Consider the following 144179-nt stretch of genomic DNA (forward strand, 5'->3'; position numbering starts at 1 on the left):
TGCTTTGAATACTTACCCATTAGTAGTTTTAAATCATTAACACAGCCTTGTTCAAAATTAAGAAATATGTTCAAGTGAGAGTGTTTACACATGCCATAAGATTAACTGTAATAAAGTCTAAAAAATAATCATTTTTCTTTAACACTAACTAAAGCCATGATATCACCAGTTGGTTTTTCAGACCATCACTTATTAACTGTTCATTTTTCTTTAATGGTGCCTCCTCAAAGATCTCCCTATTGGCATTTTAACGTAAGACTAATCCATGTTAAAACTTTCTGTCAGTCTTTCACCGATTTCTGGGGTGAATGGAGAAACAGAAAGTTGGGGTTTGAAAGCATAGGTCAATGGTGGGAGGTGGGGAAAACACAGATCAGAATTTTTTGTCAACAATACACATCACACACAGAAGCAATAGTAAGGGATCAGGTTGAGTTATTGGAAAGGGGACTTCATGTATTGGAAGAAGACATAACTAATGGGGTGGACATAAATAATGATGATAATAAGACTTGGGAGAAGAAGAGGGCATCATTAAGCAGGTTTTTACATGAAAAAGCTAAAGGAGCTTTAATAAAATCTAGAATACTATCTATTAAAGACATAGATTCACCTACTAGATTCTTTTTTAAGTTGGAAAGAAAGGTCAGGCAACATAATCAGATGATGCACCTTAAGAGCTCCAATGGGTCGGTGACCAGGGACCCATCTGAGATGAGGAGGCTGGCCATAGATTTCTACAGCAACTTGTTTAAAGCGGATGAGTGTGACCCAGATCGTGTGGAGGAGATACTGGAGGGACTCCCTCGTTTAGGGGAGGTGTCGGCAGCCTTCCTGGAGTCCAAGGTGCAGTTTGAAGAGCTGTCTACAGCGGTGAGCCAGCTCAGCTGTGGGCGGGCGCCTGGTGTCGATGGGCTTCCAGCGGAATTTTATAAGACATTCTGGAACCTAATTGGAAACGATCTGATGGACGTTTTCGGAGGATGCTTGGACTCCGGGACGTTACCGACGAGCTGTAGGAGGGCAGTACTGACATTACTGCCAAAGAAAGGAGATTTGGGACTACTACAGAACTGGCGACCGGTATCACTACTCTGCACTGACTATAAAATTCTAGCCAAAGTACTGGCGAATAGACTTAAAAAATATTTGGACTCAATTGTAGACGACAGCCAGACATACTGTGTCCCTGATAGGACAATAATGGACAATTTGTTTTTACTCAGAGACATCATAGATCTGTCAAAATTCCAGAAATTAGATATAGGCCTGCTTTCTCTGGACCAAGAAAAGGCATTTGATAGAGTTGATCACAAATACTTGTTTAAAACACTTAAAGCTTTTGGTTTTGGTAATTTTTTTATTTCATGTATTGAGTTGTTGTATTCAAGGATCACTGTATTATTGAAGGTAGGAGGGGGACTTAGCAGACCGGTTTCTGTACAGAGAGGGATCAGGCAGGGATGTCCTCTTTCTGGGATGCTCTATGCTTTGGCTATTGAGCCCTTATTGCATCACCTCAGGAATAATATATCAGGTTTAAAATTAGCAGGCAAAACAAATGCTTCGGTTAGGTTGTCAGCATATGCTGATGACGTCACAGTTTTTATAGGTTGCCAAAAAGATGTTAGGACTCTGGAACAAAAGCTAAAACTATACGAGCAAGCTTCTTCAGCAAAGGTTAACTGGTCGAAGTGTGAGGGTCTCTTACTGGGAGAGTGGAACAATAAAGTGAGACCGACCTTACCAGCCGGGCTGCAGTGGAGCACAGAGGGGATGAAGGTGCTAGGTGTATATCTAGGGAAGGGTGACTTTCAGTTAAAGAACTGGGAGGGCATAGGTGAGAAAATAGGTGCCCGATTGTCTAGATGGAAATGGGTCCAGCCCCAGTTGTCATACAGGGGGAGGACTTTGGTTGCCAACAGTCTAGCTGCATCCATGCTTTGGCATCGGGCCACCGTTCTAGTTCCCCCGAACAAAATATTAGAACAGATACAGAAGACTCTGGTGGACTTTTTATGGGATGGCTATCATTGGATTAGATCAGCTGTGCTGTTTCTACCTGTGGCGGAAGGGGGTCAAGGGCTGATTGACCTCAGGAGCCGCATAACTGCGCTTCGACTCCAGACGGCACAGAGATACTTGTACAAATCACAGCAGCCCTGGACTGAAACGGCATCCTTGCTGCTGCAAAGAATTGGAAACCTACACTACGATAAGCATCTCTTTCTATTGGACTTGGAGGGAATGGACACTACACAAACTTCCAGTTTTTATCAGTCAGTATTGGATGACTGGAGAACAGTTTTAAAAAGTAAAAGGGACTGCACTCAGGTGTATGGGACAATAGGCGATGAACCTTTGTTCCATAACCCAGCCATAAGAAGCAGAATTCTGGCCTCTAAGAGTATCCAGAGGATGTTCACAGCAGCGGGGCTGACAAAGCTGGCAGGACTGAGGGCAGATGGTCAATGGAAGAGTGCTGCAAAGATATGTGAGGAAACAGGGACTAAATCCTTACGCCTCATGGACAGACTGGTGCAGGAGGTGATAAGTGGACTTCCCGGATCCTTCAGGAGGGCACTAGAGACAGAGGAGCATCTGGAGGAGTTTCCAAAGCTGTCTATTGGTGCTGCAGTGGTGGAACAGGAGGAAGCAGACGGGCTCCTGCTGTCATTCAGAACACCAGAACTGAGGAACTTCTCTGAAGCACCAAAGAGAAGCCTATATGAGGTATCAGTGAAAGTCCAGAACAGAGCGATGCTGGTAGGGGTCAAGGAGTCGAGGTGGTCGGGTGTGTTGGCGCCAGGTTCATCTCCCAGGGGCAGCTGGAGGTCCCTGTACAAAACCCCCCTGGAGAAACGTACTGCAGATCTCCAGTGGAGGATTGTACACGGGGCCGTGGCCACAAACAGACACGTGGCACGTATTGATCACAGGGCAGGGAGTCAATGCGCATTCTGTCAGACGGAGGAGACACTAGAACACCTGTGGATAGGATGTGCCAGAATAGGTCCTCTGTTTTCTCTTTTAAAGCAGTGGGTGGGAGCATTAGGAATTAATTTGAACAGTGAATTGTTTATTTTTGGGCCCAGATACTCGGCAGCACAAAAGGAAAAAATTTGTTTGGTTAATTTTTTGTTGGGACAGGCTAAAATGAGCATTTGGTTGAGCAGGAGGAATAAAATGAAGGGGGCAGGTTCTGCAGAAGCTGAGCTGATGTTTAGAGGTTTGGTGGCTGCACGTCTCAGGACTGAATTTGCTTATTATAAGATGGTGTCAGACCTGAATGAGTTTATTTCTATTTGGGGAGTTGGGGATGTTTTGTGTCGAATAGATGATGATGTGCTTATTCTAAGTTTTTGAGGGGATGGGGGCTTTGAGGCTATTGTGTATGATTGTATCTATCTATTTTTAATTATGTATGTTTATTGTAACTGAAAAAATGGACCAATAAAGTCAGTCCATGGTATCTATCTATCTATCTATCTATCTATCTATCTATCTATCTATCTATCTATCTATCTATCTATCTATCTATCTATCTATCTATCTATCTATCTATCTATCTATCTATCTATCTATCTATCTATCTATCTATCTATCTATCTATCTATCTATCTATCTGACCACCTCTACAGCTGAGCTGTTGTGGATTGGGGTTAGGCCGGTTCTTCGTTAAGTCCTCTCTGTAGTCCTGGTCGTTGTCTCTGATTAGGCCTGCCACCGTGGTGTCGTCTGCAAACTTCACGTTTTTTATAGATAGATAGATAGATAGATAGATAGATAGATAGATAGATAGAACGATCTATTTTCTGAAAAACGTGAAGTTTGCAGACGACACCACAGTGGCAGGCCTCATCAGAGACAACAACGACCAGGACTACAGAGAGGAAGTGGAGCAGCTGGTGGACTGGTGCAAAGATAACAGCCTGATCCTGAACATGGAGAAGACGAATGAGATCATCTTGGACTTCAGGAAGAACCGGACTAACCACACTCCACTGGTCATCAACAGCTCAGCTGTAGAGGTGGTCAACAGCACCAAATTCCTGGGGGTGCACATCACAGACAACTTCACCTGGAATGTAATCACCACCTCACTGGTCAAAAGGGCACAGAAGCGCATGTACTTCCTGCGGAGGATGAGAAGAGCCCACCTGCCCCCCATCATCCTCACCACCTTCTACAGAAGCCCCATAGAGAGCATTCTGACCAGCTATCTCACTGTGTGGTGTGGAGGCTGCAGCGCCTCAGACTGGAAGAAAGTGAGGAGCGTAGTAAGAACAGCAGAGAAGATCATCAGGGCTCCTCTTCCCTCCATTAAAGACATTTCATCCCAGCGCTGCGTGTCCCGAGCCCGTAACATTATCAATGACCCCTCACACCCCCACCATGGACTGTTCTCCCTGCTGCCCTTTGGAAAGAGACTTCGAAGCATCAGATGCTTCAGATGCTTTGTTTACACACGTGTATACAAAATGACAAAATAAATCTATCTAAGTCTAAGACATACTGTCTTTCTGGTTTTCACATTTGAACAACTTTTTAGCAACATAGCTAGAGCTAAATTTCTACTGGGGATGCAGAAGAAAAGTTGGCTCATAGCCTCCTGATGTCAACCTCATTATTTCCCTAGGCACCCAGACAAAAACTTCTCTAGAGAGGGGAATAAATAGGAATGGACATTTGCTTTCTGTTTTACCAGTTTTGCCCAGTCTGGCCCTGTGTCAGAGGAATCTCTTGAAATCTTGCAGATGTTTTCTACACAAAGTTACCATCGCCTAATTGATCTGGTTTTATCCTGCCGTTTGTCTGTTTCTAACCTGGTTATCTGTGATGCAGTGTATTCTGACCACATTCCTGTGCTGTTTGAAGTCCCGCTTGCTATAAGTACAGCCAAACCTCCCGCTGCTGCTCGGTGTTGCTGCATCAATAATCCTTTCACTGCTGCTCAGTTCTCAGCTGTTTTAGGTTAGAGATGTGTCGCTGCCCAATTTTCACGTAACAAAACGCAGGATCTTAGCTCATGATTTTACTATGTCTGCCTGCCTCTTGTGGGCAATGTTGCTGCTTTTAAGACCAGACAACCTTAACCTAAATCGGAGCTCTGGTTGGTTAGGGTGCAATTGAATATGTCAAAGAAGAACAGGCTGTTTTTTTTTTTTTTTTTTTAAAGTTAAATCACTCCTGGAATTATTACTATTAAAACAGTAAAGTATGGAAAAAAAAAAAGATATTGTTTTAATATAATTCTGATGACCACACAGTTATGTGTCTTATTCACAACCCTTGACTAACTCTTTTCTCTGTGAAATTTTCCTCAACTTTTAACTTAAAGCTCAGAACTGTAACTGCTTTGGTTTCCTCTCCTTCCTTTCATCCTGTAGTATGTATTCCTGCTTTTCACTTTTTTTTACAATTTGAAACAGTTACTTTGTCTTTTCATAAGGAAACTAGAAACCATTACCGCAAAATTCTTCTCCTGGATGGCCTGCCCTTCCTAAACTTTAAAAAAATATACTTTAGGTCAGAGGTCACGGATTAGCGGACCGAGGTCCGGATCCAGACCCACCTGCTGGATAATTTGGACACAACCTGATATTTATTTAGAAATAACTGCTTGTTCTCCTGCGACAGTGTCTAATTTCACTTGCCCCGCTTCTCCTGTTATTACGGTAAAACCCTCCGGAGCGTCCGGCTCCAGGCTGCATGTGATAGAAATTAGCCAATAAGCTGTGAGTCTGGGTTGCTGCTGCTGCTACTTTTAGACACAGCAGGCTAACCTGTGGCAAGCTGGGCGATGGGAAAGAAGGACTGTGGATTATGAGAAAAAGAGAGCAGAGAAAGTGTGGACTGCTGGAAGAACTGCAGTGAACTGGTGAAAGAAAAGTGAAATGGAGCTCAAAATGACCCTGCACATTTAGAGTATGTTTGGCTCAACCTGCTGCTGTGAAGCAGGATTTTCCACCATGAACAGAATCAAAAATAATTATGGATCCAGGCTCAAAATGAGCACCTTGATATGTGCTTGAGAATGGCTTTGTCTCCATTCAAACCCAGGTTTAAAGTCTTGCAGGGTGGCCTAAAGCCCATTGCTCTCATTAAGCCATAGAAAAGAAAGAAAAAACGACAAAAAAAGCGGTCAGTTTAGGTGTTTTATAAAATATGTGAATCAGCAAATTGTCTATATACCAAACTGAATGATTTTTGTTCTCTACTTAAAAAAAAAACACTTTAGATTTTAAAATGGAACATTTTTCTTTTATTATTATTTTGTTTGTTTGTTTTATTTAAAAATTTATTGCATAACATGCAAGGGCGTAGGTTTGATTTCAACTTTGCTAGGGACACTATTAGTCTTCATTTACATTGGTCTGGTGTCATTGGTCCTATGCAAAAAAATGCATGCTCTTTTTTATGCTTAATGTAAACATCAGGGCACATTTTTTTTTAAAGAGAACAGCAGCATTTCTTGCTACATTAATACAAATCACTGGCTCTGATGACGAATGTGGAATTAGGACTTTTTTCCACTTTGAAAAGGTTTGCATTTAAACTTACCAGCGACTATGACAGTGTCTATATAACCAAATATTGCTAAATATGTCTGTTATATGTGGATTAATCTTGTGTTTTCTTTTGAAGATATAGAATTGTGTAGAGGTAAACAGAGGTAAACCCCACTTTTATTTTTTTTATCTAATATGCTCTCTCTTTATCATGCAAAATAATACATTCAAGGGACAGCAAAATAAATGTATTGTATTTACATCTGCACTGGAACTATAAGAGGAACTGACACTGAGCATTTAAAATATTAACTTCACTTTACAAGTTGTACATATGGGCTATAGTTACTCTGTGAAGCTAATTTCATATATTTTATCTTGGGATGAAAAAATCATATTAATGGATTATTTAAATAATTGTCACCTAATTTAGTAATTGATTAATTGTTAACTGGAGTATAGGGCCTCTGAAATGTGCCTTTAGCCGACAGAGCGACCCACTTAGAGCAGGAATTATACCAAGACTGTAAAAAAATATGTAAACATTTTGCATTTAAGACAAAAAAAAAGATTTGTCTGTCAATATTCTCCATCCAGAATTCCTCAAGAGGAAGCATTTCTGTTTCACCTTGTTTAATTTAGTAAAAAATCTTCTTTAAGGAACCTTTGTCTATCTGATTATTAATCGGAAAAAAAAAATTGATGGATTAATCAATTTGCAAAATAATCATAAGTTGCAGCCCTAATTTTATGGTGACGTTCCAAATACATTTCTTCCATAATACAGCACTGAAGGGCAGCTGCTTCACCTTGATATAATGTTTCTATTATAAAAGTGGGTTTTTGATAGTAAAGGATTAAATGTAACAAAACCTTTCATCATCATCATCATCCTATATTGCTTACTGTCTGACTGTTTAAATAGCACTTTATGTCTATTTTCTTTTTTAGTGGCATCATCTACAAAGCACAACACTAACAATGAGCCTAAGTTTATTCAAATATAAAATCACTTTTATAAAAGACAATATAAAACTATTTTATCTGTAATGTAATAATATCCAAAATAAACAGCCAGATTCAAGCATTATTTACCAGACATTGATGTTTGAACTAATTTACTTATGGACCGTGTGGAAATAAAAAAAAATATATAATCAGTGTAAATAGATTTCCTCAGTTTGTCTTTATCCTATTTCTAGAAGTAGAAGTTAATTAAATAGCACTATTTTAATGTGGAAAACAAAAAATAGCAGATCTTTAGCATCCTTTTCATGTTATGTTCTACAAAAAAAATAACACCTGTTATTTATACCTGAACTGCCGTCGAAAATGAAAATAGTAATAGCAAAGAAATATTGGAAAAAGGGAATCAGAAATGTTGATAGTTTACAGTCTTTATTCATTTTAACAGCAGTTTTCAGAACTCCTGTCTGACTCAGAAAATTTAGTTTAATAAAGAAATCCTAATGTTGGTTACTTACATTTCTCAAGTTCCACAAATCCAAACTCTCTCCTATGTTCAAATATAAAATCTCTGTGTGAGATGATGACGTTCAAACAGATCCTAAACAAAACCAACGCGTTTATAGCTGCTCTGCTATGAGATTGTAAAATACAGCCACAGGCCGCATTCGAGTCGGAACTTTGATAGAATCTGATCATCTGATCCGACACATCCACGCCATTTGTGTGATTATAGGGGCCCACGGGCTTTGGTTTCGCTTTTGGGCCGCTGAGTGGACCGGCTAAGGTGTGGGCAGTGTTTTCCAAAACTTGAACAAAAGTTTTACTATTGTCTGATGGGTCACTGATAACGTCTGCGTTTTTTCCGGGGATGGTTGATCATCCTCGGTCTCCCTGTCAGAATCTGAGCCGCTTCCTCCCCAGTCCTCCTCATTGGTCTCTGCCTTTCCTACCGTATCACTACCATCAATATTTTGATGGTAGTGATTTCTAAAGCCTGTTTCGCTGTTAGATTTCATCTGAAAGCCATTTTTCCGTGTTAGCTAAAGAGTTCTAGGTAGAATGATGGTTGCTAGGCAAAGATGCTGAACGTCAATCAACCACGGGAAGAATTTACAATGCAACTAAAAGAGCCCTAAAAATGATGGCTGTACGTTTTGATTTTATGAAAAAAAAAAACAAAAAAAACTGTGAAAATGAAGGAGATAAAGAAACATGAAAAGACCGGGAAAGGCCGCATTGTGTGGAAGCAGCAGCCGCCAGTATTTCAAATTGCAATAAATTTTAAAATGTTATTCACATCAAATTATTGGTAAGGAAAATTAGGTCGGTCCAAAATTTTGGAAGGGACATGTCCCTATGCAAACCTACGACCATGGGATACACCTTTAGCAGTGAGGGAATTTTACAGTCCGGAAGAGGCGCGGAGAAGCCGCCAAGAGCACACTACCTCCGCGCTTGGCCTTTAGGCTCTAGCATTAGCCGCTTCTGAGCTAACGGTGATAGCTCTCCTATTGTCACAGCTCAGGACCCCCGTTGCGGTTACCGTCACCTAAAGCTGTGGCTTTTTTTGTGTTGCTTTTCGAAAAGATGGGACAGTTAGCATTAATCTTGTTGGGTAATAGTTGATTGACTGTTGAAACTTGAACTTCGGTGCCTGCAGCAGACACAAAACTAGCACGTTCATGCCCTCTTTACTAGTTACTTTCTGAAAAACAGTATTTAAAATATTTATAGGCATATTCTTACCTGTATGTTGTCCGAAAGACACCGTCTCCGCTCCAAGGTCAAAAATAACGGTCGGGGTTGCTAGAAAAAACGGTTGCTATGGGGACAAAAGACTTCAGCCAATCACGGGGAAACTACATTCAGTGGCGTAGTGATCTCAAGCTAGACATCCCCTTTATATATATATATATATATATATATATATATATATATATATATATATATATATATATATATATATATATATATATATATATATATATATATATATATATATATATATATAACCATGCAAAAATAGACATGGAGACAGTGTATATATGTGTTTAAGCTGGGAAACTTCTAAAACCTGCAGGACTATTTCAGGAACAACAGACTTTAAAAACTTATGAATATGAAATTTACCCATCAGCAGCGTAAGGTTTATTATGAAACCTATTGATCTGTCATTACATAAAAATTTGAGATAAAGTTTTTTATCCGCTTCAGTAAACAGAATTGGTAGGGGGATATTTAAATGATTTAAATAATTTATAAATGTGTCATTTATCATCATTTATCTATTCTTTACAGAATGCATTCATATTAATCTGCATTTAAAAATTTGTACTTTTTGAAAATAAATAACATATAAACAAAAGAGACCTTTCTCAGTGGCTTTTGTTGAAACAGTTATATATAGCATGTCTGATTTGATCAATTTTGAATTTGTAAGCAGAGCCCAACTGGAGCCCACCTATTGCCCATGCTTGGTTTAGCCCATCTACTGTCCATGGGTTGCCCACATGGGTCCCAAAAACAGAGCCCACTCTGAGCCCATGCCCAGCTGAAGCCCATCCAGCACAAGTGAGGCCCATATGGCCCCCACCTGGACGTGTTTGCAGGGCAGGAGCAATTTTTTGCACCATTACGTCTGCAAAGAGACGTCCTAGTCCACAATTGCATACACTGTAAAATTCAATTAGTCATCATTACTTAAAGTGTTGGGAGCTGGAGAGAATCCCATCTTTCTCCAGCAGAGTCCGCCGTGGATCCTCTGAGGGAGCCTCCTGCACAGCTGCAGCTCATCAAGATCATCAGAGGATCCACTATATAAGCTGTCTTCAGACCTTGCCTCAACGCCGCAGTGTTGTTCCAGTTGGTCAGCGCTAAAGCCTTGATCTCAGTGATTTTTCCATGACTCTAATTCCTGGTTGGATTCTAACCTCTGTCTCTGTGCCTCTAGGAAACCCGTGCCTCCTCCGTGAAAGCTCTGGAAGAGCTAACCTGCCGAGCCGACCCTCAGAGCCAAACCCTGAAGACTCTCAGATAACCTCCAAGCAGCTCTGGGCTAGAGCTGGGAAACCAAGGCCAAGGTCTGCTCAAGCTAGACGTGAGACGCTGAAGCAGCTAACGGACTCTGCTACTAAATCCTTCTCCAGAACCAACAGTTACTCTCCCAAAGAGAACTTCAAGAACCCTCAAGGTACTATCTGTGCACCATTGCAAACCAAACTCCGTCAACAGTCCTTAACAGTGCTGTCTCTCACGCAGACTCCGGTGAAACCAGATCCCAGGCCCGAACCAGCCTTCTGCATATACTGTGTGATTGTGCAAATAAACTTGTTAAACTTTTCATCCTGTGTCCGTCAGTGGTGTTCTGCATCTTTGGGTCTCCATTAGAGAACCGATCATGACATAAAGCATGCAAACCGGTTGCACTTAAAAAAAAAACAAGTATAGAGAACTATGTGTTTTAAGTTGTACTAACTAGTGCATTCCTTGTAGACTTTGTATGTTTAAGCCACCAAAACAATTATGTAATGTGAACTTGATAACTTACTTTAGATAAACTTTTGACTTAGTAAAGACTACTCGGAATTATAAATTTAAAATTACTAAATTATTGCAAGTGAAATGTCTCAGTTTAGTCCAGAAAACTTTCTTATAAAAGTTGAGCTCACTCAGTACTGTATGTCTAAGTTACACTTGCTAAAACAGCAATCTGATTTACTTGCTGAAACCAGGCAAAGTAATCGCTTTAGGTTTTAAACAATCCAAACATATCCTACCTGCCTAAGATAAATAAAAGATGTCCAATTTTCTAAAATAGCCCAGATTACAATTAAACCTAGCAATGAAGGTAATAACACAGTTCAAAGTTTATTTTTCATTGGTTTTATACAAACTTTAAAGATGGTCTAATGCCATCTAAGTTCTAAAACTGTTATCAACCGTAAGATAAAACAAGCAGACCAGCCTAAAAGTGTACTTCAGTATCTCAGAGTAACATTACATAAATCCAAAAAATATATATATATTTGGGGGGAAAAACACAAAATTGAACAGAGTTGTGTACAATACATTTCTTTGAACAATTGTGATTTGCAATAAAAATAATCAAGGTAATATACAGTTCAAAGTTTTTTTTTCCTCTTTTTGTTAACCGTTTACCCCCCCCCCCCCCCCTTCTTTAGTATTAACTTGAAAGATATTTTGTAATGAAACACAGCCTTTGTAAAGAGCAAACAGGCTGAAAGTTAACTTCTGTATACCCAAGAAACATTACATGAACTCAATAAATCAAAAATAGATTTGGGAAAAAAAAACAAAAAAAAACCATCAAGTGCAAAGTAGTTTTAATACAAGAGCTTGAAACTTTAGAAAGCAAAAGACAGCAACAACTGAACCGGCTCATTAACAACACTCATACATTTGCCTTCTAACTCAACAAGAAGTTTTTCAGACTTTGCAGTTTGGTGGGAGCTTGTTGTCTACCAAGCCAAGTATGACTTTTTGAATGAAGCCAAGTGTATTTTTCATGACTTTGGGGTAGTACAAATGTAAAGCAAATGACAGTCCAAACAAGAGGCAAAGTGCCTCAAGTAGGTTCTGGAGATCTTCCAGCACAATATGATGATGGCAGAAACTGGGTGAAGGTGGAGCTGATTTAGAGTGCGTCGCAGAGACTCTTGGATAACGGTCAGCACCCCGACAGATACTTCTGCCCAGGACTCATCAGGGTCACAATCCTGTAATGAAACCATACAAAAACATTGAAACCTTGTTAACTGTCATTTTGAAACTGCCCTGATATCCTTTATCCTGTCGACACTCCCTTCCAGTGTTATGCATTAAAGTAATGCATGATTGAAAAACATGATCAATTTCTGTTTGTGTCTGTACATCCAGTGGCTAGCTTTCAGCTCTTAAAGGAATAGTACACCCAAAACATGATTAGCCTTCATTTTCTACTCACCCCCATGCTGAACAAAACTCTGGAGTACTTTTTTGATATCTCAAATGCATCTGGAGATCTGGGAGGCTTCTTGCTGTCTGCTGACATTCAAATAATGGAGGTCTATGGTGACCGAGACAGAAAGGTCCATAAAAGTCCACAAAAACGTGTCAATATTCCTCCATACTGCTCGTCCAATGTAATCCAAGTGTCCTGAGTGGGTAGCATCCAGAATTTACTCGAAACGAAGTCATTTAGAACGTTTTAGAGCCTAAACAGTAGTGTATAGGATTTCCTAATAGCGCCCCCATGCGCGCTCACGATTCTACGGAAGCCGGCAGACCAAACCGGAAGAAAGTGCGCATTCAGCGTCTGCTCTGCCGATAATGCAAGCGTAGAAGAAGAAATGTGCTGTTTACCTGTGCAAAGAAAGAAACAACGAAAGAAAAATGTCTGAGGACTTCAGTGTTGAGGAAGAGCATGAGTTCTTTGCCGAGCTGAATGCGCTGGTTTGGTCTGCCGGCTTCCGTAGAATCGTGAGCGCGCATGGGGGCGCTATTAGGAAATCCTGTACAGTACTGTTTAGGCTCTAAAACGTTCTAAATGACTTCGTTTCGAGTAAATTCTGGATGCTACCCACTCAGGACACTTGGATTACATTGGAGGAGCAGTATGGAGGAATATTGACACGTTTTTGTGGACTTTTATGGACCTTTCTGTCTCGGGCGCCATAGACCTCCATTATTTGAATGTCAGCAGACAGCAAGAAGCCTCCCAGATCTCCAGATGCATTTGAGATATCAAAAAAGTACTCCAGAGTTTTGTTCAGCATGGGGGTGAGTAGAAAATGAAGGCTAATCATGTTTTGGGTGTACTATTCCTTTAATGTCATGGCTTAGCTCAGCACTAACAATGGCAGTAAATAAAAATCAGTAGCATGCTTCTGCAAGGTCACTGCAATGATTTTTGCAGATTTAAGTTGCCATGCTAACAGCCAAAAGTCAGCCATTGGACTAAATCAAAAAGAAAAACACTCCTTCCAAACCCCAAAAACTCAAAAGCCAAAATAATGGTACCAGGTCCTGGACTAATATAATTTAATTTATAAGACTAACAAAGTATCCCTTTCACCCCACAGGAGCAAGGTTGATAACTTATCTCTGCTTGTATACGTCAAACTGTAAACTAACTTGCAACCCATGCCAATGTTTACACACAATACCAAATATATCCATTTATTTTCTTTTAAATCTTAATGTCCATGAGACAGCGATTGTCAGGAATCCAGTTTGTGTGGTCTGTTTTTGTGTTTCCTTTCCTCCTCCACCAGGTGGTGCCCCGTCCTCATTGGGTCTCCCTGCACACCTGCAGCTCATTGCCTCATTACCCTTGGAGTGTTCTTAAGCTGCTGACTGCCACTACCTCGAAGCCAGAGTGTTTGCCAATACAGGGTACTCTAGCCATGCTTAGTTTAGCACAGTCTAACCTGAGTTTTAGTTTGCCAGTTTTGGATTCTCTAGCTAAGCTGAGTTTATTTGAGTCAAACTGAGTTTTTGTCAAGCTTTTTGTCAAGTCTTAACTTTGTTCTTGTCTTTGCCTCTCGGCAGGAAGTCATCCTGCAAACTGGATTTGTTCGGACCTTCTCTTTCTGGGAGGATCAACTACGCTTCTAACTGAGCTGGGGTTCCAAACAGGAAGTTTGGATCCATTATCCCCAAGAGGTCGTTTGAGCTTCACACCGAGCAAAGTTTTGATCTGCACCGCAGCCCATTGAAGTACCGCAGGAAACCTGAGTGGCAGTCAGCTTCTCCATTCATCTAGGAATAACTGCAGTCTGAGTAAACCCCGTCCGCCCAACACCAAACAAGACAATCACTGGAGCGTCCCTCACAGACTGGATTCCATAAGGGACACCTTTTCCTAGAGAAGTGAGTCTGCAACCTACTCCTCCAATTCAAACCAAAGATTCTTATTTCCCACTGAGCCTGAACTAACCGCAGTGTCTTCCCCTCACCTTTAAGTTCCGGTTGAGCAGTGTTCTGAGCAGCACTGGACTCATATCATTCTACTCTGAGCAGCACTGGTTTCATCACCATACTCTAATAAACCTGTTAAACTTTTCCCTGGTCTCTCTGTTTGGTCTTCTGCATTTTGGGGTCAGACCTTTAGATAAGATCGTGACAGTGATATACATTTCCCATGACTATGTGCTCATTTTAGATGTGCCTATGAGAACTTACAAAGCAGGCTAGATAGAAGTCAGTAGGGTCATCACCAGATAGAACCGGGAGATCTCTCGGAGTACAGTGGTCCGCAATGTCGTCACATCTGGTTTCTACAATTGGATGAACAAATCAGGCTTTGGATGGTGCAGCATTCAAAAGTTACTGAACAAAAGTATTTGAATGTGAACAAGTAAGAAACAAGTATCACTACACTGACAGAAAAAAGTTACTGTTACAGCTGGATAGTTTCTTACCAAATGATTAAATATTCTGCACGAATTGTAGTTTATGCTAGCACTGCGCAATTTAATTAAGTGAAATTTGATCATGATTTAAATTTTTGTGTCAAGCAATCTCCAAACTTTTATAATAGAGTTGAAACCATATTGATTTGAAAGTTTATTTTGGGATTTTTTTATATATAAAAAAGTATCTTTATTTCATTTTTCAAATACACAAAAAATAGCAAAACAGCTGTTGTTGCTGTTTTTTCTTATTGTTTGTTATATTTACTTAACATTCAAAGTATATTTATTTTATTATTTGATGTTTTATATATTTCAAAACACCTGTAATGTATTCATTTCTAGCCTACATTTATTTTGAATGCTAGAAACCTTGGAGAGAAATGCTAAATTGACGCATGGTGCAACTACAAAAAAATAACTACAAAATAATCCTAATGATGACTTTGTCCATAATTGAGCATCAACTGAGAATCATTTATATATGCATGCTTCACACAGTTGTTACACCTAGGTTTCACAACTTGCACGTTTCTCAAAATTCTAAACACAGAAGAACAACTGAGACCAGATTTAAAGGGTCTAAGAATTGTGGTTTTTCATCAGGACCATTTTTCATCAGTAAATGAACAAAAAAACAATTTTCACAAATTGAATAAGGGTTTCATAAATCAATAACTGTTTTATTGGACTTACCTGCCCTTTAATACCAGGTTTAAAGTGTCAAGTTTTATGATTTTTATTCAATGTGACCTGCTTTTGTATTAGAAAATCCAGCTTAAACAAAAGTTACATTTACAGCAGCCTGTTTTCAAAATCCGTAACTTTGTAGGAGAACTTTAAACTCACATAATTATGTTTTTTTTTTACTCAACATTTGCACTGCAAAAGACAAAAAAATACAGACCAATTGAAAACTTGAAAAGCGGAAATTTTAATGAATGTATAATCCCCCCTCCTGTACCCCGGATAGGACGTAAGAAGTGGTCCGGGCAAAAGAGGACGTTTGGTCACTCAATTTTAAACCAAAGTCAAGTCGGAAGCTAGGAGGGGAATCAGCCTTGTCTTTGAAACAGTGTAAAAATTTTAAACTCACTACAGGATGATGTAGGGACACTGCCCAAACAAGCCCTCGCATGGCCTGAACAGGTTGTGTTGGTAGCTAGCCAACTATGCTATCGTTTGCTAGCGAAAGCTAACGCTTGTAGCAGTAAACATATGACACGTTCATATACATACTTTCTTAACGACTTACTTTATTGTTTTCTAAAATGAACAGGACGGCGAAAACGTTGAGGCAGCAGAATATCCTTAATCCTGTTGGGTTGCTGAGCGGGAGACAAGCAGCAGAAGAAGACTAAACTGCGCATGCGTACTTCCTCTTAGAATGCGCAGTGGAAGTAACGCTGATTGCTAGTGAGCTTAACTCTAAAATAAGTAATGTTCACGCAAAGCTCTAAGTATTTTGCATTGTTATTAGTGAAAGTAACTGTTACTTAATAAATCGAAGTAATCACAACATATTTTTGATAACCTAGTAAACTTAGTAGCTATTGGATTTTACAGTGTGGGGGGCACTCAGATGTCAGTGATGGGGCCCCTAAAGAGGTCGGGGGCCCCTAAGCAACTGCAGTCTCTGCTTACCCATAGTTACGCTATGGTTTCACCTCACACAGCTCTGCGATGTGATCAGCAGAGTGTGGTGCGGAGTCAGAGAGTGAGTGAAGGCAGAAGAAGCGCAGTGGTTGGTCCTCCTCTCCTCTTCCTCCTCTGCAGCAGCAACAGCAGGAGTTTCATCTGGATCAGACGCGATGGTAGCAGCGCACACTTCGTCTCATACGTCGGAATCTGCGGAGTGGGTTGTTTGTCTGGATAAAAGGTAACTAACTCCTTTACAGCCTAAACGCGTCGGCTCTTTTTCTAGGCTTACTTGAGTAGCGATTTGATGATACCGATTGGCTTCCCCTCCTCATATAAGAGATGGGCGTTGTGCTTCTACATCTATGGTAAAGGAGGCTGTAGTTTTAATTTCCCTGCAGAACTTAATAGGTCTGTATATATATAGTGCATCATTGCAGGAGAGAGCTTCAAGGTTAGAACCGAGATATGTGCGTCGACCTTCTGGCAAAGGCTGCATTTGTAAAAACAAAAAAGCAACAAAGTAGCAGGGAAAAACAAACAAACACACATTTTAACCTAATGCGTCTAAATCAAGACAAGTACACAACTATAATAAAATTATGCTATGGAATTATACTATTGCATTTTAAATACAAGATAACATTTATGACCTAAGTGATACTTTTGAATACTTGAATAGCACAAAAAGTCTATCATGTCTTAGTACTACAAATACAGACAGATACAATCCACTCTATTTATGCCAAAAACATTTTTTATTTGCTTTAAACACTTTAAAAAGGTGTTTTTATGTAATAACTACACTCATATTGACTTTATTTGCCTTTACACTGAAGATCATTTTCAAATAAAAGCTATTTTGTTTATTAATATATTATTTATTATTTTTATTGTTAAGCTCTTAATTTTTTTTTTTGCGTAGTTCTATAGGCAACTTTAAAAAAATCTAAGAACCGATTTACATTTTTTCACATAATTTCTGCAGCTTGACTGTATGAATGTATGCTGTATTTTCTGTACTTTCTGAACCATCTATAGAAAACTGCTACCCCATAGCCAATATTTATATATATATATTACAAGGATTGCATCCAAACTCCAAAATAAGTTCGACACTCATGGACTATTACATTTTGTTCATGTTATTCAGCTGTTTTCAACTAATTTAAAAGAGCAAATGATCTCAGGTTCAAATAATGCAACTAATCAAGGGTTAAAAATAGCCGCATCAATATGTTGATGAAACCAAATACTTAAAATACGCCTGTTGGTGGGGAAGTTTTATTGAATTCTTCAATTTCAGTATGAGTTGAGTATGAAAAAAAAAGTGCTTTAAATATTACATAGTCATTAGTTTATTGCAAACATCTGATCATTTGTAGATTTGATATACTGAATTTCTTGAATTTCTCCAATAGCCCGGATTTTCCTTCTCTACCCACAGTAGCAGCTGACTTTCTGGCAAATTGGTGCTTGTCTGCTGCTTTAGCAGTCTCCAAAACCCTAAAGATCTTTTTTCACCTGCTTGATATCTTTCCTCTAATGCCTCTTACAACAAACACCAAAGACCTTTACCCCAAAGCTCTCAATAGTCCGTCTGTAATTAAGCCTCTGACTATTCTTATAACGTTTTCTTATCTGCAGCCTTGATTGAAATATAAGAAAACAATTCTTAGATTCTTTTAAAAAAAAAGCTCCTCTGCCAGGTCTGCCAGATCTAATTCAGTTGGGTCAGTCCAGATCAATGCAGATTTTCTTGCCAATTGTCCAAGACAAAAGGTCCAAAGATACAATAAAGAAGCAATTTCAGAACACGTTCACCGTAATAAATAGAGGTAATTTCCCAGAATTATATTGGTACATTACAAAAGGTACTTAATATCTCGCTGTCTCTATCTCCAATGATTCACATGTTAGTGTGAAAAAAATTGGGCTTGTGTGAGCTACAAATAAGAAGCACATTGTGTTCAGTGTAAGAAGGGAAGATGTCGAACAAGATTCAAGGATAACTACGAGGTGGTGATACATTAGGAGAAGGAAAAATGCAAACAAAGAACAGGTCCAAAGTACATCAGCAATAAAAAAACAGAAAACTGACGCAGTATGCTAGATGTATTTACTCATCACTATCCGTTGGTTGCTTGCACATGCTCCCCCCTTAAATCAACCAGCTGTAGTATGACTCAGTTTTTCCGAGCATTTTCACTCCTTTTCGTGATCACTATATGCCTAACTTTAAGGTAAAACATTTGAGATGTAGGATCTTAGGTGAGTCAACATTTGATTTTAAAACATTTTCGGTCCATTCTCAACATCAGACTCAAAAGAAATGTTCCTTATTATTAGCTACACATCTTGAAGTTGAAATCAAAAAGTATTTTATAACAAGAATCCAAACTGGATTAATAATATGCAAAGCTCAAGACTTTAAAAAATACATTTTCATATTTTTATCTTTGTATGACTTGCTTGGTTTCTAAAAAAAGATATACTCCCACAGATGTATCTTAGTCTTAAATGTCAGTGTTGGTAGACATCTATGATGGACCCAAAATGATTGGGAGGATTTTGTGGCCTCATCAGAAACAACGCGATAATGTTTGCCAGAGAGCACACAATAAATACGTTGTTTCAGAGAGGAAGACATATGCAGTGCAAAAAGCAGATGTTGGAATAGTAGCAAGCTACAAGCAGAAACCTTTTTCCTTTTGGATCATTACTGCTGTTTGGTTTCACTTTTTAAAAGGATGGGCACAGACTCACAGGTGCTGTATGCTGCATTTCAGCCGCCTACATATACTAAAGAGGCTGTAGATTTCAAAAGTGAGGCAGCGTAATACAAGAGGCAGAACATCTACTACAATGGTCATAACATAGACATAGAAATAACTGAACTTCTAATCTGCAGATTGTTTACAATGCATATAAATTCATTTAACATTAGTTGCTTATTTATTAATTGATGTGTCTTATATAAAGATATACTGTGACATACAAATGTAGTAACCCTTAGAAATGTCTTTCTTTTTCTTTCTTTATTCTCTTTTATTTGATGTGAAAAAAAAACCCAAAAAATGAAAAGGTAATCGCTCTAATTAGAGGTTGTATCTAACTGCTATTGACCATTGCTTAAAGCTACAGTGTGTAACTTTTAGCAACATCTAGCGGTCAGACTGCAGACTGCAGCAACATGAACATCTCCCCCCCACCGCTTCTCCCCCCCAACAGTACGGCGAGCGTTACGGGACAAAATGTCTTCCACGACGTCGGCATCACCTACCTTCTCAAGTGATGAGGTTTGTTTACATAGATAATTTTACAGATAGTATTTCATTAGTCTGTGTAGGGTATAGATTTCATGCAGACTTAAGATAATAAATATACCCATTATTTTTTCTACATCGTTGTGACGTTTTGGCGATCTCGCAATCGCTAGTTTGTTGGCTCTGCGCTGCCGTAGCGCAAAGATGTCTGCCTCCATGGCTGCGAGACCCGCTCCTATGTAATTATAAATAACGAATTCTAAGGCAACGCAAATATTAAGGTTAAGAGGCTGAGCTCGTAGATGATGATAAATAACATAGTTATGTATAATATATTACATTTCTGACTGTATATCCCTGTAATTATTACACACTGTAGCTTTAAATCTTATTGCTTTAAAAGCTGTTCTTTGCAGCATAGTTTATTTTAGCCATTTTAAAGAGATTTGAGGGTAAAATAACTATTTTAGGGTCTTGCATGGAATTAAGCTTTTGTTTTGATTATTATTATTTTGTTACCATTACTGTGGTGATCTTTTTTAAGCTTTTAATAGGTGGAGCTGATGGGTGCTTTTAAAGATTGTTCTGCTGCATATCAATAATACACTCAGTGTTGATGACACTTCGTTGACAGAACTGTTAATACCAATGAACAGTGTAATGTTCTGCAAGTTTATCAGAAAGTTATGAAGATATTAAATAACTAGCTAAATAAAAGGTCATTCAAAATGAGGGTAAAACCAATTATTAGTTGAATGATAATAACTGTATTTAGCTTATTAACCAGGGTTTTTAGCTAGAGCAACAGATTTATGGGACTCACAACATGGCTGATAGGGCCGGCAATGCTAGCCAGTCCAACCGTAGTAGCCTAACTCTTCAAACAAATTAAGAAGTGGAATTAACCAGATGGTAACACATAGTATGGATCTTTCAGGCTCAGTGAGCATTAGTATTCAGTTCAGAACTCTTAAAATCTGTTGGCAGTTGAATCAGAAAGCTTCTTTCAGATAAAACCCCAACAATACATGTAAAATATCTGTTCTACCTATCTTTCGCCCAAGCAAGGTGTTGATTAAGCATCATATGAAAGTGGGAAACCAATGTTTACTTGTTGGTTCAATGTAAGGGAGGGGACAGGGGTTTGGTTCATGTTGTTTTTAGGCTGGAAACAGGAAGATGTGACAACCCTGGCAGTGAAGGATGGGTGGAGATGCCAGCAATACCTTTAAGAATATAGTAGAGGATTCCTTGTAACAGCAGTGGAGGATTTAGTTGAAAATAAGGTTCATTTAAAGTATAATCTACCAATTACTATTTTATAAACTAATAACTGGTGATACTGTACTGTCTACACCAGAGACCTAGCAGGCAGTGTTTCCCGACCATGTGTTTTCTACTTCCAGCTCAGAGTCTGACTCTGTAGGCTAGGCTAGAGGTCCGCTCTGGGTGATTCTGACCTATAATGTGTGATGCCTCATTAGGGGATTAGGGCAGTGTTGGCCTTGTGATTAGAGCGGTGCACTTGTGCTCTGAGGTAGCAAGTACCCGGTTCTATCCCCACAGCCTGCACTCTGGGTCCCTGAGCAAGACCCTTAATCCCACACTGCTCCCCGGGTGCCGCACAAAGGCAGCCCACTGCTCCCCAAGGGGATGGTCTAAATGCAGAGAGTGAATTTCTCCTGTGTGAGATCAGTAAAGTTAAATTATTATTATTATTGTTATTTTCCTCCACATCACTACCCTCTCCTGAGCTTAAACTGGCTGATGGTTTAACCAAACAAACTAATTCCAGACTATATCATCTAGAACATTCATCAGTGCTTCCATCCATCTCTCCATTATAGAATGCTGAACTTGATCCAAATGTATTCTCCCTCTGACATCACCACAAGGAGATTGGTTTTTAATTGCTATTAATTAGAGTGTTGCTGTGGAGCTACTAAATTTAGGGCATCTGTGTTAAAAAAAAGCACCTGATATGTCCTGTATGATTTTAATGCAAAATTACAATAAATCAATATCTCATCATCATCACTTAAAGATCCTCAACAGATTTTTGGCTTGTGGTCAATGCCTCAAAGAAGAAAAGGCAACCCAAGACCATTATACTGTCTTGTGGTATTTTTGGTCAGTTTTAATTTCAGACCTTTACCAATGATATTTTCCTATTGTTTAGTCATAAACTTGCAAAGGCTGCAGAGCTTTAGATGGTTTTCAGTTTTTTTTTTTCATAAATGCCCAGATATGTTGTTGATGTACTCTTGACCTGCAACTCCTAAAGTAAAACACTTTGGTGAAAATGCCTAAAATTGGCCTTTAGAAATGGTTTCGAGACCTTTTCTTGATCGACAGCTTTGTTTAATTGTTTAGATTGTTTAGCCTACTTCATGCTGTCAGACAGGTTATTTTGAAGCAATTTATTTGATTCTGCGTCTCACACTGTAATCAAGCTTAGATGTACCAAGAGGAATTGAATTAAGATTTTCAAAATATGTCATTGCTCTAAATACTTGATAAGTGTGAATGATCACTTTTGTTTTACTTAGCAAATGGAGTAATAACTTTTTTGTTCACTAGATCAGACCATCACTACAAAAATGCTTCTGTTTTTATTTTTTGAGTAATAGAAAAGGAGAGAAAATTTGCATACCCTTGTATGGTTAAAAATTGCACTTAAATCAGCTTGTATGTCTTGAGCTTAAACAAAAGGTATTACCTCAAGTTTTTCTAATTAGATCCCTTTGAAAACATCTATATTTAAGGTATATATGTGCAAAGCAAAGCTTTTTTTCCTGAATTTTCAACGAAATTTAGTTTGGAGTATATTTTTTTTATATTGAACACCTAAGAGTTGATTTTTTTACTAAATATCTGACAATTAAATTTTTAAATAATTATTTAATTGCATTATTTTCTTTAATAAACACCTTTAATAAACAACTTTATTTCTTTGGCAATACAACTTTCCTGGTTATTACATGGAAAGCATACACCTTCGAGTTGCTTGAGAAATATATGAACTATGACTCATACCAGCCATTGAGCAGCATGCACCTGGTTGAGCTGCCTTTATCATCTCCAGCTTTTACTTGACTTTTTTCTTGTTGTTCTTGTTGTTTTTAATGGTTCTCCATATTCTTCCAGACCAGCAGAGCGCTCGGGTGAAGATGTCGACATCATCATGGAACGTCTGAGAAATGTGAAGGCTTTTGAACGATTCCACCCCCGTCTGCTGCAGCAGATTTGTTTGTGTGGGTTCTATGAGCGCTTGGTGAAAGGGATCACTCGTAAGGTCAAAATAGAATAGATCAAACACTGAATAGCTCATTAAAAATTTTACTGATCTTAAATACTTTGATTGATTCATGTTTACTTTTCAGTATTTCGCCAGGGAGACATTGGCACAAGCTGGTATGCTGTCCTGTCTGGTTCCCTGGACGTGAAAGTGTCAGAAACATCAAGGTATCAGGTACAGCGGAATTTTTTCATTTTAATGCAATGATTCATTAAATATGAAGAGACCAGTAAGGTACAGATGGGGGTTTGGTTCTGTCCCAGTAAGGTACAGCAATGTCCTTAGTTATTGATATGTCTGATAAGGGTTTACTGGAATACTTTAAAATAAAAAATAGTTTTTAGTTGAACTTTTTTTTTTTTTTTAAAGTTGTTTTGGACAAAAAGACACAATTCAGCTAATTTTCTCTTAATTTTATTGATATTTTCTTTTTCCCAATGGGAACAAAAACTTTGTTACAGTATATGTAGAAGGAGCCCTACAATTGTAAAAATAGATAGTCTGAGGCTTCATCAAAAGTTCCAATGGGGTTTTCATGGTATTTTGCAATTTTTTTATTTAAAGAACAACAAAAAACATTTGGTGAGGCTCAAAATGTTTTATTTTATTTCAGTTCAGTCGTCATTTATAAATCTGACATGATGACATTTAAAAGTGTGGTTCCACTTGAAAAACTATTCTTTAATGCCTTTCTGTCACACAAATTCTAATATCTTTTGAGCTGTACTTGATTTATACCAGATATGAAATTTCTGGCAGAAATTGCTCCTAAAACCCTATGGCGGAGGTCTTCAACAGGGGGTCCCTAGGGGGTCCACAGAGGTACTGCATGGGGGTCACGAAAGTTTTGGTTGAATCGATTTAAAAAAATGTTTTTTTTTTATATTACCCCTGCAATTTCTCCCACAAATTGAAATGTCTTTAAATCCACATTAACATGAATTCAACACACACTGGAGTAAACATGAATGGAGGCAGAAGATGTCTTTCAGTCATCAACGCTCACATTCAGCGACACACAGGAGCTTTTTCAAGCTGGATACCGTTTCATTGCTCACATCAAAGAGGTATCAGAATGAAAATCAGAAACACTGTAATAATCCCATCCAGGGTAAAATTATGTTACATTACTCCATATGTAATAGAGTGACTATAGGACAAGTTTGATATACAATTATATACAATATATATAATTAGGGGGTCCCGCTCCATCTCACCATCACTTTAGGGGTCCTTGGCCTGAAAACTTTGAAGACCCCTGCCCTATGGGCTTAAAGGAATAACTTTTTAATTATACCACAATACACAACTTCTCTAAAATCTCATGGTATCTTGTCTTGTCCACTTTGTACAGTGGCTAAAAGAAAGGGACATTTATTTTCTCATATTTATTCATATCCAAGTATTTAAAAAGAAAAAAAAACCCATCAGTTTCAAGAGTTTATAGTTTCTTTTACCTGAGCTGACAGTAAATATCAACAGCTATAACAATGAAATATCAATCAATCATAGGCACTAAATAAGAATATATTGGCCAAAAGTTTGTATAGGATGTTGGATTTACATTTGATTTAGTTGTCGGTTGTCATAAAAGTCCATAGTGTAACAAAATAATTAGATCAAACATAGATCTACTGCAATTCTGAAAACTCAAGATTTACACAACATACAGTAAAAACTTTTTCTTAGCATTTTTACATTGAGCTGATACAGTGTTCCTTTACACAGAGTTTATAATCCAAGGCAATTAGAATAAGACAGACCATCAAATAAGAGTTTGGTTTTTTGCAATGTTTTAATCAGTATATAACTAATGGCTGTTTAAAAGACTGCAGGATTAAGATTTCAACAGCTATTCAACAAGTATAATACGTGGGCAGCAAAACCACCCACAATCCACCTGTGGCGGTGTTTATTTTCCTTTTGTTTTCATGAGTGCGATCTTTAGATAAGAGTAAAAACAGTTTTTCTTAATATAAGAGGAAAGCATTATACTTTTGAAACGAGTTTATTAGCACAAGATGATAAAAAAGTATTTGTTTGATAAAATTGACTCTTATGGTATTAGACGTAGTTAAAGATTGTTAGTTATGTTCAGAAATATTTATAGCTACAAGACATGTAGAGATAAGAAATCAAAAACCTGTCTGACAACAAGAAGTAATTAAACACTTGAAGGAATAAATCATTCCCAAATATGTCTGATGTTAAACTTTTTGACAACCTGAAACATTAAAGTGTACAAAATAAAAAATAGGATGTGTTTTTTCATTCCAATATATCTAAAAAATAACCCACAAACTGCATGGGAACAATCTTTTTTATGAGGTTTGAGAAATTTCCCTCTAAATATTAAAAGTCTCTTATCAATATCAATATTTCTCTGAAAAGATGAGATGATAATTATTGCCAAGATATTCTGCATCGAAATGTTATGATCCTTCATCTGATGAAGCATAAAGACAAAATAAAACAGAACAGGGACCATCTGAAGCAATGATGCCTGACGCAGAACACCTTGTCTGCTTCCCTTGCAGGATGCCGTCACTATTTGCACCCTGGGGACCGGCACAGCGTTTGGAGAGTCGATCCTGGACAACACCCCCCGACATGCTACAATTGTCACTCGGGAATTCAGCGAGCTCCTACGCATTGAACAAAAAGAGTTCAGGTCCCTTTGGGAGGTGAGTTATTTTAGTTGGTGTATGTTATGCATTGAGCTACAAGATGTTCTGACTATTACAGTGTGACACATTTGAAGGTCATGTCATTGTCTGAAAAGTGACTGAGGCAGCTGCTGATACATTAAAAAGGGAAAACTGTATTCAAGACACTGAGTGGGTGGTTGGTAGTGCACAAGGTTAATGAGGTTTAAATAATGAATGAATTGTCAGGTGTCAGCTCACAGCTATAGTTGTTTAAATATTGAAATATCTATCTTTATTTTATTGATTTCATTGGCATGTCATATACCAATGCAAAGTAGTTTAGAATTGTGAGGGAAAGGGAATATGCCACACTGATTTCGGGTTGTTTAAAAATAAAAATCTCAAGAAGTATGCCTTGGAATTATGATCTCTAGGGTGATGTATATTAACCTGACAACAGCCAGATGCATGTCTCGCTCCGCCTAGATGTATATAGATGAAAATCACAAAAAGCCGAGTAAGTCTTCTGGAAAACCTCTTCTTATTGAAACATTTCAACTCTTCTCCATTAATATAAAGATTTATAGTTAAACTAAACCTTATAACCACTTTATATTCCAGGGAATAAACCAGTTGATGGTGGCAATGGAAACATAATGATAATGATCCTAGTCGGCAGCTCAGAACCCCGCATCAGCAGCATGGACAAGGTGAGGGATGTCACCATGGAGACAAATGAAACTATGTTCTCCTTTGGTAGTGCATCACTCTTTACCCACGTCTCTGTTGATGAGGGGACGGATGTAATCTGTGTAGGATTAAATTGAAACACCACTCTTAGCAACAGAACCACTCTTTCCACAGAGCAACAGCATCAACCCTGAAACTGCCTGCAGTCAGTGTGCTTCACTTATTGTGAAGCACATTGAATAAGCCTATTATTATTATTATTATAGGCAAAAGCCTAGATTTGCTGTGAGATCCCTACTGTCCGCTATTGCTGCAAACCTGTACATGGAAGAGATAGAAAAGAGAGCTTTGGCATAAATGCCTTACACTTCAGTTATTTTAATGACATCAGAGTTAAAATAAAATCTTAAAAATTCTTTGATTTCAGTCTGTGGAAAAATGCATCAATTAAAAATGCAGGTGTGCTTTCCTGGACTCTGACCTCAGACCCACTCACTCAGACCAGTAATTGGAGTTTGACTTCCATGATCCACTGAAGCACAAGTTAGAAATCATCAGGACCTCGTATCACAGAGCAAAGACACCAAGGAGCCAGGGGGAAGGAGGAATTGCAACCAAGAATGTGGCTATCCTAACTGGACTTTATTTTAAGCAGATCCAGTCAGCAGTCAGGTAAAGAGGAGGAACCCAAACCCAGAATCCTGGTTCAAACTGAATAACAGTGTCTGTGCTATTAGGTACATCAGGGAAACAAGGCAGCCATTGATAAAAAGCATAGGAGTGCGACATATTCAGGACAATAATTAGCAGTCGCCCCTTTCATTAATTAGAACCTTCCCATTATTATGTATTTTAAAGCCTTTAATAGTTTTTCTTCAATTACTTCCCTCCATCGAGCCCCATCAATCTTCTAATCAACTCTCACAACTTTTTCCCCATTTTTCTGTGCACCCTAGGGCGGAGACAAACCAAACATCTCATTGGCTCTTTGTTTGCTGATCTTCCATAAAAAATAAAAAAAACATAAAACAAAACAAAAAACTGAAAAAGAGAGCCCTCCTTCAGCAGCTACGCCATCGACATATTTTCACACCTGAGTTGTAGATTATCACACCTGTCCCTGAGCTATGATGACCATTTGGTTGTCTCAATTATAAATGCCAATTTAGATGGACAGCCTCATCTTACTAGGTTTGTAGATGTGCCATAAACTCTCAATTCTGTTGAGAGTATTGATCACTGCTCTGTGAGATGTCCAAAGCTTGGAGTGCTGTTCTATAACCTTTAACTCCTCTCTGTTAAAATGTTGAAAGGGTGTGTGCCTGTGTATATTCACAGTCATTCAGGTCATGGCAATCACAGAACAGATTTAAATCAGAGGCAACTCCACTGATGCTGAGAATTCAGAAAAACTGATCATTAAGGGGTTTGATTAATTTTTCAGAGATCTTTGTGTTTATACCATATTTTGACCACTAGGTGGAAATGTTGTATAGAGGCAGATATTTTTCCTCCATGGGCTGTTTAGCAGTAATTCAGTGTTTTTAAATAGGCTAAGTGCATTAACAGTATATAATGGTATTAAAGGACTATTAGCTCCTACCCTAAAGCCTTGCTTAGTGAACAGAATATGCTTTCTGTTTTACGTATGACAGCCCATGTTTCAGTCATCCTATTCATAGCCTGAACTAATGATTTTAGGTCAGTTGATGTTATTCTGTGTGAAGGACCAAACCCCCCCACTCTTACCTCCCCCTCTATAACAGGCAGGCTTCCTGAGAGAGCCAGCCCCTTCCTTTCCTTTGGGGCCACAGGGCATAAGTAAGTTAGTTTATGGTCTCTGTGTGTCAGTGTGGCCATCAGACTGAGATCTTTACTGTTGCAGTGCGTATACAGAAGATCACTCGGAACGACTACCAGGATAGACATTTCAACTCCGCCTGAGGCGGCCTCTCCTCCAAGGTTAGGCTCAAATGAGATTTTGCTGCTCTTACATCCGATGGCTAAATTATCTTATGTTGTTAGCAGATGCTGTTGCTTTTGTGGTAAAATGGTGTTTAGTTATATTCTAGTCATTTTCTTTAGTTTTTTTTATTTCCAACCAAACTGTAAATTAGGTATTTAACAATTTATTTGCCTCCTTAAAATTAGGATGCCTGTTTTCTTTCATCTTTTTGTCTTCTTTGTAAGATATTTAAAATATTTTCAGATGATAAATCAAATCTGATTTTAGATGTATGCATGCAATTATTTATTGACATGATTTAAAACACTTGTCATGAATTGATGATTTAAGCAACATTATAATCCTAAACTTTATTTAAAATATCCTCATTTCATGCATAGAACAGATTCATGCATAAGCACATCTTTATATCTATAGTTTCGCAAAAGCTCTTGAAGGCTAATTCAGAAAGAAATTAGTAATAATGAATAAACAAAACAGCACGATGAGAATATTGCAAATTTGCATGGAAGAGTCTGATCAAACAGAGATGAAATGTTGGGTTTAAATACGTGATTAGTTGGTTGAGTAAGAACCAAAAGTGGGCACCCACCCAATCTCTTCTGCTTACCTGTTGTTTCTCAGGTAACAGGTTTCTCAGGTAACAGGTCCAAGTGACCAACTCTCCTGTTCGTTATGGGGGATCCCAAAGCATTTGCAAGTCCTGGCTCTTCATGATTATACCTGCTGTAGAAAATATGTTGTCTTTGATTTAAGTCTGTTTTGTAGTTACTCAAAGAAAGTTCCCAGGATAGATCCTGATCCGAGGCTAGAGCAGTTCAAATGAGACATTTCAATGCAGAGAAGTGGGGTAATGCGTAGGTTTATATGAAGTCTACTACATTTTTACATTTATTAAAAGCACTCTCCTCTCTCTTGTTCCATTTATAGATCACTAAAATCAGAATCCCATTCCTTGACTGAACTGTAATAACATATTTTCTAAATTGCATGTTTGCAGCAGAAACTGAATTTTAGAAAGAAAAAAAAAAAAAAAATCATACTTGTAAGAATTAAGTTATATATACCTAGAAATGTTTACACATTTTAAGTGGCTGTTTTGAGATTTATCAGTTTGACTTAATATGTATTTATATCTGAAATACATTTCTTCATAGTCAAAATAACACAAACTCTGGTCAGTAACAATATTATGGATTATGGATATTTGAAATTAGACATCAATAATGTTTATTCTAGAGGTGAAGAAAATAATTTGGTTTGAAATGGTCATTTAGACAAAGAATGTTTTTTTTTTCAGGTATCAGGAATACATATTCAGTAAAACTAATTGATATCAAAGTTGCTTACCATAGCATGTTGTGACCATGATAACATTACAGGTTTATTTCCTGAATAGTAGAGGATCAGTATATCTATTTAGGTGAAATCCTCTGGCAGCAGGATAAGATGAAGTCTAAAAACTTTGTTCTAATAGATAGAACCTGTTCATCATCTCATGGAGTTCCTGGCATGTTGATTCTGTCTTCTTTTACACAATAAATGTGGATGTTTGCGGTCGCTTTGGATGTTATCATCCCAATAACTGGTTGTCATTTGCATTTATCAGTCCAATAGAATGGCTTCAGACTGTGTCAGTACGCTCAGTAGGATGTTATTACAGAGTGATTCCTAATCCTAACCCAATTATGTTATTCCTTTTACCGCCACAGAATTGATTAATCTATTTATGTGTAATCTGAAAATAATTTCAGTAGTTATTAATATACTGTAAATATAAGTACATAAAAATAAAATGATCTGCATCTAGCTCATATTAGACAAACCAAAACAAATAAATCTCATATCCTGTCAACTGAGTTGTAGAACCCTCTTCCTTTAAATAGACCAGTTAAATTCTCTGTGAATTAATGCGGATAATTCTTTAATTAGATCCTTGTCCAACCAACATGTATTCTTTGTTTTTAAAACCTAATGTGTCTAGCAGACATAAGGAATGTTTTTTTGTCTTTTTTATGCACAAAACTAAAGCAAAAATCTGACTAAATCAGGAAATAAAGCAATGTGATTGGCTGTAAAGAGAGCAGAGACAGAGGACACTGAGGTTTTTGAACAAAACCTGCTCCTGACCAGCTTAGCTCTGGGGAGAATGTTACTATGGTAACTGAAACAGAGGTTGAGGAAACTATCTTTGTGAAACGGAAAAGTCTGAGTTTTCCATTTTTGGTAGTGCACAAGGTTAATAAGGTTTAAATAATGAATAAATTGTCAGGTGTCAGCTCCACTCAAGCATCCTTTACTACTTTCTTTCAGAAAGCCCAAACTGATGCTGCAGAGTTCTAAACTGATGCTCAGGGTTTAGTTTTTACACTCTTCAGCATGAAGCATATAGTACTTAGTGAAGACACAATGAATGTACAGCAATACTCATGAGGTGCGTTTACCCTTTAGGATGAGCCCAGCCACCCTAAAGAAAAGCTAATTGAAGACACATATCCAGGATCTTCTCCTTTGGCTCATGATTTAGATTTCATCAGGGTTGTGACTAGTGTTTGGCCAATGCCATTTTTTGGCCCTGATACCGATACCCGAGGATACCATCTGTTTGAAATTGATGTATATGTGTGTGTGTGTGTGTATATATGAAGAACTGCATACTACTTGGATGTAAAATAATTGCCATCATGGCTTTGTCAACCTGCTGCCTACCTTTGCTAAGCAGGAAAAAAACTTATACAAAGTGAATGTAGTAGAACTTCTTATTGCCTACCTGGAATGGGTGAAAATAGTTGAATAAACTTTTGGCTCGCAAATTGGTATCGGTGCGCTATTTGTTGGTACTCGCCGATACCACCATTTTAGTGCTGGCTCGGGGCCCCGTCCGATACTGGTATCGGTGAACACTAGTCGTGACCAAATAGACTGATCAGAAAAGTAGACTGTTGCCATTCAACTTGCTCTTCACAACTAAAACCTAGAGCAATGGAACCAACACAGTCTAGGTTGCTAAATCGTTGTATTACTCATGAACAACAAACAGAAGTAAGTGGACTTCTCTGAATGAGGCAGAAACTAATCCCTGATCCAAAGGTAGCAAACCATCTTATTAAAGTTTGGAATCATGGCCTCAGACCTGTATAAGCTGACCTTCAACCAAGCCATTTTATACTAATCTTGGAACCACTTTATTGCACACAGTCACACAGAACTATATGATGGGCTAAAAGAAAATAAGAGTCCAGAGTCCCCATATGCAACCTTCTCTGGTAACAGAGAACTTTGTACCCAGACTGCAGACACAGCTCCTGACTTAAGTATACAAGGACTGGAAATCCCCCCAAGATCATGAAAAAGCCATAAAGTGAGTCCCTAAACACAGTTAGGTCGACAGTTAAATCAAAGGTTATCACAAAATCTAGATCAAAGTAAATGTAGGATGTGTTTAAGCTTGAAGAATATTTGTTGTCATTGTACTTTCAGGATATAATGACCTTTGTTCCCCAGCATCTCTTTTTTGCAGTGTTGAGGACTGGGAAATAGTAGTAGTGTTTGTGTGTGTGTAGGTATTCTCCTACAGCAGTTTGTTCAAGCCTTGGAGAAAAAGTTTTGTTGGTGTCTGTCAGTTAGCTGTGTTGGGAGAAGAGAGAAAAGTATGTGGTGATATTCTAAAAAATTATCTAATACAGATGTCTGTGAGCTCTAGAAAAGAGGAAATAATTGGGTGCTGTTTTAAAAGAAACATGTCTTCTAGTTCCTGTCTAGTGACAATCTGATATCTACTATGTTGCTTTTTTATGTTCCTAAAATGCAGAAAACATGTCAGCATGTCACATGTCTGGACAAATGGGCCTGACTTAAGCTTTCACTATGAAGCCCTGTTGTAGTGGGTTGGATCCTGCATAAAAAGACATTGTTTGGGTGACTCAATATTTCCCCAGAACAATGTATATTTTGTTCAGCAACAGTTCGATCCATGGAAGCTGAACATGTGCACCAACTTGGTTTCCAAACATTAAGACATCAAGTTAGACTCTCTGTTCTCTTTAATTCAGAAGATACGACATCATAATGCAAACACATACATTCCATCTCATGTTAATGAATATCTCTACTTAAAAAAACAAAACAAAAAAACAACTAACCATCTTTCCTGTGTTTTTATGTAAACATTTAATGTTATATAAACAGAGTTTGTACCAAAATTTAATTTTGACCCTCTTATGGAAATTAGCTCTAACAAACCTAAATTCCTTTAGATATTTTCCTTTAAACATTCTTGTTACATCTCAGGTGAAAAATTCAGATATTGGTCGTTTTGCTTGATCTGATCTTGTTAACGTTTGTAGGAGTCACACACTTTTATTACACTTTGTGTAACTCAAAACAGAGCTTAAGTGCATCTCATTTCCACAGATCAACGTTAAGTAGCTTCTGCAGTTTGACTGGAGTCCTCCTGGAGTCCAAATAACACATCATTCTGTATTTGATTATAAGTCATTTTATTCATATATTTTTTGATTATGTCACTTTTATTTTCTTTAACTGTGTTTGTTACCTCTATGACACTGCAATGTACTTTTCTTTTTCTCACATTCAGCTCTTTGAATTGTCTTGCCATGTTTTATTAAACACAATATACAGTATATCTACATATGAACTATATATGAAATTAACTTCCATCCATCCATCTATCCATTGTCTTACACGCTTGTCCCGAGTGGGGTCGCGAGGGGTGCTGGTGCCTATCTCCAGCTGTCAATGGGCGAGAGGCGGGGTCCACTCTGGACAGGTCGCCAGTCCATCACAGAAATTAACTTACCTTAATTTCAGCTGACAGAACACAATTTGGCATTGAAAACGCTTATCTCTCATCATCATACAGTTAACAGTGAGCCTTATATCTAGGAAGAAACCACAGGTAGATGATCAAACTAATTTATTTGGTAAGGGTCTTAGATGGGTTCTTTGACTTAACATCTTGTAAAGTTCTGCAGAGGCCTGGTAGGCTAACCATCCATTTCATTCAGCTGTGAAATATGGTGGCTCTTTAGCAACAGGATTTGTAGACCTCTCATCTAGAGTTTTCCAGACCAGGAACAATAACAGTTTCTAGTCTGACAGAAGCAGAATTGAGATATTTGAGCTGAATTCAAAATGTAATGTCTTGAGGAAAACTGTCATTGCTCAACACCTGGCCGACACCATCCCCAGTGTAAAAGCATGGTGGCAGCAGCAGTCATCAGCATTTTAACCTGTCTGCACCTTGGGAAATATGAAAGCAGCCAAACAGAGAGATTCTTAAAAAGCCTGACCAAAGCACTCTGAAACTCAAACCATGGTGGTTATTCATCTTTAACGACGCAAAGCACAGGCAAGATATAAAAGGGGTGATTTTGAGAGTCAGTGAGCATCCTTGTGTGACAGAGCCAGACACAAGACTAGAACTCATACTGTCTCACACTGCTTGAAAGGTTCTGCAGAAAATACTCCAAAATAGGAGTCCCAAGCTTGTAGAGACATATGGGAGAAGTTTAGGATGCAATTATAGCAAACGTTGTACTGATAAATGCTGCAAATACTTAGAAAAAAACAAAATTCAATAGACGTCAATTGAAAAGAAGAAAAAAAGGGAACTCTAGAAAGCATCTTTTACCAGATTGTCGTTGTCACAGTTGACAGCTTAAATGGACCAACTAGGCACTGGTCTGAACAGGTGCTAAACTGGGTGGGAGGACTCCTTCAGGGATGGCAGATGCCTGTCTGCTGATCTTTTGTGATGTATTCATGACCTTTTTGTAAAGTCAATGCCACACCAAGGTGAAGTAAGTGGCACTGTGGTAGAAACCAAGCAACATCTGCTCTATTCTGCTTTTTTATAAGAACTTGCAGAAAGTGTAGACGTTGCTAGGCCCTTGCTGTCATCACTCTTTATGTTCCCAGACCATAAGAGGTCATTAGCGATGGTAACTCCCATCTCTGTCTAATCTCGATTAATGCAGGGTGGGGTGTTTTCCACTTCAGTCTATTGTGAATTGCTAATGACCTCTTTGGACTTTGTGGCGTTAAGAAGCAGGTTGCTGGCTGGGCAGCACTCTGTCAGCAGTTGCACCTCTTCTCAGTAGTCACCCTTATCCTGTTCTCTTAAACGGCTTATCAAGAGGATGTTATCTGCAAATTCCATGGTTATATTTTATAAGTCTATAATGTAACAAAATGATAATTTATAGGACTGAACGTTTCTCACATGAACTGAAGATGCCTGATAGTAATAGATACTGCAGTCTCTTCCAATATGGTTCTTATTGATGTTATTAAGACTCAGTTAATCTCGACTGAAAAATACTTAATTGATCCCAAATGGAAAGTAAATGTCATTGTAACTGTTGTAAGGGTTTCTTCAACAAAGTTTTGTGATGTTAATGGTTTGACTGAAGGCCCTCATTGTCCAACAGTCTTCTGATGAAGATGTTAATAGTTATCCATAACTTTTTCCATTTATGAAAACCCTTTCTCTGTAAATTCATCTCCTGAGGATCTAGAGAAGTTCCTAGAATACAGCTAACCTTCTTTATCGGCTTGTTAAGCTTCTTTAAGTTATTAGATCTGATTCTGTTACCCCAGCAGATGATGACAGAAAAGATCCCACTCTCCACAACAGATTTATAGAAGATATGCAGCATCTTGCTGCAAATACCAATGGACCCAATCTACCTCAGGAAATACGGTCTGCTCTGTCCATGTAGACAGCCTCACAGTTGTGTCTCAACTCTACTCTTTTGTCTTGGTGAACACTGAAGTATTTGTATAATGTTGTTGTCTCACACACCAGCTCAATGTAGCTCTGTAATTGACCCAATCTGGATCTAGTCACTCTGAACTGGCAGCCGTTTGCTTGTTTATTTAACAGAGGAGACGTTAGCTATGCTGAGCATACATTTGGGAGGCTTTAGTTTAAATGACTTGATCATTAACTTACTCTAAAATATAAGATAGTGGTAGATTTGCTTTCCATTCATGCTGCAGACTCTTTTTTTTTGCTCTGTGCACCAGACCTGACAGCTCTGCTTCCTTTGAGCAAAATGGTTGTTTTTATGCTTGGAGCATCAGATACAAGGCGGATGGAGGGAGGGTGGTGTGTCACTATCCTTAGCCTGTAGAATCAGGCTAGTGGGCAGGCAGAGGAGAAACCTGATGATAAGAAAGTGACAGGGATGTGAAAAACACTCGGGATTATGAAGCCTCTTTGAGAGACAGTTAAAAAAAAAAGCATTGTTGGTTATTACTTTTTCCAAGTCAGGCTAGGTATGATGTCTGTGGATGACAACAGGAATTCCTGATTTAAGAATCTAAAAAATTACCTATCAAATCCTAAACAATAACTGTGGAAGCTATGCTGAGCGTTAGGTTAGGATTAACATGAATATATGAATATATACATGAATATATATTGTATATTACATATGATGTGACCAATCAAAATAGGATTTTTAATACAGAGTAGCTGCCTCCTCTGAAAAAGAGGTTCCCGTGCTGTACAGTTTGGTACTCAATACTTGATTGGGCCTCATGCTGGCTTGTGGCATTGGGGAGATCAGCTTGTGGCTCTGCTGCTTGCTTTATTCATGGGCTTTATTTCATCTGTGTTGTGGGATCTTGGGACTCTTCTTCTCTGCTTGACAATATTACATACTTTTGAGCCATAAGATACGTCAGAATTACAGTTAATTTTAGGGATGCACGATATTGGGGTTTTGGCCGATATCCGATATGCCGATATTTTAAAACTCATGTAGCCGATATCGATACCGATGTTAAAGCTGGACAAAAATAATTAGTCATTGAAAATAGCAGTTTTGTTATCCATTTCTGACACTTTGAAAAATAATATACTCAAATATATTTTTATATGCTGATATCAAATAGATTTTTAAAAACGCGGTATCGATCTATTTTACTTTCAAAATCTCGTGAAATTTCATTGTTCTGTTACAAACTCTCGTGATATTTAGCAAATTCTTGTGAGATTTTGTTAGTAAAATAGATCGATACCGCGTCAATATATCAACATATAAAAATATGGCAAAATTTCGTGAATTTTCGGGGGATTTCGTAGCATAACGATGACATATAGCAATATTTCATTAGTAAAAGAGATTGATATGGTGTTTTTAAATGGCAATATATCAGCATATGAATATATTGTGATATTTTAATATCACAATTCCCTCGTCTTTAGAAGCTTTTAAGTCTGTAAAAAAGAAGTTTTTGAGGAAGAAGAAGAAACTCAGAAGCTGATCAAATATCGGGTTAAATATCGGTGGGGTGGCCGATGTCCGATATTCAGTTTTAAGGCCAATACAGGCCGATACCGATAGGGGGCCGATTATATCGTGCATCCCTAGTTAATTTATGTACACTGAAGAGAAACTCAGGTTTCCCCTCAAAACCTGAGTTTTCTTAGTAATCAAGAATTTTAACAGTGAAATAACATTTTAACAGTGAAATATCACCTTCATTTATGCTGTAAGTAATTTATTTGATTAGTGGCTGTCCTGTGGCTATATAAACACATGGTCAAAAATATAAACAATCTTACACATGTTAGACACACTTTATTGCAATTTTGTGTACACACAGTGTATACAAAACAAAATTACAATGCACACAGCTTTCAACCGTGAATGAGCAGCTTACAGCATCGATCAGAATGTAAACAGTGTAGGAGAAAAGGTAAGAAACAGTTTAAAGTCATGGTGCAAAAGGAATTGAAATGAAAAGGTTTGGTGCAGTGCAATAAACAAATATGTTGCAAAAAGCAGTAGAACATTGAGTTTTGCTCTATTTAGACGGATTATAGCCATGTTGGTAGTGCAAATATGATGTTTACAAGTGTGATGCAGAGTCCTGACTGGAATGACTGGAATAGTCCATGGTGGGGATGTGAGGGGTCACTGATGATGTAACGGACTCAGGACAAGCAGCGCTGGGATGAAATCTCTTTAATGGAGGAAGAGGGGCTCTTCATCCTTGAAAAGATGAAGCAATCTTTGCTTTTAGGATTTAAATTGTATGAAAAATGAATTATATTTAGGTTAGGGAATAAAATGTAACTGTGTAGAATATATACTTACAGATATATTTAAAATATACAATGTAAGAGGAAACAACAAATGGGATATGATAACTGATTCAAATAAAGACCCAAACCTTTGTTTTTCTGGCTGCTGTTAGTAAGGGAGCTTTTCTGTTCTCTGTGTTGATCCTTGGTCTTCCAACATAATCTGTTTCCATTGTATCTGTATGCAAAAATATTTAGATTTTAGTTTCCCACTTCACCACAAGTCAACACAGAAAAAAAATATTCACAATTTCAAGTCAACAGTTAACTTAACCTCCTAACCTAATCTAACCTAGTTAAGCTATTAATCATGTTTGCATTGGGAAAACAACTCTTGGCTAGGTTTTAATTCCAGGTGACTATGCAACGGATAGAAAGTGGTGTGGATTTGCGATCAGCGACTCCTGAGTCGATACTTTGCAGAATGACAATGTGCTGCATGTACAGCTGCAGATCTTTTGTGTCTACCAGCTTGGAACATCTGGCAGCGTATTCTTCGACCATTCCCCGTAAAAAAAAATCCTATTGCTCAGTAAGTTTTGATTGAAAGCATCTTAGAACACACATGCAGAATCCTTATTAGATTTTGATCTACTCTTTTGAAACATAAATCTAGAGTAATTTTCCTGCTGAGTATCCACTGAAGCCTGGCAACATGAGGAGTTTCCTTGTGTTGTGTGTAGAGATTAGGTTGTACTTGTAGCAAACTGAGGGATGGAGAAGAAATTGAGCATACTCTGCTGTGTGCTCAGTGACTGGAGATGAATAATCCCCCAACATCTGCTGTTGAGGAGAAGTCAGCAGCTGACCACTGTTCTGCTCAGCTATCACTACTGAAGCTCTGCTCTTACTGCTCCCAGAGATCCTAGAAGGCAGAGCTGGATAATGTTGGGTCCCTGACATGCACAGTCTGAAAACTGAATGTACCTGCTTGGAGGTTTCTGTAACGCCTGGATTAAAAGAATCTGGATGACCCTGCAGACATTTAGCAACAACAAGCAACACAGAATACCACTCATAACATCTCCAGGTAAATTTAACTAAACTAAAAAAAATGCATTTGTTACACAAGAAATTATTGTGTTATTATTGAAATTATTATTGTATATTGTATATACAATTGTATATACAATATACAATACAATATTGTATATTGTATATAGAAATTATTGTATATTATTATTTTATAAGAAAAAAATGTATATCTAAAGTAATGTTTAATGTAACTTGCAGAAGATGTAGAAAATAAACTGTTGAAATGCAAAAAATCTTTACTCCCATTCCCTTAAGTTTTAAAATGCACATTTATCTTACTTCCTGTCAGAAATGTGAGGAATAATTCATAGACCTAACCTCATACAGTACAGTATATACCCCCCCTACATATTCTGAGGTGAGACTCTGAGGCTTCAAAATACTCTGAACACTTTAAGAGCAGTTCTCACTGTGCTGATTATGTAATCTGCTGCAAATTATTTAGGCGTGCATTTATGCACAGTGATTCTTGCGGTGCATGGACGTACTCAAGCATGAAAGACCGGGGAGGCGCTTGAACTGAGAATGAACTGATGGGCTGACAGCTTAATTTAAACCCAAGGTAAAACTTAGCTGTTTACTTATAAAAGCATATTAATTGTTAAAGACATCCAAGGGTTTTTTGAAGAAAACTGAATCTATTTAGCAAAGTGTTTTAACCAATGTATTACAACACCTAACATTTATCTTTCATAAAAATTGGCTCGGATTGCACACAAATGTATCACATCATGTGTATATTATTCAGCAAGTAGAGGCCACTGAAAAAACAGCAGCATTACCGTCAACCATAGCAGTGGGCTTCAATATGCTGAAAGAGTTCTCTTAAGTCAAGTGACCTAAAGCATCTCACTGATGTAAGTACATGCCTTCCCAAGTTTATATATATTTTTTTGGGAGGAAAAAGTCCTGAGGTCAAGCAACTTACAGCTGAGGATGAGGATGGCATGATCCTCCTTCTGCCTCAGTCAGAAAATACATTTAAGGCTGTACTTTTAAGCATTGGTTTACATTTGATCATAAGAATGTGACAGGGAATACAAAAAAAGCAATGTTTTTTTCTTTTCTTTCTTCATTTAAATTTTAAAAATATTTTTGAATAGTGATAACCTAGTCATAATGCGTAATAGTGGGAATACTCTTGAGGTTTAGACTTAGATAGATTTATTTAGTCATTAAAAAAGCTCTAGATAATTTAACATTTTTAAAGTGCCACTGTGAAAAACAGTAATAAAAACAGTAATAAGGAAGGTTTGACAAGGAGTAAGATGGATGACTAAGATTATTTATAATAAACTGAATAATTTCTTTGTATATTTATTAGGGCTTAAAGAATTAATCAGATTAATTGTGATTCATCGATTATTGAAATAATCTTCAACTAATTTAGTAATTGGTTAGTCGTTAACTGGAGTGTAAAGTCTGTAAAACATGTCTTTAGCTGACAGAGCAACCCACTTAAAGCAGCAGTTATACCAAATTTGTATAAAAAATATGAAAATATTTATATATATTTAAGATCTTTTTTTATTTTTCATCTGTCAATATGCTCTATCCAGAACTCTTCAAGTGGAAAAGTTTTACTTTCGCCTGGTTTAATTTTGCAAAAAGTCTTCTTCTGGCTGTATACAATTATTAATAAAAAAATAAGCAACAGCCCTTGTTGCAGCCCTAATATTTATATAGTGGGGAAATTCTGCTTCTACTTTAAAAAACTACTGAAACCCATTTTGAACAATAATTGTTGGACTGACAAAAATCTAGAAAACGTTAATAAACAATCCCACAAACTTTAAGGTAATGACTTATAGAAATGTAAAGGTGTCTTTGTTCTTCTTCTGTGGCACCTAGCTATTAACTAACAATTAACCAATTAGCAATATTATGTTCTTCTGCTTGTTTATCTGTAGTTACTCCTAAGTGAAAAGGTTTGGGTTTGACAACAGTGATAACAAGAATGGGAGTTCTGCTCCTCCTACACTTCTTTATTAAGAAAGGAAAGGTTCATTTTCCTTGGATGTTCAGAGAATTTAGCTCTTGTCTCTTTTTCAGATTAAATTTTCCTTGAGGAGATAAAAAGGAACACTTTATTCTTTTCAAATATCCTCTGACTGCTATACGCTCTATGTTTTTGAAATAAATATAGTCCTTAAGCATTAATTTATAGTAATGTCTATTGTATGGTATCATATGATTTAATGATCGTCTCCTTGTAGTGGTCTGGAGCACTTCGGCTTTGCAGCGCTAGTTTGCAGCTTTCCCTTGCTGGCGTTTGTTTTGCTACTTGCAGCATTTTTCCTTTACATGTTTTGTGTGTTTGTTTTAGTGTCATTTATATATTTGCACCAAGTTTTGTGTTTGCAGACTTTTCTGCTCCAAATTCTGTAATTTCAGCATCTCTCCATTGCAACATTTTTTTCTTTTTTGATTTAAATTCAGGGCTGACTGACTGACTGGCCTTAGTTAAGAGCTGCAGTTTGCCAAAAAATAAAGCCCATATCTCGGCTCAGTAGGCAGCCCACACTGGCCTGAAATGGGCTCTAACTGGCAAACAACATTTAATTGTGCACCAATAGATGAATTTTGAGCATGAGTGGCATTTAAGGTTTGTGCCAAAGGATCTAAAGTGAATTAAGGTTGGAAGATTGACATAGCACGTTGAGCACTTTCATTTTTCAGTCAATTTAATCCAACCCAAATAATGACACTGACACTAGCAGCATTCACTCCTCCTGGATAAGCATCTTGCAACTGTGTACAATCGCTTACATTTTGTCTTTGATCCATCGGCAGTCTCTCATACCAAACAGGTATGTTGCAAATTTGAGTTTGGACTATATCATAGCATATTGAACATTTTTGTTAGGACTCCTGTCTGTGTGGTTTGTGTTTTGTGTGTTTGACTTCCTTCCTCCACCAGGCGGCGTCTGGTCCTGATTCACCTCCTCACACACCTGCAAAAGGGTTACCTCATTAATGGAGTGCTCTTAAGCTGCTGACTGCCACTACCTTGGCGTCAGAGTGTTTGCCAGTTATGGGAAGTCATCCTGCAAACTGGATTTTTCGGACCTTCTCTCCCTGGAAGGATCAACTGAGCCTCAAACTGAGCTGGGGATTCAAACTGGAGGTTTGGATCCACTTTTCTCCAAGGGATTGTTTGAGTTTCACACTGAGCAAGGGATTCATCTGCACCACAGTCCGTTCAAGTACTGCAGAAAATCTGAGTGGCAGTCAGTGTCTCCGTTCTCCTACAAACAACCGCATTCTGGGTAAACCCTGTCCGCCCTTCACTGAATGAGACAAACACTGGAACACCCTACACCGACTGGAGTCAAAGAGTCAACCACCTTTCTGGAAACGTGAGTGTGCAAACCTTTTCTCCTCTTCGAGTTCGAGATTCAATTTTCCCCCTGAACCTGAACTAACCGCAGTGTCTTCCCCTCACCTTTCAGTTCTGGTTGAGCAGTGTTCAGAGCAACACTGGAATCTTCACAAGCTTCTCAATAAACCTGTTAAACTTTTTCCCTGGTCTCTCTGTAATGGTTTCTCTGCATTTGGGTCTGATCTTTAGTTAAATCATGACAATTTTTATTTAACCTTTTTCGAAATATCAAGATTTTTTGATTGTAGTTTGGACCATCGTCCTGATACATAACCCAAGTTCACTTTATGATGCATAGACATAAATATGATTAGCTTAAGTTCTATTTACTTAAATAATAATATTTAGGCCTGGATAAGGTGTTTTATTTTTTAACTTGTTGAGCTTACTTAATGCTGTAATAAGCTCTGATTATTGATTTCTTATTTCAGCAGGTATTGTAGCTATCCTGTCTGGTTTTAGCTAAGTAGATTAAACTGTGTGTTTCAAAAACACTGGATAATCACTGCTGATTCCTAATGTAACAATTACTGGTGTTAATATACTTTGTCACGTTTGCCAAACGTTGGCTTGGATATCATGTTTCCATTAGTACCTGCTAATTTCTGTGTCGTGTTAAGTTAGTTTAACAAGCTGAAAGAGTTAAAATATGACTAAATGTGGTTGCATAAAACATCTTTCCCAACAAAGCAAGTGTTTTTAAGCTCACCTAATAGTGGTCCTAATCCTTCCTTAAATCAACCCTCCCACTCTGCACACTGGAGCCTGTCCCTGTGGGAAAGCAGCTTTGTGGCTCAGAGAGGCTTGGTTCGTTTGTTCATATATGTCAGAGTTTAAGTGCTTTTAGTTAATCCTAATCCTTTAATTGTCAAAGAAAGATTGATATGACTGCTATATGGACTCTTATGGATCCAGTGTATTTGCATTGATTAGATTTATCTAATTAAATATGTTGCTTGTTCAAACCACTCGGTTGTACACATTTTTAAAACCTTTATTGACTGTGACATGAATCTTTATATTTGATGAGTAGGTCATTTAAAAAAGCAGAGGTTATCCATTTATTTAAGGTTTTGTTTCCCTTAAGGCACCTTAAAGAGATTAACTGATTTCAGAGCACAGAATTGAATTTAAAGCATGACCTCTCAGGACAAAGAAATCCTAGGTTTAGATTTTCCTTCAGTCTCTATTGACCAGCAGATAGAAAGATAAAGATTATTAGCTTTGCGCTAATAGGCTCTCAGTCTGCTTTATGTTGACTCAACATTATAGTTACTGCAGCACAGATCAGTCTGTGCCATTTACCCCAATCGATTTTGAGTTGTCAAGTATAGGTTAGAAAAGACTGGATACTGGATTTTATAATGAAGTTACTAACCAAACAAATTGGATATATTTTCTAAAATAAATAAGAATACTTACAAAATGTTAATATATTAGAAAACATAAAGCAGAGTTGTAAATTTGTAGGATTGTATTCCAGGATGAGACACTGACCTTTCATTTAGTCCTAGTTTCGATAAAATGAAATGTCTTTGGATTTATTAACAATAATCTTTAATTAAAGGATGAAATGAGGAATTTGCATTTGGCTCATTGGCTGCATAAGGGTTGACCTTCTGTTGAATCAGCGTTGTAAATGAAAACATGGCATTTGCATGAATGCACTGGTGCAGAACAATTATTTATTGCGCCTGTTATATAACACCTTGCTGCTGGGCACAGTAAGGCAGACGTTGCTGAATAATTTCTGTCTGAAATAAAACATTACTTTTTACGTGTGGAAAAGAGGTTTTAAATTCTGCTTGTCAATTTATTTTTACAAAGATAAATATTTTTTTGTTTGACAGAGAAGGGGAAGTCCTTGGTGGAGACCAAACTAATGATAGACTTAAAGAGAGAATAATATAAGAGAATAATATAAGTAAAAACAACAAAGGAGCTTACCTCTGAGTGTTTACTTAATAAAACTTAATAAAATGTCTGAATCTACTAAACTTCTTAGGCTAATGTATTTGATGCACTGGGTTTGACTCCCTTTTGGCTTCAAACAGCCTTATATGGGCATAGATTTATCATTCTCCACTGGTTTTGTTCAATAGTACATGATAGTATATAGCTGTAAGTGGCAGGCTGTGGGTACCTCGCTAAAGTGCTGAAAAAAGAACAAATGGGAAAGCAAGGCACTCTCATAATACAAAATTAACATTGTAAAATTACATGTATCAGACAGCTTGCTGACAAAACCTTATTTTTTAATGTGACACACAAGCTTACGCATAAAAATAAGGAGTGCATGTGTTTTATTGATTGAGGTAGCTGCTCATATTATTGGATTTGTTGGAGTGATGGGTGTTTCAAGGATGACTTCTGAATCCTTGCTGCTCTGTGCTGAACCTGCCCCATGATGACCTCTCTAACTGCTGGTAATATCACAGAGAACTGTAGTTAATGTGTAATGGTCTTGGTTTTTGGGTTTTTCCTTTGTCGCTATTTTGTGTTCTTATATTTCTGTCAGTTTATTTTCTTCAAGGTGTTACGTTACGTGTGTGTGATCAGTCCTCCATCCTGTCTTCCTGTGCTCCTTTTTTACCAGCTGCGTCACATTTTCTCCTGATAAACTCACCTGCATTTAATAGTTTTCTCTACATGTCCCTGATTATACATGGCTCAAATCCTAATACTGTACTTCAAATTATAGCTTCTGCATCCTCTTCCTAATTCCTATCCCATTCCCTTCACCTCTCACAGGGCCAGCAATCAGACTACTATCCTTGTGAAAAAGTAGCTCCAGACTGCTGTGCTGAATCCAGAAAGCCCTCCATCTTACGTCATTATGCAATGAAAATGCACATGAATGATGCTTGTAATATTAGTATGCCAAATCAATATTTAAGACCAGACATCATAGCATTGTCTATGTTTTAATAGTTTTTCTCCTCAAAACTAATGTTTTTCTTTTTCCAATAGATTTTTATATCATGCTAGACCGGACGAATGATATGGATTTGTTTTAATCCGATTTGAATGCATTTACTTTTTTTCTCTTTGAAAGTGACAAAACCATACAGAAGCATATTGCATTCACCAAAGAAAAAAGATCAGACAGCTTATCTCATAATTACGAGATCGGTATCTCGCAATTATGAGATTTTATCTCATAATTATGAAATCGTTTCTCATAATAACGAGATAAGATCTCATTAGATCTTATCTCGTAATAATGAGATAAGATCCCATGATATTGAGATCAGGATCTCATGATTACGACATTGGTATCTCACAATTATAAGAGATACCAATGTCGTAATTATGAGATCCTGATCTCAATATTATGGGATCTTATCTCATAATTACGAGATAAGATCTGATGAGATCTTATGAGATAATATGTGATATTTAGGAAATCATTCATTCATTGCCGAGCTACGCTATGTGAAAGGTGAACAATGAGTGGGTTGTCGGATTTTATATGCTTTTACTTCCTTTTAGGTATGTGACACTGGGAAATATTGAGTTTCCTCAATGTGGATGGAATCAGTTTTAGTTTGTCAGCATTGCGCAATAAGTCCTTAGAATTGTTTAGGCTAAAAAGTCCACTCTACTCTGACTTGCTGGAAGTCGCACTGTTCCTGCAGGAGCAATTAAACCAGCATGGGATGATTTATGGCTTTAAATGAATGCATCTGAAATGCATTCCAGCTTGCTTAGTGTTGTCCCAAAGAACTAGTTCAGCTGAGGCTTTAGAATAATTTAAAACGACAAGGTCCCAACTTTATGTGGCATGTCGATTCATATGAAAAATTAAAACTATACGGAATCTGTATTAATGGAGCTGTTGATGGATTTTCATGTATGTTCATAAGGCTGCATGCTTACTCCACAAGTAGTGATCCCAGGATTATAGCTGGGTACTTTATTGATGAAGTGAAAGACAGGTGCGGAGCTCCAACGCGTATCAGGACAGACGTGGGCACAGAGACCTGTTCAGTGGAACAGATGCAGATATTTTTAAGAAGTAATCATGATGACCAGTTTTCTGGGAGATGCTTCATTACTGGCTCAAGTAATCATAACCGAATATATAGACAAGATTAAATCGCAATTACAAGATCTTATCTCGTAATTATGAGATAAGCTGTCTGATTTTTTTTTCTTTGGTGAGTGCAATACGCTTCCATACAACCATGATCTATTTTAATTTTCTGTTATAACAAAATCATTTAATTTATTGTCAGTGGCTAAGAAAACTGCAACTGTCCTGGGTAGAGCTGCTGATGCATCACATGACATGCTAAACCAACAGCAAAAATCTTGTGCAGTAACTTCTTTTCAATCCGAGGAGGGTCCCAAACAGGTAGTTTGTGACACAAATCGAGGGTTTCAAAAAGGATGCAGTAAATTTTCTAATGTCTGGGAAATGTACAAAGGTTTATTGGTCATCTATTCATACAGTTTAGCAGGGGAAAAAAAGGGGATAATTAGTCATTTAAAGTTTGTATGATGTACTATATAGGTTTTTTTGTCATTATGTAAAATATCATCACATTTTAGCTCACAGTTTTGGTTGTTTGATGATAAAAATTTTGTTTTTTATGTCCTACAAAGGAATTAATTGAAATATTTTACATGAAGGCTACATTTCTTTGTTTTTCTCCTCTCATGTTCTGTTAACATACAGCACTTTGAATCATCTTGTTACAAAAATTTAGTATACAAATAACACTAAAGATTTATGTTTCCCACAGGAGGTCCAGTAATCATTCTAGTTGTTCCCTAAGTTGTATATAGAGACATCAGCACAACCAAGAAGCTCATTCAGAACCACCCCACTGCATTGGGGTGGATTTACATTAAACTTCAACTTTGTATGATCTTCCATGCTTATCAACAGAGCACACACTGGGACTGTTGCAGTAAAGGCAGAGTACAGTTCATTTAGAGTGGTAAAATTATAGGAGTTTCTTTGCCTCAAGTTAAGCTTTTTTAGCGCTATAATAGTGCACAACCATATCATTGACCTGATTATAGATAAACTGAATGTTTGTGCTTTTCGAGGTTAATGGTTCTTTTTACAATGTATGTCAATATCTGTTCCAACTGTACCTTAGATATGTACAGTACACAGTTTTTGATCCAAACCATACCTTTTTTTGATTTTGCACTGACAACTTTAAACTAAGTATGAAAATTTGAACTATATGTTTGTGGCTTGGTTTTGTAGAAATATCGTCACTGCATGGCTGGACTACTTGTTCCACCCTATGGAGTGATGGAGAGCAGTGGATCTGACAGTAAGTACTTCTGGGGTGTTCTTTTTGTTTTTTTCAAGCATTTTTCAGGTTTTATGTTGTTTCTATAGTGTCTTTTTTCACTAAATGTAAAGACAATGTACATCTCTGAGCAACACAGCTCTTTCTTTGTGTATTTTCAGCTGCATTTATATCCCACTGGATGTGGATAGGGTCAGCTGTTTAACAATACACGCCACACAAGTTCCTAGGAATATGTACTTACTATATTGTGTTAACCCATCATGTAGAATCAAAATGTCATGGTAAAGGTTTTAGCATGGGTTTAACATCAGCTACAGTTCCTTGCTAAAGTGTTTAGATCCTTGAAGCTTTTCAAGTTTCCTCATGTTGCAACTGAACAACCTTGATTTATATTTTTTGGAGAAATTTTGTGTTGGACATCCACAAAAAAGCTTACTGTTGTTACTACCAGGCCTATAGGTGGAAGTAATGTGCTGAAAGTGGGTTGACAGCCGCACAGAAGGGAAAAGAGAGATCCTGAAGCGAGCATGTCAATACTTGTGAGCTAAATGTAAGCAGTTATTCAACCCATCAGTAATATGGACAAAAGGGCATTTAAAGCAATAAAAAAACATGTCTATCCTTGTAGTTAATACAGAGGAAAATGGAACAATAAAAAAGATAAATCGCAAATTTGATTTGTGAAAAAATTGCAAAACCCTAGTTTTTAAATCAGCTACTATTCAAAAATTTCATAACAAGAAAGAGAAAGTAATATTTGATTTAAAATGGAGTTAAATATTTTTTAAATGTTTTTTGACTCGCTTATTTCTCTTTTTATTCAAACAGAAAGTTATATTTTCTCATCGTTATTTATAATGAAGTCAATGAAAGCAGATTCCAGCCCTTTTAAAATCTCCCTCTTCTCCCACCTATTTATTCACATTGTGGATGTTTACTCTGTGTTGCTCATTCAACACCATAGAAATCCATGTTGCTCCAAATATTTTGTTAAAATCTGGCTTTAAAAGCAAGAAGCCAATCTTTCCCATTTGGGAGACCTCTGTGGTTAAATGTGAGGTGAAAGAACCCTTAGGATTTAAGATCTCCTCTTACTTTTAGGTTTAAAACATAATCAAATGAGCATACTACTACAGATTTGTTGATGCCACATCCCCATCCTCCGTGTAGAAGAAGAGCATGCAGTGACACTCAGGCATTTAGATTGATTAATTGCTTTGAATAGAACTTGTGTTTTCAGTTATTGAGATTTATTGAAAGGAACAAAGCCAAAGTAGATCTGAAGCAGATTATGCTTAAGGGTTTATGCAAGAAATTTAAGCAAAAACAAAAAAAGAATATTGTATTCTCTTTGTTTACCCAACTATAGGTGACCCCCACCCCTCCCCCAATCCTATTGTCTGACATTTTGAAAGATGAAACATGGTTTTCTGCTTTGAGTTAACCCAATATATGCTTTGTGAATAGCTATAACCTAATATTAAGTCATGTAGCATAAAAATGATGGGCTGCAGTTTCATGGGAGGAAATTAAAAAAACTGTTTACTGACAGTGGATAAACTGGAAACTGCTCAGCTTTTTCTTCTAAAGGAGTTCATAAACGACTGACACACTTTTAACAATTTCAGAATATATCCCTTTAATCTCTAACACCTTAAAGTTAAGGTTTTGTCAAAAACATTTCTCTGTTTTTTAATATTCAACAGCCTTGATGGCTCTTACCCATTTTTAAAAATCACAAAGTCCTGTTCCTATGGGATTTGATTCATGCAGCAAAAACATGTTTTTATTAATTAATTTATGACTATTAAAACCAAAGCAATTATTTGTTTTAAACAAATTTTGCTATACAATTTAAAGCATGAAGCAATGCCACTTAGATTTATGGATAACCCAAAAAAACAAAAGGACTGAGCTATTAGTCCCAAATGAATTCAAAGATGATTCAAATCTGGGTTGTCACAATTAAATGTAAATATCAACGCCCCTGTCAGGATTTGTTTGAGGGTTGAGGACCCAAAAGCAGAGGCAGGCAGGCAGAGGTGAATTTTTGGTTGGTTTAATGAAGGGGAAACTGAAAAAGCAAAGTCCAAACAAACAGGCAACCAAGAATCCAAAATTAAAACAAAGTCCAAAAAAACAAACATGAAACGGAGTCAAAAAAATCAAAAATTTAAAACATGAAAAAATAAGAAGAAAACAAACCAGAAAACCATGGAGACATCAGGGAATAAAACTCAACGTGGAAGGCTCAGAGAGACGAAGTGGAGGAAGACTGAAGAGGTTTGACGAGGACCCAGCACTGAAGAACTGAACAGGGAGAGTGTTTAAAGGAGAGAAGACTAACGACCAGATTGGGACCAGGTGTGCACAGAGCAGAACAGAAAAGGAGCTAAGGAAAAAGGAGAACACAAGAGGGTAGCAGAGGGCAACAAATAAGAACCTAGAAACTGAAAACAGAACCAAGACTAAGATATTAACTGAGAAAACAACCAAAGAACACAATAAACTCAGAATTAACCCACTGAAACTAGAAAACAATGAGCAAAGCAAAACTGGATACTCAAAAGAAAAACATAACAGAAACAGAAACCTGACAGCCCCAGATTGTGACACTTTTTTTTTTCTACTTTTATCATCATGTAAAACACAAACTTGTTCTCAGCTAAAACAAAACAAAAAACAAGACATATTACACTGCATTCAAATAGAGAACAGTAAATGTCATTGTGTCAACATCACATTTTACTTAGAGTCCACCAAACCTGCTGGCATTAATATGTTTTCATCTCTTTAGGTTTCTGTGCAAAACCATCTATTTTTCTGTGGAGTAGATCAACTTTACCAGACATCTCAGTATTGTAACTTTAGTTCAGTATTACTAATAAAGGTTTCAATACTAAAAGTTTTTTTTCAGTTTCTCTACATCCTCTATTCTCATGAAGACTACACTTGGTTTTCATAAAAATATGCACATACCTGCAGTGGCAGCACCAAGGGAGGCCAGAGGCTTCTGCCATATTAATTTACAAGACATGTAACTCACAACTTTCACTCTGCTAATTCAAAAATGTATAACTTTTGTGTTGAAAAAAATAATATTAAGTTTATTTATATAGAACAAATTCACAACAAATGTAATCACATCCTCCTTTACAGAAAAAAAACAAATCCATTTTAATCCTGATTCAGTTAAAATCAATCCATTAAATTTAAGTAGCATTTCAGATACAGCTACATTTTACTCAGTTCAATACAAGTTACAATACTGATAATGAAATACTAATTTATGGCAGTTGGAGAAGATTTATGTAGCTGTTTGCATTGACCTATTTACTTTGCAGTACATACTTATCCTGAAGAAACTCACAAGACGCTAACCCTCCTAAACAAATAACCTGTTTATAAAGAAATGGACTTAAGGCAAAAACATACGTTTTTCTCTTTCTCACATGATTGTAAAAACAAAACAATCTCAATCTGCTTCTGCAACTTTGGTTTCTTGCAGTTTGTTTTTGACGCATATTCAGGCCACATTTTTTTCTTTTGTGGTTTCTGATGAATATGGAGATTGTGTGCTGCAGTGTTAAATATAACTATATGATGACATGTTTGGAATCCTGTGGCAATAGGATTTATTATTGGAAAATTCAATTCGATTTAAATTCAGTCGAAGAGTGAGTGATGTGCCGGACAAAACAAATCACTTGGAAAGCAGAGTAAACATTTTTTTTTTTTGCAGAAAACATGAATATCTCCATTAACATGTTATCTAATTTATTTTTATAAATTGTCCTCTTTGTTGGACTATCTACTAGGTAGATTTTTATCTCACTTTTCTATTCTGTGTTTAACAGCATGTTTCTCTTATTTCCATTAGGAATGCCAGAGAAGGAACACATAAGCAACAGTTCATTTGTTTCAATGTCCAGCCATCCAAACAAGGTGCTTATTATGCTAGCAGAACTGTGTTACTGTGTTACTGTTCCTTCATCACTTGTAGTCACTACAGTAAACAGAACATTTTATTAAAGCAGCTTGAATAAAAAAATATTGTCATGTTTACTCTTTGTTAGTGAGTAAATTGCAGACAGCAGGCTTACGGTCCTAAAAATTACTACAAAATAGAGAAAGCTTACATGCAGTAAACAGCTCTTAAAATGAGAGGGGAAAAATATAGGCAATGAACAATGACAGTCAGTGAGCTTAAGTACTGAGGGCAGGGAGGAGAATGGCTTGGAGTGCAGGTAGACTAAGGGAGGGAGACTAAATAACATGAATGGTGCTGAACTCAAACTAATAAACCAAGGGTGAAAGCCTACCGGAGGTCTAAGAGAAATAATTTCAACTCTAGAGAGAACAGAATAAAACAATAACAAAATATGATAATGTGAATATTTCTTCCTGTATTGAATTATTGTATATAGTGGCGATAAAGGAATATTTAAACCCTCTTACCTCCCCCAACCCACTGGAAGGATCTGAATGCCCACCTTCACTTTAGTGCTTTGCTGATTTAAGCAGATCATCCACTTTGTATCGAGCATCCTCCTTTTGGATTGACAACTCCCCCTAGACACATTAAAACCGTTATTGAACACTGTAGGCTGATGTCACTGATTCTATAGCTGTTTAGGACAGGGGAGGGTCAACATTAAAATGTTGCCTTTTTATAGTCAGAAAACTGTGGCAGCCCTAGAAAATATTTAACATTGGGACATTGAGGCAGACTTAGAGACCCCTTTACAAAAGTTTGCTTGGGGCCTAAAATGTCTTAGTCCTCCCCCGGTAAAGTGTTACGTGAAAATGTAGAGTGGAGTCCTTTTGGAATAATGCAGCACTTCTCATGGAGTAGATTAACAACAGTAGGGGAGCCACTAAGTGTGGTATCACTGTCTTTGTCAGGGAAAAAAAAAAGGTTGTTTCTTAAAGTGGAATTTTTCAGACAAAAAAAAACTTTTTTTCCCCATATAAAGGTGGAAATGTTCTGAAAGTATCAATGTTAGAATATGCTGCTACACTAACATATATTAACAAGTGTAATTAGTTACCAGGTCTGGCTATTTTTCTTAAATTAGTGCATGTAGTTTTGAATCATGCAAACGAAAGAGTTCACAATTTTGAGATAATGCATATTGTTTTGCTTGAATGATTTTTATTTAGAAACCTCTCCATCTGTTAATAGATATAAATAAAAAATGGCAAAGTGGTTTTAAATTTAGTCCCAACATAAACAAGGTGACTGGAGTTTTTGTCTCCATCCTCAACAGTTCCTGTCCCACCTTTCCCCCGCACTCATTTCCTGCCTGATAACGTGGCACCACAACAGATTTATGGTGCCTGTTTTGTTTCAGAGAAGCAATCTAGTCACAGCACGACTGTTGAGTTATAGAAAAAAGCAGATACAGCTGTGATAGCTTTCATGCAGCTTTTAAGCAAATGCGATTTTAACTTGACAGAGACACATGTAGTAAACTCATTTGATGGAAAAACATGAGAGCCTGAATCAGCTTTATAAATGTATGAATTACATTGCTTTCTGAGGCATGTAGAAAGTGTTTTAAATGTCAGGATTCTACAGATCATCCCTGGGCCTTAGTGTAAGACAAAATAATAAGAGCTGTCCAGAACTTACAACAAAATTAGTAAATGTAGACATGGAAGCTCTAAGAGTGAGGGTTATCAGATGCGCATTAGCTGCTCAGCCTACAGAGGCAGGTTCCCTAGTTGGAGCGGAGCCCATATGTAAGTGGAATTTTCCTGACTATGTTTTTTGTTTCATCCATAAACCATGACTCCTCTTAAAAATTAGTTGAAAATATATTTCTTATTTAATTCTATTTTGCAGAAGTCCTTTCATGAAAGTCCTGCCAAACTTCAGAATAAAAGCCCATCTCAGGTAGAAACCTCAGGCACCTGTTGTGTGATGGAGCTCAGTCATGAAATATTTCTGTAGTATGAAACAAGATGATGTGCTTAAACTGTTCAGGTTCCCTCTGAGAAGATCCTGCGAGCGGGGAAGGTCCTCCGCAATGCCATCCTTTCCAGAGCGCCTCACATGATCCGGGACAGAAAGTACCATCTGAAGACCTACAGGTCAGTTAGTTTCTCTAACTCTGAGATTCTGTTAAAGTAGCTCAGAGACCTCCTATTCAGGGATCTAAAATAACCGTTGTGATCCAAGCCTCTCTATAATGTACACAGTGAAAACGGAATGCAACATTTTAATTAGAAAAAACGAAAATCTGACTCACTTTTCTCACAAGGTATGGCTTACCTATTGATTGACTTTATCGATCTGACAGTGGAGAAATTTACTCATTACATTCGCTCAAATAGTCAAAGAAGAAGAATGTGCCAAAGAAAGAAAAAGGTGCATGGGATACATACAGTATATACACAGTTAAGGGTTTAACTGCAATAAGATGATATAGCTGTCAAAACCACAACTTTGCGAATCCGCATTTTGTTTCCTCTCAGTGTGCTTTGGCCCTAAAAAAATCACTTCAGACCAAAGTTACACATCTGTTGATTGAAGGGAAGGCAAAATAATGATTTTAAGATCCAACAGTAGCTGCATTTAGAAATACTCTTGTTCACTTGGCTTAGACACTAATACACACAAAAACACATCACAACTCAAATTCAGAAAAATAAAAAAAGCAGTAATTGATTTAGTACATTTGCTATGTTGTTATGGTTTTTAGAGGACCTACATGGAAGCTGAGGTGGTTTCTTGCAGATTTAATAACCAGTGGTCGCAACTGAAGCATAAATCCAAAAATAACTGAACAAGAACACAGGAAGCAGAACAAAGGGGAACAAATGGGTTAAGGTGATAATGAATAGAGTCCAGCAAACGTAACTGAAGAGGAGGAGGAGTATATATGTCAAACAGAACAAAGCCTGGGGTAATAAACCAATTGGGAGCAGGTGTGGATAGAAGGATGCAAAATGCAAAAGGTGCAAATGTTTTAATGATAATTTGTAAAAATGAAAATATTGGACCCATTTTTTTATCTTTAAGATACATTTATATATTAAGTCTTGACAGCTATTCTTTAATTATCCTAGTGGAATAACTGTTTCCAATGCAAGTTAACATGCTAATTTGGCATGTTAAGCTGCATGTGGTGTATTTATATTATCTTTGTGGAGAGAGTACTCACTCTATTATTTTTATATGTTACATATAACCATCAGTTTATGCATTTCCATTAAAGAGTTGTTCCTCAGATAGATTAAAGACCTTTCCAGGGTTTTTCCTCTTCACCTGGAGACAGGTACCAGCAAACTCAAACATCCTCTACCCTAACGCTTATAATCAGGTATTGGTTGTCCAGCTCCAATCAGTTGAAGTGATCTTTAAAACTATTGTTTCAAATATCTCTCTGACTCTAAGCATACAATTATGGTGTTGGCCCAGGCGCACCACAGTGGCAGCCCACTGCTCCTCAAGGGGATGGGTTAAATGCAGAGGTAAATTTCTCCAGTGTGAGATCAATAAAGTAGATGAAAACATTTCTACAGAATAATTATTTTCTATTAGACATTGTTGAGACAAAGATAATGATAATACAAGCTTGTGATTAACATATTAGATTTGTTTTAACCTTAATTAAAACTAACCCTTATCTGTTTTTTTTCCACCTGAGTTTGATAAAAACATATTGATTTCATTTTTTTAAGGAGCAAGAAAATCTTAAGTAAATCGTGGTCAGACAGTCAAATAAAAGGAATTACCCAAATTTAAAGACAATAAAGGACATAGACAATTCTATAATTTCTGAGCCTCTGTATTAATTTTCTCCAGGCAATGCTGTGTCGGGACAGAGCTGGTCGACTGGCAGATGCTGCAGAGCTCTTGTGTCCACTCCCGCCTCCAGGCTGTGGGCATGTGGCAGGTGCTGCTGGAGGAAGGTGTCCTTAACCATGGTTAGACCCTGTGTGACATCTGCCTGAACATGTGACACAATCACAGCAGCTTTTTGGAGTCCCACCTGCTTTTATGTTTCACAGTGGACGGAGAGACAAGCTTCCAGGACAAGTACCTGTTCTACCGCTTCCTGGACGATGAGCAGGAGGATGCTTTGATACCCAGTGATGATGACATGAGGGAGAGCGAGGGGGAGCTGCAGGACACTCTGCTCTTCCTCTCACAGATTGGACCAGATGCTCTTATGAGGATGATCTTAAGGAAACCGTAGGGCTCTAACATCATAACTACAGAAAAGCAAATCAGTGAAATAGATTTTTGGTTATTTATTCTACTTCCTAATTTTCAGACCTTCTGAAAGATCACCGGATGACTTAGAGATCATTTATGAAGAACTACTTCATATAAAGGCCTTATCACACCTATCAACAACTGTGAGTTTACTAGGTTTTCTGTCTACTAACTAGTGGATCTTATCACTAAATGTATCAATAACATTCAGTCTTCTGAGCTTTAATTAGATTTTTCTGTTGCTTTTTTTGGGGAAGAAGAAATGTAGGAATATAATTAGAACAATACATGTCCACCTGTGTGAAGTGCTTTCCAAAACTGTTCACATATGTAAAACATTTTGTTTACATTTTCTTACCATCTCAGACTTTAATCTAAATTTTGCATTATTTTTGTTTCAAATCATTTCAAATATGTTTTTTGTAATCAGCACACTTTAGAAAAAAAAAAAACATTTTCTTTGGTCAGATGAAAAATCCTTCATGTTTATATGGTACATGGGTTATAGTGGCCTAGTCAAAGTTTCAGATCCATCTGCAGGGACGCAAGAGGTCTATACCCGAAGTCCAAAACAAACTTTTAAACAATTTTTTGTGTGCTTAGTTGCTTTATCTGAGCCAATGTAAATAGGCACATAATACAAAATACATACAGAGCCAGAGTAAAGAAAGAAAAATAGCAATTTAACAATCATCAACTTGGTGTATATGGTCTTTAAGATCTATGCTATTCTACAAACATTTGTCACAGCAAATAAACACTGTCATGTCATTGTGGACTGTTCCACCAGTCAGCTTTTAACTAACCCTGCCTCCAAGCACTCTTACTTTAGACTAAATATGGCTTTGGAAACACTGAGGTGAAATACATACAGTATTGCACATATGCTTCAGTTACAATATATTCTGTAACACTGTGCTATCATTAGCTTAGGAGCTTTGAGACATCCAGCATGGCCTGGAGATATGGCAGTCCCCTGTGACTGCAGAAATTTCGACAAAAATCTTTAAAAATGTTAACAAAAGCTCTTTATTCAGTCTGATGGAACTGGAGCAATTTTAAAGAGTAATGGGAAAATATTAGTTTGTAGATGTGAAAATCTGGTTGACCCAAAGCCTGGAAGACCTGCAGTTATGATGGTTGCAAAAAGTGGCTTTACAAATTATTGACTCAGGAAACCTGAATGCAGATGCTTGCAACACTTTTTACATTATTTATTTTGTAAAAAAACAACAAAAAAACAATAATGCATGTTTGACTAAATGTGCTAAAATTACTAAGTTTGAAACACTCTATTTGCAACAGCTGGACTTTTACCCTTAGTTTTAAAAATCCTATAAATATTATCACTTGTTTTCATGTTTGATATGGGCTTCTCTCTCTAAAAACGTTTTCTCCTACTTTGGCAGGTGAAGAGGGAGCTAGCTGGAGTTCTTATCTTTGAGTCCCATGAGAGAGCAGGGACAGTGTGTGAGTAAATATCGACTATTTAGAAACCATCTAATAATAAATCTGGCAAATTTTGGAAAGAACCTCCAAATCATGTGAACCAGAGTTTGTCTTTTGGCAGTGTTCCACCAAGGAGAGGAGGGCACATCTTGGTACATCATTTTAAAAGGCTCAGTGAATGTCGTCATCTATGGAAAAGTATGTTATTTAACCTTTAAATTAAAATATGAAGAAAATCAGGTAATGACTCTATCTTAAATTGAAGTAACAGTCACCGACCAGTGTGTTGTGTTACACAGGGTGTTGTCTGCACTCTTCATGAAGGAGATGACTTTGGGAAGCTGGCACTGGTCAATGACGCCCCCAGAGCTGCCTCCATTGTCCTTCGAGAGGACAACTGTCATTTCCTGAGAGTGGACAAGGAGGATTTCAACAGGATTTTGAGGGTGAGTTTAAGAGCAGCATCTTGTGATGCTGTAAGAATACCAGTTAAACACACTACTGTCCCCTGCTGGCAGATATAAAGTAATGCAGCCAGATGTGTTCCTTTTAGTTGATTTTCACTTATTTATTTTTTTGCTGATTACAGATTTGAATTAATCAGCTAAAAGGACATTTTTTATTACATTACAATGATAAAAGCTTAACATTCCACAAATGTAAAATATATTTAAAAATATGAGATCAGTAAAAATGTTTCTGATGCCCTAAAGGGGTTAAAGAATAAAAAATAGGAGCTTGTTGATGAATGTTTTCTCGGTGTTAAATGATCCAACTTACAAGGTTCATAGTTGGACTTAAAAATCCTGGATGAATGTAAAGTTTTGCTAATGTGATAAGAATTAAGAATATGGAGTTTCCCACATACTGTAAATTCTCACTCTTTTCACCAATGATAATAATGGTGGATTTCTAGACAACAGGTCTTTGTCTGGTACTTGATGTAATTTATCTTTATTTGTTTTTTATTTGTTTTTTGACATACCAATTTGGCCAAAACTTTTTCGCAATGTTTTCCTTGTCTTTATAAGGTTAACCACATTTGTTCATGAATTAAATGAAAAAAAAAATGAGAAAAAAAGAAAGAACCAAAAGATAAGTAATTAAAACACATTTTTAAGGACTGAATTTTAAAGCTAGAAGAGAACCCACACATAAACTTAGCTCTTCATAATAATAATAATAAAAAATATATATATTTTTCCATTCATATTTTCTTGATTGTGACGATCTATATAGGATCTGTGTACGGTTTTAGAACTGGGGAAGTTTTGTGCTATAGATGCATAATAGAGGCATACAAAATGTGAAAACTATTCTTTAAAATATCCTATATTTAGATTATCCTGCCTGGCTTTGACACAGACTTAATTCGCCCAACATATACATTTCATAGTTAATACAAGTTGGGGTAAAATACAATAAACAAAAAATCTAATAAAAGGCTGTGAAATTTCTTGAAACATTTTTAAATTCTAGTTTTGGAAATATACATAAAAATTGAATAAAAGCAGAACTGAAAAAAACAAGCAAGGCCATTTACATTTATGGCTGATAAACACTTACCAACCATCAATGATTGCCGTTTGTTCATGCAGCCCCCTGATATAATGGGAGTCGTATCACTTAATAAAAGTCTACAAAATACTCAGTAAATACAGCTTTCCAAAACTTTCTATAACATGTTCAACCTGTCTTAAACACTAGTATTTCAAGTCTTTAACTGAATAAATCCCTAATATTCTCTATGTGTGTTTTCATTCATCACGAAGGATGTTGAGGCCAACACTGTGCGTCTAAAGGAGCACGGTCAAGATGTTCTGGTGCTTGAGAAGAGTCTCAGCAGCAGCCGAAACTCTGTTCACGGATCCTCTGCAGCTCACCACAAGTAAACTAACTCACCAACCACCTCAAAAAACACGTTTTACTTAGTTGTACACTCAGACAGTGAGGTCGGATTCCCATTACAGACATTTACTGATTATATCAACAATGAACAGAAAGTTGAATTAATTAATTCTATTTATATGCTTGAAATCAATGCAGCTTTAAAGTGCAGTCATATAAAAAAAAAAAAACATTTCAGTTTATTTTATTATTGTATTGTATTATTTTACACCAAACTAACTCAAACCACTAAACGGCCTTATTTGTTTCAACTTGATCTGTGGAGTCAGTGTGAAGTAGCTATAGCTGCATCAGCAGCAAGTGTTGCTTCCTAATAGAGGCATCTGTCACGGCCCCACGATGGCTGAAATACACAGAGACACATTAATGGTAATGATGGCCTGGCTCTTGGGGGTAAAAGAAGGCTTGGCAAGTCACAATTACTTGTTCAGGGTTGCCCTCTAATCAACTCCGCTCTTGACACACAAGAGTGTCAGTACTGCCCCATGAGAAGGGAAGACATGTCCCTGCTTTTGTATCTTCCTTCCCTCTTGTCACGCTGTTATCAAGTAATAAAAACAACCAAGTCTGGGTTGTGTTCGTTCTCCTTCACGTGGAAGCAGCCCCTGCATTTCCCTCTTTTTTTTTTTTTTTTATAAATGTATTTATTAGAATTTCCTCCTGGCTCTTATCTGATCCTCCTCTTCATGTTCAGGAACACTGATTGTAAATAGGATTGCTATCAAATGAAGCAATCACAGGCTCACGCTGAAGGGAGAGAAATCAGCTGAGGACCTGTAGCCGCGCCACTTTGGATTAAGAGTCTGTTTATCTTGATTAGTGAAGGGTATACAGTATGTGTGTTTTTTTTTTTGTTCTGTGTCACTCCAGATACAACATAATTTCCGGGACACCAGAGAAGATTTTGGAGCACCTTCTCGAAATGATGCGTTTGGATTCTCAGTTCACCGAGTCAGGTGCTGCCCATCGTATGAAACACAGAGTTTCACATTATTAATTTACATTACCTTAATCTTTCTCAGATTTTCTGACATTACTAACACAAACTGGATTGTGTAGCAAAAGTATGTTGCAGCTTTAACAGATTCATATTTCAACATTTTCTTTGGAAGTTATGTCTAAGTGTTGTGTGAATTTGTGTTCATTCCTCCAGTTATTTCACTGTAGACTTTTTGTTTTCGCTGCAGTTTGACCTGCAGGTCTTGGGCAGAGATTTTCATTCTTACTTCTTTGCACAATAGCTTTGACACATTTAAGTTTAATAGAACTAGTTTGTAAACATCAGTTGTTAAGTTTTACCACTGTTTCTTGGATTTACATCTGGCCATGTTTATACATGGATATTCTTTGGTTTTATGTTTTTAGGGCTGCTGGTCAGTTGCATGCTAAACCTGCATCCTGAACTGACGTCTTTTGAAGCATTAAACTTTTGTTTCTTGACCTTGCTGAGGAACTCTGGCTTCCCTGTGTTTCGTCTATCAGGCTGTGTTGGTTTTTCCAACATAATGATCACTTCTAAGCAGAAATGTTCAGTTTCGGTCTCACCTGAGACGAGCCTCATCTTCTACATGTTTTGTGTGTCTGCCTGGTTTGGGAAGCTTGTGGCATCTCTGACCTATCTTACCATGAAGATTGCAGATATAGTATGCAAAAATACCATCACCAACTGTGAATGACCTTTTCCAGAGTTACCGCTGGTCTCATGGTTTCTTATTTGATAAGCATGCTCCTCTCCTGACTGACCGTTTAGGAAAGAGCATTAGAAACATGGCTATGTTGTGGTAAACTGAGATTTCCAAGGTTGGTTTGTGATCTAACCCTTAACACGTTTACAATTTTCTCCCTGAGCTGTCTGCTGTGTTTCTTTTTCTTTATGATGTTGTTTGTTCACCAAAGTTCTCTAACAAGCCCCACAGGTCAGCTGGATGTACGCTCAGATTAAATAACTTAAAGGTAAAGTGGAGGATTTGCAAACAGCAACTTTTAAATTGAGCGTTCACGAAGAGAAATGTGCTCGTGCATGCTCTCGCATGCATTTAACAGGCATTCCCTCTCGGGAGGGGGGTACAGTGTTTTGCATGTGCATTATTTGTATTTTTTTTTTAAGTGGAGAGGGCGGGTCTTTTCAAAAATTTGCAAAAATCCTTCACTATACCTTTAAGTAGCCTACCAGTTAAGGTCACTCTGAATACAGTTGTTTTAACTGGTTTTCATTTGGGGGGTATGGAAGTAAGGGAGCTGAATGCAAACACACCTAGCCGTTTTAGATGTGCTGTGTGTTCGTTCTCTCTGGCTCCACATTTGTGGTCTGCTCTGCACTGACCCGTTTGTTCTGGTCTATAATTAGCTCCACATCACAGTGCTGATCTAATTAACACCATGTATGAGGACACATATGGAGGGGACAGAGCAGCCATGTGTTTGAAGGTGTATTTGATGTGCTATTAACCCAATCTTTTTTATGCTATTCATCTCAGATTCAGCCTTAGATGACTTTGTGCTTACGCACTGCGTTTTCATCCCCAACAGTCAGCTATGTCCGGTGCTAAGAGACCAATATCCTTTTGCCCCAAGCTTTCTGGACATGAGGAAAAGGCATCCCCAAGTGAAACTCATCAGAAGTGTAACAGGTTTTACTGTAGTTGTGTTTCTCTTTAACGGCCTTGCAGCTACCACGCTCAGGCCTCGCAGGGCTCTGAGCTGGAGAAGCTGGACTACACTCTGAACAACAAGCGGCGGGTGATCCGTCTGCTGATGAAATGGGCTAGCGTGCACGGAGAGCACCTGCAGCAGGAGGACATGGTCTTCCTGGAGGTCAGTCGTAACAATTATTTAACTGACTTAGTTAGTTTATTATAAAAACAGGGGCACTTAAACAGCATATGTGACTCTATAATATATGCTGTTGAGGATAACAAATGCAACTTTTTTTATAAAGAGCTTAGAAGTATCTATATTAAAAATGATGAGGTTAACATCCCCGATTTAAAACATTTGGATTGTTTCAACATTCAGGTACTATTACAGATTTAGATCTTGGACCTGCATTTTAATTGCACCATCTCCCAAAACAAACAAAACAAAACATCAATTTATGCATTTTTTATATGTCATCTTGCAAAAATTTCCTCATTCTGTTCTAGCTAAAAACCTCATCATTTTTAAACCTTTGCACTTAAAAACTGTTGTGTTGTACAGGAGTTTGTCCTGGCTGTATCAGAGGATGCCAAAGTGCTTCCAGACCTCAGGGATCAGCTTACAGAGCTGGAAAGAATAACAAAAAGCAGGTTAGTTTGCATTATGTATTATAAATTCTATATAATATTTTGTTTCCCATTAGTAAACAATAAGGCACAGATCAAACTGCTCTTCCTGATTCTCCTTTAGTGCAGAAGATGCCAGATCCGCACAGAGAAAGGTAAAAAAAATCTCACATTTTTATGCAGAAATTTGCTCATTTTGCTCTGTTGTAAAGATCATTCCTGTTGCAGCACAAAGTCCTTCTGCAGCATTTCAGTTTGGGAGACGAGAAGCCTCAGAGACGGCAGCCAATCAAGGGAGATGATGAAAGTGAGTGCTGATGAGCAGTGTGCAGTGATGGTAGAAAATAAAGGATGCTACTTTCACTTTCAACGTTTTAGGACACAATAAAAAAAACAAAAACAACAGGTTCTTAATTATGTGTTTTAATCCATTAGATTTGCACAAAGTATAAAAAATTCTGTCATCATTGTTTCCCCAAAATCTAGACAAATTTGGAACAAGCAGCAGTACAGTAACCACTGAGTGCAGTTGAAGTGATGTGCTTGATTAGCTAATTTTTACCTGATGCAACCAGCTCTATAGAAGCAAAGCAATAGAAGCAGTCTTGGTTATAGAAGCAAGGGATTCATAGCATAAAAGACACAATATTTATGCAAACCAATGTGAGGAAGTCCATCAGAAAATGGCTTCTAATAAGTAATACCTCCCAAAGGTGATTTTAGAAGCTTCCAAATGCTAGGATGACCTTTTATATTGAACAAATAATAACAGCATAGAATCTGCTATCAATTTACTACATTTTATTTGAAGGTATCACGGGTTAGGAGGCTTAATGCAATCCCTCTCTGGTGTATCTGTAGCATCTTAGATTCTATTGATCCTTTACAGAGCTTGAATCCTGTTTTATATCTAATTTTTTCTATCTCTTCCAACTTTTCCATGCAGTACTGTTCAAAGTGTTCTGCTGTGACCACACCTACACCACCATCAGGGTCTCTGTGGCGTCCTCGGTCGGGGAGGTCCTGGAAGCTGTGGCGGACAAGCTGGGGTCAGCAGAGGATCTGATCCTGGTGGGCCTCAGTTCAGCCGGAGGTGAGAGAGGCAGAAGCAACAGCTGGACATGACAAGGAAATTGCTGGAATGAAATACCAGGATCACAGATATGATGATAAATTTTCTTTCCTTATCGATTCCTTATGACTTTAATTAAACCTTCAGTAGATCCTATAGTGTGGCCTTTTGCATTTGTAATCAATGTGATAATTCATATGCTGTTTATTTAAATTGACCTTAAGGAATTGTTTAGATGGCTTTTAAATTCTGTTTGACTTTTTTAAAGTATGTTTTCATATTTTTGTTAAACATTTACCAAACAATATTGAAAATAAAAGTAATCGGTTTGATTGCTGTTCTCTTAGAAGTTTATTTAAAAAAAGAAAATTACCCACAAGAGTCTACAGGCTTTTCTTAAAGCCATTTTCCTGTTTATAGTTAGAAATCTGGATTTAAAAATATATGAATATATGAAAATATTGCTGGAGGCTTCTTAGTCTCATCATGTTTAAATGCATTAGCATGACTAAATCTTTTGATTATTAAACAATTCTTTTAAGTCAGCTTTCAAACAATTAAATGTATTACAATTAAAGGTATATATATATTTTTTCCTGTTTTGCCATTATTTTCAGACTTTTGGTGTTGTTAAATACCCAAATAGATTAATTTTACAGAGAATAACACATCATTGTAATGAAAGCTTCTTCTTTTTTTCTTTCATATACTTTCAAAACTTTGAATAACTTAATTTTTAATAATTTCTTCTTGGCAGAGAAAGTTGTCTTCAAGCCAAACGATGTCTCTGTCTTCTCCACGTTGAGCATAAATGGACGACTCTTTGCCTGTCAGAGGGACCAGCTGGATGTGTTGGTGTGTTGACTCAACCAAAGGGATCTTATCATGATAACGTCTACAGTCTGCTGCATTATCACACTTCCTCCATCAATGTTATTAAATAGCCTGAGTTTATTAATAAACACATTTTTTCTTTGCTTTTTAAAAACAATTATATTCAAATCTCTTTATGAAAGTGTCAATTCACTGTCTTTTATATACTTGATGCCTTCATTGGTTTTAAAAGGAAATAATATTGCCTTGAGGTAATTATAATTATTAAATCCAGTCCATCTGTGTGTGTTTTTAACCTCTTAGTGGTCTGCATCAGCTAAAACCTATTGTGTCCTTAAGCCTCACAGATTCACATGGCTTTAATAATATCAGGTGTGAGGACAGTGGCTCCTGTGAACGAGGGTTGAAGACCTTTTAAGCTATTAGACAAGTGAAATTAAGATAAGGTCCAAATATATTAGGAACTCTGTGGAAAGACTTAAAGATGCGGTTAAGGAACGTTCTCTATACATGCTGAGTTGTGATGTTTTGCAGAACATTTTCAGTCTCTTTTGATGGTTAAATCTAGAAATGACTTGCAGAGGGATTTGCTGTAGACAAGTTCTAAGAACACACTCGCTCTTGTACTTTTAGCCATTACACTTTTAAATTTTATGTAGGGTGGCTGGTGTGTTTCATTTTTATTTTATGTTTTTAAGATTTTTGCTGTCTTTCTATGTTTTTTTTTTATTGTTTTCTTATTAATGTTGGTCCTTAAGCTCACTGTCACATTTTTTTCTTTTTTTATTAATCTTTTTTTATGTGTTTGTTTATTTTTGTTTGTTTGTCTCGTGTACTGTTCAAATGAATTGACCCCGTTGGAATTAATAAAGTGGACTAATTGTGAGGCTTTTTACAATGGAAAAAACTTAAACCGTCAATTATGCACCGTTCCCCTCCCCCTTACTGCAACATGTTCTTTGGTTTATCTTATAAAATCGTAACATAATCCGTTACAATCTGGTTAAATAGTTAAAAGAGACATGGATAATTTGAGAGTTTAATCTGATCTTCTGCGCCTCCTAGATGCCTCTACCTGAACAGGAGGGTCCATCTGTGGGGTCGCTTGCCAATTTCGAGTTGATGAGCTCCAAAGACGTGGCCTACCACATGACTTTCTATGACTGGGAGCTTTTCCATTGTGTACATGAGGTATTTCAGAGTAATGCAGACCATTAGACATAACTGTTTAATTAAATTTGCATCTAATGCTGGTTTGTACTTTTTTATTTTAGTGGACCCTTTAAGACACTAAACCCAGAAGATAAGTCATTTTTTTGTTCTCTTCCAGTTGGAACTTATCTATCACACGTTTGGGAGACAGAACGTCAAGAAAACGACTGTGAACCTGGATCTCTTCCTGCAGAGATTTAATGAAATTCAGTTCTGGGTAATCACAGAGGTTTGTGTGTGTTCCCAGCTGAACAAAAGGGTTCAGCTCCTCAAGAAGTTTATCAAGATTGCTGCTCAGTATGTGGTTCTGTTTCCTCTAAGGAGTTAGCCAGTTTGCTGCTTACTAAAATGATTTAATATTTTAACCTACTTTTCATATCCTCTGTAAAGCTGTAAGGAGTACAAGAATCTAAATGCCTTCTTTGCCATCATTATGGGTTTGAGTAACCCGGCGGTGAGCAGACTCAGTCAGACCTGGGAGGTGAGTGACCGTCTGTTTGGTCAACTTCTAGCTTAGCAGCACCTTAACTTCCCTTCTTTTGTTAATGTTTGCAGAAACTTCCCAGCAAATTTAAGAAGTTTTTCGGAGAATTTGAAAACCTGATGGTAATCCTTTCCCATTTTCCCAGTGTTTTTCAAAAGTATTTACCGTCATGTTCTTGGTTCTGTTGTTCTTTACTTTGCTCCTTGTTTTCTAGTTTTATTGGTTTAATTCCAGTTTTGATGTAATTTCTAGATTTATGTTAGTTCTCATGTTTTTCTGTTCTCTGTTGCTCTTGTGTGTGTGTATGGGTGTGTGTGTGTGTGTGTGTGTGTGTGTGTTCCTTTCCCCTTGGCTCCCTCGTTGTCTCCTCTCACACCTGCTCCTTGTCAGCTCATTAGCCCTGCCTTTGTCTCTCTCTGCTATATATGCTCTCCCTCTGCTCTCACTCTTTGTTGGTTCCTTGTCTTTGCTGTCCTCCCATGCTGTTGTCCACCTACCTTGTCTCTCCCTGGCTCCTAGTGTTTGGTTTCCCCAGATGTCTCCATAGTTCTGGTTTGCTTTTCTTTATTAGTTGGATTTTTGCATCCCTGCCTTTGTTTACCTTTTTGATTAAATCCACAAGAAATCACCTCAGCCTCTCTGCCTCTGCATTTGGGTCTTTAACCATAACCAACCCTGACATTTACACCCATCAAACAATCTTAATTGTTTTTCTTTTGGGGTTTCATGCAACGGATTAATAAAAAAGTACAAGTTTGGAAAGAGGAAGGAAAACAATCACTAGTTAAAGTTTTTTAATAATGGAAATCTGTAAAGCCAACTTGTGATTTTAGATTTGTTTTCATCAGAGATGGCAAAAGTACTCACTTTCCGTACTTGAGTAAAAGTACAGATACTTGTGTTAAAAAATACTCTGGTAAAAGTGAAAGTACTGATTAAACTTCTTTACTCAAGTAAAAGTAACAAAGTACAGGCTTATAAATGTACTTAAAGTATAAAAGTAAAAGTAGAAACCACTTTTTTCATGCCGTTGCCTACATTTTAAATGGATGTCTGCCAATAGGACTAGATCTCCGTTGTGTTCATTTTCAATCATCTCGTCGTCCATACTACTATGCTAACGCCACCGCCACCAAGCTGCAATGATTTGCCGCAAATGAATACCGCCGAATCTGTCGATTCATCTTGTAGTGGTGCGTCAAATGCAACGTAGATTCCCATCCAATTAGATTGAATTTGGTATTGATGACGTGAAAAATAATAATGGTAACTCCATTGAAATGATTCAAAACTAAAGTAACGAGCCAATTTTTTAAAATTTAAGGTGTAGAAAGTACAGATATTTGTGTAAAAATGTAAGGAGTAGAAGTAAAAAGTCGCCATAAAAATAAGTAGTAAAGTTAAAATATCAGAAAAATCTACTTGAGTACAGTAACGAAGTATTTGTACTTTGTTACTTTCTATCTCTGGTTTTCATGTCATTCTATTGTAGCTATGGTTGTGTGTTTAGGTTCATCACCCTATTTCAAAGTGAGACTATGTCCCAGTCACACCTCTTTCATAGCCTCTGACAGGTTTTCTTCCAGAATTATTTTACCTCATCGGCACATTCCAGCCTATCTTCCCTGCTGGGGGAAAGCATTTTCCCAGCATGACTCTGACACCAGCAATCTCAACATGAAGATGGTTCTGTAATTGTTTTATACTGCACACAGTCTATTGCATGTAACCCAAAAAGATCAAATTTAGTCAAGTCTGATCAGTGTTTCTTCATCCATGTTTCCATTTATGGTGAATCAGAAACAGTTCTTATTTCGAGTTTCCTCTTTAAGCTCCGCATAGTACAGAAGTATGGAGTGCATGGCTTATAAATGTGGTGTGAACAGACTATCAGCCTTGAGCTGCTGCTCTCTGCAGCTCCTCAGTCTCTTCACAGGGGGATTGCCATGTCTTTGCAGTTTTCCATTTATGCCAAACTTTTTTCATGTTTAAACAATGTTCCCTTATTTACATTCAGATTTTTGATCTGAAAAACAGTCTTTGAATATTAACGTATATCCACTATTTGTAAATATAGAATACAGCCTTATTTAATAAATATAATTATGATTAACATGTGTAATGAACTAACCCTATAGACTAATTAGACCCAAACTGTTTTTTTTAACATCTTTATTTCTATGATGGTTTCTACTTACAGCTAATGAAAACACAACATTTAAGAATAGAATATTATATTTAACAATAAAAACACACATTTAAAGATAACAAATGGAGGCTAAATGAAAAGTATCTTCAATAACTGCTTTTATGTTGACAAACAAGCCTCTTCAGAATATATACTCTATTTTTCCGAAAATTTCTTTACATATTCATTTGGCTCAGCTCATATGAGAGGAGAGGAGCAGCTATAGAATACGAATAAAATAAAAATAAAAGAAATAAGCATAATAATCATGATCCTGTCAAGAATGTATAGAGGTTTGTAGGAACTGGAAGAGATTGGATTAAAGGCTGGAAAAACTTTATCCCTGGGTTTAACATATTCAAACCCAGGGATAAACATAACCTAAAGATAACTGTAACCACTAAATAAGAAAAGGCCAGACAAAAACCTTAGTTAAATTATAGGAAATAAATATAAAAAGGTTACTGAAACACCAAGAAAAACTTTAAACTAGGATATAAATCAAAACCAGGCAAATCTTAAATACAAACAGTAAAACAGTAATCGAAAACTAAAACCTTAAAAAACAAACATGAGCAAACATCCAAAACAGAAAACCATAAGATAATACAACTTAAAACAGGATAAAAGAAAACACAGAATAAAATTAATCTGAGAGTAACTGAAAAGCGCAAAGTAAAAACTTAAACTGAATAAAAGTCCAAAACAGTATAAAATGGCAGATCTCTGTTGCATATTGATGAGCCATCTTCCTGTCACTTGGTTTTACTGCTGAATTAATGAGATTTTGGTCTATCGATTCATAAAACTTTTTTTTGAAGGAAAACAAATACAGTCAAAAGTGAATTCTATAGGATTAAATATAAAAGCGTACTGAAATGTGCTTCTCCTGTTTGGTGCTCTATATGATGTTGATTAGAAATAGAATAGAATAGAATAGAATAGAATAGAATAGAAAATCCTTTATTGTCCCACAATAGGGAAATTGTGGCGTTACAGCAGCAAAACATTATAGCAGAAGTGGTCACATAAATGTGGACCTTCAAAAAAGTGTATAAAAATAACAGAATGAGTTAAGAAAATAAACAAATAAAATACTGTAATGTATAGTGTTTTTACAATATAAATACTGTGTATCTGGAGAATAATCAATATACAGCTGTGGTAATTTTTTTGAGTAATGGATATTTGACAATATCAGCAACACCAGAAATGTGTAAAAAAAAAAAATGACAGCAGCATGTTATTTAATTGACTAAGGTAGAAAATGTGCAAAAATCAGCCTCAATGTCACAACTTATTGAAGTTGTTGGGAACAGGGATGGTTATAAAGTCTTTCAGCTTCTGGGAGGAAGGATCTGTGATAACGCTACCTGGTGCATTTAGGATGCAGCAGTCTGTCAATGAAAGCACCAGATATTATTTTAAATACCTGACCCTTGCTCCTTGGCCTGAAGTCTGCAGTGTATTATCTAACAAACCTCTGAGGCCTTTGGAGAGCACCTAAATTTCTACTGAGAATGTCTTACATTTAATTATACTTAAGGCAACTTAGGTAAGATTTTTTTTTTTTTTTTTTTACCAGATTTAATTATAACGATTGGGGTAAACTGGCCTGAACACAAAAAATAACTTTTCAGATTTTTCTTCTTCATTAAATTCAGGGTTTTGAGAGCAGCTCATCAAATAATAAAACTTTTTGATCGTACATACAAATGCTGCCTGTGAGTGAAAAAAGTTAATCGTTTATCACTCTAAACATTTGATCACTATGATGAAACATAATAATGGCCATGACATGAATCTCAAGATAAAGCACAGTAACTGTAGTAGTAAATAACCTCCCCTGTACTTGTATAACACCTTTTCAAGTCAGGAGACTCTACATTCAGTCATTCATGCATTTATTCACACACTGATGGTGGAAAACTACACTGTAGCCACAGCTACCCTAGGGAAAAACTGACACAATATATAATTTGGCTTCCAATAAATTTATGTTTATCTTTAACACATAAAAACCTGAAAAGTTTATGGTTGTATTTTGACAAGTAGGAAAATTGCAGGAGTGTTTTTGCAATTGAAGTAATCAAGTAAAGATCTTAGGACAGTTTGAATGTTTCTACAGGATCCGTCCAGGAACCACCGGGCGTATCGCCTCACAGTTGCCAAACTGGACCCTCCCGTCATTCCCTTCATGCCGTTGATGATAAAAGGTCAGCCCCGTTGACCTGTCGGCTGTTCACTCTCATTGCAGTTTGATTACTTTGGGGTTGCACCTGTTTTCCAGCACCTTTAACTCTCGACAATTGTCCTCTTGTTTTCCTTTTATTTCCCACAGACATGACATTCACTCACGAGGGCAACAAAACATTTATCGACAATTTGGTCAATTTTGAGAAAATGGTAAGGCTCAGCAGGTGCAGATCATTGTCTGTCAATTGGTGTGAATTTCTTTCTCTTTTTTTTGTTTTCATGCAATTGCACACTGCTGACTGTTGTTTACTGTTTTACAGCGGATGATGGCTAAGACAGTGAAGACTATGAGATATTGCAGGAGTCAAACATTCAGTAAGTGCTATTGTTGAATTGTTGTTTTCGATATTTTTGATTTTTTCTTAGCCCTTTCGTCATTTTTAATCAAACCAGGCCCTGAATCCCCTCTGGCTGGGAAGCACCACCCGGACGTTTGGACCTATGTGCGTCAGCTCAGCGTGATCGACAACCAAAGGACCCTATCCCAGCTCTCTCACAGCCTTGAGCCCCGCAGGTCTTGAAAGCAGTCGGGGGCAGAAATGTTTAATTTCTGACGCTGCTGCACGACGGGATGCGGCACTCGTACTCGTATCATTTTTACTCCTGACTCAGGCAATCACATGGAGGACCTGATGAGGTGTCTGATAATGAGATATTGTTTCAGCGACGCCTTGAGCCTTTTATTACAGTCATTTGTGATTTTTCAACAACTGTAATTGTTGTGAGATGAAGTACCTCTTATATCGGTGTCATGCAGATATCATATCATATCCAACCCAAATAGGCATAGTAGATGAGGACTTCTGGTTGGTGGGGGTCTAATTTATTAGATCAATGTCTGCAATCTTGGATATAAACACAATTTAATGCTTTACTCTCAGTATTCCTGTATTTTTTTTTCTTTGTATTTTTATAAAAAACTTTTTTATTCCTGTTTAGGTTTGTTGTAAATTATGTACAGATATTTATTTCACTTTTAATTATTAATTCATCAAGCTTTTCCTTAAAAGCCTCAAACATGCGATATAAAAATAAAATATCAATGTATTTGTGTACTGTAATGCAGTTGGTGTCTGATGTTCTATTAGTATATTTTAGTCATAGCTTGTCAAATTAGCAAATTCCAACTTAAGTTGTGTGTAGTTTAAGGAATTATTGAAGTCTAAACATCTCACTGTCATCTCAGAACGTGTTTCTTGTGTTTTTATCATGTTTTGCTTTTTAAATATATTTGCCCATATCAGGCAAGAATTAAAAATAATAAATCTTTATATGTATTTAAACTATTAATGGTATTTTTCATCTGCCGTGGTTTTATTTCAAAAACATGTTCTCATGCAGCATGTGGTGTAGTAGCTGATAGAGCTGTCACCCTACAGGAAGAAGGTCAGGGGTCAGCTGAGGTCCTACCTGCATGGAGATTGCATTTTTTTTTACAGGACTGGTCAGCTGACAGCCTTGTCTGGAAACAGGACACAATAATCTTTGATGGGGCCCCAAACCATAGAAGTCTGTGACACATCCAAAATTAACATATTTAACATTTCAAGTTGATTCTTTCAAACTTCTGATTCCATCTTCCAACAATCAAATAAATAAATATTCATTTTTTTTTCACATTTTTTACTTTCTGCTCATGTGAACTTAGTAAATTTATTGTATCTCACCATGATGAATTATGACCAACATGATGAATTATTTATAATGTAAGGACATAATAAATTATTCATCATATAAGTAGGAATTTGTTCTGTCAGAAGCAGAATTTAAATATCAGAAAATGAGTTTGAATTGCCCTTATGCAATATTTAAAATTAAATGTATTGGTTTGAAAGTGGATTTCATTAGAATTATACTGTATTTAATAATTGTGAACCTGAATGAAAACTGCATTTTATTATTTAAAACTGAAACTATTTTAGGATTGAAAATTAACTTTTATTAAAAATATCATCAAAGAGAAAGTGACTGGAACAACGTATTCGAGTGCAAATGAATTATAATTTTGATGTGAGACCAAACATTTTTTTGTCATATTTTTATTTAGTTGTTTTATTCTGCTTTAATATTCTGACTCACTGTGGTTGATAGCAGGGGTCTCTTTCATTTAGATTAATCTAAACATTTGTTTCAAAAAGCTACATTAGCTTTTGCCTTGTCACAGATATGTATTTTTGTTATTTGAAATATCAGACTTTTCACATAATTATATATTTCTGACTCATTTAAACAGTTGAACAAATCAGATGTTGTGATTACAAACTTTATAGACAAATTCTTACTTTGTTTAAGTTTTAATTTTTTTTTATATTACCCGGAATGTTATCCTTGTATGGAAGAGTATTAGGGCTACTCAAAAAATAAAAAAAATTAACTGATTTTTAAGTTTAATTTCAGTATACTATGAGAAAAAAAGTCAGAATTCTGACTTTAATCTTACAATTCTGACTGAATTCTGACAGCTAACAAATATGTTAGCATCAAGCTGTAGCCATGTCTGTTTTAGAGACTAAACTAGCTCTCTTGTTTTAATCACCTTTCTGCGCTTCCCTTAATAAAATAGCAACGGGGACCCCTCAGGCACGTAAAAAGTCACCTAATTCCTTCATTTTCATTTTTTTTTGTTGCGCTTTATTGGCAATTCCGTGTAACAATACAAAATTATTCAAACATCAAGCATAGATATACAACATTTGGTGAAAGTATAACTTTAAGAAAGACGAGACATAGAAGGTAAAGAAAAATAAATAAATAAATGAAATAAACAAATTAATAGATAAAATAAACATAAAATAATAATAGCTAGGGGTTTACATTCAGTTTACAGTTATTTACAAAATTGTATAATTTTATACCATTTTTCTTCTTCATAAATTTAAGTGATTGAAAATACAAATAATGTTCTTTGACATTTTCCACCAATGTGTCACTGGCCCTCTCAAACAACTCACTTCTTTGTCAGTGAAGTTAAGTGCTCCCACATCTCTTCTTTCATGGTGCCTATCTACATTAAGATCCACAATTCTGAAATTAAAGTCAGAATTCTGTGAAAAAAGTCAGTATTCTGAGATTAAAGTCAGAATACTAAGAAAAAATTCAGAATTCTTAGATTAAAGTAACAATCCTGAGATTAAAGTTAGACTTCTGAGAAAAAAGTTAGAATTCTGAGTTTAAAGTCAGAATCCTGAGATTAAAGTCAGAATTCTGACTTTTTCCCATATTAAACTGAAATATTATTTAAAAATCAATTAACTTTTTTTATTTTTTCACTGGCCCTAATCCTCTTCCGTATCCTTGAGTATAATCTTTGACCACTACTAAATTTACTATACAGCTGTTAACAGATGGAGAAGGTGGAAGGTTATCCCATGGTTCTCCTGCAGAGGGAGCTGATGTCATGGCTTTGCTCTCTGGAAAATGGGCTGTTCAGTCCGCAGTAATCGCTCTCTCTGCCCGGGTTGCGCAACAAGCAAGAAAAAAAAAAAAAAAAAAAAAAAAAATCAGAAATGAAAGAGCGTCCCACGTGATTTCCCTACAACTTGGAGTTTTCTTCTATAAACTTTTTTTGCTGGCCGGCTCGTCCAGGACCACCGAGCTGCTGCTGCAGCGCCTCACATCTAACTAATGTCGGTATGTAGAGCTAATAACTGCTGTCCTCCTCTGATTGCCCCTTTCTCCCCCTCTACAGCGGGGAAACATACTGTAGCAAAGTCAGCCTGGACGGGTTTCTGGAGACGGACAAGTGTGGTGGTATGCGGTTTCAGGAGATCAGGGCGTGATAGAGTAACAGGGACTTCCGTGTTGTTAGAAGCATGTATGTATTTATCACAATCAGTAGTTATTCTGGAGACCATCTGTCTTTCTTCAGGTCTGATCACAGCTCTTACCTGTTCTTTGACCAGAGCCAGTCCAAGATTATCCAGAGGCGTAGCCCGAAAATGTTTATAAGGGTGGCCAGGCATCAACCAATTTACACTGAGGGGTGGCTGATAGTGTCAAGCGAAAGATAAGACTAACTATACTTTCCTACAGCGTTTGCTAACAAACAGACTAGAGATGTCCCGATCCAGGTTTTTGCACTTCTGATCCGATACCGATATTGTTTTTGGACTTCCGATCCGATACCGATACTGGCCGATACCAGCCTATCCGAACATGTACAGGTGCTGGTCATAAAATTAGAATATCATGAAAAAGTAGATTGATTTCAGTAATTCCATTTAAAAAGTGAAACTTGTATATTATATTCATACATTACATATAAACTCATATATTTCAGATGTTTATTTTGTTTAATTTTGATGATTACAAATGACAACAAATGAAAATCTCAAATTCATCATATCAGAAAATTAGAATATTGTGAAAAGGTTCAAAATTGATGGCCCCTGGTGCCACACTCTAATCAGCTAATTAACTCAAACCACCTGCAAAAGCCTTTAAATGGTCTTTCAGTCTAGTTCTATAGGCTACACAATCATGGGGAAGACTGCTGACTTGACAGTTGTCCAAAAGACGACCATCGACACCTTGCACAAGGAGGGCAAGACACAAAAGGTCATCGCTAAAGAGGCTGGCTGTTCACAGAGCTCAGTGTCCAAGCACATTAATAGAGAGGCGAAGGGAAGGAAAAGATGTGGTCGAAAAAAGTGTACAAGCAAGAGAGATAACCGCACCCTGGAGAGGATTGTGAAACAAAACCCATTCAAAAATGTGGGGGAGATTCACAAAGAGTGGACTGCAGCTGGAGTGAGTGCTTCAAGAACCACCACACACAGACGTATGAAAGACATGGGTTTCTGCTGTCGCATTCCTTGTGTCAAGCCACTCTTGAACCACAGACAGCGTCAGAAGCGTCTTGCCTGGGCTAAAGAGAAACAGGACTGGACTGCTGGTGAGTGGTCCAAAGTCATGTTCTCTGATGAAAGTAAATTTTGCATTTCCAAGGTCCCAGAGTCTGGAGGAAAAGAAGAGAGGCACTTCATCCACGTTGCTTGAAGTCCAGTGTAAAGTTTCCACAGTCAGTGATGGTTTGGGGTGCCATGTCATCTGCTGGTGTTGGTCCATTGTGTTTTCTGAGGTCCAGGGTCAACGCAGCCACATACCAGGAAGTTTTAGAGCACTTCATGCTTCCTGCAGCTGACCAACTTTTTGGAGATGCAGATTTCATTTTCCAACAGGACTTGGCACCTGCACACAGTGCCAAAGCTACCAGTACCTGGTTGAAGGACCATGGTATCCCTGTTCTTAATTGGCCAGCAAACTCTCCTGACCTTAACCCCATAGAAAATCTATGGGGTATTGTGAAGAAGAAGATGCAATACACCAGACCCAACAATTCAGAAGAGCTAAAAGCCACTATTAGAGCAACCTGGGCTATCATAACACCTGAGCAGTGCCACAGACTGATCGACTCCATGCCACGCCGCATTGCTGCAGTAATACAGGCCAAAGGAGGCCCAACTAAATACTGAGTGCTGTACATGCTCATACTTTTCATGTTCATACTTTTCAGTTGGCCAACATTTCTATAAATCCTTTGTTTTTATTGGTCTTCAGTAATATTCTAATTTTCTGATATGATGAATTTGAGATTTTCATTTGTTGTCATTTGTAATCATCAAAATTAAACAAAATAAACATCTGAAATATATGAGTTTGTATGTAATGTATGAATATAATATACAAGTTTCACTTTTTAAATGGAATTACTGAAATCAATCTACTTTTTCATGATATTCTAATTTTATGACCAGCACCTGTATTTAAGTTTAAGTTAAAGTATTTAGCCTTAGTTGTAAGACTCATGTTGAAAAGGGTTTTAGTACTCTTGATAACATCTAGCCAGCTGAATTAGGTGAGATTGAATAAAACACAATGATTGGTAACAACAAACTTACCTGTTTATTAAGAGATAAACACAAACTGGACAAAATTATGAAATTGCACAGTGAACAGTAAAACCGTAAACAGTTAAAGGTGCAAGTATTACTGTAAGTTTTAATAAAAATGCAAAACAGAATATGGAAAATATTCTATTAACTTAGAATCAGGACTCTACTCTTGAAAAAAGACACTGCTTAAAAAAAAATCAGTGCAAATAATAGTGAACTATTACACAAAAATGCCTTATACTCCCCAATCTCCTCCACACCTAGTCTCCATCTACACGTCGTGAAGGATAAAATAATCCCACACGGTTGACATTTTCCCCGCTATCTTCCAATTCACCTGTTTTAATGGTTAAGCCGGGAGACAGACCCAAAAAGACCTGTGGGTGTGTTGAAGGTGTTCTGGAAAATGCGGACCGGATTCGGGGAACACTGGTGCAAAATAGTGGAATGGATCGGACCAGATTTTTTTTTTTAGTCTGGATCGGCATTTTTACATGCTTTGCCGATACGCATTTTTTTGCCAATATCGGCGTCCGATCCGATACGTGGATCGGATCGGGACAAGCCTAAAACAGACACATATATTTAAACATCCATGCTTTCTAGATAAAAGGTATAGTGGATAAAATACTTTCATGTTTGAGTTCTGGGGCAAACATCCGTTGTCATTACTTCCCTACTTTTATCAGTAATCATTCTGCATAAAATTGATATTTACAAATACTAATATCTACATAAATTGATTATTTATTACATTTTTATTAAAATATTTATTTATCTATGATTTCACTGAAGACTCCTAGATGAATGCAGATACACATCATTTTCTCTTTACCCCATAAAACACAAAATCTAGATCTGAAAAGAGCAAGATTTCTGTACTTATCATCTTTAATGTTAGTACTGTTGATGTGCATAATTAACCACGGTGTTTTTGTTGTCAAGAAATTATGAATTCATAAAAAAATAGTAAGTAATATATGAGAGTATTACTGCTGCCACCATCTGTATTAGAAGGGAAAAAATGGTAGAAGTGGCCAATGGGGTGGCCATGGCCACCCCTGGCCCCCCATCTAGCTCCGCCCCTGAGATGATCTAGGGCTTCATGATGAGTGGCAGGGCCCCACTTCTGTTAATTGACTAATGTGCTTCTAATATGATTTATCAGCAAATCAACTATTATATTGACAGTATTTTAAACATATCGCTTAAACATCTGTTCATTGACTTTTCATGACTCATCAGAAAAGGCAAATAATAAATGTTGGAGACAAGTTAGAGATACACATCTTTGGTACAATCAGCAATGATCTACAAAGAAATGTGAGTGATTTTTCAAGATTATGAGATTAAGGTTTAAATAGTTTTGAAATGTTGAAATGTCAGTTTTTATTTTCATTTAGTTTTGACTTCCGATTTTTCCATTCTAGTTTAGTATTTATTATCCAGTCAATGTTTGCATTTTTTGAAAATGCTTAGTTTGTATTCGTTTCTGTTTTGGTTGTGGTTGTGCTTTTGGTCTATTATATAACACAATTTACATACAAGGGGCAGGACAAAAAAAAAAAAGAAAAATTACAGAAATCCCTAAGCACAGACCACCCCAGCGACATAAATGACCTGACTGTCATACCTGCCATCTGGTGTCATAATGCAATCAAGCAAAAAAGCAAAAAAAAAAAAACATATTAATACATTATGATAAATACAAAAACAATTACTAAGTAGATTAGTTTTAATTAGTTTTGTAAACTCTTATTACTATTTTAGTTAGTTTTTTTCTTGCAAACTATTTTTTATATTTAATAAACAATTATTGAACTTTATTGATCTCACACTGGAGAAATGTATCTCTGCTTTTAACCCATCTGCAGTGGATGGTGAGCAGTGTGGAGTTAAGGGTCGTGCTCAGAGACCCAGAGTGGCAATCTGTGGGAGTGGGGCTTCAACTCAGAACCTTAGGATTCCAAGCTGTATGCCCTGACCACTAGACCACTCCCACCCAGTGTTTTTTTTTTATTCTAGTGTTCAGTGTTTTGTTAGTTTTAGCTAACAATAATAACTTTGAGTGAGATTTAAATGTTTGTGCAGCACAGACACAACCACCAGATATGAATAAATAAAAAGCATTAAATTTACACTAATAATAGTGACCAGAGTCATTCAATGTTGAGCTTAAAGAGCCCTGATTGGCCATGAATGGACCCTAGATCAAGTAATGAATGTAGTTGTGCTAGGATCACTCTTCGGTGAGGAAGTTATTGAGAGAAGACAGATCTAGTTTCATCATCAGAGTGATAAAAAAATAGTTTGACTTCAATTTATTTTGATAGGATAAATGTCTTTCAAAAACATGCTACAAGCCAAAAAGGTCATTTTAACATACAAAAATATAATTTAATAAATTAGAATAGGAATGTATTCTGGTATGATCCTAGTGTAATTAGTGTTGCGCCGATGCTATGTTTTTGCCCCGATACCTGGCTGTGCAGTATTGGCCGATACCGATACCATAACGATACCATCTGTTTGAAATTGATGTGTGTATATATGAAGAACTCCATACTACTTGGATGTAAAATAATTGCCATCATGGCTTTGTCAAAAGTACAAAGTGAATCCAGTAGAACTTTTTATTGCCGTCCTGGAATGGGTCACAATAGTTGAATATACCGCCGATACTGGTATCGGTATCGGTATCGGTGCAACACTAGTTGTAATACAGCGCTTTTAAATTCTGTTTATTTTTTCAACAGGTCAAAAAGTAACTTATGAAATAAAGTGAATAAAAACACAAAACAGTTTGAAGGTAGAAAAGGAAAATGTATTTTCTTGTTGCTTTAAGATTATAATTTTTTTTAGTTCTATTCTCTATTTCCTGGGAAATGCTTGAGATGTTGGTTATCTGCTGGAAATGTCACAGATAGGGAAAGAGTTTGACCAAACTGAGAAACTTTACAGTGAATGCTAAAGCTAACAGCATCAATTACTAATATGCAAACCTAAAGACAGTCTTTATTTATCATTAATAGAATACTACAATTGTGTTTAAGAGCAGATCTGTATAACACAACCTATTGTCTCTCTCTTATACTGAGAAATGCACCTCTACTCCTAGATAAAAATGAACGTTCAGGGAAAAAAAGGCTGCTCTTTTGTTTTTTCATTTGCAATTATAGAAAACATGGTTTTTATCACACATAACAGTAAATCAGAGCTTGAAAAGCTCTAAAATATTAAGTCAGACACCACCTTTTCCGTGAGCTTGTAAATAATGTATTATATTTTGATGTGGTGCACATTATGTTTTCAGCTGTGAAAAGAGGTCAGTTAAGAAGTTAATGAGGTATGGCATAATTCTTTTATTTCAGTTTTATAATTTATCAATAAACCTGTCCCATGAATTGGATCGTAGTTGTGTCTTTTAGACATCTAGGAATGCAGAAAAGGTTTATGAATGGTTTGCTTTAAAAAACTAAAATCAATCTTGTTGATGAAGTGTAGTGCACAAACGGGGACAAGCTTTGGTGTTCATTGTATCACATTAGTGAAATTATCTAAAATATATATTTTTGATGCACTAAAATAGGAATATCAACAGTATGTATTAGGAATATCCCGATTCGATATTAGTCAAAAAGCTAATATTGGATTTTATCAGCCGTTATCTAAAATCTCCAATATTTTTCATGCTGATAGAAATACTCTGCTTCTGTTAAAAGTTTCTGTTACCCAGAGGTTCACTTTACACGAATTAAGCAATGAAAGCTGGTATTATTTGTGCTAATATCGTATCACGTCAATATCAGTATCGGCCGATTCTTAAAGCTGCAATATCGGTATCAGAAATGAAAAAGTTGTATCGGGACGTCCTTAGTATGTATCCATGTTTTATTTTACTAAAAAAGTAAATATAAAAATATTGACATTGTTGGCTAACTCAGGCAGAAATAGAAATATTAAATCTGTGTTTGATTTCTGCCAAAAGAAATGAAACACAAATATCTGTTAATATTGCATTTCAAGTTAAACCATAACCATAAGTTTCACTTTGATTGCAGGTGACATATTTGTCTGGTTCTTTTTTTCTTTTATATCCTTCTTTTCAAATTCAATATTGTAAATTAGTCATCCAGTAAAGTTAGATGCAACTTTAAAGGTATGCTTAATTCTGATTAAAATTCATCTTTAAATCATATATTTTAATATCCATAAATATATAATTTTATTATACTGTTGTTTGCTTATACTGGGGGCTGTTCCTGGATTTGCCATATGGCCGTCAGATGTGATTGCACAATGAAGCAGTGTTTGCTGTCAGGTGAGAAATCGGCATCAATAACCGGAGGAGTGCCACTATATCCCAGTAACCCTGGTTTCTTGAGTGGTCAGACAATACCGGAGTGTGGGGAGGGAACTGGGCTACTGAGCAAATTGCTTTGAAGCTAAGTATAGCATGAATACAAGTAAATCAGCAGAAAGCAGCGGCTCCCCTCTGCGACAATGGAGACATTTCCCACTGTGATGGATAGTAATCCCAATGAAGACCAAGGTAACAGCCTTTTAAGAGCTGTAATTGCTCTGCTGTAAATGGGGAAACCCGGGAATAATAACAGAGCTACAATTTCCTGTAATGATGGAATTATTATTATTTTTTCTATTTCTTTTTTTTTTTTTTTTTTTTTTTTTTTTGGTACAAGATGCTTTTATGCTGTTTCAGACAAACAAGGGAGGTGAAAATCAATCTGTGTGGATTCTACTGTGGCATCTCCCTACATGGGTTTACAAATCATGTTTGGCCTCAACGTGAGCAGAGATGGCTCATTCTCAGCTCGGAAAGATAAAGAGAATATGAGAATCCCTCCCTGCTTTTGCATTGGTTTATAATCATAATCCCAGCTTGTAGTCTGACTTGACCCAAACACAAAAGGAAAAGTCAGGCTGTGGCTGAATCATCTCCAGCATCCTGATACAAGCAGAGAAGTAGCCTTTTATTTTTAGCTGGATCATAGCTGATTTATTGATTTATTTTTTATAGCATTAGGTTGGGCTCATCCCCTTGTCCCGAAGCGGAGTCAGAGCTGAGCCTCATTATGAGATGTCGTCTCCCAGGGTGTCCTTCGTACACATCAAGTTCGAAGACATCCTCTTCTATGAGAACTGCGGCGGTGGCAGCTTCGGGAGTGTGTACCGGGCCAGGTGGATCTCCCAGGACAAAGAGGTTGCAGTGAAGAAACTGCTGAAGATTGAGAACGAGGTAGGAGACGTAATTGCCCTGGGGGCCCTTTCATATACTTTTTAATTGTCAGTGTGGTAATCATTTTAATTACTACCCCATTTAGCTGGATGTGGTGACTTTTTTTACCCATCACTCATGGTCATTATGCTCGCCCACTCTGAGAAATTGTACTGCAAGAAGAAACATTTATTGCCAAAGGAAAGAAAGTGTTTGGCACAATTACTGCAAAAACTGCTCTTGAGATCTCTTTGAAAGCACAGACTAGTTGTCTTGAGGACAATAAAAAAAAGAAAAGATTTATCTTTGAAATCTTTTCACTGGAAATTGTTTTACATTTGTTGGCCTTTTCAACGTTTGAATATTGCCCATTGTTTCTTTTATGAAACTCTTAGAGATTACAGATATCCATTCAGCTTCACTCAGCTGCTAAAGAGATGATTGTTCAGTGAAAATGATAATGTAATCCTTTCACATTGAACCAATTGTTCCCTTAATTATAGACTGTGATAACAATTAAATGAACTCATTCTGTCAGGTTTCTGTTCGTTCAAGAAACAGCCAGACGTAAGCTTTTCTGGGCAAAAAGGAGACATGAATAGGTCTTTATATCAATATATCTATATATCTATAGATATATATCTATATATATGTTATCTTTTATCACTTTAGGATGGAAAATACATTCGAAAATACTTAAAAGTAATCTTTTCTTACTTAAAAAGGTTTTACTGAAAGTATTGCAAGGAGAGCTTTCCTCGCAGATCATTCAGGGATATATCTGCCCTTCTTTTACACTTCGTAGACACTTTTTCTCCATGACCATTTTCAAAGAACCTCAGTGAAAAAGGTGAGCTTCAACGACTGTCTGAATCCGTAGCTCACCATTATGCTCCTGAATGTGCACATGTGCAGAAAAAGATAGCTAACGGTACGAGCAGGTAGGACGGCCTTAAATAAACATATGACCTGAATGATTGACAATTAAGAGGACCACTTATTTTGATGATCCACCCGGAAATAAAAGTTCATCCTCTATACTTTTAAGGAATCACCTTAAGCCGGGCTTGCGCTGTGCTATTTTTTCAATCGTTGCACGCAGCTACAGCTCAGCTACAAAACCGCAGTGTTACATTGTACAGTGTGAGTTCACAGCTCACAATGCATGTTCAGAGCGACGCTTTGATGCGATCTACCTGCTCACACTCTACGTCTGAAAACCATGTCAGACTTGGCTCTGCAGTGAGATGGAGCTACTCGGACTCGTCTATCCCGAAGCCAAACCAGTAGAAGAGGAATATGAAGCTCACTAGAGTGAAACGTGTTGCCATGGAGATTTGTGCAACTTTGTGCTGAAAGCCCTAAAAAGAAAAGGCGACAATGTATTTGGACAAAGACATGGCTGAGCTAACGTGGCTACTACGGCCTGTAAATTTTACAGAAAGTAGTACAATTCACTTGCACCCCCATCATGCTTCTGCGTTTTCATCTGAGAAGAAGAAGAATCCTTGTTTGCAGATGCCCACTGAGCGATTTGCCCACGACGGTCAACTGAAAATCAAACATGTTTGATTTTCTCCTGACCTTACAAATCCTGAGCAGTAGGTGGTCGTCAGAGACTGGTCAGCCCTCGTTACCCCCTGTAAACTACATGACGCACGATCAGGCTGAAAGTTGGCCCGATTAAAAAATTCTCGCACGACTGGAAAGTCACCCGAAAAAGGCAAAAAAAAAAACAAGGATCTGAGGCTTGAACCAAATGTCTGGAAACCCACAGTTCTATTCTTATGGTCAATTTCTTTGTGTTTTCACTTAATGCGACACAAGGAATCAGTGTGTCTGAGCTGTCCTTAAAATTATGAACATCCAATAGTTTTAACTGAAATGTTATGAAATCACCTAATAGAATGTCACAAATGTATGAAACCTTATATTAAGATATTGAAGATTATTTTGGTTAGCCTAACTGACCTAAAACATCAAAGATGTACCTGATTTAATGATAGTTAAAGAAAACAACAGTGTCTTTTCATAAAATACACAGCAGGGTAGTGGGCCAGATGGGACTATATGAAACAAAACTCAATAATAATATACACTGTTGTTTAAATGTCCTAGAAATGCAACTTATGTTAACACTACTTTAAGAAACAATGTATGAATTTGTATACAATTCCATAAAGCCACATGTACTATAAGATGATTAAGTGATTCAAGCTTTGTGGTAATTTTTTCAGTACAACAGTTTCAGAGAAAAGAAAAGACTAGATTGAAGACTGTTACTACATATTTATATCCATCTTTGTAACCCATGATGGGATCATTGGCAGCTTTACGCATGCATTATATATTGAGCAGGTATCCTAACTGCTGTCTTTGCTCTGACTGCATGCAAAGCTTTACGGATAAGGCAGCTGCCTGTGCCTGTGAGACAGCACTCAGGGAAGTATGGTGAGACTTATCCCAGCTCTCGCTGCTCTCGTTAGACAGTAAAAGTAGAACGATTGCTGATGTGAAGTTGTTCAACATTTAAAGTGTTTTAACATTTTTTAAGTATTCTGAGGATTTGGTGGCTTTATTTTGCTAGTGGGATGTGAAAAAAACAATAAAATTCAACATAATCCATGTTTAGTATCTAAACCTTTGTATATATTCCTATGCATGATTGTTTTATAAGATGAACCCCAGCTTTAGATAGGATTTGCGTCAATTCTGCTGTTGCACAAGCAAAGAGTAAGTTATGTTTGCAATAACACAGTGCATATCACAGTGCTTTTTTTTTTTTTTTTTTTACAAATATTGATAACTAGCCTATCTTGGGCTGGAAGTTGAATTCACTATTGATCGCTCTACAATCTACTAGTGATCACAAGTAATCAGATCATTATTTGTTGAGTTTATTAGTAAAGTTGTCCTGTTCCGTGAATCAACTCCAATTAAAAAACATGCAGACATGAAGAAATCTTCAGTAGTGCAGACAAAGTGTGTGAATAGTGCAACGTTGAATTAAATAACTTGTTACTGTCTTGTTGAATTGATATTTCCATAGCTGTTTTAATACAACTGTTTTTGAGGAGTTCACAGAATATGTGACAGACGGGTTTAAATCATAGGCCATATTTGCTTTAGTATTAGACGCTAAAGCCACATATCTTTATGTTCCTTTTAAACAGATGGCAAATATTGCAATAGTTGGGGGAAAATGTTTCCAAAATTAAAGCGCAAAGTAAAAAGTCTCTGCTAGTTTGTATTTATTTACAAGGTATTACTGGAGCAAAGCTAACTTGCTACAAGTTAGAAATGTAGTTATTTCATTATATTTAAGTATGTTTTAGGTTAATGTAGAGAACGTGGTAGCTGTTCATGCTCTGTGCATGCTGCTCTCATCAAAACCTCACCTTTGTAACTTGAGAGGGTCAGATACGTCACTGAAGGAGTCATGTGACCCAGAATGCTGCTTTTGCATTCTGAGTTTCCTTAAAACATGAGAGCAAACTAAATTAAAAGTTGTTGTTGGGCATCAAAGTAGATATGACACTAACACGATGGGGCATCTAGAGGGTCGAATGTGGCCTCTACTAATAACCCCATGACTTCTAAATCTGCTGGTCCAAAGACGTCTATTATATTGAGGTAGACTGTTTATTTGATGTGCTGTTAGAATCATGTTATGCTGATATCGACTGTTCATTAAATACTGAGAATATAAAAACTGTTGGTTTTTATAACCCATTGCAGCTACTGTGCTTGTAGAATATACCAAATTACCAACTTTCTAACGTGCATTGTCTCAATATAAAGTAAATTTTTATGTTTCTATGTTTTACATAATCTGCACTAAATATGAAGAATATTGGGTGTTTACATTTTTCTAAGGTTTTGTAGGCATTAGTGACTTATCGTCTCGTTACAAATAAGAAAAAACTTTTCCATGACCTCTTTGGGACCTTTCTGGTTTTCAGCTAATTCCAGTGCAGACAAAGTTTATTCTTTTGCGCTCTTCTTTATGATGTGCCACCTACCAAAGTATGATCAGTAAGATTCCCCAGATCAACATTTATGTACTAGTGTGAGAATTTTTTTGTCAATGTTTTATCTTGTTTGATTCCTTAAAGTTAGTTTGTCTATACTCCACATTATTTAGACAAAAAAAAAACAAGAAAAATAAATCATATTTGTCCTTTTTTCTGTTGCTCAGGCGGAAATCCTCAGCGTCCTCAGTCACCGCAACATCATCCAGTTTTATGGTGCGATTGTTGAAGCTCCAAACTATGGAATTGTCACTGGTGAGTGTGAAAATCGTAAACCTTTAATGCTTTTCCTGCCCTATGAGGAATCAAATGGCATAAAATTACAAAAATAAAACTCAATAAAAACAAAAGCTGCATTTGTATCTTTTCTCACATTAGTTTCCATACAGCAAATATGAAAAGTAAATAAATTATTCAGGAAGTTTACAGTTTCATGCATCCTTTTTGTTAACATCATACATTTTTTTCAAATAGTCCTACTCTATTTAGCAATGCTGTACTCTGAGCCTGCGGTAGGCCAAACCGTGACCTACTGTAATAAGTCTGCTGTGTACCTTTTTTTTAACCAGGTTGTATAATTTAGGGGATTAGCCATGTGTTCATTATGCTCCGAAAATAAATGGCTGCACTCTTACGTTGGATTTTCTGAAAAAAACAACAACAACAAAAACCGTAACAAAAATAACTTTTCCTTTTTTATGTTATCTACCCAAGTCAAAATCTTTCATGAACCATTATTTCTTTAAAACCTCTTGCTTATCCAGGTTATTATGGAGGAACTTGTTTGGCTTTGAATTATGTATCCAGATCTGGTAATGCCAGTCCTCATCCTGATATCAGTAGTTTTAGATTTTTTAATTAAACACAGTGTTTTTTATCATCCCATAAAAATTGTCTTAGCAACCTGTCCCAATTTTCAAAATACCTGAGAGGTATATAGCTTGGTAAGTTTTGAAATAGGAATAAAAATGTAGCTACAGTTGTCATCTTAATTGATTTTAATCTTTCAAAAATTGAGAGAATCAGTATCTTCCATCTATTAAAGTCCGCCCTGACTTGTTCTATTAAGTTGGCATAATTTATATCCAGTAAATTTCCCATGAATTTTTTGGTATCTGTACCCCTAGGTATTTTAGATTTTTACAATCCCATTTAAGATTGTATTTACTCGTTACCTCCTTTTCTAGTTTCCCCATAAACATTGCTTCAGTTTTATGTACATTTAGCTTATACCCTGAATAATCGCTGTACCGTTGAATTTCATTCATAAGATCTTCTAGAGAGTTTTCAACATTTGTCATTGTTATCATTACATTACACTGCCTAGAGCGCCAATTTATATTCACATTCATCTGTCTAAACTCCATTTATATTTTCATTTTGTCGAATAGTTTCTGCTACAGGTTCCAGACATAAAGCAAAGACCAATGAGGAGAGGCTATCTCCCTGCTTTAAAACACCATACAGAATAAAAGTATTTCATAAAGATCTATTTATTTAGCTGATGCTTCTGGGCTCTTATATATAATCCTGAGAATGTCTATGATATTTTCATCAAAACCAAAATAATCATATAAATTAAAGTGCTATCAACGTTATAGATGATAGAGTTTGGTCTCTCTTTTTGTGTTCTGTCCTGTTTCTCTTCTGGACAAAGCTCTGGGTTCAGTGCTTGTGTCCTAAGTCTTCTTTTTCCTTGAACCCAGATGACCTCAGCAGAAAGCTGCTCATACTGAGCCTGCTTCTGCTGGAGGTTTCTATCTGATCCACATATCGGATCAGGGCATCTCTAGAGTTAATAATCTAATTGAAATGTCTGTGAAGTACCTTGAGATTACATGAGTGGTTGTGTGTTGAATAGAAAGCCAAAAGAAAAATCAAATATAATATATATAAAACATATATTTATATTTTGCAAAACACTAATAAATCAGATTGTTCTCTTCATTTACCAAATGTGACCTGCTAGAACCTTCCCATATTAAATGCATCATATGTTGCTTGTTTTTTTTTGTAAGTTGGGAATAATCAGACATCTTTCAAAGCATAAAACTTTGTTTAAATAAGCAAATTTTAGGTTAATCAGCAGGTTAGAGCTTAAATAAAACTGGAAGTAGACATTTATGCTATTTACACTACTCTGAAGCCGATCCGTGTTAGGTTCGGACCGAGCTTGGATCAGTTAACAGTGCTCAGCTTGGTTCTTTACAAAGAGATCCTGGAAGTAACAAGGCCAAGTTTTTAGTTCAGGTGGAAAGGAAAAATTCCTATAATAATGAAAGACAGCAATGAACATTGGCTGAACAAAAGACCTGAAACCATCTTCTAGAGCACAGAGTCCCAACTGGGGTACCCCTAGTGGTCCGCAAGTGCATCGCAAGGGGTACATAAAATATTTTATTTCTTAGGTAGTAAAATAAAATAGGGCTGGGATCTGTTTTCCTTGTGAGGACCCAATTGGAAAATTAAAAAAGCTTTTTTCAGCCAAAAAGTAAATTTTTCTTATATGTTTGTCTAAACAGATTTGGTTTGTCTAAACAGACTGGTTTCAGCTGTTTTTCACAGTGAGCTATCAGAGCTCATCAAAGCAGCTCAGGTATCTTGACAAAGAAAAACTACTAAGGTCAGTCTGAATAATTTTTGTTCAGTATTTTTCTCCCAATTCATTAAGTTTAAATGTGATTAAACCAGAGGGGCTTTGGTTTTATAAATGCAGGTTTATTTTGTATTTATTTCGGTTCCTTAGTAACTTCCAGGCAATATATTTTTTATAATAATAATAATGTAATCAGTTATTGGACATTCCACTTTTGGACAGGCATCAGTACTTTTGACTGTCTGGGTCACCAACTCCCCTTCTCTTAAATATATATATATATATTCTTATATGCCTTAACAGTAGGTTTGAATAGACAAAGGCATGGCTACATCTGTTATTTTCTGATTGGTTAAGCCACTCAGAACCTGAACCAGTAATAAAAGGCTGCAGCCTGAACTTGGTTTACATAAACAAGTAAGTGTTCGGTGACTGAAAGCCCAACTATCTGTGAAGTTTAAAAAGGATTGCAGAACCCTCTCCCTCATTTCTAATGTCCTGCCCCTATTTAAACAAAGATCAGTCTTTGTTGAGGAAATATGCTGTGAATGAAAGCTGCTGTCGAGTCACACCCACATCCACTGCAAGCCCTTTCACCTTCTTTCATCCAGGCTTGGCGCTTACATGATTAACTGACGATCACATTTCTTAAAGCTGAAATTTTCATTCCAAATCTAAATATATGCATAAAAATATTCAGTATGATATACAGGTACTTCTCAGTGGATTGAAATGATCAAATTATTTGATTTTACCCACTTTACTCTGTCTCATACAATATAACAGAGGAAACACGATTAGCAATCACTTTTTAAACTATATCTTCAACTTAATTTACTGCAAATGATGTCACAAGTTTAGACTTGTATGTAGTCTCAATTTGTTTTTATTTCTAAAAACTTTTTACTCCCTCTCAATCTAAATGATTTCGTAGTTAAATTTTGTAAACTAAAATAGATATCAGTTGTAGCTTTTTAAAATAAAATTTTCTCTGCTCTCATTATTATGATGTTTTCATAAATAGTTCCAGCAAATTATTTGTCTGGATATTTAGTTTTCAAACTGGTAACCACATCAATACATGTCCTGCAATTGATTGTTTCTGTTAATTTGATCATTTTTTATGTAATTCTTAAACATGTTTCTCAGAAATTTGAATATGTCATATATAAGGAAATATTTTAATTATAGAAATGTTATTTAATGACATAAGCATAAGCGTCACTGGACCCTTCACATATGGAAAATCATTGCTAAACAGCATGAATTCTACTAATGAAATATTAATGAAAAGTTTAGTATAAGACAAAACTGCAGTGATAAAGGTCCTTAAATTACAGGGATAAAAACCAAAGACCATTTAAGCATTTTTGGCCCAGTTTTCCTTTTTGAGTTGAATTATTCCAGTGGCGATTCCTCATTGAATACTAGTGATGCTAAACCTCCGCTGTAAATTTCCTGAAATAATTGGTCGAATATGCATTGTTAAACTTTATAAATGTAGTCATTAAAACTGCATTAAATGTACTCTATAATGCGTTGAAGAAAAAGCGATCATTCAGGAACAGCCATGTTGTGCTGAACTGTCACTGTGGTTTCTGGAGTTTATTATCTCAGAGCGCTTCACAACAGCTATTTTCACCCATTGCAGTAATGTACTTTATGTGTTTAAGCATTTATTTTCTGCAATACGTTATACTTGGACTTAATTAACACCAATGATCCTCCCCTGTTTGAGAGACAAGCTGCCACTGAATTATTGATATAAATTAACCTCATACAGTAGTGCACATTTAAATCAAAATAAAACATAATGAGAGTAAAAGGTATTAAAGCTTTGGAGCAATCTCACAGAAAATCAGCAGGCATCACTTAAAGAAGGCTGTGGAAAAGAGATGTGCTCATGATGGATCTGGATATCTTTAGTGAGGTAGAATAGACAAACGTTTTCAATATAAGATGAATTGATGCTAATAAACTCAAGGAAAACAAGTAAGGATGCTGAGATAAAAATCAAAGGGGCTTCATCAGATTTTATTTAAGTGTTGTCCTTTTAACAAATGTGTTTTCTGGAACTTTACTGTGCAACATACAACTCTTATAACAAAGAAATCCTTTGAAAATTATTCTTCATGGTCTAATTTTGTACCGTTACAAAATCTGGTCTTTTTAACATTTGTGTTGAGACTTTTAATAGCAAGTGTTAGATGTTAAAATGCAATAAGATAGCTGAATTTCAACTTATTTTCACAACACTGCCATAAAATAATTAGAAAAGTTCATTTTTTAAATTAAGAATTTAGAAAATATTTCGTAATTTTAAGTAAAAGTATGAGGAATCTAATACTGATTATAGTTTTCTAGTAAAGATAACCTGTAGATAACCTTACCGAGTAGGGAAACATTAACAAAATAAAACCTCTTCTTAGAAAGATGCATTCTAGCTTAATATGAAGGTTCTGTTGAGATCACAGTTATAAAACTTCAACTTCAACTATTGTGTTGTAGGAAAGACAAATGCAAAACAAGGTGGATAAATTGTTAAAGTCTAAACAAAAAAAAAAGAAAAAAAAAAGTTAGTTGAGTCAAAGAAACCTTGACCTTTCCTCCTGATGCTGTATCAGTTTATGATGGCAGAATCTAATTAAAACAATCAACAGAAGGAAAAAAAAAAAGGTTTGGCATGTTTGCTTTGTCATGTCCACAGCAGTGTTGGAAATTGCCTCTGAATATTGACACACTAGTATCCTCTTTCAATGAAATGTCTGAGGGAGCGGTTCATATGTTGACCCTCAGGAGTTTACACATATCTGCTGTCACTTGGCAGCAATAAAGACCTGATGAGTTTCAGTGAGAAGTTGATTGAGGGTAAAGGTGGGTTTTCCTGTTTGACTGCATCTAAGGTAATAAGGTCCTTTCACCTCTCTGAACTGAACTGAAAGTGATTTTTACAACCAAGCCGCCGCTTTAATCAGTGGAATGTGGACAAGCTTGTGTTGGTGCAAAGTGCAGAAGCTTTAATTGAAATGAGGAAGAAGAAACTTATTATGTCTTTAGACATATTTCTTCCTCTGCTGTGAAACTAGCATAAAAAAGCCACATGAGGTCTGTTGATGTAATAATGGGGATTTTTTTTTCTGTTTTATTATTTATTTATATTGTTAATTAGGCTCCTGTCTCGGTGCCTGTGCATGTTTACAGAACCGCGTTGGGGTATATTGGTTATTATGCACAAACAGACCCTTCCTGCTGTTATAGCCCCTGCTTGTTTATCTTTATGGAAGCACCTAAATAGCCTCTGTCTACAAATGAAACCTTCCCTGTTCTACATTTCTTTGATATTCAGATGCTTCATCAAAGCTTTCCTTCCTGCATCTTGGGCAGCTTTTTATTTTTTGCAGAACAGATTTTGCAGAATGCGGTGTGATTGTCCTTTTGTAAACACCACTAATGGCTCATTATAAATTCTTTGTGTCAGTGGGATTGTGAGAAAGTGACAAATACCACCAGAAGGAACAAAGGGCAGAGGGAAGTGCAGCAGTTTGGTAGAGAGTCGCTACAGTCAAACTGCACCCATATGTGATCTGTATACCAACACTTATGTTATAACCTTACTCTCAAAAAAAAAAAAAAAAACTCCAAAAATTGTACTTTTTTTGTGCTTTTCTCAAAGATTATTTTTTGTTGCTTCTTCAGAGTATGCAAGCGGGGGCTCCCTGTACGACTACTTGTCGAGTGATGAGAGTGAGGAGATGGACATGAGGCAGATCATGAGCTGGGCTGCAGAGATTGCTAAGGGTAAACATGAGTCCTTTTCTTAATTACAATTCTAAAATACAAGGAAATATGCTGCCTCTTAATGCACTGATTCATTTAAAGATTTTCTTGGGATGCTCCTACATTCTTCTGTTTCTTTCATTTGACAAGTTGAGGACCTCCCAAAAGTATTTATTCTTCTTGCAGTTGTTCACATTTGGTTTCATTAAAACTACAGCTACAAGAGATTGGTTTACTCTAGGGTGAAAATAGCCTAGTCAAAGTCCTGATGTAATCTGTGAATATGTGGCAGGACTTGAAAAATTCTGATATGATGTTACCTATTGCTCTTTGTCCAATCTAGTAAAGCTATCTTGCAAAGGGAATTAACAGCAGTGTTCTGCCTCTACATGTGCAGACCTAGAAGAGATCTTAGCCTAAGGCATTTGCAGCTGCAATCAATGTGGTTCTAAAAGTGGCGATTAAGGATGGCTGAATATACATGATAGCAAACCTTTTATAATTTTTAGTAACATTTAACCTATAGTAACATATTTCTTCTATTTTCCTCTTCCTATACAGTAAGATCCTTCTTAAATATATTGGGCTTGTAGTTATATCATGACAATCTGTGAAAAACTTTAAGAATTTAATACTTCTTTCTTGCAGTATAAAAAAACTACAAATTTGTTCCAAATAAATAAACTGGTATAAACAAAACTGTTGAAGTTGCAGAAAATAGAATATGACTAAATATGTTTGTGCTAGAATTTCTGTGTAGTCTTAAAAGTTCTGGATAAGGTAAGAAATTAGTATTTTTTTTTCAGATGTGCATAGTTGGAAAATAGGAAAAATAAAATGCTTTTTTTCCATAGAGTCAGATAATGAAATCCTTGATCTTTGATTTGTCCCGTCGCAACTGGATTTTTACATTGTAGCTATCAAAAATTTGCAGTTAAGTCTGAGGAAACACAAATAAGCTCAATTTTCTTTTCAAATCTGTATGCTTGCATGTGGGGGTTTTGGTACATATGCCAAAACAATTGTAGAAACAGCTAATAGTTTTTTTTCTTTCAAACCTAATAACAGAAGAAAAAAAAAACTAGAATTTTGTCTAGACCTGGAAAAATAAAAAGCATAAAGGCAAATACTGTAAAAAAAAATACTAATCATCAGACCTTGAAACAAGACTTCTGCCTTTATCTGTTTTATAATCGGAAAGACATACAGATAATTAAACCTAACCTTTGTTTACATTTGCAGGTAAATGCATCAAACTGAATCCTCCAGGATGTTTTAAAAAAAGTTAGAAAAATCCAGGCCATTGAGTCTGGTAATGGATTATGTTTTTAAATGAATAAAGAAACCAGGCACCAGAAAGTTAGGTATTGAACCAAAAGATAAAAAGGAGCAAAAAAAAAAAACTTAGAAAAGACTTTGACTTATCTGGTTAGTTTTAATGTGTTTTCCTTAGTCTGTTTTTAGTGATGCAACAGGCAAAAAATTACTCATCTAAATCCACCCACGCTGTTTGAAAGAGAGAATAATATTTAGGCCACTAAAATGCACACGCCCTCATAGAAGGTCATAAATGATTCTGCTTCATTCAGTCTTATCTAAACAGTACATTTGAACATTTGAATAAACAAGAAGGATGACCTTAAATCAAACAAAATGTGTAACTAATTCATCTTAAAAAAATACACAATCATCTACAATATTAAAGTTGATCCTCCACCTTTTGTCTTTTTTATGTCATAATAACCATGTCTGATAGATTTACTGTCTTAAAACCTGCTGGCTTTTAACAAGTCATTTTATTTTATGAACAGCTACATATGTGAGCATTTTACTGCTCCTTTTGGTACCTGCTGCTGCTTTTGTTTTGGGATAGGAATAACTTCCTATGAAGCACATTTTCACTGATCTTACCCTCCCTTTTGTTTTAGGAATGCATTATTTACATTCAGAGGCCCCAGTGAAGGTGATCCACAGAGACCTGAAGTCCAGGAATGGTAAACGACATACAGAGCAACAACATTTTCACAAATAACTGCAAACTTTTACATCTCTAATGTCTTATAAAACTTGTATTTATGTTTCCTTTTAGTTGTTTTGGGTGCAGATAAAGTTCTGAAGGTAAGTCTATTTCTTCTTTTCCCTTTAAAAAAATAATTAAATGTACTGCATTTTACTCAAAATTGGTTGAATTAGATTTTTGATGCAGGAAAAAGAAATACCTTTATTTATCTGCTGTATGAACACAAGAGGGCAGTGACTAACTTTACATGTATAATGTATGACTGAAAGTGGGCTTTTGTAACTTAATGATCAGATTGGATCACCTTAGAATAAAGAAAGCAAAAAACACTACAAACATTTCAGTTCAGGGTTTGCAAGATTCTTTTGATAATTTTCTACAATGAAGCTTATAGCTGCAAGACTCAATAGGTGATTAAGTTCTTGCTTTGTTTACATTTACTTTATCTTTTGAAGCGTTTTTTTAGACTGCTTTTAATTGTTTAAGAAGTTATGAATTCTATAATTTGTTGCAAAAACCAGCTAAACATATGTATACTATTATGAAAAATATAGGCAGCCTGTTGTTGCACATTAAGACTTATTGGAGATGTAGTCCAATTATTATGTTTGTTTATGTAAACTCAGATCTGTGATTTTGGAGCATCCAAGTTTTTATCCCACACGACTCACATGTCTTTGGTGGGAACCTTTCCCTGGATGGCTCCAGAGGTTATCCAGAGTCTTCCTGTGTCAGAGACATGTGACACCTTCTCCTATGGTGTGGTGAGTAGCTATATTGACAGAGTACACTGAACTGGTTTAGTTCCTTCTTTGAGGAAAGGGGCTTCATTTGGCAACTTTGCATTAGAGACCACAAATATCTCATGTGGGGTTCCCCAAGGGTCAATCTAAGGCCCTCTCCTATTTGATGCTCTCTCAAACTCATGTTATGATAGAAAACAACATAAGTTACTATAACTAAACAGACGACACGCTGCTATAAATTACCATGTCACCTGGTCACCGTAAGCGTATTTAAGTGGTGGGTGCATCCATGCATTAAAGAAATCAGTGCATGGATGTGCCAAAATCTTTGAAGCTGAATCTAAAATGAAGAGAAGTAATAATTTTTGGACCAAAAGGAAGAGAGTTTAAAATATAGCAGACAGCTTCATCTAATACAGCTAGAAAATTAACCTTCAGATCTGAACCTCCAGAGGCAGATAAAGACAGCTTTATCACCTAAAGAACATCCAGGATAAAAAGGACTAATGTTTAAGCAAGGCCTTAAAAAAAGGAAGTCATGAGTTCATCTTTAGTAGAATTGATTAGTGCAAAAAGGTGTTTTCACAAGTCTGCCAAATTGTTAAACAGCTACAGTTGCTGCCTGCGTCCTCACTGAAACTAAGAAAGTGGAGCACATCACCCCACTTCTGAAATCATTACACTGACTCCACGTCTCTCAGAGAGTGGACTTTATAATGCTTAGATTATCAATCATGAAAAGCTTAGCTCCAAAATACATTACAGACTTTTGATCAGTGTGTCAACCTGCCAGACCTCTCAGATACTCTGTCTCAAGTCTACTCTGCATCCCACAACCAGAACCAAACATGGAGAAGCGGCTTTTAGTTGTTATGCTCCACTAATCTGGAGTGATAGTTTTGAACTGTGGAGTTGTAGTTGTTAGCTTTGTCTGGTTTCTCAAATTAAAGAATTAACTGATCCAGTGTTTCTTGGCTGATTCTGATTTTGTTTTTTAGGTTTAACCCACAGATTCGGATTTTTATTTTTACCCAAAGGGCTGTCACAAATACGAATAAAGGATATTCACTAGTTTATAGTTATATGGACCTCTAAACACTTCAGTGGGTTTAAATTGCATTCTAGTTGTCACGCCTCCTTCACTGACAACCTTCTGCATCCTAAACACAAAAAATTATTATCACAGATTCTACTTTCCAGCAGCTTTTAGACTTTTTAGATATCATTTTTGTTGATTGTATTTTATTCTTTTATTCTTTTTTCTTTTCCTATTGCATGATTATACGTTTTTAAAAGAATCTTATTTTTTGAATAATAAAATACTATTTAAGCAACTGATAACTGTACTCTATTTTTCTTTTCTTATGTTGTAAAAATGATCATGTACTGTAAATAATTTTCAAATTTTTTTAAATTTTTTCCTGTGTGCAAATCTGCATGCCTCCATTAGCATCACTTTGCTGCTGATACACTTATATTTCCTCCATTAGATTCTATTCTGGACATATGCAACCTTCTTACTGTAAACTTGAGTAATGGTCAGCAATTTAGGCCATTTAGAAATGTAAAAAAATCCATATTTTACATATTTTTTTAATTCACATTTTTTCTTGTCTTGTCTTCAGGTAGAAAACTAATCATCAGTAAAGCGTTATATACACAGTAACAAAGGTCTCGTGTCGCCATTCAATAACACTTTGTATCTATCTTTTCTGATAATGATGACTATATAAGTTATAGTTGTTCATCTAGGAGATAATGTTTAATTTTTTATTTAATATTCTTCTACTGAAACCCCTGATGAAGCTGGTATTTTGCATGGAAATTCAGAGATTCTTTGCCATCCCTAATCTCATATCCAATCTGGCTGCAGTGTGCACAAATTGTGATGATAGATAGATGTTAAACTAAACATTTGCATCACTGATTATTTTCCTCTCAATCAGACGGAAGCTGCAATGTACAAGCACTGATGATAAGACAATTGTTGAAAAAAGATTTATTAGCAGCTTGTCTTGCTTAATTGTTTGCCTTTGCACTGATGACATCTCTGAGTGAATCCCACCGCTTTTCCAACATTGTTCCAGAACACAGATAAATCGGGTGGAACATCTCGCACAGGTCAAAGTCTTGACTTCCCAAATTTCCAGAGTTGCTTAACTTATTTGTAAATTTTTCTTCCTTTTGAGTGATTTCTTCCTCCTAAAAATAAACCCCAGATTAAGTGGAAATGTAGCCATGATGAAAAGTTAAAGGGCACGAGAGTGATTGATTAGAACTGTGTAGATAAAAGCCTGAGCTGAAGAATCTGGGAGCCACTTTGTTACTAAAGTGAAGACTTGACTGACAGGCTTTTTCTTCCAGCAAAAAGAAATCAAACTTGTGGAAAATTCTAATATGGTAAATACATTTGCACAAAATTGCACTTTACTCTCTCGCCTGTCAGGCACTTTTTATATATCTTTTCTTTTTTCTTTTTTTTATTCGTCGTGGGTGGTCAAACGCAGGAGTTATGACCTTTGCAGAAGTACAACTTGTTAGAAATTTTGTTTTTTTTCCCATTGGTCTTAAAAGCCCCTTGGGGCATTTGGAAGTGGGCATAAATGAATCTTTTCTCTGTTACACTTTTAAACTTTCTATCAGAGGACATGCAACTTTCCGCAGGACAGGAAAAACATGTTTAATTCAAGATGCGTAATAAGCCACTCTAGATGGGCCCAGGGAGTGTCATTTAGATCCAGTTCTCTATAAAATGGTCTCCTCAGTAAGCAGTTTACATTCTTAAAAAAGTCCTTTTACTCAGAGTAAAAACGGGGTTATGAAAAAATTATATTTTCCCCTTTACACATTACTTCTATTTTTTTTTGTCTTTTCCTTTTTTTTGCCTAATTTGAATGTTTCATAAAAAAAACTAATGATTCTATTAAATGATTCTAGGAGAATGTGTATTTTTTTCTAAGTCTTTTCAAGAAGCCTGTCTCATTAAACCTAATAACCATTTGTGCCACTCTTGTCAAACTCTGCTGTTTTATTAACAATTAAGAACATAGTGACATTATTTTTAAATGGCTAAAACTACATAGAATATTACATCACTTACTAACCATTAACTCCTAAATGAATAATTATGACTTGTGTCATTATCAGAAAAGATAAATCTAAAGCGTTATCCCATGAGGACCCCAGACCTTAATCACTGCTGTTTGTTTTGTTTTTATAGAATAATTATTTTAAACAATTATTCAACATCCATATTTTATTTTACTAAAGTAATTTTACATTTCAGATTTTTGTTATTTGAACTGCAAGTGTGAATTTACCATTTTCTTTATTTGGGGGGTCTGTAAACTTTGAAGCACAACTGCAGTTTTAATAACCGAAATAAAGCTATTTTAAAAAGTATTCTATTGTGATGTTGTCTCTAAAATGTGCTATATTGGAATAATGTTGGGAATAGAAATATATCACAGAAATTTAGTTTGGACCAAAAAAAAAGCATAAATAGATATTCTCAAATGTTTGCATTTTTCAATGCAAACATATATGTTGACGCTCTCTTGACTGTTTATTCTGACTTTACAGGTGCTTTGGGAAATGCTCACTCGAGAAATCCCCTTCAAAGGTCTGGAAGGCTTACAGGTAGCCTGGCTGGTGGTGGAGAAAAATGAGGTACTTTATCAATTACTTAGATACACATGTACACTTTTGACCCTTTTAGTTTTAAGGTCATTATTTAGTTTGTCATGAGGAATTATTCGTAAATAATTCCAGAGCACATTTTTGTAGTTTTTGCAGGAATATTCTTCTCAGATTAGGCAGACAGGCTTTACCAAATTGTTTTTCATTCAGCCCTCCTCTGGTGACCTGATATCCTAAAGCCTGCTGCCCCACAACCATGACAACCAGTCAGACTTCGTTAAGATCGCCGAGAAAAAAAAGGCTAGCCTAGGAGCTTGACTGATTTGCTACATACTGCTCAGGACAGCGTATTTCCCCTGATGACATCATGAAGGGCACAATTTTCTTACAGAGCATTTTGAGCACACATAGCTAAAAGTTAGAGAAAGGAAATAAGAGAGGGGAATGGTTTTTGTTTTGTTTTTTTTTATTTCTAAATCTCATGCCAGGCTTCAGGACACGTATGACCTTTACAAAATGTTTATAAAGTGAAATTTGCTTAAAATGGGAGCTGTAAGTCAAAATTGAGTAATAGAAATATCACTTTTAGCAGCTCTATCATACGAGTAAGTTTTACTTTATGTAGAGGCAACCTAATTTTATCTGTACCCGAGTAAGTTCTTTCTTCAATTTGAGTAATGTTCTTTTACTCCAGTAAAAGTGGTTTTAAAGTGACAGTGTGATAATCTTTGTTGGCATCTCCAACACTGAGTATTATCACTTAGACTTAGACAAACTTTATGATCATTTTGTGATGAAATTTCGTCATATACAGCTTTTCGACAGTGAATAAGCAGCAGCTTAGCAGTGAAATGAACATTTCCATTTATAAAGTGAAGTGATGATCAAAATGTAAACAGTATAGGAGAGACATGGTGCAAAAGGCACTAATGTTGAAGATTTAGAGCAATGCAAAAATAAATAAATAGATATGGTGCAAAATGCAGTATAAACGCTTAAGTGAGTTTTTGTTTTAAAGATTCACCATGTAGTGCAAAAATGATGTTAATAGTGTGATGCAGAGTTTCTATTTGTAACTTGATTAGAGTGTTTAACACTTCAACAGTCATTGGCAGCGGGGAAAAAGCTGTAACAGAACCTGCTGGTCCTGCACTGAGCACATCTTTTCTCCCCCAGGTTCATTGTTGTGGCAATGGTTTTCTTCTTACAAACAAGTGCAAATAAATCTTTACTTCTGTGGCAACAATATGGCATCACCTACAGCATTGCTGTGCCTGTTGCACCTCTGGCTTCATTTGATTACATATTTGGTTCAGAAATGTTCTACCTAAATACCATCCATTGTCTTTACTGTTAGGGACAAACTTTGTTCTCTAAGGTACGAGAGGTCATCTCCAGAAAACAGGATTATCACAACTACCCCAGAGTAAAGAAGTAGGAAGGCTTTAATATCCTGCCTGCAGTCTAGACTTAAACCTCTATGAACACCTGGTAGATCAATATCTTCATGTTTGCTGACCAGAAACATGTGAGGTTGATGATTTGGATTCTGTGCCACAGCCATGTCTGACCACCAAGCTGGTGATCAGCATAAAGAACAGATTCTAGTCTAATCAGGAGTGCATAAATCTCCCATGCACTCTGAATGGTTTAATTAATGTGTTTTTAAATACAAGTTAATTTAGTTTTAACAATTCTATCCAACAAAACAGTATCAAACAGGACTCGCTCGATTGATTGGCAGAACAAGATTTTTGTTAATTTACTAAGAATCATTTTTAGATTACTTTTGCTTTTAAAAAGGATTTATAAGAGGAAGGTGTGGGACTTTTTAAGATTTACTTAACAGGTAATGTGATCAGATAACAATATCTACTCTGTTTTAGAGGCTGTCTTCTTCTGTTTGTTTACCTGTTTGCTTTGAGTTGATATCAATGCTGTGAAGTTGTCAACAATCAATAGCTACATTTACACGGAAACAAATAATCAGATTAACAGCCTGATCAGATCAAAAATGCTTCATGTAAGCATTTCAGACTGAGGATTCTAATCTGATCGGGAAGAAATATCATTCTAAAAGAGAGAAGTGGCTTTTGCTGATCATTTGCATGCACACACCCATTTGGGTCTTTAGAGTAAAATAATCTTCACTTTGCATGTGTGCAACATCAGCATGATGTTTTTCTGTATTTTTTTCCAGAAAATTAAACAGTTCCATGCATGCTTAAATGATTTAATCTGATCGAATGCTTGGTACATGTATACACAGGTCATGATAGGATCATTTTTTTTAGTGTCCATTCAAACATAGATTTTGAATTTCCGATCAACCAAGGTTTACATTGCATAATGGAAATTTTGCACATGTAAACGTAGCTAGTAACGGCTCTGACCAGAGGGTCAAGCTTAAAGCTTCTTAAAAGTTTCTAAAGTTAATTTGGCCTAGTTGTAAGAACAGAACCCGGTTTAATCCCCACAGCCTGCACTCTGGGTCCCTGAGCAAGACCCTTAACCACACACTGCTCCGCGGGCGCTGCACAATGGCAGCCCTCTTCTTTTCTTTTCACTTCTGGGTTATAATGCAGAGGTAAATTTCTCTAACGTGAGATCAATTAAGTTCAGTTATTATTATTATTATTGAAACAACTTAAAAATATTATAACAAAATAAACACAAATTTCATAAACATAATAACTGCTACTTTTGTGTGTGCCGTTTTTTTAAGTAGATGTGGGTGGTTATGCTTGTGCTATGTTATGGTAATGCTTGTAAGATACCCGCCTCAGTACTACTAGATTTACCCCTTGAATTTAGTTAAACAATAACTAGTGGACATGTTTCTGCTGATGCTTCTCTATTATAAAGATTTTTCAGATATAAAAACATGGAAACAATTGATAATATAACATCTTACAGTTTTTCTGGTGGATTGAAAAATGTCAGCATTACCAAAACTTGAAATCCAACCCATGTAAAGTTATTCAGAGAAGTTAAGATACACTCACAAAATTAAATGCAAATAATTTATTTGGCTCTGAATGAGTTATTTGAAATGTTTTTATTCTCTGATTCCCTAAATTTTATTATAGCCATTGTGATGTCAGGGCTTTGGAATTGTTTTTAAAACAAAAATGTTGGTTTTGGTTGCTTTGGGTCATTTTCCTGGCAGAACACCATTTTATCTCAAAATGTAAATGATCTCACCCAATGTATCAACCAAAGAAGAACAGGAATTGGTTGAATGTTTGTGAACAAACATTGCGTCACAGTTTACAGTTGAACTAGTTTTAACTTATGAACTGAGAAGGTGCTGTCTGAAAGATGAACTCCATGCCGCAAAACCAATGTACTCAAAGACAACTGAAATCAGATGAAACAGTTTGGTTAACTGCAATAAAATGGATGTGTTCAGCGGTTTAGGTACAACTTTCAAACCGTGCAGACTGTCGGGTATGGTGGTGGTAGAATCATGCTAAGGGACTATTTGGCAGCCAGTGATAAGAGGTTTTGGGATGACCACAAACCTCAAAACTATATAAGATTTCTGGACTGGGTCTAAATGCTGGATTAGTGCCCAAAAAAACTAACCAGTTTAAATGAACTACCAATTCTGGAGTGGTCACATATCCAGTAAAACTAATTTTGATGCAACTTACTAACTGACATTTAACCAGCTATAAATTAGGGTTTATATTTATATTTGAGTGTCTTCTAATATAACATAATTATAATTCTTACCCCGCTTATAGAATAACTAAAACCGAGATTTTAGAAATCAAAAGGTCACATCATATCGATTGTATGAGAACCTGATCACAGCTTCATCATGGGCTGAGTGCAGTAATTTAAACAGTGCCCTCCTAAATGTCCGCTAGCTGCTAACTATAGAGTTTTATTCAGTAGGGAGGACATAGTCTTAATTCAGTGATTTATTGCCTTGATTCTTAGCAGTGCTTTTCTTTGCTGTGGGTCTTTCAGAGGCTTACCATCCCCAGCAGCTGTCCTGCCAGCTTTGCAGAGCTCATGAGGAAGTGTTGGTCTGCAGAACCAAAAGTAAGTTACATTAAGCAAGTGGGTCAACAATGATGCAGGATGTATATTTTCCTGAGACACATACATGACAAACTTTGTATTCAGTGTATTTAATTTGATTTTTTTTCACACAGGAAAGGCCGATGTTTAAGCAGATCCTGGGTACTTTGGAGTCTATGTCTAAAGACAGACAGCTTCCTGAACAGTGCAACTCTTTCCTTCACAGCAAGGCTGAATGGAGGTAATGTGATCAGCTCTTCTACACAGCCTCTAAATGTATTTATGACGCTTTTCTCTTGCCAATATACTGCCTCAACATAAGATAATGTGCGACTGTTTGCTAAGAATGAAGTGGAAATGTAGCTGATGGGGGCCGCTAGGCACAAAAAAGAGCTGGAGATGATGCATATAGATCCTTAATAATTACACTGATCACTACATAAAGACATGAAAACCCCCAAAGAAGGATCCATCTGGATATACTTCCTCTCTTTACCCATAAGACCCTAAAAATAATCACCATCTTTTTCAAGTAGAAGTGTTTAATTGGCCTGTATGAGCAGCTGGATGTTTGGTGGTGTTCAGCACAGCCTGAGTCTCAGCTGTCACTTTATTCTCTGTTTGCCTCTCTGCGGGCCTCGTCTGTTCGCTGAGGAGTTTTTACCGTTTTCATCTCAGAAGTTGTGCCGGTGGCAGCGTGTCCACGCAGCCATCTGCAGGTGGAGGGAATTTCAGCTCTGGAAAGAAGAAAACCAGAATCTGCTGCACAGAAAGTTTTCTGGATGACGACTTGTGCCTGATGAGTACATGAGGGAACTCCAGCAGAGCTGATGAAGAGTTTGCATTCATTAGTTTATCATGTTTGCTTTAACTCACCATACTTCCAATTATCGTTTGAGCTGAATTAAATATAATCGGCACATCTTTTTTTTTTCTAACCTAGGGAATGAGGACTTATGGTTTATTTATATTTTCGTTAATAAATGTAAAACCAAAACAAAGTGATTATTAAGTTTATATTTCCTAAGTAACTTCCTATGTTTGCAATGAGACTGAAAGCCCTATTTTCATTCCCCATGACAAAAAGAGGTTAAAGCAGAAGAGGACAAAACAGAGCAATCTTTGCCACATTCCATTTAGCTTAGCTCCTACCTACATAAAGTAAATATAATTTCTCTGTTAAAGCTTCTAACATACCAATGCTTCCTCTAACTTTATTTATCCAAATAGTAAAATCTACAGTAGCATTTCCATGGGTTGGAAAAACAAATTTTTTAGATCCCAGTGGGCCGTATTCAGAAAAAATCAACATGTTTAGATTGGTTCAGGCTGATTTTGACTAGGAGTCCTGATTTTCTGCCTCAATCTTTGTCCATATCCTGTTTTCTTTCAGGAAAACTCTTTATATGCTGCAGTTTATTTTAGAATACAGAGCAGTTGAGCTTTAAATGAAATAAACTGAAGGGTTAATATCCTCTAGAAGAAAGGGTGGCCAAACTAGGTCATCGAGGGCTGCTGCCCCTCAGGTTTTAATAGTCTCTCTGCGTTAACACACCTGATTCACATGAGTGCAATTCAGCAAAAATTAGGTTGATCAGCCACCAACAGAAATCAGGTGTGTTGAAGCAGTAAAAGCATAAAGACGAAAGGTTTACATCAGAGAAGCATAGAAATTTAAAAACAATGTTTTGACCCAATTTTTTTCAGGTATACCTTAGAATTGATAGATGGCATGTAAATGGGACGAAATGGCAACTCAGGTAGGAGATTCAAGATGGTGTGCCAAGTAGAAGCGAGTTGGAGGAAGGAAGGCCTGATGAAGAAGTAGTGTGACTCAGAAACCCCTTCCATAAAAACCCAGAGATATTTCCTCCTTCGTGGTCAAAGCTACATATTTTTCATCAAACTCCTTTTTTTTTTTTATAACCCAACCGTAGCACATCTAGAGTGGTTTAAAATAAAAGCATCAATATTACATAAATACTAAAGTTTACAGATAATTGTTTTATTAATTTTCAGAAGTTCAGAATATATAAATATTATGATATATATATATATATATATATATATATATATATATATATATATATATATATATATATATATATATATATATAGTGGTTATGATGCTAAATGAAATAAAAGGATTCTGTACCAATAGGAACAGTAGGTTAAAGTCATTTTTAAGCGTTAAGTGAGAAACTAAACTGGTTGAAACAACCAGTCAGTTAAACTTTATGTGCTAGAATGTATCATCATAACAAGCTGATTTAGTGCTATGCTTTCAGTAGGGGTCCCTGTATTAAAACCGCCAATGAAAGAGAGTAAAATAATTTTTTTTTAACAAAAATTATGTAATAGAGAACAACATTTACAGATTCTTCATAAGTTAAGGGTGTAAATACAGGAATACCAATGATGATGATTTACAAAAAAATCTAGAAAGAGACATTCCTGGGGTCAAAGTTAAAAATCTAAGGAGAGTTTTTTAAATGGTACTGGTCAGGGAAAGGGGTCAAGAGGCCCTTGATAGTTTTCTGTCAGTTTTGCAGGAAAAACTAAACATAGGTGATTTGTGCTCCCCAGTGAAGCCTGTTGTTCTTCCTTCACCAAGAGCCAGCTCTGTGGACATGTGGCAGCAGCATTTAAAGGGAAAGGAGATGTTTTTAAAATGTGGAGAGGAACACAGGATAGAGTGATGTAAAAAAAAAAAAGAAACACCAGTTCTGTTACTGTGAGGTCATGATAGGGTTAACTGTGGGTTTTGGGATGTGGAAGAGAGCAACACAAGTACAGCAAATGGCTAAAATGATCAGTTATGCAGAAGCAGCCCAGAAAGTGAATAGAGGGAACCATTACTCCTTCATTAGAAAAACTCATATTCAAAGCTTATGTCAAAAACACTAATGATACACTGAGAGATAATGCATCTATCCAATCTTTTATTTCCTTTTTTTTAACAATACATGACTTTTTAATCTGTCAAAATGCAGAAAACATTATTAAAAGTCTTTCAGAAGGCCCAAAATATGAATCAAAAGTTTAGAGCTAATAAAAAAAGTTGAATACTCTTGCATTAAAGTTGTTTTTTTATTCTTTTTGTATTTGTATATGTGGAGTATGTGAGTAAAAGGCATTTCCAGGAAAAAGCTTTCAGTGTTGAGGAATTGGAAGAACAGGAAAAACAAGGTTTGGCCTTCCTGTCTGGGACACATTTGTTCATGATCAACGAGCAGCTCCTCCTGCTGGATGAAATAAACCTCTTCAACATCAGAATAATTGCTCACTCTTTGGGTTTGGATTGTTGGAACATCTCTAGATTTACTGCAGACTTATGTTCTGGTTAACTTCATCATTTGTTCAGGATACCCCAAAACATCACTTCAGTCACTGATTTGACCGCTGTATTACTCATCTGCAAATATTGGTAAAACTCAACACCTGTGGCAGAGACATTCTTATAGAAACAGTTATGAACCACATCAACAATAAAATGCTGAATTTAATTAAACACATTCAAATGAGTTTTGTTCTGGTGTAGCGGTTGAAATTCACAATAATGCAGAATAAATATTTAGCTGTTATGTCAGTCGGAAGGACTGGTGGCGCCAGTGTACAGCAGCCTCACTTCTGTCAGTGAGCCCCAGTGCAGCTGTGACTACTATATAGTTTGCCACCATCAGTGTGAGTGTGTGCATGAATGGGAGAATGAGTGAATATTGTGTAAAGTGCTTTGATCAAGTCCTCTGACTAGAAAAAGCGCTACATAAGTAAAGACCATTTACCAGGGCAATATTGCAGCTGGATCAGGTTTGAAATAACATCCTGACAAATAGAAATAAGCAACCATGGTTTGAAAAAAACGTACTAAAAAAAGTTCAGATGACCAGGGTCCCTGTTAAATGACAGTTAAGTTATAAAGGATAGAAGGGGGAAGAAGGGACCAAGTTGGATCGAAGCTATAAAATCCCTTAATCTAGGATCGCCAGCTGTCTACGGACGAGAGGCGGGGTACACCGTGGACAGGTCGCCAGTCCCAAAAAAACATTGTAATGTATACTGAGTTTTTATAATCACAATCTTTCTCCATGCAGAAAGACCCCAGGCCGGGAATTGAACCCAGAACTTTCTTATTGTAAGGCAGCAGTAATATCCACTGCACCACTGAGCAAACAAAATGTGTTGCAAATATGCAGTATTGTACTTTGGTATTATCCGTGCGATGCAGAGTCTGTGACTTGATTTGGAGTTTTTTTTTAACAGTTCAGCAGTCTGATGGCAGTGGGGAATAAGCTGTTGCAATCTGCTGGACCTGCAGCGGATGCTGTGAATCCTCTAGTACTTATCCAACCTATTTAAATTTGTTTTTTTTTCATAATTTAAGCATTAAAAAAAACTTTATCCCACATTTTTTGCTTGACAAACAGAAAGTATCTGAAGTGTAGAGTGAAATGTTTTTTGTGACTATGTGTGTATAATTTGATCAGGGCTTTCTTGTGTTGCAGTAATATATTTGATTCCAATGCATTAATGAAAGAAATAAACAGAGGGGCTTTAATTAGGGTAAATATGTTAGCTAACTTGGAGATTTTTCTTGTGTTCCTTCTTCATTCCTTCATTTTCTTGCTCATATCCTTTTTTTGTGTTACCAGCTTGTTTCTATGCATTCTCCTCTATTATCCTCCCACTTTCCTTGATTGCCAACTTGTGCCCTTATCTCCTTGTATACTAGTATTACTATGTACCTTCATCTGTCCTTCCTTTATCGTGTCCTGATTCCTTCAATGTGTCCTACCTCTGCACCTCCTCCCTTCCTTCTTAAACTTTTATAACACCTTCCAGTGTTTTTTTTATTGTCATTATACTCTCACAAGTACAGAGGAATGAAATCAATGATCTAAATATTGGGTTTTAAGAATATTGTTAGAATATATTGGGGAGCAGTGGGATGCCATTGTGCGGCCCCCTTGGGAGCAGTGTAGGGGTTAAGGGTCTTTGCCCAGGGAGCCTGAATGGGGGAGCTTCCCCTAACCACTAGACCGCCACTCCCCAAAGCAGGCATTAGGGTGAGGGGTCTTGCCTAAGGACCGACACTGGCAGCTCATTCCCCCCAGCTGGGATATGAAGCCAGGCTTCCTGTTTGCAGGACGGTTGACTTACCACTTGAGCTAGCCAGCCACACCTGCTCCATGCAGAAATGGAGAGGTACAGTAGTAGCCATTAAAAATTTCCCCAGTTTCCTTGATGGGCCCTTGGCTGGTCCTTGGCTGGACCCTTGAGTTTGCATCAGTCTTTGTACTAAAATATATTTTCTGTCATGGTTTGTGGACATAAAGATCTAAATAGAAGCGCCCTCTCCTGGTCAGACCCTGTGATTTAGTGAAAATTGCTTTAAACTCAGATATAAAATAAGTTGATGCAAAAGCTATCTGAATTATCAAGGTTTATTCAGGCAAAGAACTTCATTACTTTATCTTTGCAGAAGTGAGACATTTATAGATGAGCTGATTCTGACAGATGTTAAAGCATGCAGACACATGCTCCTGATGGGAAACTTCCAAAGGCGACCATCCCTATAAATGTTCTTTCTGTTGAAGGTGTGAAATCGAAGCTACTCTTGAGCGGCTGAAGAAGTTGGAGAGGGACCTCAGCACAAAGGAGCAGGAGCTGAAGGAGCGGGAGCGCCGTCTGAAGATGTGGGAGCGCAAGCTCATCGAACAGTCAAACAGTCCGGTGAGACGCGTATTATCACTCTGATACACCTTCAATTTTACAATTCTATTGTCACATCTATTGGTTTACCTTCGAGTGTTTCTCTCTGTAGCCTGACTTGGGCATGAAAGCATTGAAGTGTTGTTAGAATGATTGAAGTGCTGTGTTACTATAGTGATGATGGCTTCAGTTGAACCATTTGCTTGCCGTTTTTCAGTGGCATGAAGAAGATGGGAAGTTGCATAAGATTTAGCACTTTCAAAACTTTAAAATATACAGTCATTTTAGGATTTTCTTGATCCTTTAAATATTAATTGAAAGACATAAATTTCCTCCTGATGTTATTTATGACTTAAGAAATATATTATATCTTACTTCTTGTCCTTTAAATCTTTTTATTTTATAATAATTTGTCTTTAATCTACCCTAATTGTTTAATGTCTCCGTCCTTTGAATCAGAGTAGGTTCTCCTTCAGAGTGGAGATATAGATTTCCACTAATACAGAGAAGCCAGAATGTGATTTAAAAGAATAAAATCAAACTGAAACATTAGTCTGAAATTGATTCATAGCTACTATGGTTAAGAGGCTCTAAACTACTTTTCCAAATTGTGTAAAAAATGTGTTGATAAATGGGTGTTCATACTAACTAATTAAACCAGATGCTGGAAAAGAAAATAGGAAGGGCTCCAGTATTTCAATTGGCCCTCTAAAAAAATGATCACAGTTTTATAACAAACTGTATTAAGTTACCAATGTGAGGAGGTCTGTCTCCACTCTGTGAGAAGGTCTTTGATTAACAAGATAAACTATGACAGAGGATGGGAAACCTTATTTGGGTTAGAATATATTGGGATTAATAGTTTAAAGCTTTACTTCGGTTACTTTGTTTTAGTTGAGGAAAAAACCCACCTCTTTGTAAACCTGCACTGTCTTGCAAATGCATTTATATTTCTACAATTTTACTAGATGTATATAGTAAAAATCCAATGCACTTTATTGGGATTTATCTGTATATTGACTCAATCTCAATTATACATGTTATAGAGTGTCTGTGAATATCAATTTTCAAATCTTGCAATTAATTATTATTTAGGTTAATGACTGTGACTGTGCTATTCTGACTGGCTGTCAGCTTTTCTGAAAATATTATCCCACCCCCACATTAAAATGTGCACAACTTATGCATGTCCATTAACAGTTATTTGTCTGTGTAGATCAGGCATCCCCAAACTCGGTCCTCGAGGGCCGCTGTCCTGCAGGTTTTAGAGGTTTCCCTGCTCCAGTACAGCTGATTTACATTAATAGTTGATTAACAGGCTTTTGCGGAACTGCAATCATCAGCATCAGCTGTGCTAAAGCAGAGAAACCTCTAAAACCTGCAGGACAGCAGCCCTCAAGGACCGACTTTGGGGATGCCTGGTGTAGATTGTCAGCTGTTGCATATTCATACCATTTATAGATACTAAGTGAACTATGAAGTCCTGTCTGCACGGGCTTTTGTTTGCGGTTCTTTAGAGATTAAGTGTTAAATGCTCATGCCACCCTTTCAGATGTTTCTGCTTTTCTTCCTCTTCATAATTATGCACTACTTGATTTTTGCTTGTGGCATAAAATCCTAATAAACTTGATTAAAGTTTGTGGCTGTTATTTAGAAAAAACAGTCAAGTTGAAAGATTACCAACACTTTGCAGGTCTCAAATATAATTGAATGTTTTAAAATATATATGTTATGATGCCTGATGCAAAATAACTAAAAGCTTCACGCTGAACAGAAAGCAGGTAATGGGAGTCAGATATTGACATTTATCCACCTGTGGACATTCTGGAGGTCATTTCCTGTGGGCCTCGTGCTCGGGATGTATAGTGCTGTGCTGTGTAAAAACTGCAGCGTGAGTTGACTGCTTAGAGAGGGCCAGGCTTTTATGATGAAGTGACATTTTGCTGACATTAAGATTGGCCAATTTGTCCTGGATGTGGTGGAGTGCAGTTGTTGAGACGCACTTTCTTACTAGGGTGTGAAAAGTACATCCTTCTTTTTGTTGTTGTTGTTGTTATCTGACTCACCTCGACTCAAAACAGAGGAAAAGGGAGTTTGTTGGCTGAATCACAGCTTTATGCTCATTTGCTGTATTTTTTTTATATGTTAGAAATGTTGCATACCAAAAAAATGTTAAACCAATTCAAATAGATTCATTCCTCTTAATAGCAATTTAGGATTTACTATCCAGAAGACATTTCTTTCTTTTTATATATTCTATATTTGGAGTTTTGTTTGACGCTTTAAATATTTTACTTAGTTTAATCTCTATGCCAAGAACTCTGCTAGTTTTTGTGGATTGTTATGTGAAGAGGACCATAACTAGAAATTATCGTTGCTAAAAACTCAGTACACATTACAATGTTTCTATAATATTTAATTCACTTGAAATTTATCATAGATAAACCAACACAGGGTTTGATCTTCCAAAAGTTTGCATTTTTTAAACACATGGAAATGTGTCTGTACCCGCTGAGCAGATCTTCAAAAAGGGTGGAAAGTGAACTGATTTTGAAAATCACCAGACAGCATGTGTAAAAAAAAAAAATTTGCGTTTGTGCCTTCAATAATAGGCAGATATTCTAATGACCAAACTGCACAGATCCATAGGTTAAAGATATGCAAATGTATGCAGCAAAGTCATTTTCCAAATCTTCAACTCAACTGCCATTACACTGTTTCCATTTTTTTTTGTACTTCTGAAAGTTAGGTGCAAAACTGACATGCAAAAATATCTGCAGTCATTGTGGCTTCAAAGGAGGCGCTGATATAAATCTAGATGTTTGAAATAGATTGTGCATTCAACAGACAAAGGCAACTTGTCATGTTTTATATTTCCTTTTTTTATATTTAACTTTATTCATTTCATTATTACATTTTTTGAACTTCTGTCCGTGTCACTTAGGGGTAAGCTACCTATGTAAATCGCTTTATACATTTCTTTCCAGCTATACAATATAATAATGATTATTTTTATGATTTTGTTCATTATTGTTTTCAGACATATGGCTAAAAACCTCATCGTTCTTTTTAGGCCACAATCAGCTGTTTGTAGAACATGCCATCTGCTCATTCTTGGCAGAACCAAATTGATGTTTTAACATCTGCAACACATCCACTTATTGCTAGAACTTGGAAAAATAACACATCCAATTTATTCTGAACACCCCTTATTCTGAATCTTTGAAGATGCAGCCCAAAATGTTATTTTTCGAACCCACAATCGGTTGTGATCATTTGTTTCGTCTGTGCTTCTCTGCAGTTGCTACCCACCCTTGACATATACACCTGGACAGAGGAGCATGTGGTCAGTATCACTGTTTTTGTAGCTAACATGTCATTTAAGAGCTAATACTAATGCAACATATGTCCTAACTTTACAGTATTTCTGGATGATGCATTTATTTGGTGCAGGTATGCCACTTCTCCTTAATTTGCTTATTCTGAGGATTATTATTTAAGACTTCCAGCTGTTAATTGATTGTTTGCTCATTGGTGTCAGGAGATGGTACTTGTGACATGCAGCTTTACGCCAACCTGCTTAAAGAAAACCACATCACCGGGAAGAGGCTGCTGCTGCTAACAGAGAGCGACATGCGGGACATGGGAGTCAAGTCCAAAGGCCACGTCATGCACCTTAAGGCAGGAAGTTCATTACCACCTGGTCACATGTTTAAAGGATAAATTAAAACAATACTTTTATTTGAATTACTGATTTTTCTCTTAACAGGCAGAGATTGAGAAGTTAACCAATGATTACCTTGGGTTCCTCCACTTCCCACCACTGCTAAAGGTACAGAGTTTGTCTTTTTCATTGAGAGAAGTTTGTTTTCAGTTAGAGATGCAGTGATCATGAGCTTGTGACCTATCTCCTGTTTTACTAAAGGCTTTTCTTAATGATAACAATTTGCAGCCTACATGAACTGTTAAAGCAACTAAAGCATAACTGACTGCGAATAGCTTTTACAAGAGCAACAGTTGAGGTTAAACTGACAACAGTTGTTGTTGGTTATATCCACAATATAACTTGGCAACTGCTTGTTAAACTTTAAGAAGCAACGACAATATAAAAGAAGGAAATAAAAAAGCAGGAAGAGAAACCACTTTTTTACGTCTCACAGTTTTTCAGATGTGCATCTTTATCCCTAACATTGAGATTTTCATGCCAACCTACACTTCCCGTGGTCAACATGTAGATCAAATTAGTGCAGACTTTACCCAAATGAGAATTGTAGGTCGAATCAGGTGCAAAATCATGTGACCTCAGCTTTAGTGATTCCCTCGCCGATGTAGAAGCTTAATAATAAAATTTCAAAAAGGCTAAATTTCCAAACCCAGCATGTTAAAAAAAAAAATCTGATTTTAAAAGCTTAAAAAAAGAGGATAAAAAAAAAGCTCTCACGCAACCCAACTGAACCAGACATTTATCAACATTGTGAGGGACCGAGCCAGCCAAGCATGAGGACACAGTGGTGATTGTCAAGAAAAACTGGGTTTTATTTCCCCATAGTAACAATAATCCAAACAAAGATTTCAGGGCTCTTAAAAGAGGTCAAATGAAGAGACTAACTAAGGGCAAAAAATATCAATCTCAAACATATCAAACCTCAAACTAACTGAACAAACAAAACTGACCTGACACACATCAAACAAAGGGGACTTAAATACTGGCTGATCAGACCAGGCTGACACACTGAGGAAGAGGTAGGGAGAACATCTACACCAATTTGACAAAAATAACTAAACTAGCTTAAGAATTAAACTTAAATAATAATCATTAACCAAATTAACAAAATGAGCAAATCACAAAAGCAAGAAGAAGAAATTATGCAACATATTTAAAATGTGGAGTCCATGGTCTTCCCCGCTAGTGGAACTCCAGATGGTACCACCCAATCAGTCAATGATTATGTCAGCCACAATCTCCCAGTTGACGGCACTCCCTCAACACCAGAAAAGAAAGCACAAAATATATTAAGCATTTCACAAAATTAAATAGACAAAAATTAACCAAATGTGCGCGCTACAATTGGTACTAATGTCTTCCAATATTGTCAAAATAAACAAACCGATACATTTATGCTACTGTGTATTAAAACTTATGGAAAAGTGGTTTTGTGTGGGCTTACTGACCATGTGACCATCACAACATGTCGCAAAAAGTCCTCAGTAAAAGGTTCTTACATCTTTGTTTTGTCTCAACTTCATTTTAAGCAACTTAATAATACTAGAAATAGTTAGATTTGAGTCTGTTTTCCTCAGTCACAACTTCCACAACACATGGCTATTCTACCCTAACCTGGTGGTGCTCACTTGTTATCCAGGGTTATGTGGTGTTGAGTTCGGGACCAGTCTCCATTCTCTTGGCTATTCAAGCTAAACACCTGTTTTTAGTCACCGGCTGATCTGTTTTGGTGCATCTCTCTATTTTCTGATCATATTTGGGTTTTCATAATATATTAATGTTTTTTTTTCTGTAAGGATGAGCTGGAAAAGGAAGTGGAACAAAGTAAAATTGTCAGTCTGGAGCTGGTGTTTGGGTACCACTGGAAACCAGGAAAAGGAAAGTCTGTAAGTTTGCACAGAGACACACTGACTTGAACGTGTTCAGCAGCTGTGAGCGTCTGATGTAGCTCCTTATTGGCTCTGTGAAGCCAACAATTAATGAATACCAAACACAGATGCTGAGCTGACTTTGAATGTTTTTGGGTAATAATAATGGATACTTTCCTCAGCCTGCTTGCTGGTGGAGCTATTTGTTCTGAAGATGCATGATGGCGGTCTGTTAAACTGGCCATTGAGGGCATCACTAGACATGTATTAAACCAGACAAATAAACATTTCACTCTCAGCCTTGTACCGCATCCACCTCGACTCGCTCACAGCCCCTTTGTTAGGGTGTGAAACTGTGTAGAAAGGGGCGCTCTTCACTTGCTGTTTGAATTTAATCAAAAATAGCCCATTTAGCCAGAAGTCATTTTCCTTTAAAAGGCAAACGTTATTTAATCTTTCAGCTGTTCATTGTCCCATCATAAATAGTCCTCTTTCAGTGTGTTCGGCGGGGCTGAAACGAGCCTGCTAATTGCCTCCCATTTCTTCTGACATGTGGTGGTTTAGTGGGTAGAAAACACAGCAGGGAGAAGGAAACAGGAGGCTGAGAAAATGAGAGCTAATTATTTTCCCCTGCCTGGTGTCAGGTTCTGTGTCAGCCTTGTTTTTACAAACTGGAAGGTTTTTTTGCACTAAATAAAACAAACCCGCGCTGCATTTTTTTTTTCCCTTTTGCCCCTCTTTGCTGGCGATGTCATGGAAGCAGCTGCACTTCTCAAAGACAAAATGAGAGCCTGCGATTGTGCGGCCACCATCTGACAGCCACTGAGGGTCCCCTACTAATGAGGATATCACCGTGCAGCCAAGTGAAAGGTGCTGAATTATGTATGAGTTGTCATTAGACGCACTTGGGTCCTAGGCATCATTACCAGACATTGTTTCTGCTGGAGTGATTAGACTGCGAGGACCTGGGAAGCCCCTGGTGCGACCGTCCAGGGCTGACGCCGGGGCCAGCGCGGGGGCCACTGGTGTGTTTCTGAGCCAGAGGCTTGCCGAGGCTCCAGCTTTGAGCCGTCTCCATCCCCTGGGGACGATGAAGGAGAGGTCGAAGGCTCCACAGACGAGTGTGTTAGCGCCACTCCTCTGATGTCTCTCTCTGTGATCTCGACACAATGAAATGGCCTGAGCCGTGAACCCAGCATGGCTAAGCGGGGACCTGTGGCTTCGCAGCCAGTTCTTTAGGATAGGAGGATTCATTACTGCGATGTCAGCATTCTGCAGAAAGAGAGGACATGGCAAGTGCACTGATTCCTGCCAGATAGTATGATGTGTGCTGGCTGCACTAGTTCATTGGAAATAGAAAACAATCTCTCTGTAAACAATTATTCCTGTTTTGTTTTTCTAAAACCGTCTTTTTCTCAGATTTTAGTTATATTTATCAACATTTGCACCCACGTTTTTTTATATGTTAACATGATGCAGCATTGAGGCAAAGAAAATCAGACTCTCTAACGCGTTGTATACATTTTTTTTTAAATCTCCTCTTTTGAATGCACAAAAGTTCTCAGTCTCACCAGATATTTGAGGCTTTATAGGCCATAAGCTGCCACTGCAGTTAACTACCTGTAGGTTGTGCTGTTGATTTATGCTGAAGAAGAAGTAATTTCCTCCTCAACATAATGGTGTAATTAGAAACTTTGTCATGCATGTGAAGCAGAGGTACATTATCTCCCTGCTATCTCCTTTCTTTCCAGGACTGCAAATGGAAAATGTACATGGAGCTTGATGGAGATGAGGTTGCTGTAACCTACATCAAAGATGTCATCTTTAATCCCAACAGACCAGATGTAGAAGTCCTGCGGATGACTAAGGTGTTGATGGACAAAAAAAAGAAGTTTTTTTTTTTTGGTTGTGCAGCTCTCTTCTTGCCTTTCCTATTTACTAATAAATGTATGTCAGGTTCTCGATCATCTAATTCATAATGATCTTCTGTGTTAATATTAGAGGTATCTAGGCAATTCCTTCTTTGCAGCTCTTAACTCTGAAACTACCATAATGGATTCTTTTTGCATAAGCTGGTACATTTATTTAGGGTATCAAAAGGAAAATCATTCTTTTATTTTAAATTATACTCCGATGATATTGGACATATTTCTGGATTTCCTATGATGTTTTCAGCTCTTCTCAGTCCCTTCTTTCTTTGTTATTTCTTTTGTAGGATTTTTTTTGGGCTCACAAGTTTTACATCTTGGCTTATACTTCTTATCGATTAGCCAAAAATGTTCAGTCAGGTACAGGGGTTGACTTCATGGATGTGCTTTAATATAAAATATTCCACTTCAGCTGCTGCTTTTGTTTAAATCATTATCTTCCAAGCAAACTAAGTCAAAAAGAAAAGCATTTCCACATCATGATCCTGCCTGATTGGTGGTCTTAGCTCTAATTCATATTCCAAACATTTATTGCTTGTGGTAAACTGCTAATTGAACTTCCTATAGCTTTGACAGCTGATAATTGTCTTTTCAATAGATTCACCAGCCTGAGCTGTTGATCTCTAAAGCTTCTTCAGAGTTAACATGGGTCTCATTGCTGCCCCTATAATGATTTCTCTCATTGCCTTGCCTTTTGGTTTAGGTGGACGACCATTTCTTGTTAGTTTGCTGTAGTGCCATTTCATTTTTCATTGTTAGATGGTGGGTTGAACAGTGTCTGTTTATAATGTCCTAAAAGGTATAGTGGAGGATTTATGCAAATTTTTGAAAAGACCCGCCCTCTCCATTAAAAAACAAAATGCACATGCTCAACCCTGTACCTGCTCCCAAGAGGGAACGCCTATTAAATGCATGCAAGAGCGTGCACAATCCCATTTCTCCTTGTGCATGCTCTGTTTAAAAGTTGTTGTTTGCATCGCTCATACAAGCTTACTTTCCAAAAGAAGATTTGCAAGTTTTCCACTATGTCAGACTCACCACTGGTAGTGAAAATGGGGACGAGCACGTAGGAGGGCCTTATGTAAACATATCACCAGAATGATTGACACTTAGCAGGACAAATTATTTTGATTAGGTACCCGGAAAAATAACATCCTCCACTATACCTTTAACCCTACTTTAAACCTCTCAAGAAACATATTACCTTAATTGAAAAGTCAAAGTTTAAGACATTGTAAATTAACCTGAATGGAGATATTGTCTCCGTAACAATCAAATGTTTGACATATGATATTTCTCTTGCAGCCACCTTTTTTGATGGATAAATGGATTGTTGGATTGGAACAGAACCAGAAAATAGAATATACAGTCAATTTTGAGGCAAGTCTTTGAATGCTTTAAGAAAACAAAATCTAACCCCTAATTCTTTGTGGAAGTAAAAATGTTAAACTGGTTTTTGTTTTAATTGTGATCCATCAGAATGATGTGAAGTCACCAAAGTCGATTAGACACAGCAGTCTGTTAGTGTGGACCCACAGCGGCGGACAGGATGAGATTAAAAACGTAGAGCTGGTCATAGAAACAGCTCCAGTTACTGTGGACCCCAGAGACAAAATCAACTGTAGTAAGTGTGTCTTCAATTCTTTAAAGGGTAAAATGTTGTTTTAACCAATTAAACACTACTTAAAGTACTTGGTGTATGATCTATTTAAGATTTCGATCCTGCATGGATGAATGATGTGAGGCACAAGCACATGATGACCCAGAAGTCACAGCAGAGGACGACTCGTCTGAACAGCTCTGATGCCCAAACTCTTCCTCAGTTCCTCTCTGCCCATGAAAGCCAGGCATTTTCATACGCCGCCGCCGTGCGCAGATCTCCAAACAACCTCCGCCCCTCTCCCTGGAGCGACTCTCGCTGCTCCTCACCGACCGCCAGTCTGTCAGCCAAACTGTTGCCGCTCAACCTCGGGTCAAAGGGTAGCAGTCCTTCCAGCACTACCTCAGAGAGCACATCAGAGCGGGAGCGCCCTCGCAGTGCTGGAGGCATGCACGAACAACGGAGGAACAGCAAGACGCTAGCAGTGGGAGGCGGGCAGGGGAGGTGGCAAGGGTGGACAAACAACAGAGGAAGCAGTAAGAGTGGAAAAGGTTCACGGCAGCCAGGGAGGCCTCGATCAAACAGTTACAGCATCACGCCACAGAGTCGCCCGCCGCTGATACCAGGTATATGGTCTGTGACAGGAAACCCCAGTGAAGAAAAAGAGGTGGGCAAAGCCAGTGATGGAGGGTGGATTAAAGTAGAGCGACACAAAAAAACAACCCGACAAGATATTAAACCAGTCAGAGGTCGGGGGAGGAGAGAAGGACGGGGAGGACGTGGTGCTGGAGGAAGATTATAATGTGGACCTCAGCAGCTTCTTCTATGAGAGGATGTTTAAAGAGAATCACACTGAGGATTGGGGGCATACCAGTGAAGCTTCAACTACTTTTATATCTTCCTTTTTAGATAAACATGTCTTTGGGCTATGAATGTATTTATTATTACACCAAACAGATAATTAAGTCTTTTATTAATTTTAGTTTATGGGCTGAATTAAAGATGCTATTCACTAATGGATTAGTTTTAAAAAGGTATTTATAACTGGTTTTATGCAAATGGAAACAAAACACCAAAGTAAAATTTTTAAAAAAGTTTTGGAGTTTCTCATGTTTTTTGTCCTTGTGTTTTTTAAACACATTTAATTTTATAAACACAGCTCTGGGCAGAGATTTTTGAATGAATTTTCTACACAGCTTGCTTCCATTGACCCAGACCATTTCTGAAAGCTTGCCTTCTCTATACTTCCTCACAATTGTCACCATCCTCTACATTTTTATCTGAACTTTTCCTGTTTTTCTTATTTTTGAAACTCATTTTATGTATGTAACAAGTAAATCATAAAATTAGAAGTACTCAGGCCTAGAAACCCATCTATTCATACTGAACAACACCAGACCCAAGACCTGGGGCCTGTTTCAATAAGGAAGTTCAACCAACTCTGAGTTAAAACTTGAACTCTGAGTTGACTTATCCTGAGATTGGAAACTCTGAGTTTTGGGTTTCAGAACAGCTGAAATGAGTTAGTTCAATCAACTCTAAATTGACTGACTCTGAGTTAAGCGTGTGCACCACAACTATAAAAAGCCATTATCAATGGAGCACAGATATTACGAGTCACCATGGCAACAGCGTCAGACAAAAAAAGGTGTGCATATTTCTCACCAGCAGAACTGGATGTGCTTATGCAAGCATATGCAGAATTTGAACATGTATTTAAAAAAAAAAAAGCAACACGGCTGCAGCGGCGAAGGAGAGAGAGTTAGCTTGGGTGAAAATAGCTGCTCGAGTCAATGCGTAAGTTTACATTTTAATTACTTTTATACAGTGTTGGGTGTAATGAATTAAGTTACTTAAGTCATATAAATACTGTAATTAAATTAAAGACTATAAAAAAATAGTGGATTTAATATCAAATTTTTAAAAGGTATATTTTGATTTGAACTTTCTCCCTCTAGTTACACACTTTGGTCAATTTAAGATTAATTCATGCAATTGAATATTGTTTATTTGAAAGCATTAGAAGTGCAGTTTCTTGTCTCTCCTTGTATTGTTCAAGTGGTTGAGGTTGATTTGGGATTTAGAAAGTAATTAATAAGTAAGTAAAACAAATTAGTAAGTAGACCAATACTTTCTAGAGACAGTAATTATTACATTAATCTAATTAGACTTGTTGAAGATAAAATTTGTAGTTAGTAATTAAGAACTATTTTAGAGTAACTTACCCAACTGTTATAATATCAGAGGTGAAACTGGAAGAACAGTATTTTATTAAACCTAATTTAGTTTTCATGGATAGGTGCAATCCTGCAGGCATCAAAAGAACATGGCAGCAGCTGAAAATGAAATATAAAAACATACTTCATGCAGGTAAGCCTTGAGCACATCATGGGAGTAGAGTAGCTATGTGGCTTTACAAACAGGATCATCCATAAAAGGACATGCCATTTCATTCCCTTTGATGCGCTCTACGTGACTGAAATGTGTGCAATGAATACTGTATGTCCCCAAAGAATCAATGAGGTGTTTAAACACCACTTCCTCTTTAAAAAAGGGGAGGAGACCAAAATAAACTCTGGATTTTCTGAAGAAAACCTGCTCCCGACCAGGTTAGGTTCACAGAGTAAATTGCCATGGTAACTGACTCTGAGTATAAGTTACCTCTCTTTCAGAAACGGGCTTGACTTACTCTGCTTTCTCAGGTTTAACTTACCTCCCTTTCTGAAACAGAAAACCCAGAATTTCCCTCATTTCAGGGTTAACAAACTCAGAGTTTTCACTTAACCTCCTTTCTGAAACAGGCCCCTGGTACCAGATCTTGGTTCCAGTAGAACCCTACTCATTTCAGTAAAATGTGAGCTTTTGTTTTCCCATAATCCAGTTTCCTATTAAGCCTTCTATATTATAAACAACCCAAGGAGGGGGATTTGGCTAACCCTGTAGGTTGAGCTAACACAAGTGGTTGGATATTGGGTTTTGAACCAACATCCAGCTGCTTTTTACAACATTTAGTTAAAAACATAATCCATAATTTGAATGACTATTTCACCTGAAGTGAATGATCCATCTGTTTTTTTTTTTTTTTTTTTTTTGTGTTTTTTTTTTATCTGTTAAATCTGCCTGTGGGATTGTGCTCATCAGGATGTCAAGAGCTGGGGGTACCTCCATTCAACCTAAGGGGCAGTTTATCAGGGCCAATTAACCTAACATGCATGGTGGAGGAAGCCAGGGGTTCCTGCTGGGATTTAAATCCCAGGACCTATCCTTGAGAGGCAAAAGTGCTAACAGCTGCAACACCATAAACCCTGCCCTAATGTGAAGAAAATAACAGCAATATCATAATATCCTGATGTAATACTAGATAAATTGCAGGGTAATGAATGGTTATATGTACTAGCATGCTCTAGCTACTTGGTGTGTAAAAGTCTAATGATTTTTTTATTGAGCTAAAATGGTGAGTTCTAAACAGTCATGTTAATTGTGAGATTTTTGTAATTACCTTATTGCACGGTTCACATTTTTTGTTTGTATATCAGTTTTTTAAAGGTTTATATGTTGCATAGTGGAAAAGTTGGCAGCACTGTTGCCTTGCAGCAAGTAGGACCTGGATTAAAATCTCAGGCTTGTAACACCCCCACCCCCTACTTTTGCAAGGCAGGCTAGTATGGTCCATTGTTAAAAATAAATGATCAATTAAAAGAGGTGAATAGTAACTAGTTAAATTTACTTAGTTACATATACTTGAGTAACAATTTCCAAAACAAAAAAAACTACTTAAATGAGTAGTTTTACTGCAGCACAGTTTAAATATTAGCTTCTACTTTCACTGGAAGTATTACTGTGCCTACTTGAGTATAGTTTCTTGTTACTCAATCCACCATACTGTAGGTATCTTAAATAAATAAAGAACAGGCATGTATAACTATAATAATAATAATTGAAGTTTATTGATCTCATGTTGGAGAAATTTAGTGGGCAGTGGGCGATGGCAGCCCCACAATGGCAGTCTCCCAGAGCAGTTTGGGATTAAGGGTCAAACTCAGAATCTCAGGATTACAAACTCTATTCCCTAATCACTAGACTGCCACTCCCCAATTAAACACCAGAAAAATGCACATCGACATCCATCCATATTCTGACATACTTAATCGCAGGTGGAGTAATGAGGGGGCTGGTGCCTATCTCCAGCTGTCATGGGTGAGAGGCGGGGTACACCCTGAACAGGTCCACAGTCCATCACAGGTTCTTTTCCTAACAGACATGTTTTGGGACTGTGAGAGGAAGCCAGAGTACCCGGAGAAAACCTGTGCATGCTCAGGGAGAGCAAACCAAAAACCTTCTTGATGCAAGGCACCAGTGCTACCCACTGCACCACTGATCAGCCATGCACAATGACATTTCATATCAAAGTAAGGCTTCTTGTTTAACAAAAGCACTTGTTTTTCTGGGGTTTTTTCCCCTCATATGCTAAGATTTGTGATTTGCTTTTTTTAATGCCATGCACCATGGTGCCCAGCTGATACGGGCTTACAAGACATTCCACATACAAAACAAAACAGGAGAGGATGGCCACATACAGAACAGATGCCTCATGAAAAAAACATTAAATCATCAAACAAATTCAATTTCAAAAGTTTAAATCAGAGTAGAAAAGAACATGAAAGACAAAATGGCTAATTAATTTCGACCATATTAAAGTAATAAGTAGCTTAAGTATGAGTACTTTAAAAGCCATTGTACTGTTTCACACTTTATTCTCTTTGAACAACAAACAAAATCCTTCACTGCACTTATTGATTGCTTAAAAACACTGGAAGTGTTTGAATCATGACCCATTCCTGGTTATCAGAAAACATACTGATACCATATATGTTGATATATTGCTCTCAGTTTGATGTTTAAAGTGAAATATCACAGTTCTGTTGTGTTAGTTTTACTTTACAAAAGTCAGAAAGTCCTTGAACAGCTTGAAAAACACCTCAGCTTTTTTTTTTTTTAACCAGAATATTCTCTTATGTAAGAACCGCATGTTTCCTACATAGCGTTCATCAACACAGAAAAATGTCTACATTTAACAGTCACCCCTCATAAACCTTTTTTTTTTTTTTTTTTTTTTACCATGAAACCCGGTAACTTGGATGGGGTCACAACGTTTTTACGCGCCTTGTATGCTAATTAAGCAGCGATATGTTCGCGCCACTAGCAGGAACGCGGAAGTTCCATAACAAAACCCGCGGTTAATGCGTTGATCAAAAACATATCAGAACTTAAATACACATTGCGCAAAAGTAAACAGTAAAACTATAACGAAGTGTTCATTTAAACGTCCATAATAGTATATTTATTATTTTAGGCTGATACAACTTGCTGAATATTACTATGCAGCTTCCAGGACCTTACGGTGGCGCGGGAAATGAACGGTGTGTGGCTGCTTGCAGCTGCAAGTCCTGCTTTGTTCGCTGCTGAGCTGCTGCTGCACGGTGAGCTGCTTTATCGGGCGATTTAGACCACTTCTACAGGACAAACATGCCGTTCACCCGCTCCCAGGTAAGATTAGCAACCAGCCGCCTTTAATTACAGTTACTTCATCACTTTTAAGTCCTTTAAGAATAATTTATATTGAATAGAAATATAACTATTGAGCTATTTTCAATTATCGTTAGGTATTTAAAAAATCTTTAAACATGTATCTTCTAATGTGTACTTTAACTTTTTGCATGGCTTTTAACAAAGAACGAAGTTTTCAATATATATTTAGTTTTATTTTTTTTAATAAATTGAACTTTGTGCTCAGGGGTGTGTCCTTCAAACTACAGATGGGACATTGTTCAGCAGACTTTGGACTGTATAGTTGTGCAAATGTGATATTAATCCCTAAACCCTTTGAAATCGTAAATATTAAATTGTTCTTTCAACTTTGATGTGTTAAAGTTTAAAAACTATAAGGTACTTGGTTGATATTATGAGTTCTGAACTGGATATATATATATATAGATATATATATATATATATCTTGGTTTAATAGTGCTTGCATTTATTTAGTTTTTTATATTAAAGTGTTTAATCCTAATGAAAGGGTTACTCGGTGTACTATGAATCCCAATCTGATCATATGGTTTTATGTTTTTCACATAGAAACTGGTGGCCCAGTCTTCAACAACTAAGATGAGCCTGAGGAGCTTCCGTAGTGTCCCCCTGGTCCCCATGGAGACCTCATCCTCCTCTTCCGATGACAGCTGCGACAGCTTCGGCTCTGATGGAGGCTTTGTGAATACGGTAATGATTAAATGCAAAGTTCAGGATCTGGTTGCAGTCTTGCCAAGTAGCTGTGATCGTTGCAGCTTATAAATTTCTCTGACTTTAGAGGAGGAGCCTGAATCATACAAGGAGGACTACTGAGAAACCAAAGGGGTTTGAAGCCACGTCAGAGGAGGACACGTGCAGCGGGTTTGAGGAGAAAGTCATCAGCAGGCAGATCAAAGCAATGGTAAATAATGCAGAGAGTTTAACACTGCTTTACAAATATTGTAGGTTTCTGTTTGATATATATATATTTTTTCTTTTTTTTTCTTCCTAGAAAGTAGACTGTGAGGCTCCAAAACATGGCCGCAGGTCAAATGTCCTAAAAGTTGCAATGACGTTCCCAACGAAGAAGATGGACAGGAAGAGACCTGCATCCGAACCTCTGCCTCAGCCTAAAGTGCAGGACTCTGAGGACGAGGAAGAGGAGAACTTCATGACGAAGAGGGCCTTGAATATTAAGGAAAATAAAGAAATGGTACGATCCGTCTCTTTTTGGTCAAAATACTTGAGCTAGATATGCACTAAACGTTAGCGGGTCACTTTTGATCACCAGTTTTTGAAAGCTGACCTGCCATTTTAGTTTTCATTCAGAACTATAACTTAATGATGGAGAGAAAACATTAAATCTTAATTATCTTCTGTACAAAGGCTGAAACTGAAGGAAACTTGCTTTACTCTATTTAAAATTAAATTTTTAATTGCCTCACCTAATCACCTCTAGATTACTTTGTACATCTCTGTGACCCTGTTGCCCTTTCATCATGTCTATTGATTTATTTTCAGCTTGCAAAGCTCTTAGCAGAGCTGAACAAAGTACCTGGACTCCTTCCAGGGAAACGCATGGCAAAGTCGGCTTCAGCTACGGTAAGATATACTTACAATGAATATACTATTTAAAAAAAGTACAGTTTTGTATATATTAATGTCTTTTTCTCTCAGCCAAGACGGATGACGTGGCATCAGTTGAGAACCCCCAGTCGGCGGATCTCCACACGGTCTCGCTCCAAGTTGGAGGGACCTCCCAGCCCGCCTCCTGAGGAAGATTCCAACGATAAGTTCAGCCTGGTTCGCAAAAGCCCCTACTACGAAGAGTATGATGAAGCTGTAAGTAGGGCTGCAACTAACGATTATTTTGAAAATCGATGAATCGGCCGATTATTTTTTCGATTAATCGATGAATCGGACACAAAATATTTTTTTTATATTAACCTCTTTATTCCAAAATAAACATTTTAGACAGAACAAACAAGCACACAAGTACAGGTTTCTCATTAACTGTACTGGTGCAATATGAAAAATAAATGTTTGTTTTAAAACTACGCAAACTTACATGAGAAATGTAGCTGTACATCCACAAAATATAGGGTACTTTGTTTCATAAAGCGCAAAAAGAGACAGGCATTTTTGTTTTTTAAAGCCCCTAAGGGGTTCAAACAATAGGCCCCCCCATTTCAACAAATGGGGTTTTTTTAGACTAGAAGAGTTCTGCTTTTTAAGACAGGAAAGTATAGCAGTTAAAGTTGCTACTTGAGAAAATACTGAACCATAGAGATAAAAATAGCCCTGTGATTCAAATTATAAATTGTATTTGGAATAAAAATGAGAGAACTAGGGGTGGTAAAAAAACACATCCACCAAAGACAGATATTTACATGGAAATGTGGCAAATAATGAATTGACATATTACTGATCTTGCTGGATTTTATTCTGCTTTACTTCCATAAATTGCAGGATCTTCTTTACTTTATCTTTGCCAGAAGATTTAAACTTTAAAAGCCTTGCCCTCATAATTTGCAAATTAATTTATTTATAAAGAAAATATAAACGCTGCTTAAGCTAATTCAAATGAAATTAAAAGTAAAATAAGAAGCCAACCTTATCACTGTCTGTAACCTACTAACACGGTAAGGAAAGCATCAGATGAGCTACCTGAGAAACTAACTTACGTTTCCCCACTTTAAAATGAAACAAACATGGTTACTCATCCTGCTGATCAGCTCTCTTCACTGCCATTGAAGGCTCCAACATGTTTTCTTTTCAGGTGCTGCGTCATAACAGTGGTGCTTCCGTGCCATGTTTATTTGTTTTTACAAAAGTTGCATGTTACGACTTTTTTCACTTTACAAAGCGCAGGCTATTTTAATTATTGTGATCAATTTGCGCCGTCAATCCCGGGGCATGCGCGCTTCATTTGCAGTCTGGACGCTGAGGGTAAACTCCTCACTAAAATCCTGCGGCTCGGACTGCAGCGCTGAGAGGGATTCTTGTGGGAGAGGGAGAAAGGCGTTGGGATGGGGGAGGCGGCCCACGGCAGCAGCTGCCGCTGGAGGACAAGAGTAGGAACGATACATGCTTTCACGTAAGAGTCTCCAAAAGCCGCCAGTGACATCGTAAAAAGTCGCCAGATTTGTCGCTAGTAGCTTTTTAAAAAAATAGTCGCTGGAGGGGTCTGAAAAGTCGCTGAGTTGGCAACACTGCAACTGCGGCGCTGACTCGCTCCGCCATATTTTTTTTTCTTCCCCGGGATGACGGCGGCGGCGGATGACGCATTAATCGCGCGACACAACTAATCGATGATTAAATTCGTTGCCAACGCTTTTAAAAGTCGATTTTTATCGATTTTATCGATTCGTTGTTGCAGCCCTAGCTGTAAGTTTAATCATTAGCAGCCAAAAATCACCCCACCTTCTTAGCATTGATAGTGTGGTAACAACACTGGTTTCCTTACAGCCCCGTAGCCGATCCTATAACAGGTCTAAAGCCATCCCTCATGTGGTTCGACCGGTGGAGGAAATTAGCGAGCTGGAGCTACAGAAAATCTGCTACAATGTCCGAGAGAAGGTCTACAACAGCTCCACTGTGAGTCCTATATCATTGGACATCATTGGATAAGCGTTGATGGAGCTGAGTGACTGATATCATTTTATTCTGTTTTCTTTCAGGGTTCTACCTGCCACCAGTGCCGACAGAAGACGACCGACACAAAAACCAACTGCCGTAATCCAGAGTGTGTTGGGGTGAGGGGGCAGTTCTGTGGCCCGTGCCTCCGTAACCGGTACGGCGAGGAGGTCCGGGATGCTCTGCTGGATCCAGTAAGTACTACGTTATTTAGCAGTTAGATTACGTTTAGGGATGCGTGTTAATGGTTAATAACACCTGTGTCTGTTGCAGGAGTGGCAATGTCCGCCTTGCAGAGGGATCTGTAACTGCAGCTTCTGTCGGGCCAGAGAGGGCCGCTGTGCTACGGGGGTTCTGGTCTACCTGGCTAAATACCATGGCTTTGATAATGTGCACGCTTACTTGAAAAGGTGAGAGTTCCCTTGACCTTTTAATTGAATTTTATTTTCTTGGTGATCACAGAATCTGGTATTGATTAATAGACTTTATTCATCTCACAGTGGAGAAATTTACTCGTACCATCAGCTCAAATAGTCAAAGAAAAATGTGCCAAAGGAAGAAAAAGGATATATATATATATATACAGTGCATCCACATACTAAGCACTGTATATGTCCACTGTAAATACTGTATATTCATTATTTATTTTCCACTTGCTTTCTATTTATTTTTTGTAAGCATTACAGCTGCTGATTTCTATTTTTGACTCTTTGGATTTCTAACCAGAAACGACAATATAACACGGTAGTGATCATGTACAATACATTTCTGCTCTTCCTGCCATGAGTGCTAGTATATAAAACTAGTTGGTAATGGCTTTTAATTTGAAAAAAGGAAATGGTATTAGCGGTGTATCTACTTGGTTTGAAGCAAATTAACCAAGCGGTGCAAAGCTCAATGTCGTCATACCTCATTTTCCACTTTACGTTGCCATGCATGGCTGTAATAAACAGGATGTAGAGGCTGCAACTTTGCATGGACCACAGATCCGTATTAGAGGGAAGTATTAATCAAAGTGTTGCTGTCTGGCTAGTTGTTCTTGACACAAGAACAACTTGCCGGCCATGTTTATGGGCATAATAGGAGCATCTGGGACTAACAGTGGAAACAGCTGATCAATCATGTCATGAACTGAGCCGCAAAAGGCTTAAAGGGTTTCTTCTGTTTTTTGCATATATTGTTTTTTAATCTCTAAATGTCAGGTTGGATTTGATGGCTTAAATGGATAAATAGCAGCTCACTTTTGCTGTAATCGGGTACAGGCTCGCTCTTATTTGCTGAAAGTCTTGCTCTCTCTCGCTCTAATGCAGCCTGAATAACCAGCAAGCATGGAGTAGTAGTATTTTTCCCTTTGAATAGCCTTGGAAAATTTCACATTTTTTCCACAAACCTCTTAGATCTTAAAACAAACAAAAAAGGATCTTTTCCTCCTATGACGTCTAAACCAAAGAGTGTTATACATTCATTAGTTGCTTATACTAACTGGAAAATATTGCAATTTCAACGGCTGGTCAGAAAAATCATCCAGCTTGACTTTAAGGTTAATCTTTGGGATATTTTGATATACGTGAAGTGTTGGTAACATGTACTTCTATTCTTTGCAGCTTGAAAAAGGAGATGGAGGAAGAAAGCAAGTGAAAAGTGGAGACAAATCTTCTGCAGATATTGTTGATGACTGACATGGTTCCTGACCAGTTTCTACAACATAGCTCAGTATTTGCAGCATGGGAACTGGATATACATTAATTGAAGTGGTTATCCAATTCTAAAAGCTACAGATTTTAAGCCATAGATTGATATCTAGATAAATTAATTCTGTAATCGAATTAATCATCCAAGGGTGCAAATGTTGTTTTGATGGCTTTAGACCGATCCCCTTCTGCTGTACATTGTTTTAAATGTATTCTCTTGAAACATTGTTAAACCGAATCTTCCTTTTTCCTGGCTTCGGCTTTAATGCTTGTGTTTTTACAAGTGGCTTTTATTTTTGCTTGCTGGAATGAGAACCTGTTATAGTGTAAAAAATCGTCCCCTGGTCCTCCGGCTGTAGGTTGGAAAAAGGGCATATAGGGCGAGGTCCACTGCCTTCCTCCTCTAAACCGTGAGGAGATGTGATAAACTGCAGCGCCTGGTTAAATATCCTTCATTAGATAACTGTCACTAATGGTGTGGAAACAATTAGCACACTCTAATGGGAATCTCATACCTGTAAATCACTTTGTCCTGTTAAAGCACGTTCTCACTCTGCACCAGCCTCCGCAGCTCATTTTCTGCCATTCAGTTGTTGAGCAGAAATGGCTGGAGGTGCTTCTGAAGTGGTGGCAGAGTTATAGGCTGCGTTTTCTGCTCACAGCGCTCATGAAAATCAACCCTTCTGCTATTCTTCATCCCTAGACTGAACCTGTGGTTAAAGAGGTTTAATCCTAAGATGCTTTTGCAAAATGTGATCAGTTTTGTTCTTTTTTTTTTTTGGGTGACAATTACAGGTGGAGGTTTTTATACTGTTTGTTCAATGTCCAAAGCACAAAGGAAATGTGCTTGTTGTGTTTTATGGACCTGTTCAATAAAGCATTAATTGGTGCAAATCATGTCAGTGGTCGTCTCTTTAACAGTGGCAGCTGTAATTACTGCTATTGAAACAGACAATCCAAAGGAAGGAAATGCAACAAGGAGGTTTTTTTTGTAGCTATGGAGGTACAGCTTGTTCTTTTCCTAAAACCTTAACTTCTTCAGAATAATCAGAGAAAAGCTGATGTCCTACAAACACCATCAGCAGCACACCCTTACTGTTTGCACATGCTTGAATGGGTCAGATAATAACCATGCACATCAGCATGGTGCTGCATTAAGGCAGCAGCAGAAATCCCTGTAGGGTATTTTTTCAAACCAGATGAGTCCCAATTGGTTAGAAAGTTAGGACCTTTGTTAATATAGATAAGAGGTCCTGGAGAAAAATGTACAATTTCTTCGAAATCTTGCATATATATATATATATATAATCTAGCCACTTCTTCTATCTAGAAGAAGTGGCTAATATCAAAACATCCTACCAGTGGCTGGAAAAGGCTGGACTGAAGGACAGCACAGAGGCACTAATCATGGCAGCACAAGAACAGGCACTCAGTACAAGATCAATAGAGGCCGGGGTCTACCACACCAGGCAGGACCCCCGATGCAGACTGTGCAAAGATGCCTCTGACACAATACAGCACATAACAGCGGGGTGTAAAATTTAGGCAGGAAGTACATACATGGAACGCCACAACCAGGTAGCTGTCATAGTGTACAGGAACATCTGCCATGAGTATGGGCTGGAAGTCCCAAGGTCAAAATGGAAGACACCTCCTGAGGTAGTTGAGAATGACCGAGCTAAGCTCCTATGGGACTTCAAGATCCAGACTGACAAACAGGTGATGGCTAACCAACCAGACATTGTGTTGATCGACAAACAGCAGAAGAAGACAGTAGTGATAGATGTGGCAATCCCAAGCGACAGCAACATCAAGAAGAAAGAACACGAGAAGCTTGAGAAATACCAAGGGCTGAAGGAGGAGCTAGAAAAGATGTGGAAAGTAAGAGCAGCAGTGGTGTCAGTGGTAATTGGAGCACTGGGGGCTGTGACCCCCAAAATGGGAGAGTGGCTACAGCAGATTCCAGGTAAAACATCAGAGGTCTCTGTCCAGAAGAGCGCAGTCCTAGGAACAGCTAAGATACTGCGCAGAACCCTCAAACTCCCAGGCCTCTGGTAGAGGACCCGAGCTTGAGGATGACACATACCACCCCACGAGGGGTGAGAAAACAGTTTTTTATAATCTAGCCTGCAAGGAGCTGGAATTATCTAAAATTTAACTTCAAGCATATAAATGCACAACAGATGGAAAGCTTTATTTATCAATGTGAAACAGTCACATCCTAAAGTGGGAAACTAAAGCATGGTAGTGGTGGAGTAATGATTTGGGCATTTTTATTTTTTTTATTTTTTTGCCACCAGAACAGTTGGCAATCAAGCAGAGTTGACTATCAGCTCTTGTAAGCTTATAGATTCAGGAGGCAAATTAAAGGTTATTACAATAGAATTATTAAAAACAGTTTTACCACTCTCCATTTCCACATCAGACCAATGGCTGAATGATTATTTGTATTTGTAAAATACGGTTATACATTTAAAGAAGTGACCAAGACTTGTGTTCAATATAAAAACCTTTATTTACATTTTGTGACTACCTTGAGTTCAGTTACCTTCATACCTAATTTGGTGGCAGTTCAGCTAAATCTGCAATATAAAAGCAGCCATATTTGAATATATGAAGGTCCATGTGCCGAGAGGCTCCGGATGGTGAAATTACTGTATTTGTTTTGTTTGGGGCATTCTTATTTTTTCTTTCTTTTTTTAACATTATAAAAAAAGAAAAAAGAGGTAACTTTTCCTCCCCTTACTATCAGAAAATGGTATGAACCCTTCAGTTTGATTCAATATAAACTATTTGATTCAGTTCTGACTTCTCTCTTTGAATTTAAGCTTCAACAGCAACTTTAAGGTAACTGGTAGCTCAATAACAAACACATTTGCTGCAAATAAAGTATAGCAGGATGACAATATTTTTTTAAACAAACATGACTACCTGTGACATATATATGATGACACTTAGCTATTTAGATTTTTATATCACCGCTGTACAACATTTCATAGGCTTAGATGGATTTGAAAGCCCAGGAAGTTGAGGCAAACATGCCAAATACATCATTGTTTAGTGTTCTTTGAGGTTGGTTGGGTATTTCTGGTGATCCAGCTTCCTCAAAAAACTCAGAGAAATTGATCTTAGATTAACTGTTGACTGACTTGCATTTATCGGTGTGTTATTTTAAATGACCTGCAGCATCTTGTCTAATGAATTGCTCCAACTCTGAGGACTAATTTGGTTTTGGAAATGGATGGTAACATTGGCCAAGAACAACCTGCTTGTTGGGATTCTGCTCTTACAAGGTTTGACTTTGAAACAATTAAATAATCAATTCTTCTCTATATAAATATCAGCTGAATTTGTCTGATCAGAATATTGGTTCTTGTTGTGCTTTTACTGCTTAGTGACTTTCAGCCTTTCAGCATTTTGTTTACAGCCCACATTGTCGCCTATCTGTATATTATTGCTATTATTATCATCAGAGCCCACAGGCTTTCTGGTACAAATGCTGTTGTTGTTGAGCAGAAATGAAGACAGCAGTTGGACTAAAGTTGCATGACACTAGTCATGCAGAACACTGAGAATAAGATGAGATAAATCATCCGCACAGCTGCACAACTCATTCTATTGTAGCCAAGTTCACATAAGCAAACATGATTGTGAATGCAAACCTAAATCTATGGGTCAAGCATGTTTACCTGTGTTACCTTTTAACACAATCTGAATCTCTTTCTGAAAGTCCTGTGGAAACCCGTTGTGACATGTGATATTAGCATTTCTCTTCTTTTTTTTAATGTTTTTGTTATTATTTCTGAATTGTTTTGCACAGCATCTTAACTATTCTTCATATTCTTTGTTTCTGATTCATTTAATTTGTCTGACATCTTGGAAAGTTCTTTTTTAGCATCTTCACAAAAATGCATCTACTTTTTGTAACCTTTAAATGACTAAACTGGCCTAGTAAATAAATGAATAAATAAATAAACTTATTTTACCTGCAACTGTTCAGAACATGAGAACCCCCCTTTTTGAAATATTGAGATAGTTTAAAAATCATTAGTAGGATATGCTGCAGAGCAGGATTAGAAAGGGTTAATGAACCAATATAAAGTTATATACAGTGATTGATCAGCGGAGATGCAGGAGTACTGCTGACCTGCTCTTTCAGTCTTCATATCAGAGTATAGAGTTTATTTTTTAATAACATCCAACCATTTACTCTGCAAGAAATACGGGAAATGCTGATTTTTCATTTGCATTCTGCTTTTCAGGAAAAGTTAAACTATTACCTCTAGTTTTGAATGTTTTTAAAGCAGGAATGTACTTAATACTAACAATCATTTCATAAACTAGTAGTTATATCTCATTTTTAATTAGCATTAGATAATTTATTCATTATCAATCAGATGAGTTTATAATTACTCATTCTTTTTAGACAATATCTATACATACATTCAATTATAACATCAGCTCTTTTTCTTATGCTCTTCCTTCCAAAAGAAGGATTTCTAAAACTATTATTAGTATAATAAAGATGCACTTGAGAATACTGGTCCTGTATTAGATATCAATGATCATCCACTTTGGGGTGATGAATATTTAGGGAAGTAATTGTTTACAACGCTCAAGCCTTGAGCTGATCTGGTAATCAGGCTATGAAATACAATATTTATTCATTAGAGCAGATTTAATGAGGCCTTGCGGCGCTAATTATGAAAACCAGCGTAGCAGTAAATGAGTAGCGTGCGGCGGCGGGCTGTGGGGTACCTGTGAGGAGGGTCTGGGGGTTGAAGTGCCCTCAGTAGCACGGTGTGGTGAGCAACAACATGGAGATGCTGGCTGAGCCTGTCCACCTTACAGATGTTCACAAGCATGCCTGCAGACAGGCTGCAGATGGGACCTCACATTCCAGCAAGACCCAACACCATGAGGTGTCACATCTAAATACGATTACTTATTGCACCTAAACATGATCCCCAACAGAGGCACGGCAGAGGGATAGAAGGCATTGCTTTTAAAATATTGATTTCCTGATATTCTGCAGGCCATGAAGCTGAAACTGCCTGCAGATTCTATTTGCATGCAGGTCTGGAGATATGTGGTAGGATTTCACAGCATAATACGGGTTTTGATTGACTGATATTTTCATTATGGCTGCAGGGTAGCATGAACACTGTTAATTTGCTTGAGAGTCCTGCAGGTCTATGGTGATTGTAGCCGAGCCAGAAGAAAAGCTGAATAAATGAAACTCACAGGGCACAATCACAATCTGTGGGTCAAAATCAACTGATTAATTATAATTTAGAATCAATCTGTCAGACCTCTGTAATAAACACTTGTTCAGGCTTGCTGCTTAATAACCAGCTTTACATGGTACAATAATGTGGACTATATTAAAACGAATCTATTTCCCTGAATACACAATAACGCCTGGACAAATGTGATAGGAGCAAACATCTAGTGGGAAAAAAAAACAACTGTTTCTTTTTTTGATGCAGCTCATCATGTAGACTTTCCACATAAAGTCTCTCCTACTGGCTCTGACCTCTACATCCTGTGAAGTACAGTGAGGAAAGTGCTGCTAAATGCATAGTGAGTGACTCTGGGTGGCAGGAGGCTTATGACATGTTCCTTTCCTGGCTGGAAAAGTGATTGAAACAGCAGTTTGGTCCAGGTGTCAGGGACATTATCAAAGAAAAAGGCTGCCTGCAGTTGCTCCATCTTGCAGGAAATTGCCAACTCACCCTAACAAAGGAAGGCATAAGTGCACTTGCTGCTGCCTTCAAGGGGAGCGTGATAAGATGACATTATAAATACAGAATTGTTTGCAAGAGGTGGAGGGCTCAGCACATCAGGCAGCTGAACTTGGCAATTTAGTTCCTCGCGTGCACGTCCAAAAAGCCACTGTGGGTTTCGTCTAACACAACATCTGCCGCTTATTCTGCAGGGAAGTCACATATTTGGAGATATGTTAAAGTTTAATTAGGGATATTATAGCCATAGCTCTGCCTGGGAATCCTGCTGTTCACAATATTTCATATCAGTTCCAGAATACAAGGCCAACTTGGTAGGAGAAGCTGATGAAAAGCATCACATAAAGAAAAACATTATCAAAATTGTGAAATAATAATATAGAAAATGCTAATTATTTTTCTATTAATGTGGTCATAATCATACATCATTTCTCATATATCAGGTATCAACTAAATCGGTTTAATGAGTGATAATAAAAAGGCAAAAAAGAGACATAACAATGTTTCTAAAATTCAGTCAAGTATGGATAAATATTTTCTAAATAAAAAATTTTAAAAGCTATAAATGAATAAGAAAATAAGGCAGTCAATACATATTTCTCATAAATTATGCTGCACATTCTCATGCAAAGCATGTCTAAGGGTTTGCCATTGAGATAAAGAGTTCCCCTCATTGCCTGAGGGGGGAGCTCTAATACAGGTAACCTGGACCACTTTGGAGCTCCTCAACTTCCATAAGTCTTTAGTGCTTAAAAACAAATAAATAAAGGCTTTAAAAACTGGTTACTATATCATTAAACAGATGTAAAATGATTTGAATCTATAAGAAACTCTCAATTTCTATATTTTAGCTTCAACTGTACGGTTTGGAGCTAAAAAGTAAGGGATTAGACAGAAAGTCACAAAGAATGTACTTAAAGTTTTTAATTTTTTTCTACTTATACCAGTTAAGAAAAAAACATTATTAGCTTGAACAAGCTGATGTTGGGGGGTGAATAGAATCAGAGCTCTGACTGTAAATCTTTTCTTAAAGTGAAAGAGCTGGTACATTGGATTGATTTTATAGGGATCATGCATTATAAATGGGGCATGGAGATGGTCCTTCTCACGTGGTTCATTAATTTTTACTTCATTAACTGTCTCCTTCAAAGCTTACAGGACAGGATTCATTGCAGGTCATGAAGTCAAGGCTGCGGACAAACGGACACAAGTTACTGAAGGCGCAGAGAGCAACACTGTCTAAACAAATCAGGGTTAGGGATGGATTTGACTTTATTTATGTGTGGCCTTTTGGACAAAGTCAGGAAAAAAGATGATATAAAAGTGAAGTAACTGTTAGATAGTGGTAGGTAATCCTGCAAAGGGTGTAAAAGTTTTGCAACAGACAAAAGGCACCCTGAAGTCAACTCACAATGACAATCACATACTTTTATTTAAAAGATAACTGTTCTGCAGTGCTTCCACTCTTACTTTTTGTGTCTGAGTGGTGCTTCGGCAGTCGCATTCTGCCTCACAGCAAGGATTTTCAAAGTCCCCTGTGGGCTCCCCTTTAGAATGGACCATTTGTTTAATATTATAGCCTTATACCTAACAATATCAATCAGTCATGAAGGCGCCTGTGCATGCCGCTATGCCCTGCATCACCATTAACCCCACAGAAGTGACGGCCTCTGCTGGATCGTAGGGATAGCAGAGGGAGGCTGTCTGGAGGTAAATAAATGGATGGTGGTTGGTGTGCTGTGGCACCAGCAAATCCCTACCACCCCCACACCCCCCAAGCACCACTTTCTTCTTTATCTTTTATTCTAACAGTATAGGCATGTGATGGTATTTTAGTGCATAATCAACAAAAAATACTGAATTCTTTTGAAAAGTTATAGTAAAATGAAGCTAACAAAATTTTTTCTAATTGATTTAGAGAATGCAATAATACACATTTTGTTTTGGCCTGTATTTTTATTTAAATCTGTCTTACAAATAAAACTCTTAAAACTCTACAGCTGGCTTCAGGGACAGCGAATACATCCAACTACAAACATGCACTACTTGACATATTATTTAAGAGCACACACATATTATACATGCAGGAAATTATGCTTCATCATTTTTCTTTTACTCATACGGTACATCTGCATTAGAAAATAACTTTGTTAGATGTACTTTAGCAATTAAAAAACATTCTTCTACACATCTGTATGTTTTTGTTTCATAGTAAAGCAGTTATGTTTAATTATGTCCATATATATATATATATATGCTAGATTCATTCAATCATTTGACATTTTTTAAAACTTTTAAAAATGTATTTTAGTCTCACAGCTTAAAAATAAACAAACCAAACATTCATTAAGTCATGGTTTTAAATTTGGTCCATAAAAAAAAAAAAATATTTTTTTTTATCATGAAACAGCCTTGTTGAATTCACCATAACAGCTTAGAATATGACATAACTAATAGAATTAAAGAGCACAAAATTATTCATTATTTTAATCTATTCAGGTAATAGATGACAACCTACTGCAGACAGACTGGTGTTGGTTGTTGATATGGGTCATATACTGAGTGGCATGGCTGGAACTGTATACTGGGGAGTTTCCAAACAACACATTAAGCCATATGCAGCTCATTAAGACAAGACTTAACTGCGTACCTGGACCTCAAGGACAAGGGAAACTATTCTGAGGACCAGAGGAGTTAAAGAAACAGTTTGAGTCAAACAAATGAACACAACTCTAAAGAGAAGAGGGCAGCTAAGATATCAACTTTCCAAGCTAAATGGACCTGAGCCTGATGCCCAGTCACTGTCCAAGCAAGAAACCTTCCTGCAGGTGACCAAAAATCTCCCAGTGTCCCATATTAACAACTGATATACTGGCAACTGATTGATGAGGGGTATAAACCTGTATGAGATTTTAAATAAGCAGAAAGACTTCTCCCTTGATTGAAATCAGAAAATGGCAAGAAAGAACAGGAATTCTTTTGTTTAAAAAAAAAAAAAAAAAAAATGGGGTTTAAATGTTTATGTTCTATAAACATATTTTATACTTCGGTATGTCAAACATAGAACTTAGTGCATTTTGTTACCCTTGAGACTGCCAAGTTTTTCCACAAGGGATAAACCCCCCCCGCCTTCTCTCTCTGAGCAAGAGACCAACACACACATATCGACGAGCCGATGCTGAGAGTCTCTCATCTGAAATTCTTCACATTTCAAATCTGTTACGACAGCTGTCCCCAGAACATGTGTGAGGCTCTGCTTCCACCGCACATGTTGAAATGATGATTCCCTCATTACGTTTGACATCAGATAATATCTCCAAAGCTAACAGTTTGACCAAATCTAGTAAAAAAAAAGCATTCTGGGGAACTCTCGAAGGGAGAATTAATGGGAGCAAAACAAAAACAGCTCTCAGACAATTAGCACCATGGACCACTCTGTAATCTTAAGATTATTTTCACCACTTTAAAGCAGCACACATGGTTTGTGTTGTGGTAGTGGCAGAATGAACAACAGTTGAGAGGATTTGACTCTTGGTCTCCTTAATCTGCATTTCCTTTAGCACTCCTTTCTTCTGTTAGAAAAATGGCAGCAGTGATCAAATCCAGCTGCAGGATGTTGTTATCACTCACAGTTGCAAAGTCTTTGAGAGGATTTTTCCCATGAGGATGGCATGAAGTACACAGAGCTGCTAAGCTTAATGCTTCACACTAACTTGAACAGTTACAGCATTTTGCAGAAGTATTCGTACCTCCAACCATTTCCACATCTGTCAAACTACATCCTCAGACTTTAATTCAGGGAATTTTATGATATTAAACCAACAGAAAGCATCACATCATTGTATAGTTGAGGGAAAATAATAGTTTTACTTTGCATGCAGCTGCCTTGATCCTCTAGAAACCACCTTTCACTGCAATTAAAGTTGTAACTCATTTGGTGTATATTTTGGTGTAAATTGAAATTTCTGCATATTCTAACGTAAAATAATTCAAGCTCAGTCAGATTGAATTTATAGAATAATCTTTTTTTCAAGTTTTTTTCCATGGACTCTAAGACTGATATGGGTTTTTACTTTAAGCTGATGAAGGTTCTCAGTCATCCAGGTCATAGTCATTCCGTAAAAATTCAAAAAATATCCACTGGACTTGGTTTCCAAGATTTGAAGACGTTTCGCCACCTCTCCAGGAAGCTTTCTCAATTCAAATGTCTGGATCCGCAGTGAGTTTGAGTCTTATATGGACAAGGCCTTGTATCGCTTGCAAATGGTAACCGATGAATGGGTCGTTTGGTTCCATCGTTAGACTGCAATATCTGAAACCTGTCTATGATTCATCATCAGACATTTGAATTGACAAAGCTTCCTGGAGAGGTGGCGAAACGTCTTCAAATCTTGGCAACCAAGTCCAGTGGATATTTTTGGAATTTTTACGGAAGTTTTTACTTTAACTAGGCCATTCTAACACACATACTTTCTCCAGGTTTTTACCTTTTCGTCGATCCTGCTTAAAGCTCGCACCCAAGGCTTTTTTTTTTAGTCCTTTCTCTGTTGGAAAACGATAGAAAGATGGTTTGTCTACCTTCCAGGCATGACTACTGCAATTATAAGCAACACAAGACTTCGGTATCAGGGCAAATTTTACAATAGGCCTATCTATATACTCAGAGAACTGGTCGTTGTTTAGCCCTCTTGAAATGGTTGTCAGGTGTGATGTCCCAGATGGATGATGTCCTGCGATGCTATTTATGCTTTGATATAAACTATTCTATCCAAACACTGCAGTGTCTCCTACAGAAAAGTCAATGTCCACTCCAATCTCAAGTCTTCAATCTAAAGAAAAGCACCCCACAGTGCAATACTGCCACTCCCCTGCTTCAGGGGGGAAATGTGAGTTTATGGTATACAGTCTTCATTTTCTGCTACACATATTGTTTTGCCTATAGGGCAAAAAGTTAATTTTTGTTCTCATCTGAACAGAAACACGTTTTTTTCATGTTTGCTGTTTGCTTTGGTGGTTTGCTGTACTGGTTCTATTTGCAGATTTGCAAAGTGCACATATGAGAATAAGCATGCCCCTTTTAGCTGCTTAATGGAGCAATGTTCTCCTTTCTCAGCCTGTCAGGTCCATTCAGTTCCACAACCATCTCTGGGTAGATTTACAGCTAAGTCTCTTAATTTTTGAATGGTGGATTAAAAGGTGCTCTGTGAGATCTTGAAATGTTTTAGAAGCTGATTCTGTTTTAAACCCTAGTGTGACTTTCTCCCTGACCTGTCTGCTCTGCTCCTGGGTGTTTATGGTGTTTGTTGATCTTTAACCTCTAAGACCTCTAAGCACAGAAAAGCTAGGATCTACACTGAGATCAAATTTCACACAAACAGACTGTTTTTTTTTTTTTTTTACCAACTATACACCTTCAGTCAGTTCCGGTTGTTGAATGAACATAACACACTAAAATGAGTGCCTTGAGATGACGTGTGTTGTGAATTGGCGCTATACAAATAAACTGAATTGATAATATTCACACATTTTGAAAAACTTTAAAAAGTATGCATCACTGAGATTCACTTGTATAAAGTGGCTAAATGCGAATATACGCCAATGCTTTCAAAGGTACTGAATGCATAAATGATTCCTTTAGAAAGATTACGATCCACTGCAGAGTATATAGACATCTTGCTGATGACCTAAAAATCATACATTTTCAATTGTAAGTTAAAAGGGAGTGAAATTAATCCATTTTTCTAGAGCATTCCTCCCAGCACTCTCAAAGGGACCCTCAGGAAAGCCACTTTAAGAGGCTCCACATCGGATCCGTTTAAAAGAAACATCCCAGAGCTATAATAATTTAAATAACACAATGTATTTTGTGTATTAACAAAAACTGTAATTGCAAAATCTGAAATGTAACCCTGGGGCTTGTTGCTTAACCAAACACGCTTTGGCTGGTTAGGCTTAGTCACAGAGGAAATGTCTGGCATGCACATTGGATTTGTTCTCTCCAAAGTCAAAGGCAGGAAAACAATTAAGTGTCTGCCGCACATTTTACTGAGGGCCGCTTGACACAGTTTCTCACATCGCTGGGGCAATTGTCTGCTGAGAGCGTCGAGACAAAGCCATTACTTCCAACGTTTGTCATTTTCTGATTTTGAAACATTTCAATTAAGCCACTGATGGAGATAATAAACATAATGGCGTGAGAATCTCTCTGTTTTCTTTTGTCCTGTCATAGTCCATATTCAGGACAGTAGGTGCATAAGGGGGAACGTCAGGTCTGGAGGTGTGTGTGTGGTTTGTCATCCACCCCCCCTCAGCCCCTCCTGAACCCTTTTCTTTCATTCTGTGTCTAGTTCTTTCAAAACAAGGTGAAGTTCAGCAAAGTTTTTCTGCGGAGATGATCAAACAGTCACATCACTAATGGCGATGGGTGACAGGGCCAGTGAATACAGATCAGCTTTAATTGTGGTGGGTCTTACTGCCACTGTCTGTCAATCTGAGCCTTTGAATACGTGAACATTTGCTCTGTTCGTTCTGTTAAATGATGTATCCAATTAAACGCTTCAGAATTCACGATCTTCAGTCAAGGTTAAATGAAAGCAGTTACTCCTGTCAGTGAGGTGATTAACAGCTGCCTTCTTCGGGCACATTTTGTGCAAAAAAAAAATTCAAATTTGGGACGAAAGCATGAATCTTCATTCATTACATGCAACCCTGCTTCATAAATGTCCAGCTAGGTGGCTCTTAATCACCTTGTTCATTTAGGATCGCAGTTTGGACCTTTTATTATTAAGAAGCATCCCAGTATTTAAGCCTGAGTGTTTTACAGACTAAGGCTGATTAAACTTACTCAGTAGCTTGTTCCCTTTTAACATTTTACTATTTTGTTTCTTTTTTTCTGTAAGCTAACTAAATAAAGTAGTTACAAACTTTTAGCATGTCTCTATATCTTAATTTCTTTTCTTTTAGTGCAACTGAATTGCAGGTTTCTATACACATAATTTTTTGAGACTTGCAACAAATTCTCATTTGAATTCAGGTCTTGAGTGACTGGCTAACTCTAAACATATGGATTAGGTTTTATCCAAACTATAATATTGTAGCTCTGTGGTTTTTTGTTTTATGAAACATGTGACCCTTTGCCCTTTTTTGAGTTTTCATAAAATGCTTCCTACAACTTTTTCTCCCATGATGATAAAAATTACCACCACAGCACGATATTACCACCGCTATGTGGGACAATAATTAGGATGTGCTCAGAGCAATAATCCTGCAGTATTCATGAGTTTAAGCTGAGGTTAAAAGAGAGGCAATGAGCTGTCTTTCCTGGGTGCATTTAAAAGAAAATTAAATTTAAACGCGACTCCTTATTCATCACATCCAATCCCTCTCCATAAAGACCCATAGATGCATTCTTATCAACCTGCTCCTGTAAAATCTCAGTTTGCTCCTTCTCTTTTATTTCAAGGCGCATTCAATTATTTAAAAATGAGTGTTGTACATACTCTGATTAAAATTTCTCAGCAGGTCTGTTGGCATTAAAAAGCACCTTTTGTTTTTCCTTTCAACCTGTAAAAGTTTGTTACCCTAAAATAAAAGAAATGAACTTTGATCCTTTCAAAACAGTCTCTTTGACTAACAATGTCCAATAAAATTTATCCCATTAGCTTTTTAACTGTGATTGAATGGACACTGCAAGGCCTGCTTAGCAAAACAAAGAAAAAGCTTTCTGACAATTGACATTAAAATGAACAAGTGCATAAGAGCAAGGGAATTAATTTCCTCTCTGCAAGATGAATGCTGCAGCAGGTTATTAATGAGCATATAATATGCTTGTGCAAGTAACTTTCACTGTGTGGTGGTGATAAATGTGATGAAGAAGGTGAGGAGCATGTTGACTAATGAGTATCGTCCAGGGATCTGAACCTCCTGCCCTCTTGGGGGAAAGCTGCAGTATGAATTTCACACATCGCCTGATGGGAACACCCCACAGTCCAACAGATAAGCTGCTAGTGCAAAGTGTGACCTGGGATTCCTACTGAGCTTCTGCCATTTCCAGGCTCAGGTTCACATGAAGCCTTTGTAAAGTAAGTGTGTTTTAAAAATAACAATGATTGTTTTGTTCCGCTTGGTATATTAAATATTTTTCTTTTATAATTGAAAATGTGGAAAAATATGTAAAAATCCCTGTAGCACATGAGTTAGCTGGCAATAAAAGATGTTTTTAATGCAAAGTAAAGAAATTAAGAAAACAATCTCACATCAGGGCTTTTTTTTTGTGAAACAATGACATTTATTATGACAGTAAAATATATTTTGAGAATATCGACCAAAAAAAAAAAAAAAAAAAAAAAAAAAACAACTAACAGAAATAACATGGAATGAATGATTTGATGTGTTAAACAATTTTATTTTCTCTTTTACACTCAAAGGATATTTTCTTTAAAGATTCCAAATAAGAAGAACTCAAATGATAAGACGCACAGAACCGCCTTGGTTGAAATAAGCAGATTGCTTGTGGCAGTTTGAAAGTGACCACTGGCCATAAAAGAAAGATGAGGTTCTAAAACATGTACTGCTACAAACAAACAAACAAAAAAAAATGTATAAAATGATTTAGAAATGGGAGAGTTGTCTCTGTCTGTTGTTCCCTCTCTGTATTTCCTTAAAGAAAAGGAGCCATGATCATTTAGAGCAGACTATGCTCTAAAAAGCTGGATTCTCCATGAACACCAGCAGCAACTTGACCCAATATACTATAAGACAAGGTAGGCCCATAATCATTTCATAAAACTTCACTGTACTTTGTCCACAGCCCTTTAAAAACATTAAGGGAGAAAGAAAGTCCTCTTGCCACAAGTAAGAGATAGCTGATTTGTTATATACTTATATATAAATTATTTATTTATTCATTTTATAAATATGTCAAAATATTTACGTTTAATTGCATTTTTATTTAATTTTATAAAGCTTTTCTGTGATCCTGGTACATTAATTTATGCCTGCCCAGACATATCTTTTTTCTCTGTTGATATTATTCTATTATAGTCATTTCTGATGGTCCGAATATTTTAACATAAATAGAATCTCTTCAATTACTCTTCTATTTCTAGTTACACTGACTGCAGAAATTACCTGACTTTCAAAATTTATAAAAATTGTGTTTGCAGTTGAGTTTTAGATTTAAATTATTGCTTTGTTCATGGTAAATATTTACACTTGCATATCGTATATCCCAGTTTCATTGTTTGAGCATTAGAATATGATCTGTATATTCATGAAGGCACACATGCAAGAAAAAACTTTGCACATGCTGTCTTCTATTTTGAATGCAGAACCGCTTTGCACCTTCCATGTCAAAAATGTTTGACGTGCAAACATTTTAAAGATAAGGCCCAATGTCTTCAAGCAAATCTTAACATTTTTAATCACATTCCCATAGTTATTTTGATGAAATCCTATATATATTTAACCTGACATAACTTAAATGAATGTATGCAATAATATGAGTTGATTCTTGAAGTTTAAGCATAAAGAAAAAATACTGAAGGTGAAGATCACAGTGACAGAATAGTATGCTTATTTACAATTAAAACTTGAAATCTTTGGAGTCAGAATTTATTTGTGCTATTCTTAATGTTGAAACCTGAAAAGTATAACCTGGTAATGAATAAGAATACTTTACACAGACTTAAATGACTTTGCTGATCCTCCATTTTTAAAAAGACAGTAACATCACCCTTTGTGGTAATCATGGTAAAGTTTTAAATAAATTAATCTTTTTGCAAGTTTAGAAATACACAAAAATGTAGATCAAGCTCACTGATACTGAGGATTTTTGTCCCCTCCTTTATCCTCTTTACTGTAGAATGATGATTCTCTGAGACACCAAGAGAAGCCAGGCTGGTGTTAACAAATCATCAATATATCTTCAATATTTTAGAAGTGTTAATCGATGCCCAAGAAAGTATTTGCTTAACAGCTAAAGTAGGCCAAGCTCCTCAAACTTAAAGTGTTTCCCAAATGTAATATTACTTCCTAGGTTCCTTTAGCTGGGTAACTAAGGCCCTAAAGTAAGGCAAGTTGTCAAAAGGCAACAACATCAAATATGATGATACAAAGGTACAACAATCTGCAGTTATTTTAACTTGTTTATCTGAAAGCAGATAGTGACAAATTTAGGATAGGAATTGCTTTCTTGCTCCCTTGTTTCATCTTTAAAGATCAATTATATGTTCCCCTGTCTTTACTTTTTACTATCTGAAACAATGGCCAAGACAAATGGATATGTATAATATATACACCCCAGTAAAACAGGAAGCCATGAAGTACTATTTGAGCTTTGGAAAATTCTACACTGTTAGATATTTGCTGAATAAATGTACGTTGCAGGGATTGTTGTTTTTTTTATTTTGATTTAGAATCAGCTTCTACAAGAAAATGCTAGTTTTATTTCTTCCTTTTGCATTATTTTGTTTATATTCCAGGAAAACATTTCACTTTTGTCTAAATGTGAGACATTATTGCACAAAACTGTAAAAAAATACATAATTCGGAAAAACAAACAAACAAAAAAAAACCCCTCTCCTAGCTTTTAGATCCTGCCACACCTGTAAAACTTGAACGAATGTAAGCAGAGTTGG

The 144179-nt window shown here is 36.9% G+C and overlaps 3 protein-coding genes across 8 annotated transcripts; all 3 read left to right on the plus strand.

Annotated features, from left to right (window-relative positions):
* The first annotated feature begins 16584 nt into the window (after nucleotides 1-16584).
* On the plus strand, nucleotides 16585-71393 carry rapgef4a (Rap guanine nucleotide exchange factor 4a). Of its 5 annotated transcripts, XM_038306635.1 has the most exons (31): nucleotides 16589-16772; nucleotides 22945-23087; nucleotides 23181-23269; nucleotides 25633-25779; nucleotides 47159-47228; nucleotides 51091-51155; nucleotides 53059-53109; nucleotides 53200-53306; nucleotides 55024-55145; nucleotides 55230-55413; nucleotides 55496-55580; nucleotides 56847-56907; nucleotides 57008-57084; nucleotides 57186-57332; nucleotides 58659-58774; nucleotides 59665-59750; nucleotides 61272-61350; nucleotides 61464-61608; nucleotides 61993-62081; nucleotides 62182-62212; nucleotides 62286-62364; nucleotides 63004-63150; nucleotides 63887-63984; nucleotides 65029-65154; nucleotides 65294-65472; nucleotides 65566-65656; nucleotides 65731-65781; nucleotides 69976-70063; nucleotides 70189-70253; nucleotides 70364-70418; nucleotides 70497-71393. In XM_038306635.1, exons 1-31 carry the CDS (start codon nucleotides 16705-16707, stop codon nucleotides 70622-70624), a joined length of 3069 nt encoding a protein of 1022 aa, XP_038162563.1. In that variant the 5' UTR covers nucleotides 16589-16704; the 3' UTR covers nucleotides 70625-71393. The 5 variants fall into 5 exon arrangements, 4 of the variants coding, with proteins under 4 accessions (XP_038162563.1, XP_038162564.1, XP_038162566.1 ...); XM_038306636.1 differs by lacking the exons at nucleotides 16589-16772; nucleotides 22945-23087; nucleotides 23181-23269; nucleotides 25633-25779 and adding an exon at nucleotides 28240-28395; XM_038306637.1 differs by lacking the exons at nucleotides 16589-16772; nucleotides 22945-23087; nucleotides 23181-23269; nucleotides 25633-25779 and adding an exon at nucleotides 38317-38547.
* Nucleotides 71394-73596: 2203 nt separating this feature from the next.
* Nucleotides 73597-117733, plus strand: zak (sterile alpha motif and leucine zipper containing kinase AZK). Of its 2 annotated transcripts, none has more exons than XM_038306657.1 (20): nucleotides 73597-73733; nucleotides 81036-81254; nucleotides 85432-85519; nucleotides 91557-91658; nucleotides 93566-93631; nucleotides 93727-93755; nucleotides 94284-94421; nucleotides 97986-98072; nucleotides 102021-102095; nucleotides 102209-102315; nucleotides 107672-107807; nucleotides 111088-111132; nucleotides 111209-111239; nucleotides 111328-111467; nucleotides 111556-111618; nucleotides 113307-113396; nucleotides 115130-115246; nucleotides 116612-116686; nucleotides 116786-116930; nucleotides 117020-117733. In XM_038306657.1, exons 2-20 carry the CDS (start codon nucleotides 81096-81098, stop codon nucleotides 117706-117708), a joined length of 2382 nt encoding a protein of 793 aa, XP_038162585.1. In that variant the 5' UTR covers nucleotides 73597-73733; nucleotides 81036-81095; the 3' UTR covers nucleotides 117709-117733. The 2 variants fall into 2 exon arrangements, with proteins under 2 accessions (XP_038162585.1, XP_038162586.1); XM_038306658.1 differs by having other exon boundaries at nucleotides 111331-111467.
* Nucleotides 117734-122296: 4563 nt separating this feature from the next.
* Nucleotides 122297-128695, plus strand: cdca7a (cell division cycle associated 7a). Its single transcript, XM_038306659.1, has 10 exons — nucleotides 122297-122453; nucleotides 123042-123182; nucleotides 123271-123393; nucleotides 123484-123684; nucleotides 123993-124073; nucleotides 124149-124313; nucleotides 125940-126068; nucleotides 126152-126301; nucleotides 126381-126517; nucleotides 127712-128695. The coding sequence occupies exons 1-10, from the start codon at nucleotides 122433-122435 to the stop codon at nucleotides 127743-127745; spliced, it is 1182 nt and encodes a 393-aa protein (XP_038162587.1). The 5' UTR covers nucleotides 122297-122432; the 3' UTR covers nucleotides 127746-128695.
* Nucleotides 128696-144179: the final 15484 nt, after the last annotated feature.

This window comes from Cyprinodon tularosa, unplaced genomic scaffold (genome assembly GCF_016077235.1).
Source record: "Cyprinodon tularosa strain WSP-4 unplaced genomic scaffold, ASM1607723v1 ctg588, whole genome shotgun sequence".
Taxonomy (NCBI): Eukaryota; Metazoa; Chordata; class Actinopteri; order Cyprinodontiformes; family Cyprinodontidae; genus Cyprinodon; species Cyprinodon tularosa.

What these genes read in the sequence shown, in the direction of transcription:
- rapgef4a (XM_038306635.1), top strand. Translation starts at nt 16,705, where the DNA reads ATGGTAGCAGCGCACACTTCGTCTCATACGTCGGAATCTGCGGAGTGG. An exon ending in TACCATCTGAAGACCTACAG is followed by an intron (nt 53,307 to 55,023) that starts GTCAGTTAGTTT and finishes AATTTTCTCCAG; the next exon opens with GCAATGCTGTGTCGGGACAG. An exon ending in AGGACATGGTCTTCCTGGAG is followed by an intron (nt 61,609 to 61,992) that starts GTCAGTCGTAAC and finishes TGTGTTGTACAG; the next exon opens with GAGTTTGTCCTGGCTGTATC.
- zak (XM_038306657.1), top strand. Translation starts at nt 81,096, where the DNA reads ATGTCGTCTCCCAGGGTGTCCTTCGTACACATCAAGTTCGAAGACATC. An exon ending in TGCTGAAGATTGAGAACGAG is followed by an intron (nt 81,255 to 85,431) that starts GTAGGAGACGTA and finishes TCTGTTGCTCAG; the next exon opens with GCGGAAATCCTCAGCGTCCT. An exon ending in AAGTCCTGCGGATGACTAAG is followed by an intron (nt 115,247 to 116,611) that starts GTGTTGATGGAC and finishes TTTCTCTTGCAG; the next exon opens with CCACCTTTTTTGATGGATAA.
- cdca7a (XM_038306659.1), top strand. Translation starts at nt 122,433, where the DNA reads ATGCCGTTCACCCGCTCCCAG. An exon ending in ACGAAGAGTATGATGAAGCT is followed by an intron (nt 124,314 to 125,939) that starts GTAAGTAGGGCT and finishes GTTTCCTTACAG; the next exon opens with CCCCGTAGCCGATCCTATAA. An exon ending in AGGTCTACAACAGCTCCACT is followed by an intron (nt 126,069 to 126,151) that starts GTGAGTCCTATA and finishes GTTTTCTTTCAG; the next exon opens with GGTTCTACCTGCCACCAGTG.